Raw genomic sequence first — 144,179 nt, 5'->3', positions numbered from 1 at the left:
AATTCACAGACCTGTACCCCTGGGGATAAAAATATATGTTTATAAAAAATAAAAAATTAAAAAATATATTAAGAATTAAAAAAAAAGAAAACTAGTAAAAGAAGGAATTTTGGAAGATCAGCAAGGGAAAAAGAACATAGTAAACAAAATTATGGATAAACACAGTAGGTTTTTCTTTTTATCTCAGATTTTTAAAATTATGTTTGATGGTCGAAACAAAAATTACAACTCTTAATTATTATAGTTGTGATTCTAAATGTATATAGAAGAAATATTTAAGAAAATTATAAGTAGGAAGATAAAAGGCCATAGGAAGGTACATATTTATACTTTAATTAAACTATTAAAATGATGCCAAGACTTTGATGAGTTATGTAAAATGACCAAGAGAAAAGAGTTTAGAAATTCCTTTAAAAATTTATTATGCAAATACCATACAAGGCAAAAACTATACTGCTAGGTATTTAGCTCAGAGAAATGAAGACCTATTTATATTAGCTTTATTTGCAAGAGTGAAAAAAGAAAACTCAGATGTCCTCAGTGTGTGAGTGTGACCATACATAAACTGCAAACTGTGACCCTTCTGTACAATGACTTTGCTCAGCAATCAAAAGGGATAAACCATGGACACAACTTCCAGAGAATAAATTGTAGTGAGATTAAAAAAAATTGCCAAAGGTTACATACTGTATAATTCCATTTATGCAACAACATTTGGAAAACAACAAATTATAGAAACTGAGAACAGATTGAGGGTAGAAATGTCTATATCTCTGCTGCACCACTATCAATATCCTGCTTGTGATATGGTACTACAGTTTCAAGATGTTTTCATTGGAGAAACTGAGTAAAGGACACGGGGGAATCTCTGTATGGTTCCTTTACAAGTGTATGCGAAACTACCATTACCCCCAAACAAAATGTTTAATTAAAAAATGCAGCACTCTGGGTTCCACTACCAGAGGATATGTTTCAGTAAGTCTAGAGTAGGGCCTCATATTCTACATTTCTAAGAATTTCCCAGGTGATGCCAGCACTGCTAGTTGGGTTCACACTTTGAGAACCACCATATTTGAGAAAGGAATTTTTGTTACGAAGGAGAAACCCACAGGAGTTGGTCTACCCAGAAGCTCTTTCTTCCCATCCTAAACAAAATGGCAATACAAATAACACCTTCTAGGGTGCTAAGTCCAGAATCAAGAGAAAGAAGAGTAGTTAGAGAGAACCTGTCTGAAGATAACATTGTTCTAGCCTTAGGATTAATGTGGAAGACGAGCATGGTGTCATAGTGGTCATTACGCCTGGAACAATGTGACCAGAGAAGCCACTGACTCTGAGTCATAGTGGTGCTTTTTAACATCAGTGGTCCCTAATCCTGTCTCAGAACTAGAAACACTTGTAAAAACACATCTTTCTGGATTCCACCACAAAAACAACGGAATCGGAATCAGAGGCCTGAAACTCTATACTTTCCCCCAGGTGAGATATGCATAGTAAAGTTGGAGAAACACTGGGATGGAGAAACAGTGGGTTGCAGACTTACGATGCAGATGATAATAACCTGGAAAAGACCACAGAACAAGCTGCTGTGTAGACAAATGTGCAGTGTCAGGGCCCTAAGTAAGAGGCAAGACCTTTCCTGCCTTCCAGAAAGAAGGGCTTCTCCTTCAGCAGTTTTGTTAGCTGCTGTTCATGGGACACCTGCTCTGTAGGAGACATGACACTGAGAACATTATAGACATTCTCTAATTGGATCCGCACCATGGTCCAGCAAAACAGCTATTATTATCCTCATGCTATATATGAGGAACCCAAGGTCCAGAGAAGTAAACTGCTCAATGTTATATAGCTGATAAGTAATAAAGCAGGGCTTCTAACTTGGGTCTTTCTTCTGGGCAAGCTCAACTTCAAAACGTTGTTTAAATCATAGTACCACTTGGGTTCTCCAGTATAGTATATAAGAATGAAAATGTTAGGAGTGGAAGGCAGGGGAAAGGTGAATCATAACAGCAGCAAAACAGCAGAGGCAGCAGCTAAAGTGATGTGGGGAAGCAGGTAACAAAGAGTGTCATGGGGACGGGACACAGCCTAGAGGGAGGGCTGGTTGAAAGAGGGAGGGAGGTGGGGTGGCGGAGAGAGGGGTGAGGTGGGCAGAGAGAAGGTGCTGTGGGATGATGTAACCACTCTAATATTATGAAATTGGTTTACTTTAAATTAAAATGGAAATTCCTATTTACAAAACAAAATAATGCTATATAAAAATATATTTAGAAAGTCATATATGCTTTAATAAAAGAAAGAACATATTTTCTAGGGCATATAAATTACCAGAATAATGTAAAACCACAATGCTTCAAAGAAGCAAATGTCTTCAGATTTGCTCATTTCCAGTTTAAACATTTGTTTTCCTAGAACATATGTCCTATAAATAATCTAACACTCAATATAAAATCTGGCAGGAAATGTATTCCATTAAATTTCTCCCATTGTGCTTTCTTTATCTGTCATATGTTTTAATGTGATTTTATTAACTGTGATAATTACTCCTTTACTGCTAATGATAATATGATACTGTTAAAAACCAACTTCCAAGGTAATTGTTTTTATCCTCTCCCCCTCCCTCAATATTTGCATTCAAACTGTATGCATGACTCTTGACTTAAAACAGCTTGTGTTTCTTATGCCTGAGTCAATTTGGTCTCTCCTAACGGCAGATCTAGGACCATGCTAACCTTGTCTCCAGGTTGCCACATTTTACTTAACCCCAGGAAGATAATACCTTTTCTTGCAATTGTTATAACTGTAACTACAGACGAAATATAATAATAGATGTATAATGCCTGCTATTCTCTCTGTTTATAATAAGCGATCACTAGTAACAGTCTGGTAGTAGTAGCGGTGGTCATAATTGGTAGCAAATCATAGTAACAACATCCAATAAAGAGCTCTAAAAAAATGAGCACTTGGTACCTGTTGTTTTGGTTAAAACAAGTTATCTTACTCTTCAGGCTTTCTCCTGAACTGGTCAGTGGAGAAAATGCTAATATCCAGAGATGCCTTGGGCTATCATTATTTACTGACCCCCAACGTCCAGACCTCCCCACTTGTTTTCCTTGCTCCAGATCATGTCTAGTGAGCAAACTCTTGCTTGGCAGTTCTTCTTTGCATGTGAATTTGCTGTCTGGGAAGAGAATGCACTGAGAACCTCAGGCTTTTCATATTTCTCTCATTATAATTCTAGTATACAAAAGAAGAAAGGAAATGAAATATCTCACCTGCTGGAAATTTACTTTAAGACTTTTTTCTATTTCCTTCTTTATTCATTGGATTCTCCATTGAGTAGAGAGAAGTGTCCTACGCCGCAAAAGAAACAAACAACAAAATGAAAAGGCAACCTATGGAATGGAAGAATATATGTGATGGCAGACAAGTACATGAAAAGATGGTGGGCATCACTCATCATCAGGGAAATGCAAATCAAAACAACAATGAGATCTCACCGCACACCTGTTAGGATGACTATTATCCAAAAAACCCAAAAGAGCAGGTGTCGGAGAAGATGCTGAGAAAAGGGAACTCTTGTGCACTCTTGGCAGGAATGTAAAACGGTGCAGCCACTATGGAAAATAATACAAGGGGTCCTCAAGAAATTGAAAATAGAACTATATGATCCAGGAATCCCACTTCTGGGTACTTATTTGAAGGAAAAGAAATTAGTGTCTTGAAGAGATACCTGTACTCCCTTCTTCACTGCAGCATCATTCACGATAGCCAAGATAAGGAACAAACCCAAGTGTCCATCAATGGATGAATGGATAAAGAAAATGTGATGTACATCACACAGTGGAATATTATTCAGCCTCAAAAAAGATGGCATTTCTGCCACTTATAACTGCATGGATGAACTTGGAGGACATCACGCTCAGTGAAATAAACCAGTCACGTAAGTATAAACTCTATGTGCTACTACTTATATGAGATATCCAAAACAGTCAGACACATAGAGGCAGAAAGTAGAATGGTGGTTGTCAGGTACTGAGCAGAGGGGGAAATGGGAAAGTGTTCACCTAGTATGAGGTCTCATCTTTGCAAGAGAGCAAGTTTGAGTTATCTGCTGTACAACAGCGTGCCTGTTAACTATATTGTACCATACAATTTAAAATTCGTCAAGAGGCTAGCTCTCATGTTAGGTGTTTTTACCACAATTTAAAAAATTTTAAAAACTAGTGAACATTGTAGATATCTCTCTAAGAAGAAAATATCAAAATATCAAATATATGGCTTTTTGTTTCTTTTTACAAAAGAAGCTTTTATAAAAATAAAAATGATAATAATAAAGAAGTGTTTCGAATTCCACCTGGCAATGCTATTGATAATGCTCTTGATAATGATTTCTGACAGGTCACTTTCGCTCTCTTCACCTCAGGACCCATCTATAAAAGAGGAGGTTGGTTCAAGACACCAAGACAAACAACATTTGTGTCAATTAGGGTTGTCTAGGACCAGGAATCTATATATATTCTATCTTCAGATCAATGCTGCTCTGTGCCAGATGTAAAAAAAAAAAAAAAAAAAAAAATCCAAATAGCCTCTCATTACCCAAAATGCAAAATAGTTGTAGGGATTTTCAGACAAACTGAAATGTGGTTTAGGTTCATGTTGGCAATACAGATTTTCATAGATGACGAAATTTTCTGAGGCATGGTTAACCAGCTTCCATTGCAATATTGACCCAGTTCCCCAAACATTTTATTCTCAACAAATATAGACAGGGTAATTTAATTTCTAGAGGGAGATTCTTTTTGGTCACAATATATTATTTCTTTTGTTAAAAAAATGTGGTTTTTTTTAGTTCTGATTAAAACTAGCCTTTGCCTTTACTCTTACACATCTGGAAATTTAAAGAAGGAGAAGGAAAATTTACTTTTTCTTTCTTCCGGACTGTCACTCAAGTTTCATCTGTCTGTGAAATCAGTTCATTGCTGTGAAGGTCCTAGACCCAGAGAAAGTCTCTAAGGTTTATTAGGGTATGGTTTTTTTATTTTTTATTTTTATTTTTTATAAACATATATTTTTATATATGGTTTACACACTTCACAGCACTCACCAAAGCACATACCCTCCCAATGTCCATAACCCACCCCCCTTCTCCCAACCCCCCTCCCCCCAGCAACCCTCAGTTTGTATTGTGAGATTAAAAATTAGGGTATGTTTATATTAATCTTGAAGCAGCCCAACATTTGTTCCATGTGGTAGACTGTAAAATGCAACTCAATTGTGACATCTATTCTTGCCAGTTCTTTACAATAAGATAGGATGACGGAGCCATCAAGAATTAGAAGTTTGGGCGCCTAGGTTGCTCAGTGGGTTAAGCCGCTGCCTTCGGCTCAGGTCATGATCTCAGGGTCCGGGGATCAAGTCCCACATCGGGCTCTCTGCTCAGCAGGGAGCCTGCTTCCTCCTCTCTCTCTGCCTGCCTCTCTGCCTACTTGTGATCTCTCTCTGTCAAATAAATAAATAAAATCTTAAAAAAAAAGAAAGAATTAGAAGTTTGACATTTCAAATATAAATATCATGAAGTTTCAGGTAAAATATACAATGACTATTGGATTAGGATATAGCCTTGCTATTTGGTGATCAGTCTCTGAGATACATATCAAAATAAACACATAATGCCTCCAGGGTAAATCCAATAAGAGATTTTATTTCTGCCTCTTTCAAATATACATGTTTGGTAGCATCTTACCCTTAGCCTATGGAAGAGTATCTTAGACTATAAAGGAAAGAATATTAGAGAAGACTGTGTAAAGACAATGGTGGCATTCTTGAAACACTTCATGAGGGCATATCCATTTTGATACTGAGTTACTTATGTAGTAAGATTGCTTCAGGCATTGTGAGTGGAACAAAATACAAATAATAGTGTTATACAATTTTCTATTTACTGAACGTTTATGTCTTACACAGAACTAAGTATCACACATGCACTATCTCACAACAAACCCATGGGCTAGGAATCATCATGACTGTTTATGGATGATGACACTGAGATTCCAAGAGTTATAACGAATTGCTGACAGTCACACATTTGTAAAAGGTAGATCTGAGATTTGAACCCAGGCTGCCTGACTTAGTAGACAGACTGCCCTCTGAAGAAACCAGATGCCATGAATTCCACTAACAAAACAAATCATCCTACAGTGACCTTACCTTAAAAATCATCTAATCAAACTACTCATTCTTCATTAGGGTGACCAGAAACACCAGATAGTTCTTGCTATATTCGCATTTTCAATCTATAGGCTTCATAAACACAGACACAGACACAGACACACACTACAATACTTAGAGAATTTCAAGTCTGAGATTCTGACAATTTTAAGTAAGTTCACACATTCAGGAAAGAAAACTCAATTGACTTAGAAACATAATAAACTTTGATCTAAGCAATTTCACTCAGAAAGGAGAAAAAATTTTTTCTTTGAAGAAAAGTCTGTTAGAAAATAAGGTAGGGGCACCTGGGTGGCTCAGTTGGTTAAGCGTCTGCTTTCGGCTTGGATCATGATCCCTGGATCCTGGGATTGAGCCTGACATCAGGCTCCCTGCCTGGCGCTTGGTGGGGAGCCTCCTTCTCCCTCTCCCTTTCCCTGCTGCTTCCCCTACTTGTGCTCTCTCTGTGTCAAATAAATAAAATCTTAAAAAAAAAAAAGAAAAAGAAAAAGAAAAGAAGATAGAAGTTCTTGTAATAAACTTGCTACTTTAAAACATGGACATTGGGGAGGGTATGTGCTTTGGTGAGTGCTGTGAAGTGTGTAAACCTGGTGATTCACAGACCTGTACCCCTGGGGATAAAAATATATGTTTATAAAAAATAAAAAATTTAAAAAGTGAAAAAAAAAACACTGTGTAGAAAGGGAACTGCTTTTGAAACTACTAATAAAAATAAAAGTAGTTTTCTTAATAGGAAATTTAGAAAATGTTAATTTAAATAAAGATGTTCAAGTTACTATGACTGCTAACTACTCTGCTACTTTGAGAAAGGGCATAAAGACAAAAGGGGGATAAAAGAACAAAGAAAGGGAGGCAAGAAGATGAAGAAGAGGAAAAAGAAAGAGAAGGAAGAGGGGAAAATGAATTAGGGAAGTAAGAGAAGGGGAGGGAATAGGCAGGGGCCAGGGGATGAAGTTAGGAAGAAAAGGGAAAAGAAAGAAAGGAAAATAAAAGAGAAAGATTGAAAAAGCAAGAGTGGCTTATTTACCTTTATCTTTTTCCTTTGTTAATCTTTAGTTTCTGTCGAGTAGATATTCACTAAGGTATTTTATGGAACATAGTATTATTTTGATATGGTCAGAATGTAAACTATGTGAGGCCATATATTTACTTCTTTACTTTTGTTTGGTGTTTTCTCCCTAGCATCTGGACAGCATCAGGCATTAGAGATGGCATTGTTTCTTGAATGAATGAATTTTCAGGTTACACTTTCAAATACACTAAGAAGAGCTAGTCAATTAGATCATCTGTGTTTTATAGTGAATTACTTAACAGTATAGAGAATAACTATGTGTGGACCTAATGAGAACAAATGCATTTCAATTAACATCTCACATGGCAACTCTGAAGAGATTTCAGAAATGAAACCAATTATCAAAATTGTTGTCAGTGGGATGCGTATATTGGTAGGTTCCTATATCCCCTCAAAAACTATTTATTTCCTCTAACAGAAAATTTTCTTGAGGCTGAAATTAGATAGAAGTGGGTATGAGTTTTGATCATTTTTTATAAGTTTTTACTTTAATTCCAGATAGTTAACATACAGTGTGATATTAGTTATAGGTGTATGATGTGTGATTCAACACTTCCATACATCACTCCGTGCTCATCACAGGTGCACTCTTTAATCCCCATCACCTATTTCACCCATCCCCCCACTCCACCCCTAGGTTTGATTGTTTTGAATGTGAAAACGTTCTAGTAATAGGACCAAGGAGAAAAGAAATATGGGGTTTGGTAACTTTTGCTCTTTCCTACCTTATCCTGGAAAATGTCAGAATGTCCTATAGATGCTTAGGTGAATACCACCACCCCAAAGTATATGTATATAAAGCCAACAATAGCAGCAAAAAACTAACAGTGATCATTTTATTGAGCACTTAGATGCTGGGATTGCTCAGATCATTTCCCATGTACGAACTCATTCAATCCCAGAACAGCCCCACAACATAAAGACAAGACTCTTCTTGAGTCTCTCTTCATTTCTTCTTTCCATTTCTCGCCCTTGGAGCTACAAGGATCTACTTCTGAGGCTGGCAAACTCCTGTTTGGTGTCTACTTCTCTGAAGATTTTGGAAAATGGCCATTCATCCTTGCATTGTCTATGGCTACTTTAAGTAGTTGATAGGGACCATAGGGTCCACAAAGCTAAAAGTGTTTACTATCTGGCAATTTACAGGAAAAAAAAAAAATCTGCCAACCCATGATCTCTGCAGTCTGCAGAGGAAGTGGGGACACTCTTGCTTTCTTCCTTTCTAACTCTCTGGAAGTTTTGCCTCCATTTTTGTTTCCCTGATCCCCACTTCTCCTGATGTTTTATTTTGGAAAGTTGGCTTAAGAGTAAGGATGCCGATTTCAGGACCAGACTGCCAAGGTTCAAATTCCTTTTGCCCTATAAATTTGGCAAACCCACTAAACTTCTATGTGCTTCAGTTGTGTCCTCTGTGGCTACCACTGCCATTTCTGCTCTACTACTGCTATTGTTGGCTACTGTCCACCTCCATCTCTATTATATAAAAACAGAAATCTCAGGGACCAGCAGTCCAGTGCTTGCTGCCAGGATGGGACTCCTGCTGTCCTTCCACACAAAACGAGAAACCTCAGCCTCACATGAAGCTTTCCATATCCAGCCATTTATAAAGGAATCATCTCCCAGGAACTAAAGATGCTTGTGGATACTGTAGCCAAGCTGCATGGGGAAAGAAATCAGTCTTTCCTCTCCCCACTCAGTTTCCAGGAGCCCCACTGCGCCCACACTGCTAGCTTCACTCCACCAACACGCTTCAGCTACCTAGGCGTCTGGTACGTGAACTGCCCACATACCACATCCTCAATCAGTTGTCTGGGTGAGGACACTGAGACCTTCTATTTGTGTCTCATGGAAAACACTATATTATGGAACATACTCTAAACTAGGAGATAAGTTGCCTGGCTTTCAGTGCTGGTTCTACCCAAAAGTGCTTCATGACTTGAAGTTATCCCTTTAACTTCTCTGTATTCTCCTCTTCTCACTTCTAAAATCAGGCAAACTAGCTCATCCCTAAGGTCCCTTATAACTGTAGAATTTTTATGATGCTCTACAACCTGAGTCGACTGTAAGGGATGCTTAAAGGTTGCCCACATGGAGTCTCTTCAAACGGAATTTAGCCTGAGTTAAAGTCACCAACTGTCCAGGCTACTGAAGCAATGCCTTTCTTAGGCCTTTGTCCTAAGAAAATGGGTTAATTGGCCACCCCTCCGAGGGTCCTTTACACCAAACTGGTTAAAAAATTATGGAAAGGGGAAAAAATAGCTTGCATAGTCTTTTTAGATCAAGGCCAACTGTTTCTTGCAAAGAAAAAGAAATGACTTACTTTTCTTAGCAATAATTTTTACACCTCAAGCTATATTTTAACATAAGGCTCTAGGCTCTGGCAGAAGAAATATATATGACAGCACACTGGAGGAGTTTAGATATCAGATTTATTCAATGTTTTCAAAGCAAAACCTTCAATAAAAGGGGGAAAAAAGGCATCCAAGGATGTCTGTGGGGGAGCAGGGGGCACAAAGATTAAAGTCTATTCCGTTTGTATAGAAGGAGAAAAAGATGATATGGAGATTTGGGAAATAAAAATAAGGTGAAAGTGCAGATATTTGAATTTTGATAACATAAAATAAAAATTCCAGACTCTTCCTGATACTTATGAGAGGTCTTTATTTTTTATCATATTTCAAGAGAGCACGATAAGAAGTACTGAATTTTGGGTTGGGACACGTTCCTCAGATTCCATTCCTGAAGAATGAATACACTAAACACAGGTATTTGGCGCTAAATACTGTAAAGAAGCCTCTGAGAACATGTTCATCAACCACAGTGACCAGTGACATAGTGAAGTATTTTTCAGGTACAACTTCAAGAGATTTATCACTTCTGCTTAAACTTATTGAAAATGAAAAAGAGAGAAATCAAAAAACTAGGCTTTTGTCTGTAATTTATGAAGTCGGGTAAACAAGTCCTTACAAGTGGATTTATAATGCTTTTTTAAAAAAAATTTTAGTATTGAAGTGTAGTTGACACACCCTAACATTATATTAGTTTCACATAGTGACTCCACATCACTATACAGTACTCAGTACTCACCATGATTACTGTGATCAGCATATGTCACCATGTGTTATTACAATATTATTGACTCTATTCCCTCTCCTATACTCTTCATATTTGTGACATTTATAACTAGAAGTTTGCATCTCTTAATTCTCTTCACCTATTTCATCCATCCCATAATCCCCAAGCTCCTTCTGGAAACCACCAGTTTGTTCCCTATATTCAGTTCTATTTCCATTTGTTGTTATGGTTAGGGCTTTAAAAAAAAAATGTTTGTTTGGGTTTTTTTGATTCTACATATAGGTAAAACTGTGTGGTATTTATTTTTCTCTGCCTGACTTATTTCACTTAGCGTAATACCCTCTAGTTTCATCATATTGTTGCAAAACAATAAGATCTCATTTTTTATGGTTGAGTAGTATTCCATTGTATGTATTACCACATCTTCTTTATCCAGTCCTCTAACTGTAGATACTTGGATACTGCTTCCATATCTTGGCTATTGTAAATACTGTTACAATAAATATAGGCATGCACATATCTTTTTGAATTAGTATTTTCATTTTCTTTGGGTAAACACTCAGTCATGGAGCTATATAATGTTTTATGCTTAAGCTATAATGCTTTTTTTAAAAAAGGGATATAGAGATTCTTTAGTTTGGAATGTGTGTGGAGAGAGTTTTGTGGAGAAAAGTTGACAAATAGCAGAAAATGTTTGTTCATATTTTTATTTGGAGTATAGGTATATTTTGAAGCAGTGTGCCCACCACTTAAGTAGCCTCTAACCATCATGACAGTGCTCAAGATTGAAGGATGACCGGTTCACGAGCCCAGAGGCCATGGTGTGAAAGTCTTACTTCCAGCTTCTACTGACTCCAGCCTATTGGGCTTTGTAATACACTTTGTAGCACACTCACAAAGCTAGAATTTCTTGAGACCCACTCACACAGCCTTCAAAACCTCATCAACAGTGATAAGATAATTATAGATTAATAATGACTCCCATCGTCAATGAAAGTATCCATGATTTATCCCATTGCTCACTTGGTGGGCCGTCTGTCAACACGGCATTAAGGTTCTGTGTGAACAGAACTCTTTCTTGACTTGACATCACTCATCCATACCTGAGAGGCTGAGTTCTCCAATAAACAAGTCCTCTAGATTTGGCCCTGGCTGGCCCACATGCTGAGCCTCCTGCTTGAAATCCCACTGATGTGTACCCTCCTCTACAGCTGGATACATAAGCCTCTTAATCCCACATTCATTCAACAGCATCACCATGGCTATGTGTATACTCACTCACTTGCAGCCAAAACAAATTTTACACCTTGATCAAAATTAATTGGTGTAAAGAATTCACGGTGAGCCAAAGTGCCTGGGAATTCTGATAGGTAACCACTGAGTGATTTCAAACAAACAAACAAACAAACAAGCAAAAAAAAGAAATAAAGCCAAACACAACTGTTAATTCAATAGGTTTGAAGGTTAAACAATTGTAGATTGGAAGGTGCCGGGTTTTTATGTCATGATTTTTAACTGAGGCATACACAAATACACTTTGGTTCTTTCCAGACATAACAAGATTTAAATCATATATTTTTTAAGATTTTATTTATTTATTTGACAGACAGAGATCACAAGTAGGCAGAGAGGAAGGCAGAGAGAGGGGGAGAAGTAGTCTCCCTGCTGAGCAGAGAGCCCGATGTGGGACTCGATCCCAGGACCATGACCTGAGCCGAAAGCAGAGGCTTTAACCCACTGAGCCACCCAGGTGCCCTAAAATCATATTTTTAAATGTGGTGTTAAAATGTTTACTGTACATTGTTTATGGTCCTGGTTTATTTAGTTCAGTTACTCTGTGCTGTGGCAATTTTCATGATTATTTTCCCTTTCAGAGCTTTTGTAGTAATTTCATATTAATCTTTTGAGATGCTGTATTGGGTTTTCCTTCAGAGAAGTGACTTGGATATCACAATCAGCTGGAAACATTTGCCCTTTGTGTAGATCAGGGTTTGGAAGGCAGAGAATGGCAGAAAGGGTTGTTAATGAATGGGATACATTTTACGGCACGGTATTTCAGAGCTCATTTGTATCAGTCTAGTAGAAGCTTATACGTCACCCAAATGTAGCCCCACTTATGCTGTCAATACTGTGGCCCAATATCAGAGTGACTATAAGATATTCTTAGAGGAAACTGTGCCTAGCAAACACATAACAGGGCTTCACAGTTTTGACCATCTTTTGTGGAGTCCCTCTTGCGGCGAGAGCCTGGCACGAAAGGCAGGAATTCCAGCTGGTACTTTGGGTACATGGGGCCACTAGAGGTAATGAGCACATTTGACATTTACAGTTTGGTCTAAACTCACAATGCTAATAAACAACATGAGTATAATTAATGAGTGACCAGTATGCAGACACACAGAGCATCTCAGTAGAGACCTCCCTAGAGGGTCAAGGTTTACAAAAAGAAATAAATGCATTTGGAATCCAAGAATGGTTTATAGAGTGTGTGTGCGAAACATGTGGAATCCTCAGAGGTAATAACACAGCCAGGTGTCTAAGGCAGAATTGGAGTGTGCCCATGCATGTCAGGGGAAGGGATTTTTATCTTTAATAGGGACAGCCAGCTTAATATGAAGCTTACATCTGCAGTTTGCACCAAATTCAAGACTTTCATAGTTATCTATAGAGCCAACTGCTTCTTAATTGACTGGCTGTTGAATAAGCAAGGCAGAATTTTGAAATCTGGTATTTCTGACTATGAAGGGAATTAAGTCTTTCTTTTACCTCTCAAAAAAAAATGAGATGACAAAATGTTCCCTTATTCCTTGTTTATTATTATAAAAGAGATATGCATTTTGTTAAAAAAAAATTTAAAATGCAAAAATTCAGGAAAAAGGGTATAAAAGTCATCCTTGTGATCTTGGATAAACTCTGTCGCTAGTTTGGTTAATATCGTCTTGGTGTCTTCTCAATATGTGTGTATATGATTAATTTAAAATATATAAAATATGAAGTATAAAATATAAAAACATACAATCTGCTTTTATTTTTCCTCAACAAAATATTGCAATCATTTCCCATGACATTGTTCTTCCATTGCTTTATTTTTTAGTGCCCATGATATTCCAACATGACCCTACTATAATTTAGACAACCTTACACCACTGGAAATTATGATATGTCCAGCCCTTCGGCCACCTTGAGTCATGTTGTAATGAACATTGAGAAGGGATATTTCCCTTAAAACTGGTTCTACTTTGGATATTTCCAAGCATTCTTTCTGCTGTTTTCTCCATCATAAATTAACTGTGTTCCCACCTACTCACCAAGCACCGAGTTTTCTTCTGTATCTGGAACTTTAACTGATGTCTTAATACGGAAATGAGAGGAAATATTTGAAGAGATGTCACATGGAAGAAGATTTATAGTGGTTCTAAGTTTTCCCTAAGAACAGAACCACAACCAATGGTGAGAAGGTACAGCAGAGATATATCTACTCCACACATGAACGTTGAAACAATGAAACAGGCTGAGCTGTAAAATGATGAATTCACACCCCCGATTTTCAAGTGCAGCTGGAAAGATGTCTATTGAGGATCTTTTAGAAAGGATTCTTACTTTGGATGGGAAATAGATTAGATCAAATCTTTTTAAGCTTTTTGTTTGTTTTTAAAATAGAAGCATTCTTGCAAATGTATATGAACCATCCATAAACAAGACTGGCACTTTATTAGCATAAATGTGATTTAATACATACAAACTTCTAATACTTATTTTTTAAAAAGGTTTATTTATTTATTTTAGAGAGAGAGAGAGAGAGAGCATGAGAGCAAGGGGAGGGGTAGAGGAAGAGGGAGAGGGGGAGAATCTCAAGCAGATTCTACACAGAGCCTGGAGCCTGGCACGGGGCACAATCTCACAACCCTTAGAACATGACCAGAGCCAATATCAAGATTCAGTCACTTAACCCGACTCAGCCACCGAGGCACCCATTCAAACTTTTGATATTTATTAATCATGAAGTCAGTTGATGAGAAATTTGAAAATTGGTGGTCTCCCATATGTTTAAAACTTAGGTATCTGACATACTTGAGGATTTCTTTATTTTTAAGAATTTACAAGTACATAAAATGAGGTTTGAAGAAGAATCATTTTGAGTCGATTACAGAATCCTTCAACTATCTCTGCAATCTTAGGGTTTTGCAAAATAAAGATTGAAAACCAGCACACTAGATTCTCCTCTAGAATCTTTCTAGTTCTCAGATGCTAAATCTTTGCAAAATTTTGAAAGGATTATATCTGTATAATCCAGTTTCTTGATTTAAATATTACTGTATTTTATGCAGACAGAGAGTGTAATGATTGGAGAGCTTATGTGGGGCATAGTTGGTCACACTGTAGCAAGCTGTGAACTCGGGATCAAGAGAAAGCTTGGTGAATTTTCACTGGTTCTTGAATAAACAGTTCAGGCCAACAGGTATGGCATGGGAAATGGGTCAGGCAGCAGGAATCAAAGGATAAATGATAGGAGCTGAAATTTCATTCATGGGTATTGATGTCAAGGAAGAATACCAGCAAGGAAGAAAGTGGTTTTTTATATGGCAATTTTTGTTCAAAGCAGGAAGTCTTTCTCTCCTTCCTGTCAAAGTCATATCATATTCTCAAAGAGCAAACAGACCTGAGCTCAAGATTCTAGGTTAGTAAAAGGTCCTGATTTTGATGGTATGAAGATGCAGAGACAGAGTAGAACATTTCTGACACTATACTTTGTGGATGGGAAACTTTATAAGCAACTAATTTTATGCTTATAATTAGTTCTGGTTGGCCTGCTAAAGTCTTTACAGAGACTCTCCAGGCTTAGGAGCACAGGATGCCCCCTGGTATGTGAGAGTCTGATGTGATGATATGAAAAGAAACTTGAAGAAGATGAACTTCTCTTTCATTCTCAAGCAGGGAATGAATGAGTCAAGCTCAAGCCACAGTGCTATTTCCAGGGCAACACAGACTCTAACAAAAGCAAGACAATGAGGAAGGCACATACAATTTTTAGGGTGCTGGCGGTCTTTAATCTACTGGCTTAGTCATAGACACTTAAGTAAATAATCCCTTAGAAGTCATTTTAGATGCAATGTTGTAAATATAAATATATATGTACATAGATATATATGTAATATTTATATATGAATATGCAATTATCTTCTGGTTATGGTTATATATGGTTATGCAATTATCTTCTGATTTTGAAGGGTATACATTTATTCATTAAATAATTATTTGTGAATTAGCTATTTGTAGATCTCCACTGTGCTAAGGGCTTGTAGGTACAAAATTGAGAGATTTCTGTGCTTAAGGAAGTCATAATGTGACTGAGAAACACACAATATATAATTTCAAGCAGCTGTCTCATGCTATATATTTTGTAGATTGCTTTCATATGTGTTCTCTCATTGGTTCTACAGCATTTGGGAAATTTTCAGCTGAAAGAGACCCAAAGATGGCCTCCTCCACCAGGCGTACAGGCGAGCAACTGTGATGCCCAGAGACACTGCGACTTCCTTAAACAATTAATATCAGAACCAAAATCTTCTGACTCAAAAGCAACACACAGACCATGTGAAATCATCTCTGCAAATGTAACTTTTTCTTCATCATATACCTTTAATTTTAAGTTTGTCCAATTCATTTCTAAGTTTGTCAAATAGCTTCAACTTCTTTTCAAATATTTGAGGTCTGGCTTGATATAAAAAATCAAGAAAGTTTTAATTTACAAAGCTGCATATATATTTTAAAGGAAAATTAAAACATATGTTTCTGATTCATTTACAATTAAGTCAGTCTTATTTTGCAACAGTTAGTTGATGCTTAGATACCTGACTGTGGCTTCCAAATAGTTTCTCCCAGAAGTAGAAATCATAATTTGTTAAGATTAAATAAATTGACCCCTGAAAATCATCATGCATGCCTCAAAATTAGTTTTTATAGTATTTCATTAGATTTCAAACTTAATAGAAATTGTTCGTTATTCAAATTTACTCTTCATTTTAATTTTTTTCCAACTCCTTATGTGCTATATAAAGTGATTTTATTTTACATTTTCTCATAATCCTTTAGAATATGTATATCCAGTTTTAACATGGCTTTTGTTGTCAAAAAGGAAAGAAGGAAGAAAAAAAATCACTGTTTTTTTTTTTAAAATAATAACAAGACTTTTAAATGAATACCTCTTTTCACCATTCAGACATGAGTGAACTTGGCATTAAACCTGTTCTTAATTCAATCCATCTGTTCAGTGTTCACTTTATTTTTAGTGCCACCATTTAAAACTGCCCAAAATATTTCATAGTGAAAATTATCAAAGAACAGAACGTTCCCGATATAATAAACAAAAATATGCCCACCAATGAACCATCTTTTCTGATGCAGTACTGTTTACCTCATGTCTGCTAACAAATACACCTTTTGAAAAGAATTCTAACAATTTTAGGGCAGGGAATTTTAGCCACTAATCATGTGGTCTACCCTGTGCGGCATGTGAGTATAAATCATTAATTTAATGCGGTGTCAGGTATATATACTGGATTTTCAACAGAATGAAAGATGGAGACATACTTTATCAATGTGTAAACTTGTAAGAGGCAGTGAAAACAAGCAACCTCCGTATGTTTGTTCAAATTCTCTAGCCAGAGCTGCCTGCAGTGGCAACACTTTGCCGAAGCTCAGACTTTGCTACTGTCTTCAGACCCTCCAGCATCCTAATAACCACTGGAGTGAAAAACAGTGCAGCGATTGCTGAGCCACATGGAGGCAAGTGCGGTCGACCGGGGACAGCAACCAGCAAGCCTGCCTGGTTTGTGCCCAAGCTCTCCCTGCTGATCTTCCTCTTTCCAAAACAGCCTGGGAGTAGCTCAGAAAGACCTGATTGTACTGCTTTGGACTACAGTTTCAGTCTCTGTATACTTCAAAACCAGAATTTCCTGTTTCAGCAGGAATTCCTGGTATTTATTTTTAAAGCCAAAAATCAGAAGTGTCCCATACTCTAAACCTTTTTATTTTTCATGAGCTGTACATCAAAGGTACATGACCAGGTAGTTTTTATTTTATGAGATCCTGCACTTTTTAACTTCTGGGATAATATGCTTTGTGTGGAATTTTTTCTGAGTCTTTTCACTTCTAATAAGAATCTGAAAGCACCAGTGGGGGTAGAGAAAGTAAAAACTCAGTGCAGGGAAGTGCATCATCTTTTGCATTTCTAGTTTCCCACACAATTTCTAAATGTGATTGTTACTATTGTAAGAGGCAGTGTAGTCTAGCAGAGAGATGACATAAAGTCTTCAGGGCTGCTAGTGACCCCGCTCAGAAAGCATAGAGTTGAATTCCTTTGTGCACAGAGGCAGCTTTGCAAGGTTGAACAATTTCCTGAGTGCACCAAAGGGCAGACATGGAACTCAGGTTCTGAATCCATGTCTGTTCTCCCCACAACCGGGAGGCAGAAAACGTGGTCTTGGCTTTCCACCCACAATGGGCTCAATTTCTCCACCTGTGAAATGAGGGAAGATAGAGTGGATGATTTTAAGGTCCTTTCTAGTACTAAAATTCTATGTATTCTAGGACAGAAAGTTCCATATTTTTAATTTGTAGAAGACAAATTTATTTTGAAAAATGCAAAACTCTGCATTTTTCTCCTAACCCTTTTTGAAAGATTGGCGTAATTATTAAATGAGATAATGTATGTGAAGACCTAAAAATGCCTGGTAATTAGTAAATGATAGCTCTTAATACTTTCACTTCCTCCGAGGAAGCAGGTGTATTTTCATTGCTTTGTCCAAAAGGTCCTCTACGCTATTTCCTTCAGAACATGGACTCCCTTCACCCCCAGTCGTGCTCCTGACGTTTTCCTCTCTCTAAACTAAGTACGCAAATCCGAGGCAGGAGAGGCCTACAGAAAGGCAGCAGCCAAGCTACGAAGCGGTTGGGGGAGGGAGGAGATTCTGAGAAGGTGCCCCGAATAGAGAGAAATCTCAGAATAAATAGAAGGATGGATGGAAGGAAAAAGAAGGAAGGGGAGGTGGAGGAGGCGAGGGAGAGGGGGAGGGGAGAAAAGGGGGAAAAGGAAGAGAAAGAGAAATCTTAATAGTTCACTACCTCTGAATACCTAAAGAGGTCAAATGAATTTGGGGGGATTTTCTGATATCTTCTAATCACCCAAGGGATAGAAAATGTTAAGTATTCAGTTAGCAGTGCCCAGAGACACCAAGGGAAGGGCCTGCTATAGCTCTGTGGATTCACTATGCTTACTTTGACCATGCTCCGGGCTTATCGCACTTGATATGCCGCTCATATTCCCATCTTGCCTATCACGTATCTGTAATGCATCTTGCTGCAAGTCCCCAGTTGGGACTGCCTTTCTAACTCCTGGTTGTCTTCTAGATGCTGGGAACTATTGCTGTATATGGGACATACGTGAATTTATCCAGCTAGTTTCTCCAAGCTCTCCAGTAGCCTGAGCCCCAAGTGAGCCTTTCTTCCAAAGCCTGCATGAAATAAACCGCTCACGCAGCAGGCCATTCTCCGTCAACAGATGACACGAAAAGGAAGAATGGGCAACATTTAATTTCTAATACCTAGGAATTCCCTCTGGGCTAGAGAAAATCCCTGGGGCAAGATCCTATCAGTGGACAAGCTTCTGAGCCACCAGGGTACCGTTCGGCGCTCAGGAGCAAGAATCCGTACCCTGGCATCCTCCACAAATGAAGGTACCTGCAAACAGAAATTCATTTATACTTGGGGAACAGGTTACTCAAGCACAGGATCCGGCCCCAAGGTTAATAATTGTCTCAAGGATCCATGAAATTGTTTCTGCGCTCGGAGGGAAAAAGAGAAACGAGGGAATAATTTGGGCTACTATATTTGCTTTCACTTATGGTAATGCAGAGCCCTTTCTCTTTCAGGACTCCAGGAATAGTTTTCGTCTTGAGACAATTTGGGCTAATGGACTGTGTACTGGCCTTCTGGGAGTTAATCTTGAGTTTACTGCTGCCTGGCAGACCAATCTGCCGCTTGCTACCCCCTCTGCATTTTCAATTTTCTTACCGGAGAAATGGGGATAACTATATTTGCTTCTCCACCTCACAGTGGCCTTTGTGATTAAGTAATTAATGTGCATAAAGTTCACTGAAACCAGAAAGAACCATATAAATGCTAAGAAGTATTATTATAACAAACCCCAATGGTTTGTCTGGTTAATTTCCTGCGAGGCCAGACAAAAGGAGAATTGAATTGGATTTGCAGGGTGGGTGTGACAGTGTTTGGAGTTGGCTGTGCCCCCTGATTACTCCAGATTGTTTACAGCAACTTTCAAGTGTGATTTTTCCCCCAAGACAAGAAGGGTTTAAATTAAATGATGTTCTTTCATCCTCTGACTATGGGAAAGATCTATTACTATTTTCGAATTCCAAATTTTATTTGACACCAGCCTCCATTTTACAGTCAGTGAGAATTTACTTAGTACCCACACACAGAATATGTGTATGGAGAGGGACAAAAATCCTTCACTTTGTTAAGCAAACTCTTCTGTTCAATTTGTTATTGGTATGCATCATGCTCTAAGATTGATACCACGCTGAAAAAGGCACAGCCCTGTGTTATAGGAGGTCACAGTCAAATGCAGGGAGATGGAGTCCTGCAGAGACAACAAGAATGCAAGGGCTGTGGGACTGTCACCATCTAGGCACAAAGGTTGTCCAAGAGTGAACGTCCTAAAAGAGAAACCCAGGCTATTCCCGCTGAAACCACAGTGTTCAGGATAAAATACAAACTTTAATATGGTTTAAATGAGCTTTACAATCCAGCTTCTGGTTAGTAGCTGGCACCGTCCTCACCCTCTCTACCTCGCACCCAGCGGTGAGTGAGCCTTACCATTCGATCCAGCTCACCTTATCCACCCAGCGTTCCATCACTTCCAGCAGGGAAGTGCACTTCCGGCACTTTGGGCAGGAAAGGCCCTTCTTCCTAGGCTCCCCCTCCTCCATCCTACCCGCCATCCCCATCCCCTCCACCATCCCCCCCCCCCCACTCCTCCCCCATTGCCTAGTTTCTGGCTCTCTCATGATGCTTCAGATTTCAGTTCGGAGTCACATCCTGAACCTTTCTGAGGCCTGCAGTCATTCTTCTGTGACCATCAACTTGAATGTCTCCTATCTTCGCTGCCCAGGAGGAGGATTGCCTGTCCTCTCGTGTCTTGCACTAGACGGTTAGCAGCACTCGCAGAGCAGCAGCTCGGCCAGTGTGCGGAGACGAAGTATTCCCGTGAACGAACCGGTGAGTGTCTAGGTTAGCCGTGAGCCCAGAACGGTGAAGCGCATAGCTTCGCCACAAGGATAGGAAACCCCTTCTGTTTTCATTTCTCCAGAATTATTTTTCACTTTGAAGAAATAACGTCTAAAGCTAGAATTTACAGCTAAGACAGCCTTCTTACGCGGTGTCTCCTCAGCAAAGATACTGTTTACACAAAAACAGGTTTAGAGTTTTTAATGCAATACTCTTACAGCAAAAATACCAACCTCAAGAGAAAAAGTTTTAGCATACTTTTAATTAGAACACTGAATTGAGTTTTGCACAATCCATTTCGTTCCTAAAGGGTAGAAATGGATTTATTGGCATGTTTGATCACACTATCCAAATTGAGTAAGTTAAGTTTTTCAAAAATTGTCATGTTGGTTGTCAATTTTCATTTTCCTCAAAAATCCATTTTGACATTGATCCAAGCCTATTCTGTAAAAATGGTATTTTACTGCCTATGATTATGTACATCATGTTGCTCTGCGGCTGTTCCATAGCAGTTTCATCAATCAATCAACAGCACTTATGGAGTGCCTGCTAGGCAAATGCTCAGCGCTGAGGTGGAAGCCAAGGGGGAAGAGAGAAATCGTATAATTAGCCTGTTTCCTGGCTTCAGGCAGTGTGAAATCTAGTTAAGGAGTTAACTGACAAGTACAAACTGATTTTTATAAATCAGAATAATGATGGAGCAGGAACAAATCTGGATCCACAAACAAGAAAACATTATTATTATTATTATTATCATTATTATTATTATTTTACTTCCTCGCTACTCCAAGTGTGGCTTGAGACCACCAGCACCACCATCAATGGGAAGCTTGTTAAAAATTCAGATTCTCAGACCTAATCCTAGAACTACTGAATCAGAATCTGCATTTTCACAGGGCCCCTGGTTCATCGGTTTGCATGTTAAAATTTTTGAAGCACTGTTCTGGTAAGACATTTTCAAAGTAGTCAGCAGATGACCCAGATTGGATCACCTGAGGACGCTAGCTAGAACTGCAGATTCAGCTGAGACCTACAAAATCGTACTTTCTGAGTAAACCCCAGCGTGTGCAGTTACACGAGGCGTCCTCAGGGTGAGGCATAAGCTATCTAACATTTGAAAATCTTTGCCACACTACCTAGAAATCAGGTTGGATTTCATAATTACGAAATTGCAGTTCACTTTCAATAAATAACATGAAAATATATATGTAAACATTGAATAACACATTTATAAATTCTGATGGAGAAGAAAAGAATGCTCTGATATGTGTTGGATTGATCACAAAAGTACAAAATGCTTGAATTTAAAATGCTTAAATTTAAAAAAAATATAATTATATTCCATTGCCATTCAACTACTTAACAAAAATTTGTTTACTGCCTGCTGTGGGTAAACTATTGTATTATTACTACAATGATTCATTAACTGAATATACATTTACGAATTTTCTGTCATGTGTCAGGGGATGAATTGGAAAAATAGGATTATAATAGGATATCGAGTTATTTCTTAAGAAAAGCTGGTAAAAGAATGGGAGTTTTCTTAGAGTTTTTCTTGTAAGTGTCTTACTTCAAGAGAGGGAAAAGAGCAGAAGGAAGCCGGTTTGTGTGAATCTCCTAACAGAATATAGTTTATGAATATCTTACCTTAGTAGAAGAAGTAAATATCATATTGAATATATTTTTATATTCCAAATGTATTGCTTGGAGTATATTAATTAGATATAATTCTATACTCAACATTGAGACTAGAACACAAATATGTTGGCTTTTATTATTACTAATCTTTGCTGTGTAAGTGTATCAAGCAGCATTAGCTAAGTTATCCTGCAGTGACAAACTGAAAATTTCAGTGATTTAAAAACAATAGTTTAGGGGCACCTGGGTGGCTCAGTGGATTCAGCCCCTTCCTTCAGCTCAGGACATGATCTCAGAGTCCTGGGATGGAGCCCCACATCGGGCTCTCTGTTCGGGAGGGAGCCTACTTCCCCCTCTCTCTCTGCCTGCCTCTCTGTCTACTTGTGATCTCTCTCTCTCTGTGTCAAATAAATAATAAGAATCTTAAAAAAAAAATAAAAACAACAGTTTATTTTTGTTCATGGTTTCTGTGCATTATTTTTGACAAAATAGCACTTCCTGGTAGTCAGTCAGGGACTGGGGCTGATGAAGGTTTCATTTGATACAGGCTTCTGTGATTGGAGAATCAGGGGAAGGAGAACATAACAGACAAACACGGGGGCTCAAGTAGCTTCTGCCTGGAAGTGACACATGTCACTGCTGCTCATATTTCATTGGCCAAAACAAGTCCCATGTCTTCCCAAGCTTAACAGAATGGGAATGTATAATCCTTTTGCATGAAGAGACAATAAATATATATATAGTCTATCATAGTTAGCAGGTAAAACATTTGATCAAATAATAATTAAGCCAATGAGACTTACGCTCCAAGTTCTAGTGTAATAGTGAGGGCAATATTTTAGTAAGAAGCAGAATTAGGAGAAGAAAAAATAGCAGGGCAAATCCCCAGACAAGGGGTAGAGTTGCTGTAATAACATCTTATTTGTTCAGCAAATGCCCTGAGACTCAGTGTAGTTCCTCTGACTTTCTTCTTCATCAAACCAATGAATTAGACCCAACTGTATTCAAATCATTATCCAGAGGAGGGAGTCATTAGCTCTTTTCCATGGCCACCATTTCTTCCCCAAAAGGAAACACCTTAATATTGAAAGCATCTAGTTTGGCAACCAGAGGGGAGAGATACCCACTACCTGGGGGATTCATTTTCTTCCCTTTGCCCATCATATCCATCCTCTTCTCTTTATTGAAGTGCCTGGTATTAGGAATTCTTGATTGCACTAGTTTATGCTGGTTAGGGAGGGATGGGATAATTCATTTCCCACAGCTTGAATTCCTTCACCAAATAAAGAAAATTTTTCTATACATCATAAACAAAACAATGCATTTGCTAAGAACTACCATTTGACATGTAAAGATACTGCTGGGAAAATTGGGTAAAATAGATTTCTTTCTTTCAAGTATCCTACATTATCCTCTTATATAAAGGTGTGTAAGAGTAGAAAATTATCATTTTTTAGACTAAAGTGTCTGAATAGTGAAGAAATGGAAGCCAAGGGAAAAAAATGTTAAACTGAGACCAAATTGCCTGAGGACTCCCATGTGTGGCATATAATGGACAGATGTGGCCCAATAGTTAAAGAAAGCCAATCTGGTGGTGGTGTACATTCAACAGTGTGGAAGGACTTAAATCACAGGGATCAAGAAGGAGGACGCTGCAGTGGGATGGACAGGAGGGAATGACAGAAAAACTGAAAAGAACTGTTGACCAATGGAAGGCAGAAGAGGGGTCAAGAACCACTGACCACCAAACTCCCTCTAGGATGTCTCTACCAGTTTGAGAATTTTCCATTGGTAGGCAGTAACCACCAGGATTCAGAAAGTCCATCTGAACTGAAACCACCATCGAACTAGAACTTCAGAGATTTTCCCTCAGGGTTTTGTTTTATTGAGCAGAAGCATAACCAAAATCAGGTTACAAATGTTAGTCATTGTCCCTGTGGGTGAAGTTGCAGCCAGGTAGTAAGCTCTTAGGATCCCTTACCTGGCCTCTCATGTCTCTGGGGTTCTTCCTTGGATATCTTTGACCTGACAAAATATGTGCCTCTTAGAACCATTCCAGTTGCTACTTATTTGCTTGCCAATGAAAATCCCATTCTTGTTTTTGTGGCATTATTCCTCTTCATTCTGTCACTGTGGAACCAGAGAACAAATGTCCAGGTTTCTGTGACAATATGGAGATTTTCGTTCTAAAATCCTGTACCATTAGAGAAGTGACCGGTAGACTCATTTGGGTTGATGAGATCTTCCAAGACCATGAGGACCCAATAATGGAGCAACATGAGCCCATTTGGTTCCCTCTGGTCAGTGAAAGGCCATGGAAAATGTAAAAAGAACCCTCAGAAGTCAGTAAAGGAATATCCATAGTCTCTTTCTTCAAAAGCCTCTTATTCAAATAATATTCCTAAATCTCCTCCTGTTGATAGGTAATATGTGTCACCAAATAAGGAAGGTAAAGGACAATGATGACAGAGCAAATATTGTGAGGAGATGGGGGAAAAGAGAAGATAAGGGAGGAGAGGAAAAATTGAGAAGATGCCTCCTTAGGCATGTTGCATAAATAGGAAGTGAGTTAATCTCTCGAGAATAAAGAGTGTGGCAGTAGGATTAAGACATTAGCAAAATGGCTCCTCTCATAGCTCACCGTGATGTGGAAGCATTCGGGGGGGCAGACGTGATCCTCACCCAGCGCCAAGGACCAGCTGTCGTGCCCGGGCAGGGACGTGTATAGATCCACGCACATCCTTTCTGAGGTCTTGTTGGGACAGACAGTCCTACATATAGAGTCAGCATGGGACAAATGAGGTGCAAGGTGGATGGTACTTTTCAGACGTGTACATACAGCTATTCTCCACTTTACCTAGATTCCAGTACATACCCTGGTGAGCAACTTTGTGAGGGTCCTGTGATGTCAAATCGTGAGTCAGGCAGGTTTTGACAGGGTTTGTTGCTAAGGCTGTACGTTCCCTCCAACCTAGCCATCCAGAAACATCCAGATTAACATAATTTGTATTTTACTTTTAGCGTTTTTTTTCCCCTCTTAATTGCTCCCAACCAGGGACAGTGTAAAGAGATTAAGGTGGAAGGGGATATAATTTATGGGAATTTTAAGGAAGGTAAAAGCTGATACCATGTTGTTCTCCTTTTAATGCTGATTTAAATAGGGTCTCTGGTCACTTTACAGGCCTGCTAGAGGTCCTTAACATTTCTTAGGTTTACAGATCCCATGAGAAGGGAGAGACTGAGAGAGACACAGACTATCATAAAACTATTTTACAAACCCAAAGGCAGGGACAACAATTGCTCCATTTTTTTCATCTTCAATTCTCGAATCTGTATATCTCTCAAGAGAAAACTAGTTCCACAATTTATGATGCATTTATGACTCCTTTACACTTAATTTTTCAAAGCCACATTTTTCAGATAATACTCAGATATCAGACAGACTGTAGGCCTCTTTGTTAAGCCACTTTAAGAAGTAATTCTTTCAATATGAAGAAACCAGACTTTACCTAAACTTACTAGAATTTTTTCTTGAGTTGGATTCAACTCTTGAGTATCTCAGAGCTTGTAGGATTTCAAACATGAAACAACCTGCTCTGCAATCTAATTATCAAGTTAAGCTTTCACTGACGAGGTATATTTTATTTATCAGACACTTATGTCATCAAAGGTTTTAACCAACTCTATATTGGGCAAGACCTGGCTACCTTCCAATTTATAATGTGCCATCTGATCGCTCCAGAGCCACAGGGCCAACAATTATCCAAGTCATCTGTACTGACACAATAAAAACAGATTAGCCATCTAAAACAAATGGATTTACAATTAGGTCATTAAGAAGATGGCCACCCCTCTCACCCCTTTCCTCCATCTCTGTCAGAAAGAAGGTCAGTGTGTGTGTGTGTGTGTGTGTGTGTGTGTGTGTGTGTGCTCACTTCCCATTGTTTCTCCCCTAACCCCTGCGGTGTTTGAGTGAAAAACCTATAAACTTATCCCAGGTTTTTTATCTTCTGCCATTCTCCTCCATCCTGCCTTAGGTCATTTAAATAAATGTTTGCTGCTTGGATCCATTTGTCCTGGTGGCAGTGATTAATGCACCTGTTTGGTTTAATTTTATATGCATTTTATATCACCCATTGTGCATTTTCAGATTTATTAAATAAGCACTCCATCTTTTCACACATGGTCAGTAGGCATTTTAGGTAGTCAATGTGTAGGTGTGTGTATACCTTATTTCAAAAGCAATTTTCTTTTCTTTTGAAAATATGAGTACCTATAGCTCTAACTGCCTACAGTTATTTTGGTTTTTTAATGCACATGCTACATGCAAAAGGAAGACAAAGCTTTAACAATTGGCTTTATTAACTTAAAACAAAACAGCCTTAAATTTTAACTCTTTATCGACAATGCATTAAAGAGATTTCCTAATAACTCATCCAGAAACAAATATCTACAATTTTCTTAGCAAACACCTTAGGGCTAGGAGATTTTATAATACAAATTTGTAAGCAGGATTTTTAACCGACTTTTGTAAATTAAGTTTCGTTAATGTGGAAAGTCCCGTTTGGATTTTAGGCAAAGATTGTTCTATCCTTTCACTTGCAAAGATTATTTAGTGCCAAGACTTTTAGTTCAAATCCTGGGCCAACCAATCAAAATTCTGAAGAGGATCCTTTTATCTTTGATTCATGTCAAATAAATAAGTCCGCAGTGAAGATGTATCATTTCAATGTCACCTGCGAATTCCAGTTCTGTCACTAGAAATACAATGACTGTCACTAGACCTAGCAGATTAAATGAATAATCTCAAAACTTTTTTTCTTTTTCTGTCTTTAGTATACTAAAGGCAATGTTTGTTCTTCAATAACTACTTTTCCAGTTTGAATATGGTGCCACTAAGGAGTACTGTGACTCAGAGAGTGATGTCCAGGAATAACTCTGACACCCCCCCACACACACACACACAACTGAAAGGCTAAAGTTAAACAGAGGCTCTTGATTGAAAGACTGAGACCATTGAGACCTATAGTTTCAATCACAATCTTTAAAAATCCCCCAAATATTTAAGGATTCTGCAAAGTTCTGCACACATTTGTTTCAAAGTTTAAAATACATTTTAAACTAATTTAAAAACTATAATTAAAAAGCCACAATTCCACAGTAAGGCATTTTGCCTATAACAGACCATCAACATTTTAATTAGAAAAACTAAACCAACTTACTTTCATACCAACCCCAGAATCCATCCTATTGTCATGTCTGGTATGTCTTACCTCTAATATACATAAGGTTGAGACTCTGGCTCTGCAGGGGGTTTTGTTTGTTTTCTTGTTTTTTTGGTTTATTTGATTTTAAAATTCAGACCTGAACATGTCTATATCTATAAAAGATGTTTTTCATGAACACAGATGCTTGCCATGGCATAGTATTCAGTTAGGCAATAATAAATAAGTCGATTATAAAAATTCATGTTTGGGGGCGCCTGGGTGGCTCAGTAGTGGGTTAAGCCTCTGCTTTTGGCTCGGTCATGATCTCAGGATCCTGGGATGGAGCCCCACATCAGGCTCTCTGCTCAGCAGGGAGCCTGCTTCCTCCTCTCTCTCTCTGCCTGCCTCTCTGCCTACTTGTGATCTCTCTGTCAAATAAATAAATAAAATCTTAAAAAGAAAAATTCATGGTTGTTCAGCACTTACGTTTTGTGTTCTTCGCAGGACCTATATGGTTTAGTTCTATAAATTACGTACTCTTATTATTTAAATAGATGAAGAAATTAAGGCATAGAGAGTTAATTTATTTGTCTAGGGCCTTACAAGTGGTAGGTGGAAGGAGTGGGATCTAAACTTACACCATCCAGCTTTCAGGACCACACTGTTAACCAACTGCTTCTCAAACTTTTCAAAAATGAGATTCTTGACATATATCTTTCCATATTACATCTGATCATGGAAAACTCTGATATTTATGGTCTATGGCATAAAGGAAGTTTATTTTATCTGTTATTGTCATGTTAAGCCATTCGTACATGTAATCATTGACCCACCCAACAGATGTTTACTAAGAATATATGATTGTTCCTGGTAATTAAAAAAAAAAAAAAACCAGAAAACACAGTTCTTGCCCTCAAGTTCACAGTCCAGTTTGTGAGATAAGCAATTCCAGATGATAAAAATGCTCTAAGTGATATGATAGAATAAAACAAAGTTTTGTGGGAACATATAAGAAAAATGCTTCTCAGAATGGAAAGGGAAAAAAGACGGAGCTGAATCTCTAAGGATGAATAGGAGTTGATGAATCAGATAGAGATGGGGAAGCCATTCCAGATAGAAAAAGTCATTAGTGGGAAACTTCCAGTAAGTAATACAGTATGGCTAGAGTTCAGGGTTTAATGTGTGGGAGAGGATGGAGATGTTGGAAGATGAACTTGGAGAATTAAGTAGGATGATCAAAAGAGGGTTATATGTGCTTTGCAAATAGTTTGTGTTTTGGTGTGAAAGAAATAAGGAGTCCTTGTAGATTTTAAGCAAAGAAATAACCTGATAAGATTGGAGAAATAAATTAAAAGGGAAGAAGGGAATTGATGAAGTAGACAATAGGTATAATCCAGATGGAAAATGATACAGACTGAAGTAAGGAACATGGGTGTTCCAGCGGCAATGAGGAGTGGCTCCATTAAACTAAAGTATCTTGCTATGGAGTCAAGAAAAGCTTTTATCCTCCAGTGATAGAGGATTAGAATATGAATTTGGGCCTACTGGCAATTTTTTCCCTCATCGAAGAGGCCAGTCTCTGGTAGAAAATAATGACGCCATCATTTAGAAAGAAATAGAAGTGAGAGATATCCGTCCTTGTCCAAATGTTACTATCACTTTGCTAGTAAATTGTTTTTCTCTTTTCACTTGTAACCAATCATCTTTGAATAATATAGGCAGAAGAAACTTACTTTTAAACTAAGGATTATAAGACCGGATCAAGTGGAAACCTCAATTTATTACTTCTTTAGCTCTTTTCTCTGCCACTTATTTCGTTAACTTACAGTTGCCAAAATATTAAGATAGTCAAAGAGATGCCACCAGAGATAATGTCTTCCTTGTCCCTTGTCCCTTGTCCCCTTGTTTGCACAGTTGAGGACTTGTTCATTCATTAATTCGGCAATTGTTTGTTGACTGTCTACTCCTCTAAACACAGAGGATAAAACACTGGAGTGGGAGGAATAGAAGTCTCAGCTCTCACGGAGCTGACATTTTCATGGAGGTGTATAATGTAACCAGAAACTGTAAAGAAACTAGGGATTCTGTCATATGGAAAATAGTTGATGTTCAAGGTGTATGTTCTCCTGGTGCTCCGGTGAGCTTGACTTTACTTGCAACATTGCTTAATCTTTTTTGAGACTCCCTGCTTGGACCCTTGTTTAGCCAACTGTTCCAGATCTGTTAAGTCACTGCCTATTTCCTTACTAGTTCTCTTCTGTCCTATCATGCTTATAAAGCTGTATATTCTGATGTCACCTCTTACTAGCTACATGCACTTGGATAAATTACCTCCTTAACCTCAATTTCCTCATCTGTGAAATAAAGGGTGTTCATGAGTATTAAATAAAACAACTCATGTTGGGCGCTCCATATAGTGATGGATACATAGTAACACCTCTTAGCTATGTTGTTGATGACGGCAATGATAATGTGGAGGAGAAGGTAATGAGAGAGAATTAATGTGTGTTAGATATTAGAAATTATTGAATCTCTTGGGGTCCACAGCTTTTTTTTTAATAGAGAGCCAGATGCTAAATATTTTAGGCTTTGCAGGCTATGTGAACTTTGTGGTAACTATTCAACTCTGCCACTGTAGAATGAAAACAGCCATAGACTATACATAAACAGATGGGCTTGTGTTAGAAGATGAGAGAGGGATAATGAAGCATCCCCAAACTGCGAAGACACTTTGATATCAGAAAATGAACCAGGCAACTCCATAGAGTTTACACAGCATTTTATTCAGGATAAATGACTAATGGGGGCAGGGAGAGGTGGGGGGAATTAGGCAGACAACGATCAAGCTACAAAATTATTCTCTGCAAAGTCTAGACTTTAGTTTACAGATTTTATAGGGCCAAGGGATGTGTAGAAGGGCATGGTAACGAGATCGTAGAGTTCGCAGGCACCTAACTGACAGCCGACCTTTATTAGATCTTGTGGCACTACCTGTGCATCAGGAAGGGGAAACACTTTGTTATCTCTACCATATTCATGGGAGGCCAAAACAAGCCTTTCCCTACCCTGACTTTGGTGGACGTTTCTAAGATATGTATAGTGATCTCCAAGGGACCTGGAACATATAGCTCTAAGAAAGGTTATCAAGCAAACATGAACACGATGGAGGACCAAAGATAGAGTCAGTATTGACAGCACTCCCAAAGTATGATTGAGTTCCAGTAAAACTTTATTTACAAAATCATTTGTTGGGCAGGTTTGGTCTGCAAGTTATAGTTTGTTAATTCCTGAACTAGATCACAGGACTTCTAAATCTAGGGGGGCTTTGTGTAACAGTCATGAAATCTAAAGGATAAATACCTTTCAGACAAAAGCTTTGGCTGGCTTTCAAAAGAAGCCAATTAATTTTAGGGATAGTTAATTCAAATAAAGAGTTATATTTGCATTAAACCAAATAGAAAATGTAGCATAAACCCTCATATGCATTAAACATGGCTTGCAATTATACTGTAAATTCCAAACGTGCTGAAGAAGATCATGGACAAGTGTTATAAAAAACTGTTTTAGTATGAGATGATGCCTAGCTGCTGATGGCCAAAAGTGCTTCAGAAGAAATTTTAGAATGAATGTGAAATTCAACACTCATACTTTAAGAGATTTAAGGGAGAAGTAGTATATAATTGCGTAGACAAATGTAAACTAGTTTCCATTAGTGTTTTTTTTTTAATAGTGTGAACTTAATACCTCACTTCTTTTTTCTCCTAAAAATAGTCTTTAATCCATGGTGCCATTTTACTAGAGATGGCATCTAAAATTCGAAGAAAGACAGTATTCCTTTCATAAGGAAGTTTGTTTCAACAGAAATTTTATAAAAGTAGAGTTAAAGCTTAGGAATGCATTGATGTTTATCCTGCACTGTTTAAGGGAGAGAAGCTGACTCTGGCAGAGCTGAGTGTTTCAGTGCCTAATACAACAAACACAGTAATGGGAGATAATACTTTTCCAAACTTGAATAGCATATTCCATAGAATAGTCCATAAAATAGCAACTCTCTTTTATCAGATGTGCTGTTTATCAAACTACCTACTAATTATTCATATGATTTTCCAGATACTGGGAAGATAGAAACAGATCATGTTCCCATAACCTTCCTTAATTATAACTACTACTTATTAAAGGTTGACTATAACTCTAGCCCCATAAAAAGCACGTTTTATGAAGTAAGTAATAACAATTTGATATAATGAGGGTATTATCTTCATTTTATAAGTAGAGAAAGCAAGGCTTTGAAAACTGTGCAAGGTTAGATAGCTAGTAAGTGGTGGACCTTAATTTAAATCCAAGAATGATTATCCCTAATACCCATACTATTAACCACTGCTTATTCTTGCCATAGGATAGGAATAACCACCCACTGGAAACTATTAAAAAGTCCTTCTGTGTGATAAACCCGGCTCTCTTGAACTTGGCTGATGTGAGTCAGATGCTAAGATTATAATGTTAGGAACATGTCTTTGAACACCAGGTGTTCCAATATGGTTAAGTGCCAAAAAATTGACCCAGCCAAACTTTCTTCTCAGTCAAGTATCAACCAATTTTCATCATTAGGGGGGTTGTTTTTAATGTTTCTAAAGGGCAAATAAATACAAGGTCAAAGCGAGCATAAATTCTAGAGCCAAATTTCCTGTACTCATATCCCAATATCTTCCCTTACGAGCCATGTGACCTTGGGCAGGTTACTTAAACCTGAGCTTATTCATTTATAGAGAGGATAAAATAAGATAACCTATATAAACCATGTGGTATAGCACTCAGAAGTTACTAAGAAACAATCCATATCTTAAAAGAAGAACTCATCACTCGGATAGTTGATTGGCAGTATTCAAAAGCAATCTTTTAAATGTTACTCTCTACTGTACCAAGGCCAACATGACTGACTGCTTTGTTTTGAGTAATAAACCCTTATCAATGGTAGAGTACCTATAATAGCAAAAGTTCCAATTTTTCAACTGACCCTCATTTTCCCCTTGTCATGTCTAGTAAATTTTAGACTTTATAGTAAAATGCAAGATGTCCCTTCTAAATAGCATTTCAAACATAAACCCCAAAATTAGAGATTTGATAAGCCAACCCAGATTCCGCCCACTTAATGACTTCCCAGTGACTTCCATCATAAGGTTCAGTGCAAAATTTTTGGTACTAGAATTATTTAATACATTGGAAACTGTCCCTCAGGACTACTTGCTTCAGGCATGGAAACCAGAAGATGAATTACCCAGCTGAAGCCAGATAAACAGTGTTCTGCAAACTTGGGCATTGCATTTAAAGACTGACTAAGAGGCATGCAATACTCTCAGCCTGCCATTGACACTACCCCAACCTCACTTGATCAGATGAGCTTCTTCAAAACCACGTGGCAGCTCTATCGTATATACATCTGGACATTTGAGAAAATGTGAATCAAATGGCCGTTAGTTAAGTCTGACAACTTGAGGTTTGGGACTCAATCTTTCAGATAAATATAAAATTAACTGGACAATTGCTCTACTCTGAACCAGGTCTTTATGTCTAACTATGTCTGTTTCTGATATTTTTCTAAATATGTGCTTGTAAATATCAATTAGAATATATAGGTATTACTGCAAGTGATGTGTCTTTCTCTCCTCTCCAGAACATTACAGCCTAACTCTGAGTTTTAGAAATGAAGAATTACAAAATTATTTTGCAAATAAAAACACTCAGAGAGACGATGGAAGAGGGTCATGTGGCATTTGAAGGTGTTACATTTTTTAGATCCCAACCATATCCCTGAAAATTAATTTCAGTCTCTGAGCGGGTCACAATGCAAATATTACTACAGACCAAAAATTGCAAATCAAATAATTGCCTTGTCATGAAATTAAGAAAAACTATTTAGGACTTCTTTTTTCCTCCCAGAAGTGTTCATTAGTATATAAATTTATTAATATTCAAAAGATGCCATAGGTAGATTTACCATCTACCACAATTTTTAATTTACTTGTGCTATGCTTTAAGGTTTACTTTTTTGTTTTTTTTTCCATTATAAATATTCTCTGGAGTATCAGTTACAAGTGGTTCAGTACATTCAATATACTACAAGTATTAATGAAGTATTTGCAGTTTATTTCACTTTCTATGCTTCTGAAAGCACTTTCATGAATAATATTATTGATCACTAGAGTAGCAAAATTTCACTCATCCTTTGAGGCCCAATTTAAATCTAACCTCCTCCATAAAACTGTCTCTAATCACCGCAGCTTAAAAGACACTGACTCTCCAAGCGGAGAAAGACAAATATCATATGATCTCCCTGATATGAGGAAGTGGTGATGCAACATGGGGGCTTAAGGGGGTAGGAGAAGAATAAATGAAACAAGATGGGATTGGGAGGGAGACAAACCATAAGTGACTCTTAATCTCACAAAACAAACTGAGGGTTGCTGGGGGGAGGGGGGTTGGGAGAAAGGGGGTGGGGTTATGGACTTTGGGGAGGGTATGTGCTTTGGTGAGTGCTGTGAAGTGTGTAAACCTGGTGATTCACAGACCTGTACCCCTGGGGATAAAAATATATTATATGTTAATAAAAAATTTTTTAAAAAAAGACACCGACTCTCCTTGAGTTACATATTTTCTGCCCATGAATTTGTTTTTCATTTTTTATTCTCCATGACCATCAATAACTTAATTAACTGCTCCTTTGTACATCTACTCACCTGCTCATTCATCCATTCATCCTTTAGTAAACATCTCCTAAATACATTCTACATGTCAGTCATTGTATGACAATCTGGAGACATTAAATTGTATATATAGTAATTGCTTATAATAAGGGTATCATATATAATATGATAAGAGAACCAGAGGTCAAAAAATCTAGCTTTGCCCAGGGGAGTCAAAGTATTGCAGAGGAAAAGACATTGGGACTGGGTCTTTCGGGATGCATAACAGCTTGCTAAGTGAAGAAGAGATCATTCCATACAAGAGAGACTAGAAAGTCAAAATGGCATGGGAGTTTTCAAAAGTGAACACATTTTCACCAGTATTTCATCTCATAGCCCAGATGCATTACTTCCCAAGGCCACTTTCTTAGGAGCACCAATGCTTTCTGTGTTCACGCTTGAATAGAAACATAGTCACATAAGTGCCTGTCTGGAAAGGACCCTGCAACAGAACTACATCTTCCAAATGTCAGAGTAATTAAGTGACCCTCTAAGTGAGACACCCTGTTTAGACAGAATGCCTTTATGTGAAAGGTATAGAAGGGATGAACTGACAAATCTAATGTTAGTTGACACAGAACTATAAAATCTGATCCTCTGGAAAAACATATACAACAAATGACAGGACTAGACACTAAGCTGGGAAAAAGAAAAAAAGAAAAAAAAAAGGAAAAGAACAGAAATAAGGGAAAGATGCATGAGATATAAATGGAGCACTGATAGAGGCTCACAGGAAATGAAAAGAATCTAGAAAAATGTTGGATGTGTAATCTGATACTTATTATAATTTTCCTTACCTGCATTGCTTGTCACTTAGGGAAACTTCATTATTAGCCTTGTTAACCCCAGCATCCAGGGAATCCCATGTACTTAGATGGGCCAGCGATGAGTGCAAATCATGACACTTTGTTCACAGTCTATGCACCATTCTCCCTTTGGATACATCAGTGACACCACAGTAACATAATCTGAAGAAATTCTGTCCAAGTCAATTAGCACAATCCTATAATGTATTTTGGTTGACTCTTGCTTGTCATTTTCTTTTGGATGCTTTCTGAGCTTGAAATTTTGTAACCCACATTGGGTCCCCCTGTCATTAGTGTGAGGTGAGAGAGTATGCTTCTGTATGAAATAGGCAGGTATGTATTAGCTTGATTTCTCATCAAGGGAGAGAACCGTAAGGTAATTTGCATGCGCTGATGCTCCAAGGTAACTTAAAAGTTATCTCTGCTTTCCTTGACATTGATGAAACAAGACTATACCTACAGGCGATGGCTCAAGGTCACACTTTGGATTTCCCTTCATCTTTGATTTCCCTTCATCCAATACCTGAAAATTTATATTGGTAAAATGAGCTCACTTTGTACTGAATGACCCATCTTAATGAATACTGATGTTGTATAACTTCTCATATGCGTAGCTCTGTCAGACATTTACATGACAGTCTCTGGTGGATAAAACAGGTTGGAATATAATAGTTCAATGAATTCTTTTCTGCCTGTGGAGCTAAACATTTCTACCAGCTTTACTGAGATTTAAACATTCTCATAAAGATCTATGCCTCAAACCTTTTCTGTCGTTTATATCTTCAAAGCACATATCTTGGTATCACTATGCGTTAATACATGTGAATACATATAAAGTTCTCAATTTATTTAAAACATTTATCATTAAAAACATCAAAGAAAGGAACCAAATAAAACGAAACCAATTTTGTTTTTGAAAATCTTATATTAAGAAAAATTATGAGTTTTAAATTTTTTTAAGAAAGAAAAGAAAAAATTATATCCCATTTTCATTGTCTGGCAAAAACAACGCTAAAGCTTCCTGTACCTGTAACAAAGCCTTATCACATGTGCATGCAAGAATATGGATATATACGTCTACAGATTTCTATTTCTAAGCAAATATTAGATCATGCTACACATACTTTGCAAATCATATTATCACTGAATAATATATCATCAACACTTTCCATACCAGTCTATAAGATCTACTTTATTCCTTTTAAAATCTTCATAATAATGTATAATATGAAGATACCATATTTACTTTTGTCTATTCCATATTAATGGACATTTACATTATCTCTAAATGTTTGCTCTAACAAAAAATACTCCACTTTCTTTGCACTTTTACATATACAATTAGGATTGTATGGAATTGCTGGGTGAAAGAGTAGTAAGCACATTTTAAATGTTGAGAGATATTGTGAAATTATCTTTTAAAGAATTGCATCAAAGTCTACTTCCCCCAGTGGTATGAGTCACCTTCACCCCATATCACCACAAAATTATATTAATCTTTTAATTTTTTCATTATGATTGGCTTTTGTATTATCTATGTGAATTTCCTGTTCTTTTTGCACATTTTAAAAATTTGCTCATTTGTGTTTTTCATATTGATTTGTAATATGTTTAGAATATTATTTGGGGAAATATAATTTATACATATTATACATATTTTATCCCAGTTTCTTCTTGTCATTTTGCTATTATATCTTTCCTTGCAAAGAAGTTTTAAATTTTCAAACTTTTTTTCTTTTATGGTTTTTGGGTTTGAGATTTTCCTTTTTAATCTATCCTCATCCTTAAATTTTTTAAAAATGTATATTTTACTCAATAAGAATTACAGTTTTAAAATATTTTTGTGTATGGTATGAAATAATAATATACTTTTCTCTTTCTGGTTGGAGAAAACCCGTTTACTAAATTGGTCCAAATTATTCACTTACTGAATAACTCATCTTCTCTCTACCAACTTGAAATATCACTTTTATCCATGAGAATGACCTATTGTAGAAACTATTCTTCTACTATAACACTGTTTTAAGTAGTGTGCCTTGCTGGCATTTTTTGATATTTTTAAGTTATATTCCCCACTCTATTAATCTTTTAAAAAATGTATTTGTCTCTTTTGTTCCTAAACTTACACCTCATATTTCACTTTTGTGTTATTTTTTTTTTACCTTAGCCAATTAGATAAAATTTCCAGAATAAGGTTAAATAGTGATGCCAGGGAATATTTGTGCCTTTTTCTTAACTCTAACAGGAAAACCCCTATTGGTTCACTGCTAAGCATGTTTTGAGTGGCGTATGTCTTTTTCTGCCTAGCAGCCCCTCCTACCCTCCCAGTCTTTCCATAATAAGCCATACTTCCTATGTTTTGGGGAATGTGACTCTCATCCCCTGGACACAATGACTGATTTAAACATGAGCACATGACTCATGCTAAGCCAATAAAAAGTCTTCGGTAGAATTTTTCAACTGGTGCTTGCAAGGAAAAAATCTGTCTAGCTTTTCAAGTAACAACACCAGAGATATATGAATCTGATGTTGCTGCCATCAGGCATCATGCCATATGTCAATTCCTGAAATAAACTGAGAAAGATTGAAGCTCACCACAAAGATGAAAAGATGAGAAGAGAGAGAGAGAAAGATTGAGCACAACCTATAATCACTTGTTCCTTGAGCCAGTCATATCGGAAAGGAGACCATCTTCACTCTTGCTCTTTTCAGGCAACAGGTCTTCTTAGAACTTTATTTCAGAGAATCATTTTTACCTGAATAATGAAAACCTCAGAGATTTCTTTACTTTTTTTCTGGACGTTCCCCTCAACTTTATCTCCCAAATCTTATATCCCTTTCCTGGAATTCTTATTATAGTGAATTCATTTTGTTGGTCTGGAGTATTTGCCTTTCCATACATCTATTCTGGTTGTAATCTGGTTCTCCTTAATCTTAATAAAATCTACTTATTTCTGGTGCCAAAAGTATAAATATCTTTTTAAACTTCATTTTATTTCTAAACTTTAACCTAAAGATCTATTGTATGTTAGAAGTCTCAGTTGGTAACAAAATCACAAATTCCTGTTACTTACTCCAACTTACCACTGCAATTCCAAAGCAGCATTGGAGGCAACAAAATCTCATGCCTGTTCATCTCACCTGGGTTTGAGTCTGGCCAAGAACCTTCACAACCCTGGTAACCAGGTGGCGGCACCAACCCTGTTATATCTACTACCCTCGAAGACCCCGGGTAAATAATTAAATTTGGCTCAGCTTATCCATCAGTAAAATAAGATCATAATCACTACATTAAAAATTGTTATTAAGATGACAAAATGAGGTTGTAACTGAGATTATACATGTAGATCATGTAGTGTAGTCCATGGCACATAGTTAGTACCCATCAATAGTCATTATCATTATTATCCTTCATGTGAGTGGTTCTCAGTCCCAGCTGAACATTAGAATCACCTGGGTAACTTTTAAAAAAATATCACATTCCCTCCCTACATCTCCCTGGAGTTGAGGCCTGAGTGTCTGCAGTGTTAGAATGGCCCATACGTGAGTCTAACAAATATCTGAGATAGTTAATAATAATCACATGAGCCAACCAGTTTCATCTTCCCAAAGCTCCAACTTCTTGAAAGATTCTTCTTTTATAAAGTAAATTTAATTTTCTACTAATATTTTTATTTTGAGTAGAAAGAACAATCAAGTAACATTTCCTCCTTGAAAGTCCAGTAAACACATGAAAGCAGCTATTTTTCTCCCGCTGTGTCATTTCTGCCCCTGGCTAAACATTCCCAGTTTTTCATCCACTCCCATATAACATGATCTTAAGTCACATCATCTCTCTAGCATGCTAAGTTTTGGTGTCTAGAACAGAATGCAGCACTTCAGATTTCTTCTGATCAGCTACAAGCAAAGAGGTACTATTACTGCCCTAAGATAGCGTTAAGTGTGCTCATGTTGTTGAGAGGTTGGGAACAAAGTGCTATTAACCATCTTTGACTCACATTGTGCTTATTGTCACCTAAAACTCCCTATCATTACCTACGAAGAGACCCCCTTCTTTCTCTTAGCCCCATGTCACCACATCAGGTAGCTATGGCCCTTGATCCATGAAGAAGTTCCGATATTTATCCCTCTTGTACATCCTTTTGTTAGATTCAGTTTGTCCTATCTCTTAGATTTTACTTAAATCCCAAATCAATCATCCAATGTGATCACTACATTGCTACAGATTTATGTCATCAACATTTTAACACAATGTTAGTGAAAATATTGAAGAGGACAAGAATAAGAAGATAGCCTGGTGGCTTACTACTAGGAAATATGGATTTTTTCTTTTTTTGTTTTGTATGTCACTAGACTGAGAGGCAGATTCTGAATTAGAATATCTGATTTCAATGGCAGGTTCTCTACTTGCTAGGGGTATGACTTTGGGGAACTTAACAAATTTCCAGGGCCTCAGTGACCTCATCCATAAAATGGTAATGAAATAATGATAGTACCTGACTACTAGTAAGGATGAGGATTTAGTAAGGATTTAGTAAGTGAGGATTTAGTAAGTACTTCAAGTAAGTATTATCAGCAAGATAAGATAGCCGATCACTGATAAAATCAGGAAGCACTGGTTAGCGGTATGCATTTAGATTCAGGTTGCGTTACCATTTTCCATTTAGGCGTCATTTGAACATAAGCAAGTTATCTACCCTCTCCAAATCACAATTTCCCTCTGTGAAATGAAGATTATAATCATACCAACTTCACAGGGTCATTATGAGGATTACATGAGATGACGTGCGTAAAGCACTTAGCCCAGGGACTGGTAAATAGAGATCACTAAATTAAGTGTAGCATTGCCGCTATTATTGTTGTTGTTATTTATAATATCACTCAGTTCTTCAATTCCCTGTGCATTGTTCTCTCCATTATTTTATGTTACCCAGGTCCTTCTTTTCAAAACCGAACTACTTGGCCATTGGTGCCTAAATAAATCTTTGTTCTTTTAAAGGGAATAAAATGAAATGGAATAAAAATTTTCATGTGTAATCCCCACCCCAATTTTTATACCTTTCCCTATAATAGACTTTTAAATATACTGCTTAGAATAGCATTTCAAAGAGTTAATAAATCTTTGAAGCCTTTTATTTTTTTAGTTGTGTTTCAGGTTTCTTTTATTACAGGTGGAAAATCATGCTTTGACTTTAAAAGAGTGCTGCTGTTAATTCTGTAGTCTTGAATTGCCCTTGAAATAAGGCTAAGTCTTCTTGCAGTGTTATTATTGCAGTGTTCTCAAGTTGGGGGAAAAAAAAGTCAGTGGATTCGAGAACACTTACCAAACTCTCTTATTGATTCTCTGAGTACATATGAATTTCACACAAAATCTCCACTCAAGGGCCAAATACAAAAGAAAGTTCTGATACAGGGAAATGATGATTGATGTACTCAATTGCTTTCTGGGAAGATCTTTGCTGGGGCTCTCCTGGCAGGTGTAGACAAGAAGAGTGGTCTTGTTCCCAGCAGTCATGTGTCACACTCCTCTGCTTGCTAGTCCTGATTCCTGCTCATTTTACTAGACCAGCAAATATTTTAGGTTCATATTCTCCTCTCAAGAATTATTTCCTTGGTGCCTGACTCAAGCTTGGCTCCCATTTCTGGGACAAGAGGTCTGCAGGAGGTCTCTGTAGACTCTCCTGGTCTCAGAACTTTCTTTCCTGTGATTTTTTTTTCATTGACCCATATGAGCCTGCAATCTTTCCCTCCATCTGTCCCAAAAGCACTGACCCCAGACGAATCTAATCTTGAATTCTGTGAACTACTTCATCGGCTATTACCTTGAGGACTTGGTGTAAATGCAGATGATGGACTTGCCAATTCATTCCGTCTTGTGTGGGATAGAGAAACCTGTGTGACTGAAAAGCTTCCCAGTTGAACCTAATGTACATTTAAGTTTGGGAGCTACATTTTACACATCACTACCACATCAGTTTCCCCAAACCATGGTTCAGATCACACCAAGCTCCTGCTCAAAACACTTTAATGTTCCTCCAATGCCAATAAAATAATTCAAAATCCCCAATCTGATCTATAAAATCACCATAATTTGGCCCCAAGAATTATCTACTTTTCTTTCTATCACTGTCATGTAGGTACCATTTACTCTAGCCAAACCCTGCCAAGATGTTCCACAGGTCTTAGGGCCCCCATAATTTAACAAATGCCTTGCCCTCCACTTGGAATACTTTCCTGCTATTTCCTTCAGCTATCCACAGACTTCAACATCAGAGTTTTTCCTAGCCTTCCTCTCCTACCTTCACTCCCGGATAGACTTTCTCCAGTCAACAAGTACTTACTGAGAAGCAACCACATGCCAGATGGTAAGGAAGGCACTGGTGATACAAAGCCTTCAAAATAGAGCCTTCATGGAGCTTACATTTTAGCTGAATTATGCCTTTGAACTGTTACTGCAATTGGCTTAAGCTTTCCTTATGACACCGACCTTGGATATATTACTTGTGTGCATGTCCTGTGTCCTCTCTGAAACTGTAAATTCATCTATTGTGCCCTGCAGCATCTGCCATAGGGTTGTACAATTGGCTGGTGCTCATCAAAGTGTTATTGGACTGAACTGAAATCCTCCACAGGGATGAGCACAAAGGTGATGCTCAACACTGATTGACATTAGGCACTTCAACTACCACAGATCGTTCTCTGCAATAGAAAATACGCTTTGTGGATACCAAAACAGAGCAAAACTGGGAAAATATAAATGTGTTTTCCCAAAATATCCTCAATACTAGAAAAAGAAGCTAGAATACTTTGAATTACCCTTCAGAAGAAGGTACTGAAATAATTACAAGCCCATGTATGATTTATCAGCCTCGTTGGTGAACAAAGATAAGAGAATATGCACAAGGTGCCCATGTCAGCTTAATTCTCAGGAATAAAGCTGAAGAGTTTCCTTTCTTGAAACCTCAAGATAGGCAGGCCCAAGAAGAAATCATAGTAATAAAAAAGCCTTGGAGGTATGTGACTAGCCTCTAAATTCTGCAATAAATGTGCTTTGTTGAACATTAGTGTCAGCGTGTCATAACGTCAGCTCATTTGATGGGGCATAACTCCTGTAAGTCTTCTTAAAATGTCAAAATACAGGCTATAGCTCTTTTTTTCCCGTGGAAGAAATAGGAAATAGTAATAAATTTCTTTGCTGCACACAGGCTGCTGGACAGGTCTGTTTCCTGGCTCCCATGCTGGTTGTCAAGTGGTTATACCCCTGAGGAAAATGAAATGTTATTCCATGGATATCCAGTGACTGGTCTCCTGTGTTTACTAAAAGGCTTTAAAAGGCAGAATTCCCAGTGACAAACAAGGAATGAAGCGCAGGGAAAACCTGGGGAAACTCCCCTGTTCAGAAAAAAGGTTCTGCCTACACTGTGCCTACTTCCAGGCACAAAACTATGTGGGCAAATAGTAGACAATAAATGCTTGCTTATAGGTGAACGTTGAATCGAAGTCTGGCTTCTTATCATTAGAATGTACACAGGTTGGGTCTGATGCTGAAAGGATACCTTGTAAACCTATGGAGTTTGGGGCACCTGGGTGGCTCAGCTGGTTAAGCATCTGCCTTCAGTTCAGGTCATGATCCAGGGTCCTGGGATCGAGTCCCAGGTTGGGCTCCATGCCCGTGGGGAGCCTGCTTTTCTCTCTCTCTCTCTCTCTCTCTGCTCTCTCTCTCTATCTCAGATAAATAAATAAATGTTAAAATAATAAATAGATAGATAGATAGATAGATAGATAGATAAATGATGAATCTATGGAGCTTGTCCAGGGGGGGTGTCCAAGTGATAAGGCTTCAAAAGAAGGTCCAGAGAGACATAATTCAACATATACTGTCCACTCTCCTGCTCCAATTTGTTTGGCAGTATCCAATTACACTAACAATTATAAGCTTCTCAAGGGCTGGGTGCACAGCTCATGTGTCTTGTGTATCTTCCATTGCTCTTACACATTTCTGAGCATTCCTGATGTATGTTTATTGGCTAATTAAGAGTGGGGGAAGGGCGGGAAACAAACAGCTGAGAAGAAATGTTGCTGTCAATGCACGTGGCAAATCCACAAGCCCCGAGAGAAAATAAGGCTTGGATTTCCAAATAAAGTTGGGGCTTTGAGACACAGCTGCTTCTGTTCTGTCTCTCCCAGCTTTTTCTTATTGGCTCACTCCTCTGCTGCATTGCTGACAGGGTGCCATCAGTGTGCCTAATGGCAAATAGAAGCTAAACATACATTACAGTTCCTCCGCTTGTCTCTTCACAGTAAGTGGACCTTTTCTTTTGCTTTTTGGCTCCCCTTCCTGCATAATGAGCCATCTTTTTGGCTAGCTCCATGGAAGTTCCTTGAAAACATAGGAGACCACCTCTTGCCACTTTATTAAAAACCTCCTATATCCTTTGGGATAACTAACAAGAAAAGTTTTTCTTTTTATTGTTTTTAGCCAACCAAAGATCTCATGATTCAAAGAGAAGTCTAAATCTGAAGAGATTCAAAAGATTCCTTCAGAGTTGGCACACTCAAAAGCATTCAAAGTCACATAAGCCTTTCTGAGAACAGCTCTCACTGTAAGAATAGTTCCAAGTACAGTCTATTGACATCGTCAGCAAGATTGCAAACTCAGGTGGTCCCAAGCCAAATCCTCAAAATGGCTTTGTCCTCGACTTGCACTCAATACCTCCGACTAGCCAGGGCAGATATTAAATAAGCGTGGTACATCAGGATGGTGAAGTAGCTACCAGATTTGTCAAGACTTGCAAGGGGAGTGTGGCTTTATGAAAAGACTCTCAGTTTAAAGGAAAGAGCAGACCCTGTTTTCAAAGCTGGCAAGTCCATTATTAACTATGTGACCCAGGCTAAGTCACCTCACCTATGTGTAACCCTCTTATTTCAGAGTAAATATCTATTCCACAAATTCTCATAGACTTTCTGAGGGTGGTTTTTTTTTACTTAATGTACATGAAAATGCTTTGAAACACTACTCACAGATAAGGCAATGGATTTATTTTGATATTCACAGAGATGAGGCAACAGTCCTGTAACCACTAAAATCTTTCTTCATTCATTCAATCAGTCAACAAATATGTGTCAAATGTCTGTGTGACAGGCAATGTTCTAGATACAGAAGTAAATGAGGACAGAAGCCCTTGTCCTCATGAAGCTTACATTCTAGTGGAGAGGGACAAAGATAAATGCTATGGAGGACAATGAAACAGTGTGGGGTTAGAACCTGATTTTGGTGGAAGAGTACGCTATTGCATATAGGACGGGCAGAGAACTTCTCCTATACACTGACATTTGGGCAGACCCCTGAAGGAAACATGTGACAAGGCCATGGGGACATCTGCAGAAGCAGCATTCCAGGCAGAAAACACAGTGCAAAGGTTCTGAGAAGGGAGTGTGCTCAGTGCCCTCAAGGGATAGAAAGGTGGTTTAGTGTGGCTGGAGCCCAGGGAGTGAGAATCATAGTGGTCAAAGAAATAATCTGGAGGTAGAGACAGAAAATACCTTAAGTATGAACTCAGTACGTTCTGGGTATGAGGAAGAGGTCTTGGAGAGCTTCAAAGGGAGGCGAAACAAGGCCTACCTTTCTTTTTAAATGGAACTCTCAGACCAGAGGGTCCTTCATTAAGACAGCAGGGATGGAAGCTGAGAGACAAGTTAGAAGCATTTTGCAGTAATGCATCCAGAATTTATGATAATTTGGATTAGAGAGGTCATGGTAGATGTATTTTTAAGATAGATGTGAAGGATTGCTGATTGATACATTGGATGTGAGGTGCTAGAGAATAACATGAGTCAAGAATGATCCCAAGTTAAAAGCAGGTTTTCTTTTTGGAGTGAGACGTGGAGAGGAGAGAAATCAAAGAAATCTAACTTAACATTGTTTTTTCCTAAAAACTTATTTATCAAGGTCCTAACACATCTGACATAATTTTTGACCTCAAGGGAACTCACAGCCATTCAGCTAAGCAAGATCAGATGAGGAGTGGGAAAAGTTAAGCAATAGTATTTTAAACCAAGAGTTAATTACAAATCTCACAGTTTTAAAAATACGTGTTTATTTTTATTTTAAAAAAATAAGCAGCGCGGTGTCTAATGAAATTAACTCTGAATGGTTTGTTGAGGCCAAGATTAAAATCCCAATTCTGCTGTAAGTGTGCAATTTGGAGCCAGATAACCACAGGAGCCACAACAGTATAATACAGAAGTTTACTTTTTTCTAACTTAGTTTGGTTTGATGGACCTGGGTTCAAATGACAGCTCCATCATTTATGAACAGTGCAATACTGGGCGAGTTCCTCACAGCTCCAGACGCAGTTCTCTCTTCCGTGAACTCTGAATGATAATGCTGACTAGCTCATGGGCTGTCCTTGAAGATGATGTACCTGTGACATTGCATCTGACCCATGGCTCTCAATAATTCGATGCCGCCGCCATGGCTGTTACTTCCTCTGCAAAGCCTCCCTCGTGCTCTGCAAGCATGCCTCACTCACTTGAACGCTCAAAGGGATATCTGGTCTATGCCGCAAACTACTCAATGGCAAGAATCCTTTTTAGATTCTTTACATTCCGTGAGTGCCTGGAACTGTGCTGAGTGCTAGAAAGAGTGGAAGGTGCGTTTGCTCCTTGACACACACCGCAATGCCATATGAAGATGTTTGCTAATTGGTATGCAGCAATGCCACATGGGAGCATTTGCTGACTGACCAGCAACAAGGCAGTATTGGGTGGAAGGTCACCTAAATCGTGCAAGAGGTGAAAAACGACACAAAACTCAGAACTTTGCTCTTCCTTGGTTTATTAGTTTGGAAGGGCTGCCATAACAAAGTACCACAGACAGAGCAGCTTGAACAACAGAAATTTATTGTCTCAGCTCTGGAGGCTAAAAGTCTGAGCCCAAAATGTCGGCAGGGTTGATTCCTCCTGAGGGTTGTGGAGAAAGAATCTGTTCCCGGCCTCTCCTCATTGCTGGTGGTTTTCTGGCCATCTTGACCTTCTTTGGCTTGTAAAATCATTGCCCCAGTCTCTGCCTTCATATTCACATGGCATTCTCCCTGTGTGTGTCTTCATCCACATTTCCCATTTTTAGAAGGACACATGTCATCCTGGAATAGGGGCCCAGCCTACTTCAGTGGGATCACATCTTAACTAATTACATCTGCAGGGACCTTATTTCCAAATCAGGCCACCTTCCGAGGCGCTGTGGATTAGGACTTCACCATCTGAGTATCGGGGAACACAGTTAAATCCACATGACATTCTGCATGCTCTCCACATCCAGGACCTTGGCTTCTGCCCACTTTCCTCTCCTTATATATATATAGTTTTCTAACCAGCATTTAATAAACCCATGCCCGTGAGTCACCTATGGTAGCACTCTGTATTCTTATCACTACTGACTTGCCACCTTACCATTCAGGTCATGTGCTCTGGAAGGAAGGAAGTTTTCTATTTTGGGAACATTCCAGATTATTAAAAAAAACCAGAACAACTTGTTTGAAGGACCCTTCGATGACCCACTCATCATTTCTACACTCATGTCTTTGCTTGTGTCTCCTTCCTCACTGACCTTTCCTCTTGGCAAACTGTTTCAGACAGTTTCCCTCTTCCAGAAGCTCAACCCACCTCTCCTACCCACAGCCTTGCCAGGAGGATCTTACACATAGGCCATGCATACAAATGATCAGCACAGACACCACAGAGCAAGGTTAATGAAGAGCAGTTTTAATTCTATGGCTATCTCCACTCCCCTCCTCTCCATTTATATTTTCAACATATGGTTGGTTTTTTAATGTTGCTTTAATGTTTTCTCTTGTATTTAATTATTTAAAGATTTAATAACAAACTGCTGAGAATCAATTGCACACAAGGGACACATTTCTTTGAATTCTTGCTCTTTTTTTCCCCTGCTTTTGCATAAGAGTTAATTTAAGTCACTGGAAACTAAAAGCACCAAGCTAAAAGGGGAAAAGATGAGAACAACTTAAATGCACTCAGGAAAGGATATCTGTAGGTGAAATCAAACTTCCAGCAATATCTGGTGTTGTCTCTTATCAGCAATGGGCAGGAGCGATAACCAGGAACCCCAAAACAAGTAACTTTAATTCTATTTTCTATCTAATCATATAAAGTCAAGGATCTTTTTAAAATAAATTCCTTTTGGGATTGGTTCCAAGTGTTAGGAACGAGGAAATGGAAGAAGAACTGCGATAGGGCTTTAGTCCTATTGATGGACAAAAATTAGATTTTTAAATATCACTTTTAGAATTTTAAGTGATTTGTTGCCTGATATTTTATGATTTCCTTTCCTCATTTCTATTATCTGGGTGAGATAATCCATCGAGGAAGATACTTATTTATTATCATGTTCTCCTTACATGGTTAGAACCACCAACTCAGCTAGTGCGCCATGTCCTGTGGATCCCACCAGAACCAATGCCAACTCCCTCCCTGCCTTCAGAGCCACTCTCAGCTATCCTAGGGAACAGAGGTTGCAAGAGGCCAGTTAAAATGCATGCGCTCTGATGAGGGAAGTAGGATACTGTGGAGGCCCCTAGGATGGGCACCTAACCCAGCTTTGGGTGCCCAGATGAAGAGACAGCTATCGCAAGACCTGGAAAGTCACATGTCTGAATGGTGAAGCACAGTAAGAAGGATATGTACTATATGGTGACTAGCATAACATAATAAAAAAAAATTATAAAACAAGAAGGATATGTGATGGACCTCATGGAGAATCCCCTACTTCTGAGTCATTTTCTGCTTGTGTATTTGAAATACGAATTAGAAATTAAGCAAACATTTTACAAATAACACTAGAAACATCTTCAACATCTTCTAGAAGTAAAATCTCATTGACTTCCTTTGGGAAAATGTCCTCTGGAATTCTCACCAAATGCCTGGATCTGACATTCTGTTTGCTTCCTCTGGCTAGCACTGCTAAGAAGAGAAACCTTAATCTGCATCTGTCCATCTGACCATGGGCTTCATGGGGGCAGAACCTCTAAACCTCTTGGAATCCCAAATTCTGCACTAGCCACAAAGCAGTCCAGAAAAAGCTTGAGTGGAATCACAAGACTTCTCCTGATTTTGAACTGAGGTTTCATATCACTTCAGATTCACTCTGTGCCAGATTCCTTAGGCTATTTTATTCCATTTTTATACCTATTTAAAACTGACACTAATTTGAAAATCTGAATACAGTTAAAATAAATACCAAAGAATATTACATGCCATTATGAATTTTTTTCCAGGCTATATAAAGTTAACTTCAGTTAACTTCTTTGTTTTGGAGGGCATCATTGAAATATATAGTTAAAATTTTTTTAAAGCCAGCATGCAAAAAAACTTTATTTTTTAATATTCAGTGATGTTTCTCCAGGATCTAATTAATGAAAAAGTTAGCCATTGCTTATTAGCCTGAGCCCTGTGACAAATCATGCTGTCCTATCTTATAAGGTATTCGTTTTTTATTTTTTTGCCAAATTGAGACCAAAGAAACAACATTTTCACTTTGTAAAATGTGCCTTTTATAAACATATATTATTTCTAAATCACATTTATTCCAAAAGGATTTTTTTGAACACCTACTATGTGCCAGGAGCTGTCCTGGAGGTATAGAGACATAAACCAAATCTAAACCAACCAACAAAAAAGTTTATATTTTATTTGGGGAGATAAAATAAATGACATAAATTATACAATATATTAGAAAGTGACCGGGAAAAATATTATCAGAAAAAATAAAGCAGGTAAAGGAACAGAGAAGGCTGGGATGTGTCGCTATTTTGAACAGGATGGTTGGCAGAGGATGCTTCAGCAGTCCCTTGAAAGAAGAGGAAGAACAAGCCATGCGGTTATCTGCAGGAGGAGGGTTCCAGGCAAAGGAAATGCCTAACAGAAAAGCACTAGACTGGCCTAATGTGTTCGAGGAACCCCAAGGAGAGTGGTGGCTGGAGTGGAGTGAACAAGAGTAAAAAAGGGTCAGATTATGGGGGACCCTACAGGTCTCAGAAGGCCATTCTGGCTTCTACTCTGGGTAAGAGGGGAAGCCCTCACAGGGTTTTGAGGAGAGCATGACAAGCTCTCATATTGCTCCGGCTCCTGTGATGAGGATACAGCATGGGGTGACAAGAGTGGACACAGACCAGGTAGGAGGCTACTGGAATGGGTCAGGTAAGAGAAGAAGGACAGTGGCCTGCACCAGAATGATGGTAATTAAGGTCATACCCCGAGGCCAGACTTGGGATTAATTTTAGAGGCACAACCAATACACTTTGCCTATTGGTTGAAGGAACGGGGATGGGAAGAGAAGTCAGGGGAACTCCTAGATTTTTGGCCTGAGCATCTGGATGGATTGAGCTGCATTTCACTGAGCTGCGTAGACTTCACATAGGGCAGGTTTGGGCCAATTTTGGGGGGAAGACCCTCCAAAAATGGCAGTTATGCTTTTTCATGTATCTCCTTAAAACTATGGTATAGATTTTCAAGTTATCAAAAATGAATTTTTCCCTAGCACAAGTTGTTGTAAATCCACAGCATACTTAACTGGAAAGAACTTACTGACAAACTTACTTGAGTGGAAAAATGTAAAACTAAACAAAACACCTCCTTTAACAACAAAGATGATTTACTCTTTCTTTATTTGTAGCTTCTGACCTTTTGCCATTTGTCATTTCTGGCTGGAGCTAAAGAAATGCAGACATTTTCCTAAACCTAGAAATTTCTCTCATCACTTCCTTGGACATGGGCATTTTCAAAGCTTTCTGAGGGGCTCAGCTTGACCTACACTTGACTGGTACGTGAAATAGAAAGCAAAGGTATCATGTCACTGGTCCTGACACATTAATTGACTTCAATTTAATTGTTTTCTGTTCCCTCTAATCCAACACTCTCCTTGAAAAATAAATATAAGCAACTCAAACCCATTTACAATCCTTTTCTCCAATTCCTTTCCCTGATAACGCATTTCATGTTTATTCTTCTCTTTGTGTGAAATAGTTGTGCCTGAACTATCCATTTACTTTTATTTCCTGAAATGTTGAAACACCTTCTATTCTTTTATTTTTAGATCTCTATTCCGTTCATTTCATCCAGCTCTCTCATAAACCTGAAAATCAACATCAACATGATCTTCATCATCTTCAACAGCCCAGGTTAACAAGAACCCAGAACATGTGACAAACTATAGCACCGGGTAGCTGAGTAGACTGAAAATTCCTTCAAAGGAATAAGTTGTCTAATGAAGCAATGTGTTCCCCATCCTTTGAGAGACTGAGGCAGTAAGAAGAGGACTGGAGAAAGGATCTTTGGGTTGACTAGGGGGCTAAATAATAAATTATGACTCTTTTAATTTTACAGATCATATACTTGAGTTTCATATTCCCTATAGGGTCATTGTAAGGATCATTTGAGATATACATAAATAGTATAGGTCAGAACCTGGCAAATAAATATATTTAACAAATTGTGGTTGGGTTTGTGTCATAGAAGTAGCAGCAAAATAGTGAGTTGTTAGAAAAAAGAGGGAGGGAGAAAATACAAAAAAAAAAAAAAAAAGAAAGAAAGAAAATTTAAAATATCTTGTAATATCTCTCCCCAGAGAAAAACACTTCATATTTTGATATCTCCTTTGGTCTGGTTGGATGGGAGAGAAAGAGGAAGGGAGGGAGAGACCGACAAAGGGAGGAAGGAAGGAAGGAATCAACGAAGGAATGAAGAGGGGAGGGGGGGAGCAGAGGGAGGAGAAAGGCATGAGTGATAAGTTTGAAAGCTTACTTTTCGTCTAAATACTTGAATGATAATTTAGTGGATATAGGACCCTCAGTGCAAAAAAATATTTTCCTTCCGGGGTGCCTGGGTGGCTCAGTTGTTTAAACATCCGACTCCTGATTTCAGCCCAGGACATGATCTCAGGGTTGTGAGGTCCAACCCCACATCAAGCATCAGGCTCCAGGCTGGGTGTGGAATGTGCTTAAGATTTTTGCTCTCCCTCTCCTTCTGCCCACCCCTGCTTCTCACTCACATACATAATCTCTCTTAAAAAAAAAAAAATTCCTTCAAAAATTTGCAGACATTGCCTCATTATTTTTTAACATCCTGTGTGATAACTGAGCATTCTGCTATTAGTCTGATTCTCAATTTTGTAAGCAAGTTTTTCTTTCCTTTTACTTATAGGATTTTCTCCTTATTTTTGTTCAGAAGTTTAATAATTACATGCCTAGCTGTGTCTCTTTTTCCATTTGTTTTAATTATCTGCGATCTTTGTCAAGTCTTTGTTCAGATCAGAAAATTTTACTTCTACTTATTTTCCTTGCTCATGTCTCTCTTTTCTTTACTCCTTTTACTATAATTAGACAGTTGCTGGATATCTTAGACATATCTTCCATATCTCAGCAGATGAGGCAACCATTTTCTCCCTCAGCAGTGAAGAGGTTGCTAACCATAGAAACTTCGACTACAGCGGATGGAAGAATATAAACAAAGATAGAGCGTGCCTCTGATCCTAGAAGGTCCTTGTCTATTGTTTTGTTCCACTTCTTTCCCTGGAATCAATACTCATGCTGGTTTTTCTCATTAATCAATTGCTTCATTTGTTTAAAGAACTGTTCCTGCATCGTTCAACTGCTGCAAATCCTGATTCAGCCTCTCCCATGGAGACTGGAGCAGTTGGGCCGATTGGCCTCTTAATCATCACCACCCTGACCATCTTTGGCTTATTACTGCTTGCAAGTTTGGATCTCAGATGGGGGATTTTTCCTGAACTCAGCTGGGAAAATTCACTCTTGAATGGTATCCAATTTCGTTTTTATGGGCTACAGACTCTCTATCAATCCAAGCCCATCTGCTATGTGTCTTCCAGAAATTCTTTAACATTCCAGGCCTGCTGATGGTGCCCTTTCCGAGGACTGCCAAAAACAAATTAGTGAGATTTTTTTTATTGCCCAATGGTATGCAGTGACTCTGCCTTTTTTGGGGGGGTTGGTGGTGGTTCTACTTTCACTGTGGGTTTATTTATTTTTTCTATCATTTCAGTAGGATTATGGAAGGAGAAAAAGCAAATGGATTTTCTTAGCCAGGCATCTTGAACCAGAGTTGTTGAATTGTGTTTTAATTGTTCATTTACATGCTTGTCTATTTGCAGTAAAAAAACCCTTGATGTTATATTACTTCATTTTTATATACCTGCCCCTGACATGCAGAAGATACAAAACAGAGGTTACATAAGGAATAACTCAATAAATTAGGTAGAATGACTATAAATGAATATTTTATTATATTACCTATACATAAGTAAGCAATAGAAGAATCATTTCTTGAACTTGCTGTAGAGTGATAGGAGAGGAAATTTTTACCCTATTCATGGCACTTCCATTGTGTTCTACAGAAAAGGAAACTTTATATAAAGAACTCAGCACTTTCTGGAAGCTCAAACAAGGTTGCCTAGAGTGGTTGGGGAGCAGAGAAGATGAGAAGAAGAGGGAGAATTGATTCTCAGCTGCTTCGCTAACCAGTCCTTGTAAGAGATTCCATTCCTGTCTTATGCCTCCTACTCTATGGACCACCTCCCCTCCTCTCTGAGTTCAGGCTTAGCTGCATTTCTCTGGCCACAGTTTGGTTTCCTATCCCACTTCCTTCATGTAAGTCACTGCAGTGGCATCTGCCTCTGGCTAAGCTTTGTCCTCAGTATCCATTCCTTTTGCTGCCCTTCCAGGCTGCATCACAGCCACACCCATCCCAGCCCCCCTAAATAAGAACTGACATGTTTGTACCTATTTTTTCCTAACGTTTTTAAGTTTCATTTTTAATGTTAATAAAATTAGTAAAATAATTCCCTCTCTCCCTCCGTCCAGGGATAATTGGTGAGCTTAATGCTTCATCATTTATTTTTAGAGGCTCCAAGAAGTATAAAAAGTGTCTAATATGCAAAAGCCATGGTGACTATAAGCAAAACAAATAAGAAGTCAAAGAATTGAGGCTTCCCAAGCTACTAACCACTTGGCCCTCTGCCCTCAAATCAAAAGAAATGATACATAAAGAAGTCAAGTCAAAATAATTAAACCAGACTTTTCAAATTACGTATAACAAGGAAAGAGAGCAACGAAGATTATTGTAGCACCATACGGTAAAGAGCTTATCATTGAATAAATTTACACATTTTATTGTTAGTCATTCTAACAGCTAGTGTAGCAACCATTTCCTTCTCTGAAAAAGAGGTGCCTGCTTCAGGTCATTTTGAGGCATTGAGTTTAATGAGCTGGAAAGTATATGTTGTGAATTTCTACTTGTGGCAAGAAGCTTTGCATTGAAGTATTACATTTGTAACTCGGGATTGAATCTTGACTTATTATTTAGATTTGTGAAAGTGGGCCAGTTTGTGGGAATCAGTGGAATGTATGATACTAACAGTGGCAAGATAAAATAAGTGAGAGAAAATAATCATCAGGGATAAAGTCACTGGATAAAGTCAAAGGTTTGTTTTAGCATATAAACTTTCTCTGGCTTTATGATGGTCAATAAATTTGGGTATTTTTCACACCTTAGTAAAAGGAGCTCTGAAGAAACTGACTGTGGCAGAAACTGACCAGCTTTTTACAAAACCCATTTCCTTTTCTTCCAGGACCATGCACTGAGGCTACCTTTCCCAGCCACCTAGAATGAGGCATAGCCTCATTCTAGAATGTACCTATCACCACTTTACAGAACCACAAAATCCTCCCATAGGTGATTCTTCCCTGTCTTTCCCCAACCTCTGGTTGAACGTGGAGAATTCTGAGCTCCTAGAAAAGGATGGAGCCGGAAGATGGAAGGAGACTGAATCTCAAAATGTCAAGTGTTAACAAGGAACTCTTACATAAAGAAGAAATCAGACTCTATCATGTTTAGCCTCTGAGAATTTGGGATTTGGTCATGATAGGAGCTAGCACTAGCCTTACTGATTTATTATACTTATAAGTTACTGGCTAGACATTATTTTTTAATTAGAATTGGTCACTATGGCAAAGGAATTTCAAATAATTTTAATGACCATGGACATAGAACTAGAGTTAAATCCATGATCACAGGTAAACTGTTTACCTAGAATGGCAAGCATTTTTTAACTCATTTCAGTGAAGCTTGACTCTTCTCAGTCTTCCTATCATATAGGACCATGACACATCATCAAGGGGCTTCATTCAAGTAACACTCCGACTACCTGGTTTTCTCTGTAGAAATAATAACTCAACATTTTAAAGGATCTTGGACAACCAACTGTTTATTTATTAATTTTCTATCAGCCTCCTTCTTAAATGTCAGCTGTATGACAGAAGAGAACTTGCTGGTCCTGTCACTTCTTAATACCCAGCAACTTGAATCTATAATTAGACACTCAGTGGTAATTTTTGCTGAATTAATGAATGACTCTTGATGTCCATGACTGAAAAAAATTATATTATTAGATTCTTCCTCCAGCCAACAAATATTAATGTGACTTAAAGCAAGTGTAAGACATTAGTCAGTGCCCTCAAGGAGCCTACAATACAGGTGAAGAAAATAGGATATGATAGAGTGAATCATGACAGATAGTGATTGATAAATGCAGAATTTAATTTAAGTAAGGTGACAGAATCCGAGCGTTTCTAGGACTTCAGAACAAAATAATAAGTGGTTAAGAAAAATTTCATAGAAAAAGCATCTTGAGTCAGATCTCAAAGACTCAGTAAAAAATGACAGCCAAGACCAAGTGAAATGTGCTTACTTCAAGGATAGAGAATGAGGTTCAGAAGACATCTACTAGAGTGGAAGGAGAAATTTTTAGAACCTTCATCCTCATGTGTATTGCTTTTTATATTTAAAAAATGGGCTTTAATAATACCATATGATTTAATAATATTCATGCATACAATTTATAAAATAAACATGCACATATTATGGGGCATGTTTATAATCAGAAAGTTTAAAGATTACTTAAATTAAGAAGGCATTTTACTAAAGAGATGTGAGCAAGGCATGAGTGCAAGAAAGAACAAAGGAGCATAACTGTACCATAAACTGAATAGCACAAGAGGCATGTAGAAATGAAGTATAAAATCAAGTTATAAAAAAGTATTAAGTCAAATTAGAAGGAGCATTCAATGTCAGCAAAAGCATTTATTTTGATTGTTGACTCTTCCACAACAACATACCCTTATGTGTCCACCATTCCCATCTCCATGATTGTCTCTCTAAAAGATGTTCCTTTCAGTTAGTCTCTGGGTGACTGTAATCCCTCCTAATTCATCTTCTGGTTTCTATGCTGGCCCCACCCCACTAATGTCTGCTCCCCACATAGTAGCTATTGTGATATATTAAAAAAATGTAAAGGGGATCTTTCTACTCCCTTACTCAAAAGCTTTAAATGACACACCATTGCACTTAGAATAAAATCCAGGGACAACTGAGTGGCACAGTCCGTTAAGCATCCTACACTTGGTTTCAGTTTGGGTCATGATCTTGGGGTCCTGAGATCGAACCCCACATTGAGCCACATCCGGAACCCCACAGTGAACCCAGCAGCAAGCCCTGTGTCAGGTCTGTGCTCAGCTCACGCAGCTCACGCCTGCTTGTCCCCCATCCCCATCTCTGCTCCTCCCTCTCTGCCCTTTCTCCTGCTCTCTCTCTCTCAAATAAATAAATAAATCTTTAAAAAATAAAATAAAATAAGATCCAAATTTCTACCAGTTCTGTGTGATCTTCCCCTGGCTTATTTTCCCATATCATTATATATCACTCTTGTCTCTGATCCCTATACTTAAGCCATATCAATCATTCTGTTTCTCTTGATACATGCAAACTCTTTCCTTCCATAGTGTCATTGCACTAGCTGTGCCCTCTGCTTGGAATGTGTCTCCCCATAAATGCATGACTCATCCTTCCTCATCATCCAGGCCTCTTCTGTGCTTGGTACTTTCATATGTATACTTTCATATACACATATCATTAACTTTATCCTCCTCACATCACAGAGAGTTAGGCACAGTGAAAAAGGGTCAACTACATTGGAAATGTACATATGCATATTTGTATGATGTATATGTGCATTGATTAATTCACAAGGTACTTTAGCATGATACTTAGCAAGGTACTTGATCCTACCTCCATTCTCTCAGGTGGAAACAGATTTATAGAAGAAAGGAATGAGATCAGAAAGATCATGACTTCACCAGAATCACACAGATTTTAAGTGCTGGATTAAGAATTCAACTAAAGTCATTTGGCTTCTAAACCTGATGGTCTTTTTTACTCCATATCCCAAAGAAGCAAAGACAGTTTCAAGAATGTTGAGGGGAGTCATGAGCATCTGAGAGAGTCAGCAAAGAAAAAAATGTATTGATGAGGAGGTGAAGAATAGCCTCCGGCAATATGATGAATCAACCAACACATTTATTGAATTAAAATATTCATTAAATTCCTATCAAGTGCAAAACACTGACCTGGGTTAAAATCAGCACAAAGAGGGGTTCCTATCCCTAAGATGTAATTTTCAAAGAATATCGGCACCAAAAGTCAAATTAGATGAAGACAATAAATAATTCTCTGAAGAAAAGAGAAAAGCATGCCCAGGTCAATTCTCTGCAATTCTGGCAGTGAAAGGAGACGTCAGTTTGGTATTAGGAAGGAGGAACAGGTCAAGTGAAGGTTGTATTCAAGACTCAAGGCAACAGGCAATTAGGAAGATGTCAGCTTCTTTAGCTTGACATTGTTTTGTGGCCTTTTTAGCCTATATTAAGAAATTTGCATTTTTACCTCGGGCTTCCAGTTATCAGCATTTCAGTGGTGTCATCAAATGACTTTTCCTATGGGTCTATTCTAAGAGCAGATGTCAATATTGAAAGCTCAGTATCCAGGGGGGGCCGACTTTGACTCACAGAAAATACCCTTCTGATGACTGATGCTTTTGCTGCCTCAATTTGGCAGAGTGACACATTGACCCAGAGCCTCCTAGGATTTGGCTGATCCCTGGGAGTAAGATGAGAGCTTGGAAAGCCTCATGAATAACTCTGATGGGGGCAAGGAGCATTTGATAGATGCATACTTGCCTTTGTGTACTCATTGGTACTGTAGAGACCTAAAAGTGGGAAAGCAACTTCCCAAAGTCTATTTACTTACTCCAGGACAGTGGAAAGACTCAACTTTAACCCAAAATACTGCACTATCAGGTCTGAATTCTGTTTACAGTGGGTCCCTCATTAGCACTGGATTTAATTGCTGTCATCTGCAATTGTCTAGGTTCTGCTTTGCTAGGCATTCCTTGAGAAACTTGGTGTATGACCAGGTGGGACATGGTCTCAAGTAATGAGACAAATTAGGTAGCTTTCTATTAATTTCCTAGGAGAAGAGGTGAAAATGAGACAAAGAAAGAAACTGAAGCTAACAGCTAGATACACTGAAAGAATGAGGTCAGGACAAAACAAAAGTCGGACTATGGAGTAAGAGGGCAATGAAGGACACAATGGAACAAAACCAGGAATACAGTAGGCAAAGTTAGCAGATTTAGAAATTGTATTTACTACACTAGTTGAGGAAAACACTAAATATTCTCTATAAACTACATCTAAACATAGAAGCTTTCCTGGGAAAGCTCAATATTTAAATGTCATCTCTCTCAACCTGGGTCTTGTTCTAAAAGCCTTGTAATGGGACTTCTTCCTGATTCTGTCCCAAAGCCTTCCTGCTATCTTGCCTGTCTGACATTCCTGTAAACTTTGATTCCATATCCTTCCTCCATGGTTCTGGGAGGTTGTCTCCTTGGTGTTCCACGGTTATTATGGTCATGTAGGTCTACAAGGTTATCCATCTGGGAGGAGAAAGCTAGGTAAGAACACTTAATACATTGCAACAGAGTTTTTTCTTCTTCTTTTTTTTCTTCTTCTTCTTTTTTTTTTTTTTTTTTTTTTAGTATTACTGTCCCTCCATACAAGCCTCCCACAAACACTCAGTTGTTATCCTCATCTTGTTTATCCTCATCTTGTTCCTTTTTTCTCACAATTTTTCTTATCATATTTTTCCCAGAACTCCCCAAGAGAAAAGAAAAAAAGTAAAATCTAGTAGCTATGAGAGTAACAACCAAGTACTCCCCCAATTGAAAATGAATCTGACATTTCTTCTGGTCTATATAATCAACATGAACCAATCATACTTTGGAAAATACAGTTATAACCTACAGTTTTTAAATTGAGGGCTTGCCTTTTCCTGAAACAATATAGGTTTAAATAAGTTGAATAGAAATGGCTATATCCTGGTAACATACTGAGAAAGGACAGGATATACTTCACTGATTCTCAACACTGTATGCGCATCAGAATTACCTGTGTGGCTTTTTTTAAAAAATATTTTTTAGTTTTTCTATTGTGTTATGTTAGTCACCATACAGTACATCATTAGTTTTTTTATGTAGTCTTCCATGATTCATTGTTTGCGTATAATAGCCAGTGCTCCATGCAATCTGTGGCCTCCTTAATACCCATCATCAGACACATCCATCCCTTCTAAAACCCTCTGTTTGTTTCCCAAAGTCCACAGTCTCTCACAGTTCGTCTCCCACTCCAATTTCCCTCCCTTCATTTTTCCCTTCCTTCAAAATTGATCACAACAACTTCTTTCAAGACATATCTCCAAAGGCAAGGGAAACAAAAGCAAAAATGAACTTTCGAGACTTCATCAAGATAAAAGGCTTCTGCACAGCAAAGGAAACAATCAACAAAACAAAGAGGCAACCCACAGAATGGGAGTAGATATTTGCAAATGATACTACAGAAAAAGGGCTGATATCCAAGGTCTCTAAAGAACTTCACAAACTCAACACCCAAAAGACAGATAATCAATTCCAAAAATGGGCAGAAGATATGAACAGGCATTTCTCCAAAGAAGACATACAAATGGTTAACAGACATATGAAAAGTGTTCATCATCATTAGCCATCAGGGAAATTCAAATCAGCACATTAGGATACCACCTTACCTCAGTTAGAATGGCAAAAATTGGCAAGGCAAAAAACAACAAATGTTGGAGAAGTTGTGGAGAAAAGGGAAACCTCTTACACCATTGATGGGAATGTAAATTGGTGTATCCACTTTGGAAAACAGTGTGGAGGTTCCTCAAAAAATTAAAAATAAAGCTAGCCTATGACCCACCAACTGTGCTACTGGGTATTTACCCCAAAGAGATACAGATGTAGTGAAAAGAAGGGCCATATGCACCCCAAAGTTTATAGCAGCAATGTCCACTATAGTCAAACTGTGGAAAGAGCTGAGACGCCCTTCAACAGAGGAATGGATAAAGAAGATGTGGTCCATATACACAATGGAATATTACTCAGTCATCAGAAAGGATGAATACCCAACTTTTGCATCAACATGGATGGGACTGGAGAAATTATGCTAAGTGAAATAAGTCAACATTTGTAGCTTTTAAACAATACCAATACCCAGGCCTTACTCCAGACATTTAAATCATAATACAGCTTTCCCTACTATCCAGTAGCAGAGTATTGATATGAAGCTTTTGTAAACTGAAATTGCATAAAATAAAGCAATTGCCATTACTTAGTATGGCAAAATTTTTAAACATTCCCAGACACCCCCCCAAAAAAAATCTTTTATAAGCTTTATAGACTTTACTGATACCTTAGCACAAATATTGCTAACAGATGAGCACAATAAATCGAGGGAAAGCACAGATACTCACAGACACAGTTCGAAGCTGTGGTAGCTTGTTTAGTTTCTGGGAAACGAGATTGGTGGCTCCACTCTAGCTGCTCTGGTGTGTGTTGCCTAATGACTCACTACAAAATAAACACAGTGGGTTGAGGACCACTGATATCACGCTCAGAGGAATGTAAAACTAAGAATTGGTTGCTGGGAGGGAGGAGTCAAGATGGCGGAGAAGTAGCAGCCTGAGACTACTTCAGCTAGCAGGAGATCAGCTAGATAGCTTATCTAAAGATTGCAAACACCTGCAAACCATCGGCAGATCGAATAGAAGAACAGCAATTCTGGAAACAGAAAAACAACCACTTTCTGGAAGATAGGACCGGCGGAGAAGTGAATCCAAAGCAACGGGAAGATAGACCCCAGGGGGAGGGGCAAGCGGTGGAGCAATGGCGAAAAAATCGGGACTTTTAAAAGTCTGTTCCGCTGAGGGACATCGCTCCAGAGGCTAAACCGGGGCGAAGGCCACGCGGGGTCAGCGTCGCCTCAGGTCCCGCAGGGTCACAGAAGGATCGGGGGTGTCTGAGTGTCGCAGAGCTTGCGGGGATTGGAACAGGAAAGCCGGCTACAGAGACAGAGCCGAAAGTAAGATCACAGCTCAGGGTTACCTTGAACCGGTTGCAGGCTCGGTGAGCTTGGAGCGCGGCCGGAGTTCAGGCAGACGGGAATAACTGGGCGCTATTCTCTGAGGGCACACTGAGGAGTGGGGCCCCGGGCTCTCGGCTCCTCCGGGCCAGAGACCAGGAGGCCGCCATTTGTATTCCCATCCTCCGGAACTCTACAGAAAGCGCTCAGGGAACAAAAGCTCCTGAAAACAAAGCCGAGCGGATTACTCACCCCGGCCCCCTAGTAAGGGTGGTGCAATCCGCCTGGGGCAAAGACACTTGAGAATCACTACACCAGGCCCTCCCCCAGAAGATCAACAAGAAATCTAGCCAAGACCAAGTTCACCTACCAAGGAGTATGGTTTTAATACCAAGGAGAGCAGCAGATTTCCAGAGGAAGAGAAAGCAAAGCATGGAATTCATGGCTTTCTCCCTTTATTTTCTTTTTTTTTTTTCCCTGTGATTTTTTTAGTCTTGCAGTTAATTTAATTTTTTTCTTTTTCATTTTTTTCTCTTCTTCTGCTAAAATTTTTCTTTAACTTTTACCCTTTTCTTTTTTAACGTTTTTTAACTAGTTTATCTGATGTATATATTTTTTCTTTTTTATATTTTTCTTTATTTATTCTCTTTTTAAAAATTCTTTTCTTTTCATTTCTTTTTTCTATTTTTTCTTTCTTTTTGAACATTTTTTATCCCCTTTCTCCCCCTCACGATTTGGGATCTATTCTGATTTGGTTAAAGCATATTGTCCTGGGGTAGCTGCCACCCTTTTAGTATTTTACTTGCTCCTTCATATGCTCTTATCTGGACAAAATGACAAGAAGGAAAAATTCAACACAAAACAAAGAACAAGAGGCAGTACTGAAGGCTAGGGACCTAATCAATAAAGACATTGGTAATATGTCAGATCTAGAGTTCAGAATGACAATTCTCAAGGTTCTAGCCGGGCTCGAAAAAGGCATGGAAGATATTAGAGAAACCCTCTCGGGAGATATAAAAGCCCCTTCTGGAGAAATAAAAGAACTAAAATCTAACCAAATTGAAATCCAAAAAGCTATTAATGAGGTGCAATAGAAAATGGAGGCTCTCACTGCTAGGATAAATGAGGCAGAAGAAAGAATTAGTGATATAGAAGACCAAATGACAGAGAATAAAGAAGCTGAGCAAAAGAAGGACAAACAGCTACTGGACCACGAGGGGAGAATTTGAGAGATAAGTGACACCATAAGATGAAACAACATTAGAATAATTGGGATTCCAGAAGAAGAAGAAAGAAAGAGGGAGCAGAAGGTATACTGGAGAGAATTATTGGGGAGAATTTCCCCAATATGGCAAAGGGAACGAGCATCAAAATTCAGGAGGTTCAGAGAATGCCCCTCAAAATCAATAAGAATAGGCCCACACCCCGTCACCTAATAGTAAAATTTACAAGTCTCAGTGACAAAGAGAAAATCCTGAAAGCAGCCTGGGAAAGGAAGTCTGTAACATACAATGGTAAAAATATTCGATTGGCAGCTGACTTATCCACAGAGACCTGGCAGGCCAAAAAGAGCTGGCATGATATTTTCAGAGCACTAAACGAGAAAAACATGCAGCCAAGAATACTCTATCCAGCTAGGTTATCATTGAAAATAGAAGGAGAGATTAAAAGCTTCCAGGACAAACAAAAACTGAAAGAATTTGCAAATACCAAACCAGCTCTACAGGAAATATTGAGAGGGGTCCTCTAAGCAAAGAGATAGCCTACAAGTGGTAGATCAGAAAGGAACAGAGACCATATACAGTAACAGTCACCTTACAGGCAATACAATGGCACTAAATTCATATCTCTCAATAGTTACCCTGAATGTTAATGGGCTAAATGCCCCAGTCAAAAGACACAGGGTATCAGAATGGATAAAATAACAAAACCCATCTATGTGTTGCCTCCAAGAAACTCATTTTACGCCCGAAGACACCTCCAGATTTAAAGTGAGGGGGTGGAAAAGAATTTACCATGCTAATGGACATCAGAAGAAAGCAGGAGTGGCAATCCTTATATCAGATCAATTAGATTTTAAGCCAAAGACTATAATAAGAGATGAGGAAGGACACTATATCATACTCAAAGGGTCTGTCCAACAAGAAGATCTAACAATTTTAAATATCTATGCCCCCAATGTGGGAGCAGCCAACTATATAAACCAATTAATAACAAAATCAAAGAAACACATAAACAATAATATAATAATAGTAGGGGACTCTAACACTCCCCTCACTGAAATGGACAGATCATCCAAGCAGAAGATCATCAAGGAAATAAAGGCCTTAAATGACACACTGGAACAGATGGACATCACAGATATATTCAGAACATTTCATCCCAAAGCAACAGAATACACATTCTTCTCTAGTGCACATGGAACATTCTCCAGAATAGATCACATCCTCAGTCCTAAATCAGGACTCAACTGGTATCAAAAGATTGGGATCATCCCCTGCATATTTTCAGACCACAATGTTCTGAAGCTAGAACTCAACCACAAGAGGAAGTTTGGAAAGAACCCAAATACATGGAGACTAAACAGCATCCTTCTAAAGAATGAATGGGTCAACCAGGAAATTAAAGAAGAATTGAAAAAAATCATGGAAACAAATGATAATGAAAATACAACGGTTCAAAATCTGTGGGACACAACAAAAGCAGTCCTGAGAGGAAAATATATAGCGGTACAAGACTTTCTCAAGAAACAAGAAAGGTCTCAGGTACACAAATAACCCTACACCTAAAGGAGCTGGAGAAAGAACAAGAAAGAAACCCTAAGCCCAGCAGGAGAAGAGAAATCATAAAGATCAGAGCAGAAATCAATGAAATAGAAACCAAAAAGACAATAGAGCAAATCAACGAAACTAGGACCTGGTTCCTTGAAAGAATTAATAAAATTGATAAACCTCTGGCCAGACTTATCAAAAAGAAAAGAGAAAGGACCCAAGTAAATTAAATCATGAATGAAAGAGAAGAGATCACAACTAACACCAATGAAATACAAACTATTATAAGAACTTACTATGAGCAACTCTACGCCAACAAATTTGACAATCTGGAAGAAATGGATGCATTCCTAGAAACATATAAACTACCACAACTGAACCAGGAAGAAGTAGAAAGCCTGAACAGACCCATAACCAGTAAGGAGATTGAAACAGTCATTAATAATCTCCAAACAAACAAAAGCCCAGGGCCAGACGGCTTCTCGGGGGAATTCTACCAAACATTTAAAGAACTAATTCCTATTCTCCTGAAACTGTTCCAAAAAATAGCAATGGAAGGAAACTTCCAAACTCATTTTATGAGGCCAGCATCACCTTGATCGCAAAACCAGACAAGGATCCCATCAAAAAAGAGAGCTATAGACCAATATCCTTGATGAACACAGATGCAAAAATTCTCACCAAAATACTAGCCAATAGGATTCAACAGTACATTAAAAGGATTATTGACCACGACCAAGTGGGATTTATTCCAGGGCTACAAGGTTGGTTCAACATCCGCAAATCAGTCAATGTGATACAACACATCAATAAAAGAAAGAACAAGAACCATATGATACTCTCAATAGATGCTGAAAAAGCATTTGACAAAGTACAGCATCCCTTCCTGATCAAAACTCTTCAAAGTGTAGGGATAGAGGGCACATACCTCAATATCATCAAAGCCATCTATGAAAAACCCACCGCAAAGATCGCTCTCAATGGAGAAAAACTGAAAGCTTTTCCACTAAGGTCAGGAACACGGCAGGGATGTCCATTATCACCACTGCTATTCAACATAGTACTAGAGGTCCTAGCCTCAGCAATCAGACAACAAAAGGAAATTAAAGGCATCCAAATCAGCAAAGAAGAAGTCAAATTATCACTCTTCGCAGATGATATGATACTATATGTGGAAAATCCAAAAGACTCCACTCCAAAACTGCTAGAACTTGTACAGGAATTCAGTCAAGTGTCAGGATATAAAATCAATGCACAGAAATCAGTTGCATTTCTCTACACCAACAACAAGACAGAAGAAAGAGAAATTAAGGTGTCAATCCCATTTACAATTGCGCCCCAAACCATAAGATACCTAGGAATAAACCTACCCAAAGAGGCACAGAATCTATACTCAGAAAACTATAAAGTACTCATGAAAGAAATTGAGGAAGACACAAAGAAATGGAAAAATGTTCCATGCTCCAGGATTGGAAGAATAAATACTGTGAAAATTTCTATGCTACCTAAAGCAATCTATGCATTTAATGCAATTCCTATCAAAGTACCATCCATCTTTTTCAAAGAAATGGAACAAATAATTCTAAAATTTATATGGAACCAGAAAGACCTCAAATAGCCAAAGGGATATTGAAAAAGAAAGCCAAAGTTGGTGGCATCACAATTCCGGACTTCAAGCTCTATTACAAAGCTGTCATCATCAAGACAGCATGGTACTGGCACAAAAACAGACACATAGATCAATGGAACAGAATAGAGAGCCCAGAAATAGACCCTCAACTCTATGGTCAACTAATCTTCAACGAAGCAGGAAAGAATGTCCAATGGAAAAAAGACAGCCTCTTCAATAAATGGTGTTGGGAAAATTGGACAGCCACATGCAGAAAAATGAAATTGGACCATTTCCTTACACCATACACAAAAACAGACTCAAAATGGATGAAGGACCTCAATGTGAGAAAGGAATCCATCAAAATCCTTGAGGAGAACACAGGCAGCAACCTCTTCAACCTCAGCTGCAGCAACATCTTCCTAGGAACATCGCCAAAGGCAAGGGAAGCAAGGGCAAAAATGAACTATTGGGATTTCATCAAGATCAAAAGCTTTTGCACAGCAAAGGAAACAGTTAACAAAATCAAAAGACAACTGACAGAATGTGAGAAGATATTTGCAAACGACATATCAGATAAAGGACTAGTGTCCAAAATCTATAAAGAACTTAGCAAACTCAACACCCAAAGAGCAAATAATCCAATCAAGAAATGGGCAGAGGACATGAACAGACATTTCTGCAAAGAAGACATCCAGATGGCCAACAGACACATGAAAAAGTGCTCCATATCACTCAGCGTCAAGGAAATACAAATCAAAACCACAATGAGATATCACCTCACACCAGTCAGAATGGCTAAAATCAACAAGTCAGGAAATGACAGATGCTGGCGAGGATGTGGAGAAAGGGGAACCCTCCTACACTGTTGGTGGGAATGCAAGCTGGTGCAGCCACTCTGGAAAACAGCATGGAGGTTCCTCAAAATATTGAAAATAGAACTGCCCTATGACCCAGCAATTGCACTACTAGGTATTTACCCTAAAGATACAAACGTAGTGATCCAAAGGGGCACGTGCACTCGAATGTTTATAGCAGCAATGTCCACAATAGCCAAACTATGGAAAGAACCTAGATGTCCATCAACAGATGAATGGATCAAGAAGATGTGGTATATATACACAATGGAATACTATGCAGCCATCAAAAGAAATGAAATCTTGCCATTTGCGACAACATGGATGGAACTAGAGTGTATCATGCTTAGTGAAATAAGTCAAGCAGAGAAAGACAGCTATCATATGATCAGTTTTTGTTTGTCCTGGAAGCTTTTAATCTCTCCTTCTATTTTCAAAGATAGCCTAGCTGGATAGAGTAATCTTGGCTGCATGTTTTTCTCGTTTAGTGCTCTGAAAATATCATGCCAGCTCTTTCTGGCCTGCCAGGTCTCTGTGGATAAGTCAGCTGCCAATCTAATATTTTTACCATTGTATGTTACAGACTTCTTTTCCCGGGCTGCTTTCAGGATTTTCTCTTTGTCACTGAGACTTGTAAATTTTACTATTAGGTGACGGGGTGTGGGCCTATTCTTATTGATTTTGAGGGGCGTTCTCTGAACCTCCTGAATTTTGATGCTCGTTCCCTTTGCCATATTGGGGAAATTCTCCCCAATAATTCTCTCCAGTATACCTTCTGCTCCCCTCTCTCTTTCTTCGTCTTCTGGAATCCCAGTTATTCTATGTTGTTTCGTCTTATGGTGTCACTTATCTCTCGAATTCTCCCCTCGTGGTCCAGTAGCTGTTTGTCCCTCTTTTGCTCAGCTTCTTTATTCTCTGTCATTTGGTCTTCTATATCACTAATTCTTTCTTCTGCCTCACTTATCCTAGCAGTGAGAGCCTCCATTTTTTATTGCACCTCATTAATAGCTTTTTTGATTTCCACTTGGTTAGATTTTAGTTCTTTTATTTCTCCAGAAAGGGCTTTTATATCTCTCGAGAGGGTTTCTCTAATATCTTCCATGCCTTTTTCGAGCCCGGCTAGAACCTTGAGAATTGTCATTCTGAACTCTAGATCTGACATATTACCAATGTCTGTATTGATTAGGTCCCTAGCCTTTGGTACTGCCTCTTGTTCTATTTTTGGGGGTGAATTTTTCGCCTTGTCATTTTGTCCAGATAAGAGTATATGAAGGAGCTAGTAAAATACTAAAAGGGTGGCAACAACCCCAGAAAAATATGCTTTAACCAAATTAGAAGAGATCCCAAATAGTGAGGGGGGAGAAAGGGGATAAAAAGAGGTTCAAAAAGGAAGAAAGAAAAAAAAAGAAAAAAAAAAGAATTTAAAAAAAAAAAAGAAAAATATAAAAAAGAAAAAATATATATATTAGATAAACTGGTTAAAAAACGTTAAAAAAGAAAAAGGTAAAAGTTAAAAAAAAAATTTACCAGAAGGCGAGAAAAAAAAACAAAAAATGAAAAAGAAATAAAATTAAATTAACTGCAAGACTAAAAAAAAATCACAGGGAAAAAGCCATGAGTTCCATGCTTTGCTTTCTCCTCCTCTGGAATTCTGCTGCTCTCCTTGGTATTGAAACCGCCCTCCTTGGTAGGTGAACTTGGTCTGGGCTGGATTTCTTGATGATCTTCTGGGGGAGGGGCCTGTTGTAGTGATTCTTAAGTGTCTTTGCCCCAGGCAGAATTGCACCGCCCTTATCAGGGGCCGGGGTGAGTAATCCGCTCGGGTTTGCTTTCAGGAGCTTTTGTTCCCTGAGCGCTTTCCGTAGAGTTCCGGAGGATGGGAATACAAATGGCGGCCTCCTGGCCGGAGAGCCCTGGGCCCCACTCCTCAGTGTGCCCTCAGAGAACAGCGCCCAGTTACTCCCGTCTGCCTGACCTCCGGCCGCGCTCCGAGCTCACCGAGCCTGCGACCGGTTCAAGGTAACACCGAGCTGTGAGCTTACTGTCGGCTCTGTCTCTGTAGCTGGCTTTCCCGTTCCAATACCCGCAAGCTCTGCGACACTCAGACACCCCCGATCCTTCTGTGACCCTGCGGGACCTGAGGCCACGCTGACCCCGGGTGGGCTTCGCCCCGGTTTAGCCTCTGGAGCGATGTCCCTCAGCGGAACAGACTTTTAAAGTCCTGATTTTGTGCGCGGTTTCTCCGCCGCTTGCCGGGAGCCGGCCCCTCCCCCCGGGGTCTATCTTCCCGTTGCTTTGGATTCACTTCTCCGCCGGTCCTACCTTTCAGAAAGTGGTTGTTTTTCTGTTTCCAGAATTGCTGTTCTTCTTCTCTTCGATCTGCGGATGGATTTTCAGGTGTTTGCAATCTTTAGATAAGCTATCTAGCTGATCTCCGGCTAGCTGAAGTAGTCTCAGGCTGCTATTTCTCCGCCATCTTGACTCCTCTAAAAGTTCCTTCTTAATGACAGCTTGCCTTGTAGTGGAGAAGGCAGACTAAAAACAAAATAAGTAAGTATACACTGATAAAGACTAGAGAGACAAATTGAAGAAAAAATATTCCAGAAGTGTTGGGAAGCAGCCTAGTTTTAGATGGAAAAGCGGAGAGGAAGATAATCCCACATATCCTATTTGGTGTTAGATACAATTAACTTTGGTTTCCATCTGTGAAATGAGGATTGTTTGCCTTCTCCAGGTTTGTTGGGAGGGTTAAGTGAAATTGTATATAATCCTTGATAGGTACCTAGCAGGTACTAAAGGACTCAATTAGTAGAGAAAGTGAAAGGAATAACCAATCCAGAGTCAGTAGCAGATCAATAGTATCACTAGATCCTAAACTCAGAGCTTGAGATGTCACATCTCAGCCCTGTAGCACTGTGTTTACAGAGTGGTTCTGATATTTAAATTAATGGTACTCAGTCAGGAGAATGTGAGGTCTGCAAAGGTGGAGGTGGACTGTTTGGTCTCCACTATAATCCAGGAAGTAGTAAGGACTCACGTAATATTTGTAGAATATTAATTCTACTATTACTCTAATTTCTAAAGGTAACCCCTAAAATTCAACAAATACTAGCCATGGAAATGCTGCACCTCTGTAGGTGTATTTGGTTTTACAGTGTGTTGAATGAGACTTTAACATGCTATTTGACTAAATTAATGTTTTGTTTATTGGTTTAGTTTAATTTAGATTATATGAGATTAAGTGGATTTCCAGGGTTGAAATAAGGTTAAAAAAGGTATATTTTATGCGTTTACATTTTTCAAGCTCTTGTGCTTCACCATAGCGTTTTAAGGCCCAGTCTATTTTCTCTGTATGTAAGGAAGTTAACCTTATATTTTAATCACTGCTCATGCTATTTTCACTTCTAAACTCTCTGCCCGCTCGTTAACCTCTTGCCCCCATCATGGACACCATTCTTCTAATGATCACTAATGCTGCTTTAGGCTTTCTGTCCTATCCTCTTTGGCTTTCTTGCAGCCTTTGAGTCCTGATGAACATATCAGTCCTCCTTGAAACTGTCCCCTTTCTTGGCTTTGAGAAGGTTGAACCTTGGGTTCTATGTCCTCTCTAGTCCTCCTTCCCTGTCTTTCTGAATGTACACCTTCCTCTCACTTCCCTTTCTGCATGTACTCTTTCCCCAACTCCCTACATGTTGTCATTCCCCAGACAGTGTTGTCCTCATTCTTCTTTCTATATCTCCTAGTTAATCTGTTGTTATTTTAATCATGACTTCAGTTATCAACTTTATAAGGGATGTCTCTATTTTCTCTCCTGGTTATACTCCATGGTGGCTTCTAGGTCTACATTTATAGAAGTAAGACATGTTAAGGGTATGTTTCTTTGTTTTCTTATATGTACTGCATCCAAAATAGGATTCTTTAACCTCAGGTCTTTTATCCCCCACCATCCTCTTCCTTTTGTTGTGTTCTCTACCTCTGATCATGGTATTGCTGTCTCTCTAATTTACCTAATTTATGGATTTAAAAGTCCATAGCCATGACCACTCATTCCTGACCCTTATTCCCATATGCAACAGGCTGTCAGACCCAAAGAACATGGGTTCCCTGTTGCTTCTCACATACCATTTCTTTCTCTTAACTGCTTTTGTTGTGCTTAACATTAATTCTTTCCTACCCCATTGCAGTTCTCAGCTTCCCCTCACCCTCCAGTTCATCTTTCACACATAGGCAGTTCTAATTGTGTTCCTCTCCTTCTGCTCCTTCTGGAATAAATTTCAAATCTTTGCATCTAAAACATTTAACCATTTGGCCCCAAATACCCCTTCCCACTCAAATTCCTGTCTTTCCTCTTTCATAGTCTGTTTCAGCTGCACCAAATCACTCCTCATTACTCAGACCTCCTGCCCTGGTGTCTTTGTCCTTAATGTGTCTTCCACCTGGAATGTGTTGCCCCCAACTTGGCCCACCAAATAAGTCCTCTCTTCCTTCAAGGTCCTCCTTCAGGAAGTGTCTCTTGGTTCTCCCACATAAAATATGGCATTTTTCATTTCTGTGCTTCATTACCACTTTATCCGTTCCTTTCTCATAGCTCTATTGCACTATCTTTTCGTATGGTAATTGTGCATATTGTAGAGACATTTATCGTGTGACTACTTGACTCTTTCCCTGCTACTTTTCATTGTATTGACCTAATATATCCTCCATGACTGTCTTTTCACTTCAGTCATTGCTCAAATGGCCACCAGTCTCTGCTAGCTACCATCATCCTCTTTTGGTAGTCCTGGCTCCCTTTTGCAAACTAGTACCATCCCTGGGAAAGCATCTCTAAATGCCCAGTGCTGTTCATCTTCATAATGACTCTCCTTTGAGAAAGGGTAAGAAATTTCAGTTCATGTGGCATGTTTACATCTCCCATTTTCACTTCCCTTAAAATTGCTAATCAATGATTTTTAATCACCACATTTCCCATTGACCTCAAAGACCCAACCATCTTTCTGCTCCTTGGGCTAAGATCCTTAGAATAGGATCATGCTGCAAAGCTGGTGGGGGGTGGAGGAGGTGCCTCATTTAGAACCTCTTTCTTTTGCAGTTAGAAATGCAATAAAATGTTTAAAAAGAAAGAAAGAAAAGAAATGCATGTAGCAGCCTTGCCTGACTTCTTAGCTTCAGGGCTGAGAATTCAAACAAATTCTCTTGCCAGAGAACATTATGTGTTTACTTAGCAGCAAGGAGAGCATTTTCTAAATAATTAATTGCAAGCTCAGGATCTTCCTGAACTGTGCTCAGTTCCTGGAATCCACCCTGAAGGATTGTGAATGCTACTTACTCATAACTGTCACTGTAACTATAGATCTGCCTCGGTATGCTTTTGATTTTTCTTTCTGTTTTTCTCTAAAGAAAAAGAATCCTTAGCCACAGTGTAATTTTAAAGATTTATTTTGATTAGTCAAAAATGAAGACTATGAAAAAGCTTTTGCTTGAGATGCTAATCCTCCGAATGCTTACATTTGAATTTGTCCTTGGCACGTTGTTTCTCACATTCCTGCTCTCACTGTTTCAAGTCCTCTGCCTGAGCATGCTTTCTATCTTTACTTTTGTTTGGGGGCTTAGGATATCAGACTACAAGTGGTACAAATTTCGAACAAAGCAGGCCTCCGTTCAGGGGAGATTTGGTGGGTCATATCAAAGCATACCTGTGCAAACGGTAGGAAAAGTATTTTCCCACCACCTTCTAAATTCATGGGGGCCACGTAAAGCGTACAGGTCTAAACCAGATAATAACTCTTCAAATTAACTTTATGATAAATAAATACTCTAAATCTACCCAGAATTATGTGGGGTTTTCTTTTTCAATATTGTATTGCAGCAACAAAATATGTTGTTAGGACCTGCAAGAATTACTGTAGCAAAACAAAGGCTCAGAATTGATATAAAAGACACGGGATATCAGTGACGCTCAGTTACCCAGAAATGAAAGCCATACAATTCCAGAACTGTGAGTGATCATCAAAGCCACCCTCTTAGGAAACTGAGGCTCAGACAGGTAGAGAAAGCTGCCCAATTATTTTATTAGTATTAAAAGTTGATGAAAGTCTCATGACTCATATAAGCCATGCCACCAAACCAAACTACATCTAATATTTTACATACAAGGTAGCCTGTTAAGATTCGTCCAGAGTTTATCAGAGGAGCCAGATTTCAAAAACAAAACAAAATCTCATCAACTGCTGAATAAAATCTCTCATTTGGCATGAGGATGCCATGAGAATGATATAAAACCAAATCAAAGTAATCTCAAGCCTGAAGTCCTACCAATCATGTATTAAAATAAACAAGAAATAATTTTGCTACCAAAAGGTCCCTCTCTGTTCTCCGTCTTGCATTTCTTCTCTCTTCTGCTTCCAGCCCCTTTCTTTCCATCTTCTGCTAAAGAATTCAACCAAAACTAGTTAGTAGCTCTCAAACAATCTGGTAGAGAGACAACTGCCATTTACCTTTAATTAGTCAAAGGGCAAATGTGAGGAGTTGCTCAGAGCTGGCTTCTGGGGATCTCAGCGAGACGTGCGCTATCCCGGTTCAAGAGTTATCAGTGCAGCCAGCAGTTGTCTTCTCTTCCTTAGAGACAGATTTGACCTGATTGCATAAGTATGTTGAATGGTTGCTTAAAGTGACTTAGTTTAAGCAGCACCTCTCCATGGCTGAGCTGTCAGAGCCCAGCATATGAGGACCAAAGAATCAGATCTTGCCAAAACTTCTTGTCTCTATGGAGATCGAGGCTACAGGAAAGCTCATCAAACTAATTCACTCCCTTCACTGTGCATGCACTGCCCAGTGTGGCCTTTTCTCACCACTGAGCTTTGTCCAGTCAACCTACTGTGCACTGTTCTGAGGCCAAAAGGTCCCAATTAAATGAAACCAGAACTGATGTTTTTTGTTTCATTTTTCTATGTACTATACAGCTTTTAAAATTTGTTACACGGTGAGACCTGTACAAAAATAACTCACACTGCTGTTCCCTTGGCAGGACCCAAATTCTGGCTTAGGTTCTTTACACTTTTTTATTTCTTTTTCCCATCCCCAAGTGGGGGTTTTCTCTAATGTTATAATGCAAAAGTTCCAAGGCCTGTGTCTTATTCAACTTCTAACCCTTGCCCTACTATAGTGGCTGGTAAATAGTAAATATTTGACGTGTTTTTTGAATGAAGGAATAAATAAGGACACAGAGTCTGTTGCCCCCTTTGGAGCAGCATCTCTGGGTTTCTATGTGTCTATCTTACTGTGCACACAGGAATTTTCTCTCATCTCTGCACGTTTCCTGCAGACTTTCTCGCATACTTTTATAAGCATCTTTTGGCTGCTGATTTTACCTTTTTCCGTGATGGGGCTGGACATTGAGTTTTCTCCAGCTGGGTCTTTTATTCTAAGGCTACTGGGAACATTTCTAGTAAGTATATCATTGGAGTGATTTTTCAGTGGCTAACCAAGTTGTCGTGGGCATTTAGCACTGCCAAGTAGTAAAGCTCTTTGACACTACTCGTCCTTCTTCCTTTATTTATATAAAATATTTAAATGCTCCATTGTGCACTTAAAACAGCTTCAGAAAAGTGTGACCAGAAGTAAGTCAATAGAGGAACTAATGAGGCTTTGTCTGGAGAAGGCAGAAGTTTATAATAATTCTGGAAACAGATTTCTGGAGCATGAGATGTTTTCAAATTCATTATTGCCTTTAGAACAACATGACTGTCTACATGAGCAGCCTGGACTGTTAGCAATAGAATTAGTGAGAGAGGCGGCTTTGTTGTTTTTTCATTACAAGCGGCAGATCATTTTCCTTTTTATACTTGGGAACTCTTTTGACTTTGTGAAATTTGATCAGTAAATTCAACAGTTTGGGATATTTTGTTTCTGACTTTGAGTGAAAGTAAAGTGCAAAGAATTAAATCTGAAAACTTCCAGCAATTGTTAATCAAGAGATAGAACTGCTTTCAATAATAATTTTAATCCTGCTTGCACCAGATTTATATTATAGGATAACTGATTGCTTGATTTTATGAGGCTGGGGAGCCTAGAAATACTTTGTTGTATTGATTAAGGACTTAACATTTCTGTGCAACATACCTGCTTGCATGTCAGGTGCCTTGCAGGAATAAAGGTGTTGCCAATTCAAGATAACCTGATAAATTTTTGTTCTAATTAAGTTATGTATTGATTCTAATTTTTTATTAAATTTGATATGGAAAGGGATTGGGATGGAGGGTAGGAACCTTCAAAACCTTTCTTCACCAAGAGAAAACAGCTTTTCCACCTATTACAAAAAGTGACACACACACTCTATAGATGGATTTGTGGGCCGTGGGCATGCCAGCTGTTGGTCTCCATGCCAGAGTCTGTGAGATATTACTAAGGTGGAAAGGAAGTTTACTGCTTCCTTTGATGGAAGGCCTAGGGAAAGTGGGCAAGGGGAAAGACGCACTCCCAAATGCCAGCAAAAATGAATGTCCCTGAATGGGCAAGTTAGAAGGGTGTGAGATAGTTTGGGATGGGCATTAACTCCTTAGAAATCACAAATCAAATATTCATTGAGCACCACTGACTGCTAAAAAGAACTGGGAGTCGAGGGGACATCTGGGTGGCTCAGTTGGTTAAGCGTCCAACTTTTGGTTTCAGTTTTGTCTCAGGTCAAGATCTCAGGGTCATGAGATCAAGCCGGACCTCAGGCTCTACATTCATGAGTTTCTCTCTCTCCCTCTGCCTCTCCCCACTCTTACACTCTCTCTTTCAAATAAATAAATAAATCTTAAAAAAAAAAAAAAAAAAGCAACTCTGGGTTTCCTTATCTTGGAAATCTGTAATGTGAGGACATTAGTTCTCAATGGAGCACCAGGGATAGAATCATTATACCAAAACCCCTCACTTGCCCTTAGAGTACATAGAGCCAATAGAGTTCAGTAACTTAGCCATGGTAAATTAGTAAACAGTCAACTAGTAAATTAGTAATTAGTAAATAGTAAACTGTAATCTATGTGCTGTACTTCACATCCAAGCCTGTGGGTATGGCAATAAAATCTCTAATACTTGGTTAGCAATGTTAAAGTTTATCCTGTGAGTACCATAGGCTTATCTTGAGAATCTTAGCACAAGAGTCAAGAAGGAGGCTAGACTACATATTTAAAATAAAAATTTATCATATCCAGGGTGTCTGGCTGGCTCGGTTGGTAGAATATGCAATTCTTCCTCTCAGGGTTGTGAGTTCAAGCCCCATGTTGGGTGTGGAGCCTACCTGAAATCTGAAAAAAAAAAAAAAAAAAAAAAAAGTATCATATCCAATAAAAAAGGGAAAATAGATAAAACCAGTGCTCATACATTGTATTTTAAATTCCAAGGGTCCTCACAGTAAATTTTTCCCTATGTAGTTGCCAGATTTATGCCAGCTGCTTTGAATCTAGTTCTTCCAGCTTAGGGAAGGAAAAAAGGGTTCTAAAAGTCCTACCTAGCATGTATGTACACAAAGGAAAGAAAATATTAGTTTTCCCTCTTTGGGCATTTGTTGCAGTGGGAAAACTATCCTCTCTGGATCTCCCATGAACATCTTGAAGAGACAGTATATCAGTTTTCTATTGCTGTGCAACAAATTACCACAAATTTAGCAGCTTAAAATAATACTCCTTTATTAGCTCACAATTCTGTAGATCAGAAATCTTGTGCAGCATGGGATCTCTGCTCCAGGTGTCATCAGGTGTTGACGGAACTGAGTTCTCCTATGGAAGCTCCAAAAACCCATCTTCTCCCAAGCTAATTCTTGTTGGCACAATTCATCTCCTTGCAGTTATAGAACTGAAATCCCTTTTCCTTGCTGGCCATTACCCAGAAACTATTTTTAGCCCCTAGAGACCACCCACATTCCTTGCCACTCGCCTCCTCCATCACCAAAACAACAATGGTCCCTCAAATCCTTCTCATACTTTGAGAGTTTGACTTCCTCTTCTCTGACCAGCTGCAGAAGACTCTCTTTTAAAGGATTCAGGTGATTAAGTGAGGCCCACCCAGATAATTTCCCTATCTTAAGATAAATTGTTTTGTAACCTTAATTACATCTGCAACATCCCCTCACAGAAGTCCTCAGATTAACATTTGACTGAATCATGAAACACTACATAAGAAAAAAAAAATAATAACCATTTGAGTGAATAATTGTGAGAAAGTGTGTGCATATCAGGTGCCAAGAATCTTGGTAGGCCATCAGAATTCTTCCTACCACAGATGACATGGTGATACCTGTCCAATGTTAAAAACGATGCTTCCTTTCTGCCTTAAGAAACATTGTCACCCAACACTGAAGATTCAAAGATCCAAAGAGATTATTTTTATTTAATGTGAGCCCAACTCCTAACTCATATTTTTGTATTTTAATCTCTATAGCCTAAACCTAGATATGAAATTGGTATGACCATACATACATATTTCTGAGGAAGGGCTCATAAATTTTATCAGGTTGTTAAAGGGTTTGGGACCTTCCACCCTTTATGATCCTCTTACTCCCACCAGAATATAAATAGCTACTGTTTTAATCCCAGAAGTTGCTTGTCACTTTTCCCATAGAGGGAATATGAACAGTCAGTAGAAAAACCCAAAATTTCTTCTCTCTCCCCAGGCATTAGAAACAATTCACTTGTTAGCATTCTGGTAAGCCTACATCATGTCTGCCTCAGGTGGTTGCTGCAAAATGGTGTCCCCATTTCCTTGTGCCCCTGCGACCATAAGACATCCATTCTGGTTTGTACCTACAAACGTTTTGGAATTTACAAGGAGAAAAGCCAGCAATTTTTTGTAGCACCAACTGACTCTACTTTTGCAGCTGCTTTATGAATAGGGTGAGTTATCATTAGTAGCAGGAGGAGATCATGTGAGAATCAGCCTGGCTGGATTCAAATCATGTCTCCAACATGACTCACTGGTGAACTGGGGAAGATTCCATAACTTCCTCGGTCTTTGGTCTCATCATCTTCAAATGGGGTCTATACTAAAAACATTTACAAGGTTGGTGGGAAGACTAAATGAGATAATACATGTAAAGTTTTTGAAAGTCACTCAATAAGTGCTGGAGTAGATGCTTATCATACTGTCATTATTGTTATAAATTCTCAGCTCTTATTACCATCTCTTTTGTCTGAAGCAAGGTATATATCCACTGGCTCTCTGGTGGCTTGGGTTTATTCCCCCATTTCTCTAAGGTGCCCTCAGCAATTGTCTCTAATGAACCATCACCCTATTTCAGAGTGCAGTGAAGAGAAAAGAACTGATAGCAAGCTCATAAAATCTCCCACAAAGACCTTCTTCGGTGGCTCTTTGTGCAAATACAGTCTCCAACACATCCCACAGATGCCTGAGAAATTAGTCCTAACACAGAATCATAGTGCAAAAAAGACATAGGCACAAAACTCTGGAAAAACTTACATAGATAGAAAAGCTCATGGGACAACTGGATGGCTCAGTTGGTTAAGTGTCTGCCTTAGGCTCTGGTCAGGATCCCAGGGTCCTGGGATCCAGCCCCACATCAGGCTCCCTGCTCAGTGGGGAGTCGGCTTCTTCCTCCTACTCTGGTGCTCTCTCTTTCTGTCAAATAAATAAATAATATTAAAAACAAAACAAAAATGAAAAGCTCATTATTTTGTCATTGGGCAAATATGGATTACAGCCAGAAATAAATGATTGTAATGGAAGGGAGAGGAATGTAATATTGAATACCAAGTATCTGCAGTAGCCCCTTAGAGCTATAGGTTATATTTAGGTGGTGTCTTCTGTCATTCAATGAAAAACAAAGAACAGTCTCCCAGCAGTACCACGTGAGGGGGAAAGTGACTGTGACCTGAGGCTATGACCCCAAAGGGAATTAAAGGAATAATGATAATAGAGTCCTCAGTCCTTCTGAAAAGTCATAGAGAAATAGTTTTAAAAATGGGATATGAAATATTACATGGAAACCTAATGAAGCAATATAAAGGACCAATTTATTATAAAAAGGTATTACATTATTGTCTTCACTGTTTAAGATCTTTAAAATGTCAATACTTGACAACATCTCAGTAAAATAATACAAATTTGCTCTTTTCACAAGACAGTAATGAGGAAAATGATGATGAAAATTAATGATGATGTAGGAGCTGTCATGTTCAAGCAGACTCCTTTGGAGAATAAACAATGTTTATTCCACAATAACAATCCCAGAGTATGTTTCTGTCCAGAGTGGCAGAGAAGCCTCCAGCTTTCCCTGCGATATCACCTGCAATATCCAACAATATCAGGAGATACTGACTTGTGTGCAAAAATCTCATTTTTGCGACGTCCGCTTTGCTAATAAAGCCTGAACCAGATGCATCACCTTGAGATCAGAGGACTCCACAACTCTTCACCCAAACCTTACTTGCTCCAAACTTGCTACCACTGCTACTGCCACCACCAAAGACAAAATTTGATTTCCCTGTCTGCTGACTTTGCCTGTCATAAGAGATGGCCATTTGTTCTGCTGCACCAGGATGATCTATTTCCACCCAGAAGCCCATAGTGTCTTGTGCAGGTATAAAGGTTGACTAGCTGCCCAACCTTCTTTTACCATAGATGTGAATATCTTCTGGAGTCTTCGAACTACTCATCTTGGTGTCAGTATTACTATGGATCTTTAGGTATATTTTAGTAATTATAAACCTCAAAGAGAAGAGAGTTATGTGTATCACTCTGCTTGCACAGAGAGAAGAAAAAGAAGTTACCCACCCCAAGAATGTTCAAAGCCATCCAAGCAAACTCCATTTGGCTTCAAACCTGGAAATAATCCTCTGTGGCTGGATACTCCACCTCCTAAGATCAAGGCTGAATCCTAGGAGTCATCCTTCCTTTTCCATGAAAGGTAGCATATGTTGGCAGCTAAGTGAGGTTTTTTTAAAAGATTTTTTTTTTTAAAGGCAGTTTCAGGTTCACAGCAAAATTAACAGGAAGGTACATAGATTTCCCATATACCATCTGCCCCCAAACATGCCTGGCCTCCCTGTTATCAACGTTCACCACCAGAGTGATATATTTGTTACAATTAATGAACCTATGTTGCCACACCATATTTTACCCAAAGTCTGTGGCTTCACATTACAGTTCATTCCTGGTATTGTAATTCTGTGTGTTTCCAGCAAATGTAGAATGACATGTATCGATCATTATGATATCATACAGAGTATTTTCACTGTCCTAAAAATCCTCTGTGCTCTGCCTATTTACTTCTCTGCTCCCCCCAACTCCTGACAACCACTCATTCTTTTCCTGTCTCCATAGTTTTACTTTTTTAAAATGCCATACAATTGGAATCCTAGAGCATGGAACCTTTTCCACTTGGCTTATTTCACGTAATAATATTCACTTAAGGTTGTTCCATGTCTTTTCATGGCTTGACAGATTATTTGTTTTTAGTGCTGGATAATATTCCATTGCCTGGATATACCACATTTCATTATCCATTCATCTACTGGAAGACATCCTTGTTGCTTCCAAGTTTTGTCAATTATAAATAAAGCTGCTATAAGCATCCAAAACATGGAGGTTTTTGTGTGGACATGAAATTCTCAACCTCTTTGGGTAAATACCAAGAAGCACAATTGTTAGATCACATGGTTAGAGTATACTTAATTTCGTAAGAAACCATCAAACTAGAGCACCTGGGTGGCTTTGGCTCAGATAATGATTCAGGGTCCTGGTATTGAGCCTTGCATCAGGGTCCCTGCTCAGTGGGGCATCTTCTTGTCTCTCTTCCTCTCCCCCAGCTTGTGCTCTCTCTCACACCCACTCTCTCAAGTAAATAAATAAAAATCTTAAAAAAGAAAAGAAAAGAAAAAAGAAAGGAAAAGAAAAACCATCAAACCGTCTTTCAAAGCAGCTGTACCATTTTGTCTTTGTACTAGCAATGAATGAGAGTTCCTGTTGATCCACATCTTCAGCTTTATTTTGTGTTGTTAGTTTTCTGGATTTTGGCCATTCTAATAGGTATGTAGTGGTATCTCATTGTTGTTTTAGTTTACATTTCCTTGATAACATATGATGTAGAACATCTTTTCATTCATTTATTTACCATCTGTATATCTTCTTCAGTAAGGTGTCTGTTATGGTCTTTGGCTCATTTTTTAAATTAACTGTTTATTTTCTTATGCTGAATTTTAAGAGTTCTTTGTATATTCTGAATAATGGTCCTTTATCGGGTATGTCTTTTCCTAATATTTTCTCTCAATCTGTGACTTGTCTTCTCATTCTCTTGACATTGTCTTTCCCAGAAGAGTTTTTAAATTTTGATGAAGTCTAGCTTACTAAGTATTTTCTTCATTGATTGTGCCTTTCACATTGTCTCTAAAAATTCATTGCCATGTTCAAGGTTGTCTAGGTTTTCTCCTATGATACCTTGAGGAGTTTTGCAGTATTGCATTTTACATTCAGGTCTATGATCCATTTTGAGGAAATTTCTGTGAAGTGTGTAAGGTCTATGTGGATGTCCAGTTTTCCAACAGCATTTGTTGAAAAGACTATTTCTGCTCCACAGCATTGTCTCTGTTCCTTTGTTAAAGAGTAGTTGACCATATTTATGTAGGTCTATATCTGGGCCCTTTATTCTGTTTCATTGATCTATTTGTCTATATTTTCTCTAGTACCACACTGTCGTGATTACTGTAGCTTTTTAGTTAAGTCTTGAAGTCAAGTATTGTCAGTCCTCCAACTTTGTTCTTCAATATTGAGTTGGCTGTTCTGAGTCGTTTGCCTTTCTGTATTAATTTTAGAATTAGTTTGTTGCTATCTACAAAAAACTTGTTGGAATTTGAATTGAGATTGCAGTAATCTACAGATCAAATGAGAGAACTGACAGCTTGACAATACTGAAATCTATTCATGAACATGCAATTTATCTCTATTTAGTTCTTCCTTGATTTCACTCATCGAAATTTTGTAGTTTTCCTCATGTTGATCTTATACATATTTTGTTAGATTTATACCTAAGTATCTCATTTTGGGGTGCTAATATAAATACTTTCATGCTTTTAATTTCAAATTAAATTTATTTTCATTGCTGGTATATGGCAAAGAAAATGACTTTTGTATATTAACCATATATCCTGCAACCTTGCTATAATCATTTATTAGTTCCAGGAGTTGTTTTCTTCAATTCTGTTGTATTTTATATATAGACAATCATGCCATCTGCAAACAAAGATAGTTCTATTTCTTACTTCCCAATATGTATTTTTTATTTCCTTTTTTTTTTTTTGTCTCATTGTATTAGTTAGAACTTCTAGTATTATTTTAAAAAGGAGTGGAAAGAAGGGACATCTGCATTTTAGCTGCTCTTAGCAGGAAAACTTTAAGTTTCTCACCATTAAGTATGATGTAGTTGTAGGATTTTGGAGTTGTAGGGTTTTGGAGTTGGTAGATATTCTTTATCAGGTTGAGGAAGTTCCCCCATATTTCGAGCTTTTTGAAAGTTTTTATCATTAATTGAAATTGTTTTTTGTCAAATGTTTCTTTGTGCCTCTGTTGAGATAATCCTGTGATTTTTCTATTTTAGCCTCTTGATGTGATGGATTATATTAATTGATTTTCAAACGTTGAACCAAATTTTCTTATCTGTGATAAACCCCACTTGATTATGGTGAATTAATTCTTCCTTTAATATTGTTGGATTTAATTCAACTGAGTAGTTTAATCAGCCTATTTCTTGCTTATAGAATATTGGAAGTCCAAGAGCCTTCGTTTATTTCATACTCTCTGTCCCTTTAACTCAAAACTAGAAGTGATAAAAAATTTCTTAAGAACTCTGTGGTGATACCTTTTATTTCTCTTTGTTGTCTGATTGCTGTTGCTAGGACTTCTAATACTATGTTGAACAAGATTGGTGAGAGTGGGCATCCTTGTCATGTTCCTGATCTCAACGGGAAGGCTGCAAGCTTTTTCCCATTGAGGATGATATTTGCTGTGGGTCTTTCATAGATAGATTTTATGAAGTTCAGGAATGTTCCCTCTATCCCTATACTTTGAAGCATTTTAATCAGGAACGGATGCTGGATTTTGTCAAATGCTTTTTCTGCATCGATTGAGAGGACCATGTGGTTCTTCTTTCTTCTCATATTAATTTGTTCTATCACATTGATTGATTTGTGAATGTTGAACCATCCTTGTAGCCCAGGGATGAATCCCACCTGGTCATAGTGGATAATCTTTTTAATGTGCTATTGGATCCTGTTTGCTAGGATCTTGTTGAGAATCTTAGCATCCATATTCATCAGTGATATTGGTATGAAATTCTCTTTTTTGGTAGGGTCTTTGCCTGGTTTGGGGATCAGGGTGATGCTGGCTTCATAGAAAGAGTCTGGAAGTTTTCCTTCTGCTTCAATTTTTTGAAACAGCTTCAGGAGAAGAGGTGTTATTTCTTCTTTGAATGTTTGGTAGAATTCCTCAGGGAATCCGTCAGGTCCTGGGCTCTTGTTTTTTGGGAGGTTTTTGATCACCGCTTCAATCTCGTTACCAGATATCTGTCTATTCAAGTTGTCAATTTCTTCCTGGTTCAATTTTGGGAGTTTATAGTTTTCCAGGAATGCATCCATTTCATCTAAGTTGCTTAGCTTATTGGCATATAACTGTTGATAATAACTTCTGATGATTGTTTCTACTTCCTTGGTGTTAGTTGTGATCTCCCTTTTCATTCATAATTTTATGAATTTGGGCTTTCTCTCTTTTCTTTTGGATTAGTGTGGCCAATGGTTTATGGATCTTATTGATTCTTTCAAAAAACCAGCTTCTAGTTTCATTGATACGTTCTACTGTATCTCTGGTTTCTACCACATTGATCTCAGCTCTAATCTTGATTATTTCCTTTCTTATGTGTGGAGTTGGTTTGATTTGTTGTTGATTCTCCAGTTCTTTAAGGTGTAGAGACAGCTGCTGTGTTCTGGATTTTTCAATTTTTTGGAGGGAGGCTTGGATGGCTATGTATTTCCCCCTTATGACTGCCTTTGCTGTATCCCATAGGTTTTGGACAGAATTGTCTTCATTCTCATTGGTTTCCATGAATTGTTTCAGTTCTTCTTTGATCTCCTGGTTCATCCAAGCACTCTTAAGCAAGGTGGTCTTCCCTCAACTCTATGGGCAAATAATCTTTGACAAAGCAGGAAAAAATATACAGTGGAAAAAAGACAGTCTCTTCAATAAATGGTGCTGGGAAAACTGGGCAGCTATATGTAGAAGAATGAAGCTCGACCATTCTCTTACACTGTACACAAAGATAAACTCAAAGTGGATAAAAGACCTCAATGTGAGACAGGAATCCATCAGAATCCTAGAGGAGAACATAGGCAGTAATCTCTTCGGTATCAGCCACAGCAACTTCTTTCAAGATATGTCACCAAAGGCAAAGGAAACAAAAGTGAAAATAAACTTTTGGGACTTCATCAAAATCAAAAGCTTCTGCACAGCAAAGGAAACAGTCAACAAAACAAAGAGGCAACCCACGGAATGGGAGAAGATATTTGCAAATGACAGTACAGACAAAAGGTTGATATCCAGGATCTATAATGAACTCCTCAAACTCAACATACACAAAACAGACAAGCATATCAAAAAGTGGGCAGAATATATGAACAGAGACTTCTCCAATGAAGACATACAAATGGCTATCAGACACATGAAAAAATGTTCATCATCACTAGTCATCAGGGAGATTCAAATTAAAACCACATTGAGATATCACCTTACACCAGTTAGAATGGCCAAAATTAGCAAGACAGGAAACAACATGTGTTGGAGGGGATGTGGAGAAAGGGGAACCCTCTTCCACTGTTGGTGGGAATGCAAGTTGGTGCAGCCTCTTTGGAGAACAGTGTGGAGATTCCTCAAGAAACTAAAAATAGAGCTTCCCTATGACCCTGCAATTGCACTCCTGGGTATTTATCCCAAAGATACAGATGTAGTGAAAAGAAGGGCCATCTGTAGCCCAATGTTTATAGCAGCAATGGCCACGGTCGCCAAACTATGGAAAGAACCAAGATGCCCTTCAACGGACGAATGGATAAGGAAGATGTGGTCCATATACACTATGGAGTATTATGCCTCCATCAGAAAGGAATAATACCGTTATGTCGAAAATAAATAAAAAATAAACTAAAAAAAAAAAAAAGAATTCTGTGGTGAGTCTCCCCCATGAATATTCACTCCATTAGACTAGAAGTTCCTCCACAGATTTTTCTTGGATAATACTGCCTCTATCTCTGGCTTCTGCTGAGTGGCTGAGGAATACAAGAATCATATCCATAATGTCTTCATAGAGCCTTTTGTGTGACTGAATATTCTGACTTTCTGATCCTCCTGAGGCATTGGCAAAAAGGTTGTCTGTCCAGCCATACCCCTGGCCTTCTCTCCAAAACCCGCTTTTCTTTTTTTTTTTTTTTTAATAAATTAATTTATTTATTTTCAGAAAAACAGTATTCATTATTTTTTCACCACACCCAGTGCTCCATGCAATCCGTGCCCTCCATAATACCCACCACCCGGTACCCCAACCTCCCACCCCCCCACCACTTCAAACCCTTCAGATTGTTTTTCAGAGTCCATAGCCTCTCATTGTTCACCTCCCCTTCCAATTTCCCCCAACTCCATTCTCCTCTCTAACACCCCTTGTCCTCCATGCTATTTGTTATGCTCCACAAGTAAGTGAGACCATATGATAATTGACTCTCTCTGCTTGACTTATTTCACTCAGCATAATCTCTTCCAGACCCGCTTTTCTAACATTGAAGCCCCCAGTTTAGCATCATTTGCAATAAGGGTAGGCTGAGAATTTCCAAAATCATCAAGCCCTGGTCTCTCTCATTAGCAGAGTTGTCAGCATCCATATTTATATTTGCATTCCATCCAAGGCAATCTAGACTCTTTTTATCATGCTGTTTTTATCAAACTTCTTGCAGCTCTTGCCCATTGCCTGATTCCCAAGCCACATTCACATTTTTGGGAATTTATTACAGTAGTACCACATGTTCAAGTACCAAAACCTATATTGGTTTCCTACAGCTGTTGTGTAGATTAACACAAAATGGCTTAAAACAATGAAAATTTATTATCATATATTTTTAGATGTCAGAAGTCTGAAGTGAGTCTCACTGCAGTAAAATCAAAGTGTCATTAAGGCTGTGTTCCTTTCTAGAAGTTCTAGAAGAGAACCAGTTTTCTCGCCTTTTCCAGCTTCTGGAGGCTGTCTGCATCCTTTGGTTCATGGTCCCCTTCCACCTTCAAAGCTAGAAATGACCAGGCATGTCTTTCTAATATTGTAACATTTGGACTGTGACTCTTCTGTCTCCTCTTCCCCATTTAAGGTCCTTTGAGACTACATTGGGCCCGTCCAGATAATCCAGAATGATCTCCTTATTTCAAAGTTATCTCATTAGCAAGATTAATTCTATCTGAAACATTAATTCCCTTATACACATTCACAGTTTGCAGGAATTAGGATGTGGACATCTTTGGGGGCCTTTATTCTACCCACCAAACTTATACTATCTCACTTAATCCTCACAACAATCCTGTGAGATGACTGTACTTATTACCTTCATATTGCTGATAAGAAAAAGGATCAAGGAGATTGAGTCACATATCCAAAGCTAGTAAGTGTGGAGTTTATCACACCACTATAGTTCTATGACTATGAGTATGTACATATCCCTCTCTTAGATAAAACTAAGACCTATTGCAAGCACTATGTTTCAGACTTTTCTGACATACCTTTAAATATTCTTGTCAGTCATGGATATTATCAATGCTTCTGTTGGTGTTTGGGTTTATGAGGAGACCTAAGAATTTACATAGTTGCTACAGTATTCCAAGTAACTGGTTCTCATAGGAATAAGTGGTGCAATGCATAGATGAAATGGGCCTCAGCTGCTAGAAGATTCTATTATCTGTGGAAAAACAAAATAAATGGACAATTTGAATGCTCAGATGGAAGGAGATAAAAACAGATTAGTCAAAAACAAATTGGCTGAAGCAGCTATTTGGTTAAAAAATGAATCTTTGGAGTCACTGTTCTTCTGGTACTTCTGGTACAATGTGGGGAAAGTTCTGGCAAAATTTTATGTGTTACTTAAACAATTTGTTTCCCTTACTTTTTTTTCTTTTCAAAAATTTCTCACTCTTTTCTGTCTCTTCTGAACACATATTCTTCTTAGTAAATTTATTATAGATTCTTTACTAAATTATATGTTATGTGTCATATATATCATACTTGTATGTTATGTGCTGTATATATCATACTTGAATTATAGGCTATTCTCAATAGAATCATACTGTAAAAACTACTTTGTAAACTGATTTTTAAACCTAACAAAGATCATGAAATTTCATGTCAAGGTATGTATTTCTGAAATATTCTTTTTTAATGGCCACATAGTATTCCACCATATAGACACGCCATTATTTTGTTTACCAGTTTCCTATTGTGAATTTACATTGTCTCTACCTTTTTGAAAATAATGAAGAACAGGAATAATTGCTGGGAAATGCATTAGTGACAAAATATGGAAACAATTTAAAAATCTAAAAATGTATAAAATTGCTTTAAAAAGCACAAAATGCTGCACTTGAAGATGCAATGTTCACATAACCTCAACCATAATAAATCAATGTCTCCAATAGGTAAGGGAAAAATCAATTTACAACTTCAAGTATTTATTCTTTGACCTATTCTTTTTACCAGCTGCTATCTAGATCATTTTCCCAAATTAAATTGCTTTAACTAAATAATTTAACCTGAGCCTGGTTCAGTGAGGAGGCTATTTGGTTATTCAATCCATCACATGGTTTTTTGTCAAAGTCAAAATTACTATTGAGAAATGTGCCTCTAATAAAAAGGGAAAAATTTTTCTGCTCACTCAAGGCAGAAAAATGAAAGAGCTGGGTGTGATGGCCTTGAGAGAGGTAAAGAGAAAGCAAGGGCTTAATTAAATCAAAGAAACAAATACCATTATTGTTTGCCAAGATCATTTAATCTGAAATAAGAAAATGATACTAGCAGTCTTACCTCAGGTTTATTTCACATCTTCAGGTGAGACAGTTCTACACTGAAGTCATCCACATTGGCTGCAAATACTTGCAAAAATAACACTGCCCTAATCCACATTATGAATTGATCTCCCTGCATTATTTGTCCTGAAATTATGAGTAGATGTTTTATGTTTCTCTGTTAAAATCCTCCATATTATGGAGTAACAGAATTAGTGCCTGACGTGTCAACTGTGATAATCAATGGGTTAAAATTATTTCTAAATTATTCACTGACTGCCTGTCTTGTTGCAACACTAGTTTAGTTAAAATGTGTCCAACTAGCTAATGTCCCCTTGAGACCCTATTAAAAACATCAATACTTTATCAAGATGTGACAGACATTACATAGTCAAAACCTTTTTGAAAAGTAATTATTTTCTCTAAATGTCAATGATCAAATTCTTTCAAAATGATAAATTCGGGCTTTCTGTATTATTCTAAATGCAGATTACCTACAGCAATTTAATTTAATTCAGTTTATTGTCCAATAGAAATGAACTTGGCCAGACCAAAAATTCATTGCTTCATTCAAAAGAAATAATTGGCTTTTTTCATTCTTATATATAAACCATATTTTTTCATTCAATAATTATGGTAGTTATCACATACTGGGCACTAGGGCTATGAAATGAAGAGAATAAAGAAAGAAAGAAAGAAATTTTGCATCAAGCCCAATGCCTCCAGGACTGAAAACAGTGCCTAGGAATGGTAGGTTCTGGATAAATACCAGACAAATAGGAGATAAGGAGTAAAGGGGGAGGGAAAGGAGGAGAGAAGGAAGGAAGGATGAGGCCCCACCCCTTTAATAACTTTCAAATCTCTGTGTGGAGTAATAGAAAAGCCCTCGGCTGGGAGGCAGGCACCTGGGTCTCCATAGTCTGCTACCAACTACCCAGAATCCGGGCGTTATTTCTCCTCCCTGGGCCTTCATTTCCAGATATGAATGCTCCATTTCAGTTTGAAGTTCTAGAATGCTACAAACAGCACTTGATCCATAAAAGTGGTCGTATGTTTTACTTAATTGCCCTTTTGGGCCCAAACAGTCACCCTATGGCAGAAGTTCAGCTCACCCTGCTCTCCTTTCTGCTCTTCACTCAGAAACATCTGACCTAAGGATAATCATCTTCTCCTTCCAGTCCCAACCCATATCCAAGGATAAATGCTATTTTCCTTTTGGCTACATCTTGGCCTTTCTCTTTCCTCTTTAGTAACAGGGAAATGAGCTAGTTCAACTTTGCCCAGGAAGAGAGCCAAGTTCATGCACCTCAGAATCAAAGAGACCAGCCAGAAATGCAGCTCTTCCCATAAAGGGGAGTGTGCTCAAGGGGCTCGGCTGGGTTGGACCCACAATAACATCTTTCGGGGCCACCTGAAAAATCTGAGGTGAGTCTCGGGGAAATGAGTTTGGATCTTAGGACACAGAAGGAAATCAAATCTCCTAGTGTGTCCTGCTGTGGTAACAAACTCTGAGGTTGCTAATGCTGCTTTCCTGTCTCTGTTTGCCTTCTTTCTTCTGGGCTCCCATTAAAAACCTCTTGTATGATAATTACTACTTTTTGTTTCTTCAAAATGTCATGGAGGCTATTTAGCCAATAGATCACCTCATACAAGGCAACAACTTCTCTTTTAAATATTGCATTAATCATTTAAATGTCAAAAGATGTGAATTATTACCTTGGCAACAAAATGGTTTTTCCTCTTGGCTCTTTTTATTCCTTCTCTTATTATTACAGAAAAGCCAAACTAATACTTCACAATGGACACTTATGTCATGACTTTGGGGTCTAAATAATATTCCTTTGTTTCCACCTGTCATTGAATGTGCATCCTGTGCTATGAAAGCACTAGAGAGACATTCCTCTCCAGCCAAGCCCATCACAGACATGGCCCACCCTGTATGTACAACAGCTAAGATTCTGAGGATGGTTCACAGCTGAGGAGAGGGAATGAAATGAGTCCAAGATGATGTTTTCAAGCCCTAGATCTGGTCTAGCTCTGTCATAGACCAGAACAAGCTAGGGAAAGTCCTCTGTCTCCTCTAAATTCCTCTCTAATGTGAGGGAGTTATAAAGATCATCTCTAAGCTCTGAAACTCTGTTGCCATCAGACTCTTTACTGTCCAAAGTATTTTAGAACACATATAGAGTAGCCATGGCAAAAGCATACACTGTAAACTCTGGTAAACAAAGAACATGATAACTCGTAATACATGAGAACAGTGCTTGGTATTGGGATATATGGAACTCCCTTTCTGATATGAGGCTGGTGATGCAGTAATTGCTCAGTACTTTGAAGCAAGATGTCTTTATCTCAAATCATGGGTCTGTCATTTATGATCACTTCAGGTGAATTATTTAAATCATCTAACCTCAATTCCCTCACTTATAAGACAACCGTGCATGTGTATATTGTGAAGGGATAGAGTGTCAATTTGAGAAACACTCGCCCTATTATGTGTCTGACTGGTCTTGTCATGGTACTATGATTATATGAGCCTGAGTCTGTGCCTCTATGACTGAGTTTCTGCATCATGGAAATGTCTGTGGCATTCTGTGTCTTTGTTTCCTTGAGTAAGTGAATAGGTTTATCACAGCCGTGTGGTTGAAGACTGGTAAACTTGGACGTGATTTCCATCCTAACTGCCTTACAGAGCTACTGTGAGGATAAAATAAGATGATAAGCATGAACAATTGCCACATTTATATGGCATTTTATAACTTTTATAAATGGCTTACCCACATGACATCTGTTTTTGACATTCTAACAGCTGACTGAGGTGTTTTATTACTTTTGTTGATATCACTGTATAGATAAGGGGATTTAGAATGTAACTATTTAACTTGAAGTAACTCAGTTAATCAAGGGGGGAGGTATTCTGAACATAGATCTTTATCATGGCCAATATTTTACTAATTTTTTTCCTTTTATATACCCACCTCCTTGTGAAAAAGTCATAAGGTTCATTGTGAAGCACATTACCAATGTAAGACATTGTTGTTGATATTAAGGAAATCTCTGGAAGGCAGACTATGTAATTTCCTAGATGATTTCTTGGCTAGGTTTTCCTAAGTAATTTACATTATTTTTACTTCTTTCTCATTGAAAGGCAGTCAAAGTTGAAGGCAAAGTCAGGGAGGAGTCATGGTTTTGGATGAAAACTGGTAAAAGAATTTGTCTGAAAGACCCGCACTGTGTGTTCTTTCGTTGAAATTGTTATAATGTCTGCTTAATGCTTTTAGTGTGAGAAGCCTGCTCCTGATCTATGACCAATGCTTTCTCCAGCAGATATTGCAAAGGCCTCATCTTTCCTGTACTGAGATACCCTGACTGAGTCATCAGTAGAATGGAGCATGAGCCAAAAACTGTTCCTCCAGGACAAAGGGGGAATTTTCTCTGAGCCAATGTCTCTTTCTTATCCTCCTTAGTCATGTGCTCTAAGTTACCTTATCTGTCAAAGAGTATAGCAGCTGCCTTGCAGGAGTAGTATGAGTATTTATAAAATAGCATGTGCAAAGTGGTTTACATGATAAAGGATAGTTATCTTAAAAGAGAGATTGCTCTAAGGAAATCATAGCCAAGATTTTTGTCTTTTAGCAAAGAAATCCTATCGAATGACCAAGCAGCCAATCAAAGTCGCTTCCATCTTATATTCTGACAATCATTTCTCAAAGACATATTGGGGGGGGTGAGTTAATTAATTAAATAGTTTCATTGATAAATATTTTGAAATCAAAGGGACCTATCTTTGAAATTTTATAAGCTTTGTACAGTTGTTAACTCCTCTCTTTCAAACAATGAAGAAATTAATTTGTTATTACTTGGCATTAAAGATGCCTTTGTAGATGCCATTTCCACATGAGAAGCTAGCATTAGGTCTGTGCTAAAGAATAATTCAATTCATAGGTCTTTTCTTGGGATCTTGAGAAAAGAAAGGCCCCGAGGCAAGAAGCTAACATATGGTTATTATTATTGTTATTAAATTCCATTTATTCAACACATAGTATATGCCAGGTTCTGAACTAAATGTTTTACACACATCATTAATTCACTTATTTATTGAGCACCTAGCATGTGCCAGGGGCTATAGTAAATAAATTGTTGAGAAGCCAGGATTCTGACCTCTGCATAATAACAAGCCAGATTTTTTTTTTTAAATCATGAATTTTGTTTTTTCTGGGCCTTATGCTCCTCCTCATCTGTATATTGAGAATAATAAAAACTATTTTTCTTCCCAGGACTGTTATAAAAATCAAAAGACATAATAGACATGAAACCCTGTGAATAATTAAAAAGGTTTCAAAAATATAAACGTTAAAAAGACCACAGAAATGTTTGGTTAACAAATGTTTTTGCTTTGTTCATTTATTTGTTTTACTACATTCTAAAATACCTTTTATATTAGCTAGGATTTTATTAGACTGCCTTCCAGAGAAAAGCCAAGCAAATGTAGTTTAGCTGGCAAACACTTATTATTGCCAGATAACAAACCATAAGGGGAAGGTGGTACAAAGGCCAACAATGCTGTTAAGAACCGAGGATAAGTCTATCTCCTGCCACCCTAAACCTAGAATTGGGGTTTCTTCTTTCTGGTCCTACAATGGCTGCTTGACCTCCATGATAGTGTCTACATTCCGAGCAGACTTCCTCATGAAGTTGTGTCAGGTAATTCAGGAAAAGTTCCTTCTAGCTATATTTGGAATACAAGATGCAAATTATATCTTATCCCACAATTTATTAATACATGAATAAAAAGGAATGAGATCGCTTTTGTGAAAAGAATAGGTCACCCTTTTGGGGTTGTTGTAAAGAAAGAAACAACTCCATACGTTTTTTGCAGACTCAAATTTCGAAAAGGAAATTATCTGGGTATGTGCCTGAAACCTTTCTCTAGAAGTCAAATTTTCTCAGGGAAACAGAGGGAAGCTGGAGGGTTGGAAAAATATGCATCATTCATACTATCAGAACAGGAGCAGAGGAGGAATTAAAAAAACAAGGGCAAGTAGATTAAGCTGACATAAGAACACTATGTCTGTAAGGAATGTATGTTAATTAAGGTTCCCCAGAGAAACAAAAAGAATTTTTTGTGTTAATGTGTTAGCTTGAGTCTAAAGTCCATCACGTAACAGAATTCCCTCTTCATCCAGAGAGGTCAGGGTTTTTTTTGTCTGTCTGTCTGTTTCTTAAGCCCTTCAACTGATTGGATGAGGCCCACACATTATGAAAGATAATCTGCTTTACTCAAGTCTACTGACTTAAATATTAATATCATCTAAAAAACGCTCTCAGCAATATCCAGATGTGTTTAACCAAATATCTGGGTATCCATAGCCTCATCAAGCTGACATAGAAGATTAACTATCACAGGGACTACTGAGATCTTAGAAAACAAGCCAGGTAGATGTGAATTTCAGGTTATAATTTTACCACAGTGTCAGCATTTGGGAAATTATTAGAAGGTATCCTCCAAAAACTCAGAGAATCCATATTAAAAAATAAACAATCCCTTGAATTTTGAGATAGCTATATCTAGTTGTTGTAGAAAATTTGGACAGAGTTGAAAGGGTAAAAACAGCATGATAATAAAATACTCAAAGATTGTTATAAACAAAATAATGACTCCCAATGAATCATGCATTTTTTTTGTTCATTCTCATTTGCTATGTCACTTTGCTCTGCCTTCCATTCAGACAGGAAGTCCATTTCCCCACTCCTCAAATCTGGGATTCTCTAGTGATTTATTGATTGATTGATTTTTTTTTTTTTTTTTACCAATAGAACATGGCAGAATTGATGCCATGCAACTTTCAGAGCTTGTACCTCCTGCTTTTATCCTCTTAACACTACTTTGAGACCATTGTGCTGGAAGAAATGAAGGCAGGTGAAAAAAAAGGTCCTTCTGTCCCGGTATGGCAGCTAAGTCCAGTCTGCACAGGTCTTCCAGCTACACCCTCATGAATGAGTCCAGACAAAATTAGTCAAGAACAGTCTGACCAACCGAAAGAATTATTTAAAAAAAAAAAAAAAAAAAACAACCAAAAGAACCAGGGCATTTTGGCTTTAAGCCATTAAATTTTGAAGTGGCTCATTGTACAATGATAGAAAACTAAAACATAATTGCAATTCATTTTCTTCATGGCTGCCTGGTACTTCATTGAATAACCTCAATTTTGAAAATCCATTCCTTTCTTGATAAACATTTGGATTGTTCCCAGGTCATTCTTTCTTGATTAAAAAATGAAACTTATAAATATTTATATACATTTATATCAACAGTTACACAAATCCAAGAATTTCATTGGAATATACCCATAGGTGTAGAATTACTATTGTGGGTGTGAGCATTTTCAATGTAATTCTCAAAGCACTTATCAACCATGCAGCAGTGGCATAGATAAAACATAAAAGAAAAGGTTTATAAATATGCTAATTAAAATCAAGAAATTTTTCATTAAAGGAAAAGACAAGCAACAAATTGGAAAGAAGTATCTGCCTACATTTAATTAACAAAAACTTAGTATACTTAACACATAATTATGAATTAATGGGAAAGTACAAAAAGCTTATTAGGAAAAAATATGAACAAACATCACAGAAGAGAAAATAAAATAAAAGAAAAATATAATAACAAAATAAGTAGAAGAATAAAATAATATGATAATAATAAATAATAAAATAATAAAAAATTTAAAGAGAAAAAATAAAATGGCCCATAAACATATAAAGTGACTCCTAGTTCATTAGTAAGTAGGGAAATTCATTTCTCAGTGAACCCAAGACATTTCTTTGCCATTTTAAAGGGTGTAGGCCATATTAGTAAAAAAAAATTAGATTATATCTCATAACTATCTACATAATAATTTGAACATTTGAACATCCAAAACAAGCAAATCTGGAATTGAAATGGTGACAGAAAAATACATATGTCCTCCAAACATTTTCTTTTAATGAATACTTCTTGTATGGGACAGGTGAAGTAGAAGGCTTAACGAATTATATTTTCATATGAAGACATTTAAAGGCTAAAAAGAGGAAATAGTTGATTTAATATTAACTGGCGATCAAGAATCTTAATTCCAGTTTTGTTGATATGACAGCATATTATCATATTTATCTGTATACTATAAACTTTTGTAGACATACATATTGATGGTAAAGGTGAAAATAAGCTCACATAGCCAAAAAAAAAAAAAAAAAAAAGGCAGAAGAAAAGAAGAAAAAAAAAAAGAAAAGGAAAATGCATATGTTGAGGAAGGTGCAGGGAGTACCACTAATTCTGCTAGTAAGAATGCAAATTAATGTGCAAATTAATACCACATTTCTAGAGATGGATTTGGCAATATATCTCAAAAGCTTTTAAAATGTATGTACTTTTTGAGTCAAGAATTTCATTTCTGAGAATAACCAGCAAGGATATTTGTATAAAAGTGTTGATTGTTGCATGCCTTGACCATCCATATTTCTAAACGATCTGTCTCACCTGTAGTCCTTCCTGAGTGGCAAGTCCAGTTTTTATACCAGACAAACCAGAGGTCACCCTGCTACAGTTGAATGGAATGAGCCAAGAGCTGAGTCATCCCAAGGGTAAATAATCCATAGACTCTGGACAGAGATCTGACTGATCAGGCATAAAATGATGGACAAGGACAATAAGAAACCAAGAAAGTGTAGCTGTTGGTTACGGAACAGGAGCCAAAAATATTGATGAAGTGTCACTATGATGTATATATAAGGACAGAGAAAGCCACCACATAACAGAGATGAGAATCACCAGGAAATAGAGAAAGGTGCTCATGAAAGAGAGTAAGAGAAAGAGAATAAAAAGATGTACCGAGAGAAGCAGCCATTCTAGGGCTACCTTACACAGCACAGCAGTGGCTTTCTAGGTGCAGCTCCAGTCCACATATATATATATCATGACAAGAAAACACCATTTCGTGGAGGACCAAAAAAAAAAAAAAAAAAAAAAAAAACAGTCAAGCAAGACTGTATTTTTTTTTAATTTATTTTACTTTTATTTTTATTTTTTTATTTTTTATAAACATATATTTTTAGCCCCGGGGGTACAGGTCTGTGAATCGCCAGGTTTACACACATCACAGCACCCACCAAAACACATACCCTCCCCAATGTCCATAACCCCACTCCTCTTCTCCCAACCCCACTCCCCCCAGCAACACTCAGTTTGTTTTGTGAGATTAAGAGTCACTTATGGTTTGTCTCCCTCCCAATCCCATCTTGTTTCATTGATTCTTCTCCTACCCACTTAAGCCCCCATGTTGCATCACCACTTCCTCATATCAGGGAGATCATATGATAGTTGTCTTTCTCTGCTTGACTTATTTCACTAAGCATGATACGCTCTAGTTCCATCCATGTTGTCGCAAATGGCAAGATTTCATTTCTTTTGTTGGCTGCATAGTATTCCATTGTGTATATATACCACATCTTCTTTATCCATTCATCGGTTGATGGACATCTAGGTTCTTTCCATAGTTTGTCTATTTTGGACATTGCTGCTATAAACATTCGGGTGCACGTGCCCCTTTGGATCACTACATTTGAATCTTTAGGGTAAATACCCAGTAGTGCAATTGCTGGGTCATAGGGAAGTTCTATTTTCAACATTTTGAGGAACCTCCATGCTGTTTTCCAGAGTGGTTGCACCAGCTTGCATTCCCACCAACAGTGTAGGAGGGTTCCCCTTTCTCCGCATCCTCGCCAGCATCTGTCATTTCCTGACTTGTTGATTTTAGCCATTCTGACTGGTGTGAGGTGATATCTCATTGTGGTTTTGATTTGTATTTCCCTGATGCCGAGAGATATGGAGCACTTTTTCATGTGTCTGTTGGCCATCTGGATGTCTTCTTTGCAGAAATGTCTGTTCATGTCCTCTGCCCATTTCTTGATTGGATTATTTGTTCTTTGGGTGTTGAGTTTGCTAAGTTCTTTATAGATTCTGGACACTAGTCCTTTATCTGATATGTCGTTTGCAAATATCTTCTCCCATTCTGTCAGTTGTCTTTTGATTTTGTTAACTGTTTCCTTTGCTGTGCAAAAGCTTTTGATCTTGATGAAATCCCAATAGTTCATTTTTGCCCTTGCTTCCCTTGCCTTTGGCGATGTTCCTAGGAAGATGTTGCTGCGGCTGAGGTCGAAGAGGTTGCTGCCTGTGTTCTCCTCAAGGATTTTGATGGATTCCTTTCGCACATTGAGGTCCTTCATCCATTTTGAGTCTATTTTCGTGTGTGTTGTAAGGAAATGGTCCAATTTCATTTTTCTGCATGTGGCTGTCCAATTTTCCCAGCACCATTTATTGAAGAGGCTGTCTTTTTTCCATTGGACATTCCTTCCTGCTTTGTCGAAGATTAGTTGACCATAGAGTTGAGGGTCTATTTCTGTGCTCTCTGTTCTGTTCCATTGATCTCTGTGTCTGTTTTTGTGCCAGTACCATGCTGTCTTGATGATGACAGCTTTGTAATAGAGCGTGAAGTCCGGAATTGTGATGCCACCAATTTTGGCTTCCTTTTCAATATCCCTTTGGCTATTCGAAGTCTTTTCTGGTTCCATATAAATTTTAGAATTATTTGTTCCATTTCTTTGAAAAAGATGGATGGTACTTTGATAGGAATAGCATTAAATGTGTAGATTGCTTTAGGTAGCATAGACATTTTCACAATATTTATTCTTCCAATCCAGGAGCATGGAACATTTTTCCATTTCTTTGTGTCTTCCTCAATTTCTTTCATGAGTACTTTATAGTTTTCTGAGTATAGATTCTGTGCCTCTTTGGTTAGGTTTATTCCTAGGTATCTTATGGTTTGGGGCGCAATTGTAAATGGGATGGACTCCTTAATTTCTCTTTCTTCTGTCTTGTTGTTGGTGTAGAGAAATGCAACTGATTTCTGTGCATTGATTTTATATCCTGACACTTTACTGAATTCCTGTACAAGTTCTAGCACTTTTGGAGTGGAGTCTTTTGGGTTTTCCACATATAGTATCATATCATCTGCGAAGAGTAATAGTTTGACTTCTTCTTTGCCGATTTGGATGACTTTAATTTCCTTTTGTTGTCTGATTGCTGAGGCTAGGACTTCTAGTACTATGTTGAATAGCAGTGGTGATAATGGACATCCCTGCCGTGTTCCTGACCTTAGCGGAAAAGCTTTCAGTTTTTCTCCATTGAGAATGATATTTGCGGTGGGTTTTTCATAGATGGCTTTGATGATATTGAGGTATGTGCCCTCTATCCCCACACTTTGAAGAGTTTTGATCAGGAAGGGATGCTGTACTTTGTCAAATGCTTTTTCAGCATCTATTGAGAGTATCATATGGTTCTTGTTCTTTCTTTTATTGATGTGTTGTATCACACTGACTGATTTGCGGATGTTGAACCAACCTTGCAGCCCTGGAATAAATCTCACTTGGTCGTGGTGAATAATCCTTTTAATGTACTGTTGAATCCTATTGGCTAGTATTTTGGTGAGAATTTTTGCATCTGTGTTCATCAAGGATATTGGTCTATAGCTCTCTTTTTTGAGGGGTTCCTTGTCTGGTTTGGGATCAAGGTGATGTTGGCATCATAAAATGAGTTTGGAAGTTTTCCTTCCATTTCTAGTTTTTGGAACAGTTTCAGGAGAATAGGAATTAGTTCTTCTTTAAATGTTTGGTAGAATTCCCCCGGGAAGTCGTCTGGCCCTGGGCTTTTGTTTGTTTGGATATTTTTAATGACTGTTTCAATCTCAGTACTGGTTATGGTCTGTTCAGGCTTTTTATTTCTTCTTGGTTCAGTTGTGGTAGTTTATATGTTTCTAGGAATGCATCCATTTCTTCCAGATTGTCAAATTTGTTGCGTAGAGTTGTTCATAGTATGTTCTTATAATAGTTTGTATTTCTTTGGTGTTAGTTGTGATCTCTCCTCTTTCATTCATGATTTTATTTATTTGGGTCCTTTCTCTTTTTTTTTGATAAGTCTGGCCAGAGGTTTATCAATTCTATTAATTCTTTCAAATAACCAGCTCCTAGTTGCGTTGATTTGTTCTATTGTTTTTTTGGTTTCTATTTCATTGGTTTCTGCTCTGATCTTTATGATTTCTCTTCTCCTGCTGGGTTTAGGGTTTCTTTCTTGTTCTTTCTCCAGCTCCTTTAGGTGTAGGGTTAGGTTGTGTACCTGAGACCTTTCTTGTTTCTTGAGAAAGTCTTGTACCGCTATATATTTTCCTCTCAGGACTGCCTTTGTTGTGTCCCACAGATTTTGAACCGTTGTATTTTCATTATCATTTGTTGCCATGATTTTTTTCAATTCTTCTTTAATTTCCCGGTTGACCCATTCATTCTTTAGAAGGATGCTATTTAGTCTCCATGTATTTGGGTTCTTTCCAAACTTCCTCTTGTGGTTGAGTTCTAGCTTCAGAGCATTGTGGTCTGAAAATATGCAGGGAATGATCCCAATCTTTTGATACCGTTTTAGTCCTGATTTTGGACCGAGGATGTGATCTATTCTGGAGAATGTTCCATGTGCACTAAGAAAAATGTGTATTCTGTTGCTTTGGGATGAAATGTTCTGAATATATCTGTGACGTCCATCTGGTCCAGTGTGCCATTTAAGGCCTTTATTTCCTTGCTGATCTTTTGCTTGGATGATCTGTCCATTTCAGTGAGGGGAGTGTTAAAGTCCCTTACTATTATTGTATTATTGTTGATGTGTTTCTTTGATTTTGCTATTAATTGGTTTATATAGTTGGCTGCTCCCACGTTGGGGGCATAGATATTTAAAATTGTTAGATCTTCTTGTTGGACAGACCCTTTGAGTATGATATAGTGTCCTTCCTCATCTCTTATTATAGTCTTTGGCTTAAAATCTAATTGATCTGATTTAAGGATTGCCACTCCTGCTTTCTTCTGATGTCCATTAGCATGGTAAATTCTTTTCCACCCCCTCACTTTAAATCTGGAGGTGTCTTCAGGCTTAAAATGAGTTTCTTGGAGGCAACATATAGATGGGTTTTGTTTTTTTATCCATTCTGATACCCTGTGTCTTTTGACTGGGGCATTTAGCCCATTAACATTCAGGGTAACTATTGAGAGATATGAATTTAGTGCCATTGTATTGCCTGTAAGGTGACTGTTACTGTATATTGTCTCTGTTCCTTTCTGATCTACCACTTGTAGGCTCTCTCTTTGCTTAGAGGACCCCTTTCAATATTTCCTGTAGAGCTGGTTTGGTGTTTGCAAATTCTTTCAGTGTTTGTTTGTCCTGGAAGCTTTTAATCTCTCCTTCTATTTTCAATGATAGCTTAGCTGGATATAGTATTCTTGGCTGCATGTTTTTCTCATTTAATGCTCTGAAAATATCATGCCAGCTCTTTCTGGCCTGCCAGGTCTCTGTGGATAAGTCAGCTTTATTATTTTTTACCATTGTATGTTACAGACTTCTTTTCCCAGGCTGCTTTCAGGATTTTCTCTTTGTCACTAAGACTTGTAAATTTTACTATTAGGTGACGGGGTGTGGGCCTATTCTTATTGATTTTGAGGGGCATTCTCTGAACCTCCTGAATTTTGATGCTCGTTCCCTTTGCCATATTGGGGAAATTCTCCCCAGTAATTCTCTCCAGTATACCTTCTGCTCCCCTCTCTCTTTCTTCTTCTTCTGGAATCCCAATTATTCTAATGTTGTTTCGTCTTATGGTGTCACTTATCTCTCGAATTCTCCCCTCGTGGTCCAGTAGCTGTTTGTCCCTCTTTTGCTCAGCTTCTTTATTCTCTGTCATTTGGTCTTCTATATCGCTAATTCTTTCTTCTGCCTCATTTATCCTAGCAGTGAGAGCCTCCATTTTTGATTGCACCTCATTAATAGCTTTTTTGATTTCAATTTGGTTAGATTTTAGTTCTTTTATTTCTCCAGAAAGGGCTTTTATATCTCCCGAGAGGGTTTCTCTAATATCTTCCATGCCTTTTTCGAGCCCGGCTAGAACCTTGAGAATTGTCATTCTGAACTCTAGATCTGACATATTACCAATGTCTCTATTGATTAGTCCCTAGTCTTCAGTAGTGCCTCTTGTTCCTTTTTTTGTGGTGAATTTTTCTGCCTTGTCATTTTGTCCAGCTAAGAGTATATGAAGGAGCAAGTAAAATACTAAAAAGGCAGCAAGAACCCCAGGACAATATGCTTTAACCAAATCAGAAGAGATCCCAAATCGTGAGGGGGGAGAAACGGGATAAAAAAAGGTTCAAAAAGAAAGAAAGGAAAAAAAAAAGAAAAGAATTAAAAAAAAGAAAACGAATAAAGAAAAGTATAAAAAAGAAAAAATATATATATTAGATAAACTAGTTAAAAAGGAAAAGTGTAAAAGTTAAAAAAATTTTAGCAAAAGTAGAGAAAAAAATGAAAAAGAAAAAAATTAACTGCAAGACTAAAAAATCACAGGGAGAAAGACATGAGTTCCGTGCTTTGCTTCCTTCTCCTCTGGAATTCTGCTGCTCTCCTTGGTATTGAAACCGCACTCCTTGGTAGGTGAACTTGGTCTTGGCTGGATTTCTTGTTGATCTTCTGGGGGAGGGGCCTGGTGTAGTGATCTCAAGTGTCTTTGCCCCAGGCGGAATTGCACCGCCCTTATCAGGGGCCGGGGTGAGTAATCTGCTCGGGTTTGTTTTCAGGAGCTTTTGTTCCCTGAGCGCTTTCCATAGAGTTCCGGAGGATGGGAATACAAATGGCAGCCTCCTGGTCTCAGGCCTGGAGGAGCCGAGAGCTCAGTGCCCTGCTCCTCAGTGCGCCTCAGAGAACAGTGCCCAGTTATTCCCGTCTGCCTGACCTCCCGCCGCACTCCGAGACACCGAGCCTGCGACCGGTTCAAGGTACCCCCGAGCTGTGAGGTTACTGTCGGCTCTGTCTCTGTAGCCGGCTTTCCCGATCCAATACCTGCAAGCTCTGCAACACTCAGACACCCCGATCCTTCTCTGACCCTGCGGGACCTGAGGCCACGCTAACCCTGCGTGGGCTCCGCCCCAGTTTAGCCTCTGGAGCGATGTCCCTCAGCGGAACAGACTTTTAAAGTCCTGATTTTCTGCTCCGTTGCTCCGCCACTTGCCAGGAGCCGGCCCCTCCCCCTGGGGTCTATCTTCCCGTTGCTTTGGATTCACTTCTCCGCCAATCCTACCTTTCAGAAAGTGGTTGTTTTTCTGTTTCTAGATCGATCTGCTGATGGATTTGCAGGTGTTTGCAATCTTTAGATACGCTATCTAGCTGATCTCCTGCTAGCTGAAGTAGTCTCAGCCTGCTACTTCTCTGCCATCTTCATAAGACTGTTTTTTGAACTCAAAAAAGGTTCTCACTAAAATAGCCCTAAAATGAAATAATGTGTAAGGACATAAAATTGTAATGCTTAGACATATTAGTTAAACTGTGGTTCATGATGATGATGTCATCTGTCTCCTCTCTGTGATATATGGTCTGCACTCTTCGGACAATTTAATTCTGGAGAAGCAGATGAGTAGGAAGCTCTTTTGCCTACAGGATCAAGTTTTGTTTTCCAGTCTATTCCTATCATCAATATATACCATTTTGAGCCCACCCAGTATAAGTTTATAAAATTGAAAGAAGTACATTACCTAGCAGTATATCTAAATATTTGCATTCCTTCCTTGATATTTACATATACATACATACATATACATTTGCATAGTATGTGATAAGAACAGACATATCATATATGATGTACACTAAAGTATTGACTGTGACCATCTTATTTATTTCCCCCTTCCTTCCTTCCTTCCTTCCTGCCTCCCTCCCTTTCTCCCTCTTTCTCTCTCCTTCCTTTCTTCCTTCCTTTCTTTCTTTCTTTCTCTCTGCCTTCATAATATTTCCACAGTGAAATGGATAATTTTAGAAACAAAGACTTACTTTAATGTGAGATAGTGACTGTTGAGACCACTGGATATCATCATCCCCATTTGTTTCTTCCATGAAGTGGCCAATTCCATGGGAACAGTTTGAAGATGGGGATTCACAGTTAAGTATTTTGCACTTACTCTCATAAATGATTGCTACTGATCAGAAATATGAGGTAAGGGTCAGCCTTGCAGTTGGACATTGGGAAGACATTGATAGTTTTAACTGAGCTGTCTAAGACATTTCAGGACCACCATGGTTGGATCTCCTGAATGTTCTATTCACAAGTGCTCTGCTTTGCTCATGGGATTTAGAAAGAAATGCCCCACACTGCTATGAGCAAAATGAGTTATTGAGGTATTCAACATAAAAAAAATTGTTTTAATGAGAAAAACATTAGCAGTTGCATTTGCTTATTTCTGTAATAATGTTTTGAATTAGAATCTCTAATAAACTTATCATTACAGTTTTTGATTGCTCGATGCAACTGTATTATTACAGACTATTTAGTAATGGCTTCAGAATAGATTCTATTTGTAATCTTCAGCAAATAGGATTTTAATAATCAAGAAATTGTTACTTTTACACCATGTTAATCATTAAATTGAGCCAGGAAATAGGAGAGTTGAATCAGATGAAAATATTAAATCTTTACCAGGAGGCTGGATAAAACCATTTGATTGTTTGTGGTTTACCTATGAGTTAACTCATTATGAAAAGATAATAAATGATTCAATCTGTTAGAGATTCAGTTAAGTGCTTAGTTTTCATAACCACAGACCTCCTGCCATCACTTCATTCTCAATACTATCTCTATTGCATATTGATACCACTGGAGGGTAAACTATGATTATCCGAAAAAGGGAAATAGTGTGAATCCAACCATAGATTCATGACATATCTGTACTATAACTTTCACCCACTCTATATCATTTACTCAACATTTATTCAGTGATATAAAACAGTGAATCCCCTGAATCTCCAGACACACCTAGTCCCCCATCCTCAGCACCCTTCAGACACTCGGGAGCTCTCTCTGCACTTATCTTGCCATGTTGCAATGATACCTTTACATGGATATTTCTTCACAAAATGATGGATTCTTTATGGTTCAGGATAATGTTGAATTCATTATGAAGGAATGGGTCAAAAGATATTATTTAAAGACAAAGCTGACAGTACCAACCTCTACCCATTAAGAAAAATGTTATAGTTATATTAGACAAAAAGGACTTTTGATTTTTGTAGGAGAGAGAAAAGACAAGACTGAAATTGCAACACCTCTTCCAGCTCTTTTGTGTTGCTACACAGTAGGAGCTAGAGCATACATCTCATTGTTTAGCAGAAAGTTGTAAGTATATCTCCACATATTCAAATGTGTACTCAAAGCCGAATAATGGAAAGTAGGTTGCTCAACTTAATGCAGTGAGAAGAATTAAGTTTTGGAGGGGAGGGACACCTCCCTTTTGGAGGGTGGCTTTTGGAGCTACCTACATTTTGGAGGGGTGGCTCAGTTGTTAAATTTCTGCCTTTGGCTCAGAGCATGATTCTAGAGTCCTGGAATTGAGTCCCCGCTCAGCAGGAAGCCTGCTTCTCCCTCTTCCACTACCCCTGCTTGTGCTCTCTCTCTCACTGTCTCTCTCTCTCTCTCTGTCAAATAAATAAATGAAATCTTCTTTAAAAAATTTTTGGAGGAGAGTTTAAGGATGGGGATACTTCCTACTAAACTGAAAACCTTAAAGAGTAGAGAATGGCCCTCAACATATCGATGGTGAAAGAGCAGCTTTTTACTGTTTATTTGTTTGTTTTAAGGGGGTTATAATGTTTGATCATCACTGATCAATTATTTGTAAATGATTGCTCTCGATTTCTCTACTTATCTCATGGTGTACTGATAACAGACCACACTTGAAGTAACATTGTCTAGAGGCTGGTAGGCTAAAGAGCAAGAATGTCTAATCCTGGATTTTAAGTTGTCATTGCTAATAAATATGGCCCCTTTCTGTCACCAACTTTTTAAAGTCATGGTAGACACACTTTGTGAAAATGGATTTTGCTTTGGTTGTAGTTGTGGGTTGGGGGATTTTGGAAAACAAGGAAGAGACACAGTTTTGTGTCTTAGCAAACAGCAGAAACAAGAGAAGAAAATAGATAGTGATACAATTTCAATGTGACCAAGAAATTGAAGCCACAATGACCTTGAGAATGTAAGCTCTGTAGATTGCTGACTCCCCAAAAAGACCACCAAAAATTTATAGATCAAGCAAAGCCACATTTATTGCTTATTGTAATAAAGGAGATCATTACCTTGACCAAGTGTTAGCAGCATCTTGAAAGAGAGAGTACAAAAGGAAGGTATTTATAAGGGTCTGATTTAAGGTGGGTCTTCCAATGTGAGAGTAGAACTAGGTAGAGTTCATGATATAATATTTTAGGACTGGCAGACATAGTGAAGAAAGGGTCTCAAAGGGAGCCATAGGAGTGAAGTCTTTTGATAAACCCAGGTGAATGATCTATTGTCCTCAGAAGGCTATTTACCCCGATGAAGGCTACTTTGGTGGTCTATTATTAAAATAAGGGGTTTCAGAAAGTTCACGAAGCAGACATCCTCCTGGGTAAGAATTTCCTTGAAAAATAAAATCAGGTTAATGCAGAAAGTTGAATAGTAAGGTCATACTGATGCAGACATTAAGCTACAAGTTTCAGTTCTGAGTTATCAGCAAACACAAACCCTGTAGAAGACATTAGATTTTTCAGAGGTTTTAGAATGGGAAATTTGATCTCATGTGACAGTTAGGTTGTATTTCATTGTATATATCATCCCTGGCATCCAGCAATGAAAAGCACATAGTAGATACTCTACAAATATTTATATAAAAAGAATGAATAAGTAAATGAGTGAGTATACCACTCTAATACTGATTAATTCAAAGCCTGAAAGCTTTAGTTTTCTTAATTTTCTCTATAATAATAACTTACTTCGGGACGCCTGGGTGGCTCAGTTGGTTAAGCAACTGCCTTCGGCTCAGGTCATGATCCCTGCGTCCTGGGATCGAGTCCCACATCGGGCTCCTTGCTCCTCAGGGAGCCTGCTTCTCCCTCTGCCTCTGCCTGCCACTCTGTCTGCCTTTGCTCGATCTCTCTCTCTCTCTCTCTCTCTGACAAATAAATAAATAAAATCTTTAAAAATAATAATAATAATGACTTATTTCAACATAATTTTAATTTTTTAAGATTTTATTTATTTATTTATTTTAGACAGAGAGGAGGCAAGCAGGAACAAGGGGATGGGCAGAGGGAGAAGGAGAAATAGACTCCCCACTGAGTAGGGAGCCCAAAGAAGATGCAGGGTTCGCTCCAGAATCCTGGGGTCATGACCAGAGCTGAAGGCAGAAGCTCAGCCAACTGAGCCACCCAGACACCCCATTTCAGCATAATCTTATGCTAAGCTTCAAGCATGAGCACACAAGCATGTCAGACAAGTGACCCTGGACCCACTGGAATCTTACACAACTCCTCAACTGGTTGGAAATCTTCTCTCCCAACAGCCATGTAAAACCTGAAAGTGACTTAGAAAGGAGTGCTGTCTCTGCCATGCGAGCCAATCAGAGCTCTGAGCTCAGAATCTTGCCGGATGTATTTGACGTGATTCCTCCCTTTGTGACCTTTTGGTTTCTACTTGGGAACACTCATTGACCTTGTAGCCGACTAGTGGAGAGATCCCTTATGAGACAAACTAGAAATTTAGTTTTGTTTCAAATCATAACTGGGTGGTCATTTTTTCCCTCAGTGCTTAGCTAAGTTTAGTAGAACCAGAATCCAGAGATATAATGGAAAGTATACTGTTAATAAAATTCAAACCCCATTGTCAATGAGATTTCAAAATTATGTATTTTTTCCAAAACTGCGGTCCCAAACTACAATAAAACTCATGATAGTGTAATTTTCAAGTACAGTCATTAAAGACTATGGCATATATATTGCAGCTAAATGGTTCTGTATTTCAAACAAATTAAAACATTATTAAAACATTCTATGAGCAATAGTATAGAAAATCTAGAACATTTGGTCATGAATCCAAAAGTCTGTCTATCCACACTGTTTCTATTGTATACTTGCTCTCTAATTCTGTCTGAAATTCCATTAGGCATGCATTTGAAACCAGCAGCATTTTAAAAATGTAAGCTTCTCTAGGAGGTTCTGGGCACTGCTCATTTATATAGACTCATTTAAATATTGTGAATTTGGTCAAATAAGGGCATGGGATTTGGGCACTTAATGGATCTCAGGGAAACGTATGCATCTGAGTCAGCACCCTCAAAGGCCTGGTTAGGACAGAAAGAGAGGGCTGCAAGCCAGTAAGTCCTGAGAGAGTAATTTGCAAAGAGAGATGGGAGTAGCTTTGCCTGAACATTAAGGGAATATTCCCTAAAATCGAATTATAGAGGTAGATCTGGATGTCACACTGTTTGTGAGTTGGAACCTGCCTGTAGTACTTTTAGGAAGTCTTAGTCTCTGAGATGTTATGATTTCTGAACAGGAGGGGACAGATGTCTCAGCCATATATTTTTAGAACATTTTAGTTTTGTTTGTCTCTCCAGCTGAGCTTGGGCTTCCAGCCTGATGGTCTGCATGTAAAATGCTCTGTTGGAGTATTCAGTTCATTTATTTTTAATTAAAATGTTATTAAGATTATAAAACTGTATAAAGATTAAAAGCAGAGAGTACAAATTATATATATGATGTGGTGACATTAAATATTCACCCACCCAGCTAATCTGGGTAACTTCAGCCACGAACAGCAAAAAATAACTATGGCTTCTAACTTTGTTCTTTCCAGGTTCCCAGAAGCTCTCTCTGAGCACCCCTTTCCCTCTGTTGTAATTCAAAAATAAAGGCTTCTTCCTGGCCTGATAGACTGTTTAATAATTGAGCCTTGTAAATGAATCATTTCTCATCAGTCCATCAGTGTAGAAAATGGAGGAAGAGGTAGTAGAGAGGCAGCTACCTCTTCTAACCCGACAAGAAAAACCCGTTTCATGAAACACAGAGCCATGGGACACAAGTAACAGGGGCGCCTTGAAATGATGGAAGAACTCAGTGTGCACTAAGATGCCTCCAAACGTTATTGCCCCTCTGCATATAATCACCTTTCCTGTGGAAAGTTCGAGGGCCTACTGGAAAGGTGATTATATGCAGAAGGGCAATAACGCTATAGTTATCTTGCTCTGGTATAACTCCTCCCCTTACGGGTAGAAAAAGAGAATAGGACTACCAAGCACCCAGAATTTGCTAGAGAAAGAAATTATAGCTAAAAATCACTCTTAAGTTCATGATCTATTTCACCTTTCAACGATCTATTGAGGTTAAGAACAGTTAACCAAGCAGAGGTTTAGGAGGTGAAATGACATATTCAAGATCATTGTAGAGGTATAGGTGATAGAGGGAGAATTGGAACCAGCCCCCAAGCCTTAACAGTCCTTCCACCACACCAAGCAGGGAATTCTAGGTGATATGTACATACATGTTTATCTATGTATATATCCATGTATATGTCCATGTGTGTGCACATGTGTGTGTATGTGAGAGAAAGAGAGAGAAACTAGTCAGGACACTTCTGTATAGGATATACAAATGTTATACCTTCCCATGTACAATTGTATTAGTTAGTATCTCAGTTATGCATTTTTATAAATATAGCACTTTATCCATCCTGAAATGCTGGACTGGCAAATCTGACCATTAATCGATTATGTCAGATTACTTTTAGAGGTTTCTTAAACCAAAGTTTATGTTTTATATAAATATTTCTATTGAAGAGAATAAATCCAGAAGAAAAAATATATTCTTGTCCCCACCCCTAAATGCCACTCGAGTAAAAAGAGGGTAATCTGAAAAATAACATAAATTCCATAAATAAAGCTGATGGTAAATGCAGACATCTACAGTGGTTTAGGAGAATGGAAGCAATCCTTTTCGAAGAAGGAGAAGTAACAGTGAACCTCCTCTAGGTTTCTTAGCAGAAAAAATCTCAAACTATATCAGTATGCCTCAGATCTGAATCTGCGTTTTTATTAATTTAAAGCATAGTTAGTTAGTTATGTTTTCATAAGTCCTGGGATCAGCACCCAGGTGGCTGAGAGACCTGTGTCCTCTGAGACACAGGAAGGTCCCTACTGGGATGGCCAGCTGCGCAGTCTCCATGTCTAATTCTTTGGGCCTACCAGAGCATTTGTGAACTCCCTGGGGCTCTTTAGAGCATTCCTTTCCTGTTTAAACTGTCAAGGAGGACCTTATTTTTCAACGCCCTTACACAGAAAGACATATGCAAAGTGCATCCTCCACACAATGGCCAGAGAGAGATTTCTGTGTAAATTGCAATATATGACAATCCCTTGATAAAACCCTCAAATGGACTTCCCATTGCTGCTATGCTATACCCAGACTCCTCCCCAGGACTCTGGGCTCTGGTCTTGACTGCAGAGACCTCTGCCACAGCCCACAGCCCCACATCGCCTGCCCTAACTCATCTCCTTCCCTTCTTCCTGCTAACCACTCCACTCCAGCTACACTGGCCTCTTTCTGTCCCTCAAACATACCAGCTTCTGGCCATCTCAGGGCCTTCCCACTTGCTGTTCCTTCTGCTTCAAACACTCCTCCAGAACTTCACATTGCTGGCTCCCTCTCACCACTGAGATCTCAATAAAATATTGACTCAAAGAGGGCTTCTTTTGACCACCTTAGACCCTTCCTATCATGTTCTCCCACATTATCTTCTACTTCCTTCATGTCCATGAAATTATTATTGATTTATTCACTTAACTATTGTATTATCTATTTCATTGCATATGAATGTAAATAAGTTGAGGGTGAAGGAACTCTGTCTTCTCTCCAGCATTTAGATCTGTACTAGGAACATAATGGATATTTAATAATTATTCACTAAATGACAGACTTAACAAAATACTTTTGAATACATTTTTGAGGTTTTGACTTAATTTTTTTATGTTTTTTTAAAGATTTTATTTATCTATCTGACAGAGAGAGAGAGATCACAAGTAAGCAGAAAGGCAGAGAGAGGGGGAAACAGGCTCCCTGCTGAGCAGAGAACCCGATGTGGGGCTCGATCCCAGGACCCTGGGATCATGACCTGAGCTGAAGGCAGAGGCTTAACCCACTGAGCCACCCAGGCGGCCCGAGGTTTTAACTTTAAAACAGATTATTATTTTCTCAAAGAAAATAATGTATTTTCATTTGGGATAACCTGGAAGATAAAAAAGATTACAAAGGAGAAAACACAAATCACCTTTATTTCCATACCCAAAATAAGTCCTATTAACTATTTGATCTGTTTTCTTCATGCATTTTTTTCTACAGAGAGGAATTTTTCATAATTGAGGTTAGATTCCATATTGATTACTTTCCTTGGGCTGCTATTACAAATTACCACAAACTGCAAGCCTTAAAATGACAAAGATAGGCAACTTACAGAATGCGAGAAAACATTTGCAAACCATACATCTGATAAGAGATTAATATCCAAAATAAATAAGGAATTCCTATAACTCAGGAGGAAAAAATGGACAAAAAACTTGAATATATATTTCTTCAAAGAAGGCATACAGTTGGCTAATGAAAAAAAAAAAAAAACAAAAACAAGTGGGGCACCTGGGTGGTCCAGTCAGGTAAGTATCCAACTCTTGATATCAGCTCAGGTCTTGATCTCAAGCTTACTTTAAAAAAAAAAAAGAGAGAGAGAAGGTATAAATATTGGGGAAGATATAAATATTGGGGAAGATATAGAAAAATTGGAACCATTATACATTATTGGTGGGAATGTAAAATGGTATGATACTAGGGAAAACAATTTCTCAAAAAAATTAGAAGTATAACTACGTTTGTATCTTTAGGGTAAATACCCAATAGTGCAATTGCTGGGTCATAGGGCAGTTCTATTTTCAACATTTTGAGGAACCTCCAGGCTGTTTTCCAGAGTGGCTGCACCAGCTTGCATTCCCACCAACAGTGTAGGAGGGTTCCCCTTTCTCTGCATCCTCGCCAGCATCTGTCATTTCCTGACTTGTTGATTTTAGCCATTCTGACTGGTGTGAGGTGATATCTCATTGTGGTTTTGATTTGTATTTCCCTGATGCTGAGTGATATGGAGCACTTTTTCATGTGTCTGTTGGCCATCTGGATGTCTTCTTTGCAGAAATGTCTGTTCATGTCCTCTGCCCATTTCTTGATTGGATTATTTGTTCTTTGGGTGTTGAGTTTGCTAAGTTCTTTATAGATTCTGGACACTAGTCCTTTATCTGATATGTCGTTTGCAAGTATCTTCTCCCATTCTGTCAGTTGTCTTTTGATTTTGTTAACTGTTTCCTTTGCTGTGCAAAAGCTTTTGATCTTGATGAAATCCCAATAGTTCATTTTTGCCCTTGCTTCCCTTGCCTTTGGGAGAAGGGGGTGGGATTATGGACATTGGGGAGGGTATGTGCTTTGGTGAGTGCTGTGAAGTGTGTAAACCTGGTGATTCACAGACCTGAACCCCTGGGGATAAAAATATATGTTTATAAAAAATAAAAAATTAAAAAAAAAATTTGAAGTATAACTAATATATGATCTGGAAATCCCACTCATGGTCATATATCCAAAAGAATTGAAATCTGATCTTGAAGAGAGCTTTGTGCTTCTATGTTCATTGCATCATTATTCACAAGAGCCAAGAGATGGAAATAACTTAAATGTCTATTGATGAATGAATGAAGAAAGAAAATGTAGTATATACATTCAGTGGACTATTACTCAGCTATTTAAAAAAGAAATAAAGGAAATCCTGTCCTATGCTACAACATGGATAAAACTTGAGGACATTAAGTAAAAGAAGGCGGTCACAGAAAGACAAATACTTCATGATTCCATTAATATGAGTTATCTAAAGCATTCAAACTCCTAGAAAAAGAAAATAGAAAGGTAGCTGCCAGGAGCGGAAGGAGAGGAAAGTGGGATATTGCTATTCAATGCAGCATTTCCACTGTGCAAGATGAAGACGTTCTAGGAATCTGCTGTACAACATTGTGCTTACAGTTCATAATGTTATACTATACACTTAAAAACGTGTTAAGAGTGTAAATCTATGTTATCTGTGGTTTTTGACCACAATTAAAAAAACAACAGAGACTTATTCCTTCACAATTAAAAAGGCCGTAAGTATAAAATCAAGGTGTCAGCAAGGCCATACACTCTTGAAAACTCCAGGGCAAAATCCTTCCTTGCCTCCTCCTAGCTTCTGATGATTTCTGGCAATCATTAGATTGTTTGGCTTGTTGATGCATCACTCCTGTTGTTACATGACCTTCTTCCCTTTATGTCTATTATGTCTCTGTGTGTTCAACATGGCTTTTTACAAGGATACCTGTCATTGAGTTTACTCTGATCTAGCATGATCTCATCTAAATTAATTACATCTGCAAAAACTCTACCTCCAAAAATGGTCACATATCTGGAGATCTGTCTCTGGTAGGCTTCACCTCAACTTCCTTCAGACTTTACCCTAAGACCCTATATCAAGCTATCTACTTCAGCTCTGAAATGATCTTAGTCCGCTCAGTCCTTCTTATCCCTGGTCCTCTGGATGAGACACTTATACTCTGGCTCCAGGGACAGGCAGGTTCTTTGTCATCAGATTACCCCACCCTAAATATACAGATTTCTCCTTTATCACTACTAGGGGTTTCTTTGTTCTTAGCTCAGAGAAGCTGACCTTTGGCCCTTAAATCCTTTCTTTTTATTAGCTTTATTTTCTTATTTGAGGCATGTTCACTGCAGAGATTCTAAAACTGGCTCCATTTTTTCAAAAAAGTTCCACTTCTTTATGTGTTATTCTGCTCAAGGACAGCACTTGGATCTAGTTTCTCATGGGTTCTCCTATTGTGGATTTTTCCCAACTACTTTATCAAAGATTGGCATAAATTTTCTTTAGAAAGCTTAAAAACTGTGGAACATACCCTTGAATATCTGGGATTTGACCTCAATAGAAAAACAGAAGAAACTAGAATACGCTGAGCTAAGAAATGCTCAGGCAACATCCTCTGCTTATTTCTGGTGTCCCAGTTAGCCTCCTCCCAGGAAATACCATGCAAACAATACCAAAATACATTTAAAAATACAACAGTATTAAAATATTTCTCTCAGCAGCTTAAGGATATCTGGCTAAAACTATGCTGGCAAAGCTAGTTCTTACAACAGCCCGTACAGGGACTCAGGGACGGGAGAGGAGACTGGCCAGTTGGTCATCACGAGATCTGAAGAGACTTTGTGAACTAGAGGAGCAACAGAAGGAAGAGGAGCCATGAGAACTCTATTCAACTTAACTGATGCACTGTTATGACTTCCCGAAATTTCCCAATGTCAAGGAAATGTGTCATTGAGCTGGTTTAGACATGTATAGACTATTAGAAGAACATCTGTCTAAAGGGACCAAGTGGAGTGACCATGAAGGGGCAGAGCGTGACAACATAGAGTTCTGATAGTGAGCTTAAGATAAGTAACATGCAAAATATGAAATATCTGGGTTGCTTGTGACAGTATAATACCATTAGATCCAACAAACATTTAAAGTCCTACATGAAATTAAATCCTCCCATAAAATGAAGACAGACTGGAAAAAACGGGTTATTTTGCTTAGTAAGTATCACATATTTGAGAAAATAGAATACATGTTCTAAGTAAAACTTAAGACACAATGTGCTTGTTATAAAAATATTAAAATTATCTTCAAGCAGTAACAGTAGTCAAGAATTCGTTTAATGACTAGAGTGTTAAAAAGAGCTGTATTTGGAACTTGCCATTTCCAGTATTGAAAATTGTACACTTCAGTGTAGTTTTAAAAAAAAAAAAAGGTTTTGGCCATTTCACTTTAAAATTCTAAAGAGAAGGAAGTGTGGAACAAATACCTTTGTACTTCCTCAGGCACAACAAATATGACATGATCCTTTATATCATTCTCGTATGCCTGTGGGAAAGTTTAAAACCAAAAATGTGATTCATTTTAAGAACCTTTAACCTTATTTCATGCGATGCTGTGCTGTTTGTCATTAAGACAGTTCTGATTAAAGGTTTATTGACTCAATAGATACTCTATATTATATATTACTGTTTTAAAAAGAGCAAAACCAACTCATTAGTTAGAAACCAGCAAAGCATGCAAGCGCTTTGTTCGACTGACAATAAGCAAGAGAACCAGTGGAAATTTACTGCTGGAAAGCATTATCACCAAAAGATATTCACTGAGCTGACAATTTTTGACATTTCCCATGTTCCTTCTGAAAATATTTGTGTTAGAATCAGACCTTTCAACATCATCAAATACCATCTGATTGATTTCTGTGAGATTTTTCAAACTCTGAAAACTGAAGTACAAGTAAAATAGTTAAAATTTCTTTGAATCCATACCCCAGATCCAAACCACACCAAAGATCCTGCTCTTTCATTACCCTAACCCCATCACCATCATCATGAGGCTGTACTTGAAGGAGACTATGACCTTGTGTAACCTATACTGTACAAAAAAGAAGGAAAAATCAAGTGATATGACTAATAAAAACAGTAACAACAATAACAAAAACAACCTTGTTTCTGACTGGAGAGGAAGGATGGGGTCCCCCCTTTCCCTGACAGGGAAACTCAAATGACTACTCCAAACCCCGGGTTCTCTGTGGAGCCCTTCACCTTCACTTGCTATAACAGTCTTCCTTTCTGACATCGAGTGGCCCAAGTGAGGTAGTACACGGGCTGCCCCTGTTTCTGTTACTTTTACCTCAGATTTCCCCTCAGAACCTACTGTTGCTGCTAGAATCCAGCTTTGCTATCACCCCCATTACCTTTCCTCTTATCAACGACTTCTACTGCCCTCACTGTCTATGATGCTCTATAAAGATGGTGAGCATCCTCTAGGATGCAGTATATACTCTAAAACATAGGTCCAAGAAGCAGGGGATGGGAGTGGTAGAGGCCTCTCTTAGCATCATTTCCAGTGACCTACCTGGGAATGTGTGCTTCCTACCCCTCCATTATTAGGCTCTGGGGATCTAGAAGTTCTGGGTTCCTAAAGCAGAATGCAGAATGCTTCTAACTAAAGAACATGGTTAGAGTCTCATTTAACTTTAAGCTATGGCTGCCATCCAGTTTCATTGAGTCCTTTGTGCCAGGAGACCAGGAGGCATGGAAAAATGCTACTAAATCGGCAAGATTAATAACCCTGATCATAACAAGATTTGCGACTGCTTTTATACAATGGAGTAGGAAAGAATGTGGTTGGCACCCAGGTAATCCCTTGGATGTCTCTTGGTACTCCCCTATCCAATTTAGATGGAAAATGGAGAGATAAATCAGCTACCACATAATAAATTTATGGTGACCAGCAACTCAGAGCCCTCAGGGATGAGTCTGGTTTCCTCTGCCAGATTAGCCACATAAAATATCAGAGGTGTTAACCAAGGATGAGGGAGACCTAAAATAGGTGGTAGAGGAGGAAGAACATGAGTTTTGGTTGCAACCCCTGGACAGCCAGAGTGGCAAAGAGCTGAGCTAGACCTCTTAACCTTTTCCTTTTTGGTTTCATAGGGAAATAAGACCAATCAGAATTTTGGAGTTCTTCCCCAAGGAGAGGATCTTACTATATGAAACAAGTGGGTCTTAGGGATGGATGATGGTAAGTGGAAGTTTATGCCATCAGATCTCCCCTTCAACACTGAAACACTCTTTCCTTTACCTTCTAAGCCTGCGTGCTAATGACAGATCCAGAATTGCTGTCAGCCAAAGGGAGCTGACTCTCCTTGCAGTACCTGCTATCCAGTGACTGGGCCATAGGGTATTTCAAAGGACCAGCCCCTCACCTTGAAATGACACAGCTTTGGAAATCCATCCCAGTGCCAGAGCTCCCTGGGGGATTTGCTGAGACTTCAGTCACATCTTGCCAACTTGATGTTTTCCTCTGCCCAGCTGTGTTCTACTCACTCGATTACAGATTCTGTTCAGCACTCCTCTAGACATCTTTTGTACACAGACCACAGAATCTCTTTCTAGGGGAACCCAACCTATAACAATCTCATGAGCCATGATTTCAGTATTTGTAAAACTCATAGCAACACCTACATTACAGAGTTACTATGAGGATTCAATGAAAAACCATCTGCAAAGCATTTAGCGTAATGCCTAATTTATGCAATAGTCACTTAAGTGTTTGTTCTTCTGGGGCCCTATTCCAGATTAACTCTTGGCTTGCATGTCAATAGTGATGTCACTATCACTAGAATCTAGAAAGTCTGGCATTTCCTAAAACTGGTGCTATAAGAGGACCTTCCTATTTGTCCCGCCCCTTCTCTTAATGTAGTTCATCTGTAAGCCTGAGTTTCCTGGTTTCAACTCTAAGCCTTTGAAAGATTTTGTGGTATCTGTGGACCCTCACTTTGGGGATGCTAGAAAGCCCTAAAGCCAAGAACAATTGAAGGGAAATTACCAGACCTAGACCTGAAGGAGAAGTGATCGTCAAATTATTTCTAACTTGAGTGTAGAACATGTTTGAAGACTGTAAAATGAGATTTGGAGGATCTGTTATTGACCTCAAGAAAATAAAAGCCTGGTTCTGGGTATTCAGTTCCTGTACTGGAAGCCATGGAGTTGTCTTTGGAAGAATAACAAATAAGAATATTCTCTATTTTCTCTTTAGTGTGCCTCAGAGCTGTAGCTGCACAATGTATTCTGCTGAAAATGGATGGGCGCCAAACACTCTTCTCTAGGCTCAGCCTTCTATCTGGGAGGGGAGAGTTAGATAGGATCAGGTAAGCTGGCTGTCTAACAGGACATTCTTAGAGCTTAGCATTAAAATTACTCTCATCACCCTGTCCAACCTTCTGCATCAACCATCCATCAATTTATTATTAATCTCTCCTCACTTTCTCCACAGGTCTCTGCATTTTCTTCAGCCTGTGATCACACCATGCCCTTCATTCTTAAAGTTGTTACTCTTTGGCCCCTGCAAACTCTGCAATAACTCTCTCTCCTTGAATCCCATGGCAACTAGAGACTGTACATTGAATGTACATATATGTAAATATATATTTACATATATTTTTGTAAATATATTCTTTTATAATTCTTTCTTGTTTTAGATACATTTGTTTTCTCTTTCTCTAGTAAAACTAAACTCCTTCAAGGGAAAAATTCCTATTCTGAATGAACTTGGAGAGGATACTGTGAGAGAATGGTGAACATCCTCGAGTGAGTATCCATCAATGGGTATTGATGTCCCTCTTATCATGAAATTAAATATGGCATCTGTTCCTATGGGCAGAGTAAAGGCCTAGATCTATACCATGACCCACTAGAAGGAACCAGAGATCTTTAGAGAAAAACCTGATTTTAGAGCTTGGAGAAGGAAGGGACAATTAAGGGTGGAACATCTTTCTGTCTTAGAATAGATGTGCTCAGGAGCACCTGGGTGGCTCAGTGGGTTAAAGCCTCTGCCTTCAGCTCAGGTCATGATCCCAGGATCCTGGGATCTAGCCCTACATCTGGTTCTCTGCTCAGCAGGGAGCCTGTTTCCTCCTCTCTCTCTGCCTGCCTCTCTGCCTACTTGTGATCTCTGTCTGTTAAATAAATAAAAAGATCTTAGAATAGACGTGCTCAAATAATGGGGAAATATCAAAATAGACATAGGATCCAGTTCGAGGAGCTCCCTCTGGCCAAATCCAATAATTGAGCATCAAACTGAATGTTGGTTTAAAAATCATTGAGTAAGATAAATATCCACTAGTCTATCCTGACAAATAATCTATCTTTGCCTATTCCTAGGTCACAGAGGTGTTTGTATGTTTTCATATAAAAGTTTTATAGTTTTAGAATTTATGTTTGTTTGTTTTTTTGTTTAATTTATTTGTCAGAGAGAGAGGACACAAGCCAGGGGAGCAGTAGGCAGAGGGAGAAGCAGTCTCCCCACTGAACAGGGTGCCTATTGTGGAACTTGATCCCAGCACCCTGGAATCATGACCTGAGCTGAAGGCAGATGTTACACCAAATAAGCCACACAGGCATCCCAGAATTTATGTTTAGATCTAAAATTCATCTCAGATTTGCTTTTGTGTATAATATGATGTAGAGATCAAGGTTCATTTTTTCCATAAGTTTATCTATTTCTTCCAGCACACTTATTGGGAAAAAAAAAAAAAAAAAACCTTCTCCCCATTACATTAATTTGCTCCTAGGTTAAAAAAAATCCATTAACCATATATCTTTGGATCTATTTCTGGACTCTGTTCAGTTCCATTTCTTTCTCTCTGTCTGCTGATTCTACTGTCTTAAATGTTGTTTTATAGAAAGTTCTGAAATCTAATAGAGTAATTATTGAAGATTTCTTGGCTCCTTCTCTTCAGGGATATTTTATCTCAGTTTCTAGTCACCTCAGCATCCCAGGCTTTGCCTTCTAATTCCTTAGGTCAAGAAGACTGTGACTTTCCTATAAGCCTTATGAGGACAGGAAGTGCCTTCAGGAGAAGAGCCTTATGTATGTGGATTTCACGCAGTATAGTTTTCTTTATTCAGGGGTTGAACTCTTGCTGTTCTCGCCCACTTTGGGAAGTTATCTATCTATCTTCTATCTATCTATCTATCTATCTATCTATCAACTGTCTATCAGAATATATTATACAGTCTCTATATAGAGAGAGTCTATAATAGTTGTCAACAGAGGAGTTAATTTAATGCAAGCTATTTGGCCATTATCAACTCTTCCATTGGTTTTCAACACTGACTGTCAGGTCTGTGCTAATAGCCCCCATCAGCCCTAACAGGGAATTCCTAGCAGATGAGTGAGCCAGGAACCATGCTTTGTCATTCTGGCAGCTTTTCATTTTCACCATTCCTCTAACCAGGTCTCCCCAGCTGCATCCCAAAGCACCCAGTCACACCATGGAACTGTTGTGCACCTTTGGCCATCTAGTTCCTGTCTGTGAAGCTTCATTCAGGACAAATGGGGACAAAAGCAGATTCAGGGAAGCACGTATAAACATCCTGAGGAAAGACAGAAAGAACAGGAAACTTAGCCATTTCTGAAGGTGAAAGCATGGGTGTAAAGGAGGTCCTAGGGCCAAAGGTGCTAATATTTAGATCAAAATCTTGTCCTTTGGGGGAGCTGTTTATCAAGGACTATGGGTACTGAAGAGTTTTATTACTCTATTGACAGTGTCTCTTTGTCCTCCTTGAGACCACTAATCCCTTAATTGTTCCCAGAGGAACCAAAACTATAATTATACTTCTAGCTACCATTGACTCCCTTGGCAGCCTGGACATCACAGTCATGTCAAACCTCCCTTTCCTACCATGAATTCTTTTGTCTTTTTCCCCCTTCAAAGGAATCATTACTTCTGAACTACCTCCATTTCTAAACTTTTTCAATTTCTGTAAAGAGAAAATCTACTTATTTTCTAATGAAAAAGGGAAACTCATCTTCCTTTGGAAATTGTGCTTGTCTTTGAAAACTTGATAGTCATATCAGTGGGAAGGATATGAAGAAAAAAATCGTTATAATAATCTTTAACTCTATGCGGTTTAGTAAGACGTGAAGAGCCTCAGGTTATGCGACTTAGGACAACAATTTTATTTATTTAAAAAAAAAAAAAAAGATAAGGTAAGCCCTAAACAAATCCAGCTTCATGCTTGTTTTCTGACCTTTCATTGAACAGTTATCAGTTGTCACTTTGGCTTGCAGACTGACATTAAAAAGGATAAAAATATTGCTTTCTTGGTACAGATTCTTATTGACACAGCTTTTGTGGAGACTGTGGTGCCCTGACAAATTAGACCAGGAAAATGGAGCAGTGGGGAAAAAAAGCAGAACAGTTTTGATCCACATGTTCCCACCTCTTCACTTCTCACTAAGGGATAGGATCTGCATGGATTATTACATGCAACTAGATTGTAAACTCTGTGGGTGGGGAACTTGTTTTAATCCCCCACAGCACTGAGCATACTCCTAGGCACATGGAAAGTACTCAGTAATTCCTTGTTCTTTTTCATTGAATTGGGATTAACATACAGTACAGTATTAGCTTCAAGTGTACACTATAATGATTCAAAAATTCTGTACATTACTTGGGCTTATCGTAATAAGGGCTTAATCCCCTTTATCTATTTCACCCCTCTCTGCACCCACCTCCCTTTTGGTAACCATCAGTTTTTCTCTGTATTTAAGAGTCTAATTTTTTGTTTGTTTGTCTCTTTTTCTTTGTTCATCAGCCATAAAAAAGAATGAGATCTTGCCATTTGCAACAACATGGGTGGAGCTAGCTTAGGTATAATTCTAAGTGAAATAAGTCAGCCAGAGAAAGACAAATACCATATGATTTTGCTGATATGTGAAATTTAAGAAACAATACTCAGTGATTCTTGTTTGATTGTATAGCACAACATTTGTGCTATACAATCAAACACACAATATTAATATTCCATATTAGCACAATATTAATATTCTATATTCAACCTCTGTTTCCCTGAGTGTCAAGAGTCTACACTAATTTTGCATTGGCTCAATGTCAATGACCTAACAACAAACCAAAATAAAATGAAATAAAATAAAATAAGCAAAACAAAACAAATAGCAATCTTTTCTCCATGGGTTTTGTAAATACAGTGAGAAAAGCTTTAATAACTCCAACTAATGGGTTTTATATCAAGCTTTTCTTTTTTTTTTTTTTTTTTTAAAGATTTATTTATTTATTTGACAGACAGAGATCACAAGTATGCAGAGAGGCAGGCAGAGAGAGAGAGGAGGAAGCAGGCTCCCCGCTGAGCAGAGAGCCCGATACGGGACTCGATCCCAGGACCCTGAGATCATGACCTGAGCCGAAGGCAGCGGCTTAACCCACTGAGCCACCCAGGCGCCCTATATCAAGCTTTTCTTATACTTTGTAATCAAATTGGAGATAAGGCCCTTTAGCACACTCAAATCTATGTAATACTTCACATTATAATGGCAAGTTCTATTTCAGCACATTTCATACAAAGAAACTGTTGATAAGTATGATGTTGGTTGTTGTGGTGATTAATATCTTAAATATGTTTGATCAGCCAGAATTCACTAAATAATTTCAAACTCTCTTTTGCTCTCCATACTCGACAGACTAATATAGGGCAAATGATTTGGGGTGTAGGGGGTATGGAATCTCTCCTAGCCTTAATCTCTTTGGGAATAATAACACCTGTCTGGTCTGCCTGTCAGGTTTGTTGTGAGGGTCAAACAGGATAATGCATGAGAAAATGATTTGTAAACTGCAAAGCTTTGCACAAATGCAAGTTGTTATTATAATTTGCATTTTACACAGGTCAAAGCCTTCCTGGGCAAAGATCCATTCTAAGCGTCTAGAATAAACATTTTCAGCCATTTCTAAATCTGCAGCATGTAATGTGAACATTTCTTTCTGTGCCACAGATCAATGATGATCCTGCCTTGTTACTTATTTCATTGGAACAACCCCTAAATAAAAATAATTAAAAGCTGATCTGCATACCACATATTCTTCATTGCCATATAGAGCCTCACAAACTAGTAACAGATCAATTAATCAATGTTTTTCTCAATTATGGTTTGTCAGCAGATAAACCTATGAAACCTATCAAGAGTATCATGGGCAGATAGTTGCACAGGAATGATTTTTGCAGCCGCTGAGCCATTTCTCTTGAAAAGAAAGGGTGAGAAATCATTGTTTTACCTCTTCTTCTCTGCAAACATCAGAAATTTCCAACTGATGGAAAGGTTATGTTGACAAAGTCACAATAAGACCCTGGGAATCATACGTAAGTTCTGATGGACGTTTTCTGGCACAGAGGCTGAGAAACATTCTGAGGAGGAGCTCACATTTACCTTTTCGCAGCACATCAGGGAAATGAACCCCACCAGTGTTCACTACAAGGTCCTGTTTCTGAACCTACATAAAACATCGATAATAATGTCACTACTCTTGGGGAAGGCATGATGTCCCAAGGTGAATATCTTTGTATGCTTGTGTTTATTTTATTTTGATGTGTAGGACAGTAAGACAGTTTTCATTAAGCATGGAAACCATTGTCTTAAGTAAGGAAGAATTTTAATATTTTGTTTCCCTAACAAAATATTAGGGAATTAAATATTTCATTTATTACTGAATCCCACCTCATTTGGCTTTCCTTCTCATAGAATATGGTAAGGGATCAAATGCAGGAATCTGACTGCATAGGCAGACCTGGCCTTCACTGTATCTAACACCCTGGAATCTGAAGAGCTTACTGCACAATGAACCTCTTCTTAGGAAGGTTATTCCAAGTAAGTTCTAATTTCCAAGGCAGCAGGTGACAGACTGTGGGTAACTAGCATGGATTTATGAAACCCTAGGAAAGGTGAAATCATGAGTCTTCCATCTGCTTCTCCCTTTCCTCAATTATTCTATCCTATTTCTCTAGAAAATTTAATCTGTATCATAATATACAGCTGGAAGCAGATTTAGATTGTGTTTCCACCAGTGATTTTTCAGTCTTTTCAAAAACTATCAATACCTGGGTCCCCCCTCAGATATTTACTTGGTGTGGAATGAGACCTGGGTAGCAAAACTTAAAGAAATATCCTGGATAATTTTAATGTGTAGCTAACAAGGTTGAGAACCACAGTTTAGAATGCAATATGTAATGAATCTTGGAAAAATAGATTTTACATGGGAAATGCTATGGTATATAGGAATTAATGTTTATATTATAAATTCTTGCATTGTTCCATGTTTTAAGGAAATGTACTTGAGTTTCCCAAATGTTGCAGGTATGGACCTTGCATTGATGCATTCCTATGTATCCCGTTGCCCTTGTGGGATTTCAGGAAAGTTAAGCATAGGAAAGAATGAGGTAAAATCAATCCACTTTTGGAAATTCAGGAGGAATTACAGAAATTCCCAAGGATACACTAAGCAGAAGCTGCCAAAAATGAGTTAGATTCTAACCAGTCTGCTGAAAGAAGTCCCACTGGCTGATATTGAAAAGAATAAGAAAAAGGGAAACAAAGGCAAAAAAGAGCTATTGCGACTTCATTAAGATAAAAAGTTTTTGCACAGCAAAGGAAACAATTGACGAAACAAAAAGACAGCCTACAGAATAGGAGAAGGTATTTGCAAAGATTTTATCAGATAAAGGGCTAGTATCCAAGATCTATAAAGAACTTACCAAACTCAATATCCAAAAAAACAAATAATCCAGTCAAGAAATGGGCAGCAGGGGGCGCCTGGGTGGCTCAGTGTGTTGGGCTGCTGCCTTCGGCTGGGGTCATGGTCTCGGGGTCCTGGAATCGAGTCCCACATCGGGCTCTCTGCTCAGCAGGGTGCCTGCTTCCCTTCCTCTCTCTCTGCCTGCCTCTCTGCCTACTTGTGATCTCTCTCTGTCAAATAAATAAATAAAATCTTTAAAAAAGAAGAAGAAGAAATGGGCAGAAGACGTGAACAGACATTTCTGCAAAGAAGACATCCAGATGGCCAGCAGACACATGTAAAAATGCTTAACGTCACTTGGCATCAGGGAAATACAAATCAAAACCACAATGAGATACCACCTCATACAGTCAGAATGGCTAGAAGTCACAAGTCAGGAAATGACAGATGTTGGTGAGGATGCAAAGAAAGGAGAACCTGCTTACACTGCTGGTGGGAAGGCAAGCCGGTTCAGCCACTCTGCAAAACAGTATGGAGTACTACCGTATGACCCAGCAATTGTCCTGTTAGTTATTTACCCACAAAACACAAATGTAGTGATCTGAAGGGGCACCTGCATCCCAGTGTTTATAGCTACAATGTCCAAAATAGCCAAACTATGGAAAGAGCCCAGATATAATGCACGCATAAAGAAGATACAGTATATATGTACGATGGAATGTTACTCAGCCATCAAAAAATGAAACCTTGCCATTTGCAATGATGTGGATGGAACTAGAGGTATTATGCTAAGTGAAATAAGTTAATCAGAGAAAGAATTGTCCTATGATTTCATTCATATGTAGAATTTAAGAAACAAAACAGAGAAGCATAGGGGAAGAGAGAGAAAAATAAAACAATATGCAGTCAGAGAGGAAGACAAACCATAAGAGACACTTAACCATAAGTGAGAACAAATTGAGGGTTGCTGGTGGGAAGGGGGCATGGGGAGATGGAATAACAGGGTGATGGGCATTAAGGAGGGCATGTGATGTAATGAGCACTGGGTGTTATCTACAACTGATGAATCACTGAACTTTACCTCTGAAACTAATAACACACTAAATGTTAATAAATTGAATATGAGTAAATTTTTTTTTAATTACCACAAAAAAAAAGAGCAAGAAAAAGAACGGAAGAGAAAATCATTCTGTATATACCTTGAGTGACCAATTTCTTTAGGGTAACAGGAAGAAGAGATTCATTTGGTGAGGCGTGGGGCTTTAATTTTTTTCGTGAGAACAAAGGATTAATTTAATAGTCAAATATGGGAAGCTGGGGGCATTGACTATTTGTATAATAAAGGTGACATTTTGTCCCAGGGTAATTTTTTTTTTTTTTTTTTTTTTTTAGCAAAGCAATTTAATTTTACATAAGGAGAAACACATGACTTGAGAAACACATATTTAAGCTAAACACGTGCTCCATGCAATCTGTGCCCTCTATAATACCCACCACCTGGTACCCCAACCTCCCACCCCCCCGTCCCTTCAAAACCCTCAGATTGTTTTTCAGAGTCCATAGTCTCTCATGGTTCACCTCCCCTTCCAGTTTCCCCCAACTCCCTTCTCCACTCTAAGTCCCCATGTCCTCCATGCTATTTGTTATGCTCCACAAATAAGTGAAACCATATGATAATTGACTCTCTCTGCTTGACTTATTTCACTCAGCATAATCTCTTCCAGTCCTGTCCATGTTGCTACAAAAGTTGGGTATTCCTCCTTTCTGATGGAGGCATAATACTCTATCCCCAGGGGTACAGTTCTGTGAATCACCAGGTTTACACACTTCACAGCACTCACCAGAGCACATACCCTCCCCAATGTCCATAATCCCACCCCCTTCTCCCAAACCCCCTCCCCCAGCAACCCTCAGTTTGTTTTGTGAGATTAAAAGTCACTTATGGTTTGTCTCCCTCCCAATCCCATCTTGTTTCATTGATTCTTCTCCTACCCACTTAAGCCCCCATGTTGCATCACCACTTCCTCATATCAAGGAGATCATATGATAGTTGTCTTTCTCTGCTTGACTTATTTCGCTAAGCATGATACGCTCTAGTTCCATCCATGTTGTCGCAAATGGCAAGATTTCATTTCTTTTGATGGCTGCATAGTATTCCATTGTGTATATATACCACATCTTCTTGATCCATTCATCTGTTGATGGACATCTAGGTTCTTTCCATAGTTTGGCTATTGTGGACATTGCTGCTATAAACATTCGGGTGCATGTGCCCCTTTGGATCACTACGTTTGTATCCTTAGGGTAAATACCCAATAGTGCAATTGCTGGGTCATAGGGCAGTTCTATTTTCAACATTTTGAGGAACCTCCATGCTGTTTTCCAGAGTGGCTGCACCAGCTTGCATTCCCACCAACAGTGTAGGAGGGTTCCCCTTTCTCCGCATCCTCGCCAGCATCTGTCATTTCCTGACTTGTTGATTTTAGCCATTCTGACTGGTGTGAGGTGATATCTCATTGTGGTTTTGATTTGTATTTCCCTGATGCCGAGTGATATGGACCACTTTTTCATGTGTCTGTTGGCCATCTGGATGTCTTCTTTGCAGAAATGTCTGTTCATGTCCTCTGCCCATTTCTTGATTGGATTATTTGTTCTTTGGGTGTTGAGTTTGCTAAGTTCTTTATAGATTCTGGACACTAGTCCTTTATCTGATATGTCATTTGCAAATATCTTCTCCCATTCTGTCAGTTGTCTTTTGATTTTGTTAACTGTTTCCTTTGCTGTGCAAAAGCTTTTGATCTTGATGAAATCCCAATAGTTCATTTTTGCCCTTGCTTCCCTTGCCTTTTGCGTTGTTCCTAGGAAGATGTTGCTGCGGTTGAGGTCAAAGAGGTTGCTGCCTGTGTTCTCCTCAAGGATTTTGATGGATTCCTTTCGCACATTGAGGTCCTTCATCCATTTTGAGTCTATTTTTGTGTGTGGTGTAAGGAAATGGTCCAATTTCATTTTTCTACATGTGGCTGTCCAATTTTCCCAGCACCATTTATTGAAGAGGCTGTCTTTTTGCCATTGGACATTCTTTCCTGCTTTGTCGAAGATTAGTTGACCATAGAGTTGAGGGTCTATTTCTGGGCTCTCTATTCTGTTCCATTGATCTATGTGTCTGTTTTTGTGCCAGTACCATGCTGTCTTGATGACGACAGCTTTGTAATAGAGCTTGAAGTCCGGAATTGTGATGCCACCAACGTTGGCTTTCTTTTTCAATATCCCTTTGGCTATTCGAGGTCTTTTCTGGTTCCATATAAATTTTAGCATTATTTGTTCCATTTCTTTGAAAAAGATGGATGGTACTTTGATAGGAATTGCATTAAATGTGTAGATTGCTTTAGGTAGCATAGACATTTTCACAAGATTTATTCTTCCAATCCAGGAGCATGGAACATTTTTCCATTTCTTTGTGTCTTCCTCAATTTCTTTCATGAGTACTTTATAGTTTTCTGAGTATAGATTCTGTGTCTCTTTGGTTAGGTTTATTCCTAGGTATCTTATGGTTTTCGGTGCAATTGTAAATGGGATTGACTCCTTAATTTCTCTTTCTTCTGTCTTGCTGTTGGTGTAGAGAAATGCAACTGATTTCTGTGCATTGATTTTATATCCTGACACTTTACTGAATTCCTGTATAAGTTCTAGCAGTTTTGGAGTGGAGTCTTTTGGGTTTTCCACATACAGTATCATATCATCTGAGAAGAGTGATAATTTGACTTCTTCTTTGCCGATTTGGATGCCTTTAATTTCCTTTTGTTGTCTGATTGCTGAGGCTAGGACCTCTAGTACTATGTTGAATAGCAGTGGTGATAATGGACATCCCTGCCGTGTTCCTGACCTTAGCGGAAAAGCTTTCAGTTTTTCTCCATTGAGAATGATCTTTGCGGTGGGTTTTTCATAGATGGCTTTGATGATATTGAGGTATGTGCCCTCTATCCCTACACTTTGAAGAGTTTTGATCAGGAAGGGATGCTGTACTTTATCAAATGCTTTTTCAGCATCTATTGAGAGTATCATATGGTTCTTGTTCTTTCTTTTATTGATGTGTTGTATCACATTGACTGATTTGCGGATGTTGAACCAACCTTGCAGCCCTGGAATAAATCCCACTTGGTCGTGGTGAATAATCTTTTTAATGTACTGTTGAATCCTATTGGCTAGTATTTTGTTGAGTATTTTCGCATCTGTGTTCATCAAGGATATCGGTCTATAGCTCTCTTTTTTGGTGGGATCCTTGTTTGGTTTTAGGATCAAGGTGATGCTGGCCTCATAAAATGAGTTTGGACGTTTTCCTTCCATTTCTATTTTTTGGAACAGTTTCAGGAGAATAGGAATTAGTTCTTCTTTAAATGTTTGGTAGAATTCCCCCGGGAAGCCGTCTGGCCCTGGGCTTTTGTTTGTTTGGAGATTTTTAATGACTGTTTCAATCTCCTTACTGGTTATGGGTCTGTTCAGGCTTTCTATTTCTTCCTGGTTCAGTTGTGGTAGTTTATATGTTTCTAGGAATGCATCCATTTCTTCCAGATTGTCAAATTTATTGGCGTAGAGTTGCTCATAGTATGTTCTTATAATAGTTTGTATTTCTTTGGTGTTAGTTGTGATCTCTCCTCTTTCATTCATGATTTTATTTATTTGGGTCCTTTCTCTTTTCTTTTTGATAAGTCTGGCCAGGGGTTTATCAATTTTATTAATTCTTTCAAAGAACCAGCTCCTAGTTTCGTTGATTTGTTCTATTGTTTTTTTGGTTTCTATTTCATTGATTTCTGCTCTGATCTTTATGATTTCTCTTCTCCTGCGGGGCTTAGGGTTTCTTTCTTGTTCTTTCTCCAGCTCCTTTAGGTGTAGGGTTAGGTTGTGTACCTGAGACCTTTCTTGTTTCTTGAGAAAGGCTTGTACCGCTATATATTTTCCTCTCAGGACTGCCTTTGTTGTGTCCCACAGATTTTGAACCGTTGTATTTTCATTATCATTTGTTTCCATGATTTTTTTCAATTCTTCTTTAATTTCCCAGTTGACCCATTCATTCTTTAGAAGGATGCTGTTTAGTCTCCATGTATTTGGGTTCTTTCCAAACTTCCTTTTGTGGTTGAGTTCTAGCTTTAGAGCATTGTGGTCTGAAAATATGCAGGGAATGATCCCAATCTTTTGATACCGGTTGAGTCCTGATTTAGGACTGAGGATGTGATCTATTCTGGAGAATGTTCCATGTGCACTAGAGAAGAATGTGTATTCTGTTGCTTTGGGATGAAATATTCTGAATATATCTGTGATGTCCATCTGGTCCAGTGTGTCGTTTAAGGCCTTTATTTCCTTGCTGATCTTTTGCTTGGATGATCTGTCCATTTCAGTGAGGGGAGTGTTAAAGTCCCCTACTATTATTGTATTATTGTTGATGTGTTTCTTTGATTTTGTTATTAATTGGTTTATATAGTTGGCTGCTCCCACATTGGGGGCATAGATATTTAAAATTGTTAAATCTTCTTGTTGGACAGACCCTTTGAGTATGATATAGTGTCCTTCCTCATCTCTTATTATAGTCTTTGGCTTAAAATCTAATTGATCTGATATAAGGATTGCCACTCCTGCTTTCTTCTGATGTCCATTAGCATGGTAAATTCTTTTCCACCCCCTCACTTTAAATCTGGAGGTGTCTTCGGGCTTAAAATGAGTTTCTTGGAGGCAACATATAGATGGGTTTTGTTTTTTTATCCATTCTGATACCCTGTGTCTTTTGACAGGGGCATTTAGCCCATTAACATTCAGGGTAACTATTGAGAGATATGAATTTAGTGCCATTGTATTGCCTGTAAGTTGACTGTTACTGTATATGGTCTCTGTTCCTTTCTGATCTACCACTTGTAGGCTCTCTCTTTGCTTAGAGGACCCCTTTCAATATTTCCTGTAGAGCTGGTTTGGTATTTGCAAATTCTTTCAGTTTTTGTTTGTCCTGGAAGCTTTTAATCTCTCCTTCTATTTTCAATGATAGCCTAGCTGGATATAGTATTCTTGGCTGCATGTTTTTCTCGTTTAGTGCTCTGAAAATATCATGCCAGCTCTTTCTGGCCTGCCAGGTCTCTGTGGATAAGTCAGCTGCCAATCGAATATTTTTACCATTGTATGTTACAGACTTCTTTTCCCGGGCTGCTTTCAGGATTTTCTCTTTGTCACTGAGACTTGTAAATTTTACTATTAGGTGACGGGGTGTGGGCCTATTCCTATTGATTTTGAGGGATGTTCTCTGAACCTCCTGAATTTTGATGCTCGTTCCCTTTGCCATATTGGGGAAATTCTCCCCAATAATTCTCTCCAGTATACCTTCTGCTCCCCTCTCTCTTTCTTCGTCTTCTGGAATCCCAGTTATTCTAATGTTGTTTGGTCTTATGGTGTCACTTATCTCTCGAATTCTCCCCTCGTGGTCCAGTAGCTCTTTGTCGCTCTTCTGCTCAGCTTCTTTATTCTCTGTCATTTGGTCTTCTATATCACTAATTCTTTCTTCTGCCTCATTTATCCTAGCAGTGAGAGCCTCCATTTTTGATTGCACTTCATTAATAGCTTTTTTTATTTCAACTTGGTTAGATTTTAGTTCTTTTATTTCTCCAGAAAGGGCTTTTATATCTCTCGAGAGGGTTTCTCTAATATCTTCCATGCCTTTTTCGAGCCCGGCTAGAACCTTGAGAATTGTCATTCTGAACTCTAGATCTGACATATTACCAATGTCTGTATTGATTAGGTCCCTAGCCTTCGGTACTGCCTCTTGTTCTTTGTTTTGTGTTGAATTTTTCCATCTTGTCATTTTGTCCAGATAAGAGTATACGAAGGGGCAAGTAAAATACTAAAAGGGTGGCAACAACCCCAGGAAAAAATGCTTTAACCAAATTAGAAGAGATCCAAAATCGTGAGGGGGGAGAAAGGGGATAAAAAGAGGTTCAAAAAAAAAAAAGAAAGAAAAAAGAAAAAAGAAAAGAAAAGAATTAAAAAAAAAAAAAAGGAAAACACCTTTCAGAAAGTGGTTGTTTTTCTGTTTCCAGAATTGCTGTTCTTCTTCTCTTCGATCTGCGGATGGGTTTTCAGGTGTTTGCAATCTTTAGATAAGCTATCTAGCTGATCTCCGGCTAGCTGAAGCAGTCTCAGCCTGCTACTTCTCCGCCATCTTGACTCCTCCCCCTGTCCCAGGGTAATTTAATTAAAATAACATACTGAGAACTTTGGGAGACTTCTGGAGAAAATAAGCAAAAGATATTTACGAAGTTCTTTGAGAATATGAACTGCTCATTTCCTTGACCTAAATGAATATATAAAAACAATGTTGGATTGGAGCAGTAGTTTCACAAAGTATGTGCAAGACAACTTCGACTGTCATTGCCTTCTTATTTAAGTGGGATTTCTCAGGACAAGTTAGATTAAGTTATTGGATTAAGTAATTTAAGAGGAGCCCAAGACTCAGATATGGTACAAAAAAAAGTCAGTTGTCTGGTGTAAGTCAAAAACATTAACTGGATTATGGTGCCAAGTGCTGGTGAAGTTTTTAGTGAAATGACCAGATATACCTTTTTTGAGTCTCTCTCTTTGGCTCTACCTTACTCTACCTTTACTCTAACTTACATTCTTACTCTTGCCTTTTGGTTTGCTTTGTGTTGCCTTTCTCCACTTTATCTCTTCTCTTAAGGTTGGTGAGATAAGAGCCAATAATACAGACTTTCTGGAAGGAAAGCACCCTCCTTTTCAATTCTCCAAGTTTTAGAGTTCAAGGAAGAACGGAGGAAAAGAATGAGTGATTTAAGTCTTCTCTGCCATGGACTGAAATGAGAATTTTCTTTTTCTTGAATTCATCTTTTGGGCCTCCAAAAGGTCATAAAACTGCAGTCAAGATGAAAGTAGCCCTGGGGGAAGACGTCAAGAGAGTTCTTTAGCTTCCTCCTGGCTCTTGGGATAGAAGCACAAATGGAATCACTGTTCTCACTTTGTCTACTCCAGTTCACTGCATTTGGAAACAAGTCATCATGATAGGAAACTAGAGAACTGATGTGGCCAAATCCTCAGCTAAACGGATTGTGGAGCTTCTGAAGAAAAAACACAGTATCAGCAATGCTGGTTGAAAATGCCAAGATTGAGATCTTGGTCATTTCCGTTTCTATCCATGGGATATGCAACAATTAGCAATCAATGTTGCTATCCCTGCTTTCACCAATACTTCCTTTTCCTCAGTCTTTGCTCATCTGGAGTTGTTGAGTTTACTAAGACATGTGCATTATATTGCTTTGATTGCTCTATCAAATAAATGTTGTGACTCGTCTTATCTGCCTATCTTCATCAGAATACTATTTCTAAACATGGATTTGAACCACATTTTTTACCTTAAAAAAGCTAGAGACTCTAATTTGTACTAAAATGCAAAATTCCATATCTCTGCCCCTGTTTTACCTGAGGATTCTGAAACTCTACACATCCTCTGATGTTGGCAAAAAAAAAAAAAAAAAAAAAAAATGAAAGGAGCAATATTCTTTGTAAGTTGTAAATTGAGAACTAAAGCTCAGAGGTCACTGAGCACTGATTTCTAGAATCAGACACCAGACTATTACTGTTGCTTTTTTTTTTTTTTCCTTACTAGAATGCTGACTTATTATTAAAGGATAGAACTCAGGAACAGCCAGATGGAAGAAATGCGAGGTCTGGGTACGTGAGGGAGGGGCTCAGAGCTTGCGCTCCCTCTGTGGTACTTGCATGTGTTCATCAACCCAGAAACTCTATTCTTTCTTTTAAAAAGTCAATTTTATTTTCCTGAATTATGCAGGAATAATAGGGTAAAAGCAGTACTTTGTTGTTTTGTTTGCTAGTTTGTTTTAACAAGCTCTCATTTTATTTAATTTGTCATTATCCACCTGAGGTGGAATTAAGGCAGATATTTTTCATGGTACTGTAGACTAAATTACAAATGAATGGGAACATTAGCAAATGAGAACATTGCAGTTATTTCATTATAATGAGATTCAATTTCCCTCTCCAAATGTTTGTTTTATAGTCCAACTCTCCAGGAAAAGGGCACAGAGGCCATTAGGTAAATTCAGTGGCCCAAACTTACCCTTAATACTGGCAAAGATGAAAATACAATCACTTCAGACCAAAAACGAAGTAAAAATGAAATGGAAGATATAGTTCTTAGCAGGTTCTCTTGAAAAATTACTATATTCAAATGCATCCAAATTCAGCGGTTAGAGTTCAAAAATGGTGAAAGGTCAGATTTTTCCCTGCTTGCAAGGCAGCAGCTTAGCAAGCCAGTTTCATAGATGCTGGCAGAAGCTATGAGATGCCTGGATCAGAGACAAGAGACTTGATAACTCAGAGCACCACGAGCAACATGAGCTTTCTATCTTTGTCAGTGCTCGTCTTTCTCCCACCCACACATTGTGCGGAAGCAATACAGGACAGTGGAGGTGGGTGCTGCACAAGTCGTGGCTTTGCATTACAGCTAAGGAACCCCAAATCTTTTATTATCATACTGGCAAGTAAGCACATCTGCTCTCTGCTCTAGAGAAAACTATTCTTCCCAACTTCGAAGGCTGTTCTGTATACAAACATCCTTGAAAAGATAATCCAATCTAAAAGCCTACCAGTGCCTCTGCTAACAAGACATGCAGAGAGATCCATGAGGATCGTTCCCTCACATGAAGGTTATTATGAAGCACTCCATCAGAGTCTGTTCTAGTTCACATATAAATGGATGATGGCACGTATTTGTTTTGTTCCCTAGTAATCCATCTCTTCCTTATTAGACTATGAACTCCTCCTGGGAAGAGATGGTCTGGTTTGTCCTCATACCTCCATGGCATAGCCCAGAGCCCTTCACCTCATAAGTAACTGATGAATGAGTAATAAGTAAGCAAATGATTGGGATCACACAGCAAAATTTACTTTATGATGTAACTAAAGATGTAATAGATGTCACATTCGGGAGAAATTGATTTTAATTTTCATTTCTTTTTATATTCAGGGATAAACTGATCCTTAATAGATATGGGTACCCATGTGTACCAAAGCCTCTAGACAAAAGTTTTCGTTAAATTTTTCTTTAAAGCTATTTTATGAGCATGCCTTAGAATAGGGAGCTTTTCCCAGGCAAAATGGTTAATTAGTGTTCTGTGAACATGGCTAAAATAGTTCCTTGACCTAGGTCTCATCTCAATATTTATGGAATCCTCTTAATGGCAGGCAGTTAAATTGAATAAGTCTTACATGGTTTTGTGTAGCCACTGAAAGTGATTACTAAGGATACTGAATTAACCACTAGGAGAGGAAAGTCGGAGCATTTTAACATTTAGTCCTCCAATTTTGACCCTCTCTTCCCAATACAGTGCTGTTCTGTTAGATTTATTTGGTTTCCATTCTTGTGGGTCATATTTAGGATGTATGGGTGCTGTTCATCATATATATAAAATAACAGAAATAGTGATATAGCAGGTCTTAAAATAGTCTTCAAGTTTTAGGGCAACTAGTAAAGTGATGGTGGAGCTTAGAGGCAGGAACTCAGAGTAGCTGCAGGTCCCTGGCGCAGGGAGCAGGCAGGATGGGTGCAAACCTAGGACAAGAGTAAAGAGGACACCCACCTGGACCCCCAGTAACACACAGTAACATTCATCCTGGAGCTGACAAAAATCAAGCTGGTGAGAGGCAGAAAATCATCTGAAAATACCACCCTGACTTAGAGTAGATCTGTGGTCAGTGTCCAGCACCTCTGTTTTCCTAGGTAAGTTTGGGTTAGTTAAATAATCTGTAAAAATGTTTATAATAATCCCCATCTCACAGGGCTGCTTTAGGTATTAAGTGAACTAATACATGTGAAAAGCCTTCCTATGCCATGATATGAATGGTGGTTATTATCATTGCTATAAAGACATGCAATAAAGGCAATTTGGTTGAAGCAGTACCTTTATAGAGGGTACCCCACTCCAGGCCTTTACTGAAAAATAAAGCAGACAACAGATTTTGGTAAAAATGATAAAAAGACTACCAAATGAAAAAGTGAGAACCAATCAGATATTCCTCTGCAAACACTGTAATAGCCACAAAATGTCTGAGGCTTAGCTGTAATGTTTGAGCTATGTGATTTTTCAGATTATGAAGCAGATAGGTGTCTAGAACTGCAGTGGGATTAACTTTTTTTTTAATTAATTTTTTAGCAAGTCTGTACTCCTGAAAGCCTGCCATCCTATATTAATGCACCAGCTTAAAGCACAAGACGTCTCAAAGATGACTTATCTCTCTTATGACTTTCTTATTCTTTCAGCCTTTCTCACCTCTGCTGAAACCTTGGGAACACAGAAATGTGAGAGCATAAGAAAATAACTTAAGTCCCCGGGTATAATTATAACTCTAAATATAAATAGCATTTTTCCACTAATACAAGAGGAAAAACTTTATAGGGATACTAAGTGATTATCACCTTTTAAATAGCTTTTCTTAATGTGTGAAATAAACAGGGTATAGTGGGTTGGAAAATAATTCTTTAGCTCATCTAAAAATTCTGCACATTTTGTTATTTCTCCAATGATATAAATTCTTCTCAAGTGCTTAGCCAAGTGTCTAGCTCATGGTGTGTAATTAATAATTGTTGAATGGAGGGAAGAAAGAAAGAAAGGAAAAAGGGGAGGGAGTGAGGAAGAAAAGAAGGAAGGAAAAAATAAAGATAAAAGAAGGAGAGAGACAGCAAAGGAACAAGAAGAGAAGGAAGAATGGAAAATTTTAGGAGAAAAAGGAGGAAAGAAGGAAGGAAGGAAAGAAAGAAGGGGAGGGGAAGAAGGAAGGGAGGGAGAGAGAAAAAGGAGGAAGGAAGAAGAAAGGAAAGAAGCAGAAAGGAGGGAGAGAAGCAGGACAAAAACTTCGTATCACATAGAATGTTAAAGAAATGCAAACTTAAGTTACTGATCAAGCAAGTTTGAAGTTAGGTATAAAATGAGCTGGTACAACATAACTTCTCTCATTGTGGTCAGCATCTAACATCTGCCAGAGTCAAAGTGGGGCATTCAACCATGGTCTCTTTGAGTCAGCCATTTTGATATCCCTTGATCCAAGAATGCAATGAACATTTCTTACACCTATCCCACCCCTGAATCTCGACCAGTTCCTTTCTCCCACTCCACCCTTCACTTTCCCCTTGCCCTACCTCTCACTCCATAGTGGGTCTCACCCAATGCCTGAGCCTTACTCCATTCTGAAGCCTCACCTTGTCTCTGAGCCTGAGGGAACTGTTGTGTGAGAAGATCATTTGGGGTGGGAATGTCAATTGACCCCATTGCTTAGTAATTTTCAAGTTTAAATGTTAAAGAGAATCTAAAAAAAAAAAAAAAAAAAAAACTATATTAAACTGCCCTGACATCAAATGTTTCCCTTTTAAAGGGCAGTATTAAATGAGCTACATCCAGCTATCTTGTACTACTGTTGAAGGGCTCTTGTTTTCTACTGGGGTCATGTTTGGGTCATGTTTTCACCACCAACAACTGTTCAATGCAGACAACTAATTCAATCTTGCATCATTGTTTGGGAGAGACCTTGACAATTTCTACTTAACTTCTTCTTGATCCATAATACTAGACTGGTGCCAATTTAATCAGGCCTTTGGCTCACAGAACGTATCATTTCCCTTAGCTGACCAAAGCAAATGAGGACTGATTGTTTCTTCTTTTCTTTTTTCTTTATTGTGGAGTGAAGAATGTGCTATTCCCTCTTAGAGACTTTAACTCCACACAAATACAACTTCATCTGAAGTCTTGAAAAGGAAGCATTTACCAAAACAGATCTGCTACGATACCTAATTGATGAGTTACAGACTATTCCCATGCTTACATCCCTTAACCGTCTCTCCTCTAGGCCTCATTTGTCAGCTGTGTAATTACATCCTTTGATGGTCTTCCACAAGCTCCAGATTCCCTCATCTTTCTTTTACCACTCAATGTGGCACCATCAGGCCTTAGTTAATCTCCTTTAATGCATATTGACATGCCCTTCCATCAGCCTTCCAGGTTCTTGAGTCTCCTCTTTAGCCCTATTCCTGGACCGAAGAGCATAAGTGCAGCACGGCTGGTTACCTCCTTTCTACTTCCTGTGGCCTCCTGATCTCTGAATTCCCATTTCTCTTAAATCTTTCTGATGTTTTCCTGGGCTTTTCAATAGCTAGTCAATGTCTCTTCTTCCTTTGGTTTATTCCTCCTTTTCACTTCCGTTGAGGCTTTCATTTACTTGACAAAGTGTATTGATTGCCTATCACATAGAATCCTGCCTACAAAACTTCCACACCAAGTATCACAACAACAAATTCCTATGCATCATTCATATTGAAATTTGCCATTTTCTTTTTGTTTGTTTGCTTCCCCCCCCCCCAAAATAAGCCCAGATCATTAAACAAATGAAACTCCAACAAGTAGGTCTTCTCCCACAGCAAAACAAACACCAAAACAGCAACAAAGCAAAAACAAACAAACAAACTGTATGGTGACTCAAAACTAATTCTGCCAGTGGGATAAACTAGAGGATAAAATCATGATGGAGATGCCGCGGGCTGGGAAGGGGCTGGAGCAGGAGAAGGTGGGGGTCCTGACCATTCAAGTGGGATCTCTATGTCCTGCACAGTCTGCTGTCAGGTGGGGGGAGGGAGGCAGTTCTTGCCTCCTGTTGTGTGTGTTGGTTTTGCAGGGGGTGGGAGGTCACTCTCCATGTCCCAGTGCCAGGAAGAGGCAGCTCACCCTAATGGTTTGACTGGGAGGAGGTGAGGATCGATTTCAAATGAGGTGACCTCTATTCCTCTCACTTCCCAGGACTAAAAGGAAGGGGGCTAGAGAAGCTCTGGGAGCTTGAGGGGAATGAATAAAGGCATAGAAATATGGAAGTGTTGGAGCGGGGGACTTGCATGGGTGGTTCAGTGTTAACCTTGTTATTCCTTGATATACATACATTTTATGGATTTATGGTCAGTTACAGGAAGAAAATCCCAGCCACAGTTACAACAGATACTCCAATTTTACTGGAACGTAACTGTTGGCATAACAAATGTATCACAAATATGTGAAATTAACACTACAAATGCAGTGACTTGCTGGAAGAATGAAGACTGTTTGGTGTAGTAGATGAGGAAAAGTCAGCTTGAAAAGACTAGCCCAATGCCACACATTCTTTCAAAACTCTCTTCACTCCACAGCGGAATATAACCCTGAGCCAGCTTTAAAGGTCAAAACAATTAAAACTATAATCGACATCATACCTTCATTTCACTATAAATTCCCTAAATCTGTGACTGCCAGATTGCTTTTCGAATTCTAGTCATTCAGGTCCTCAGGATGCAGTGGAGGACAATTTTTAATAAAAGGTTTAAGAAAAAAGGAAGGAAGGAAAACAATCAGAACATGAGAAAAAGAATTATGGAAATGTGGTCATAAGGTTTATGCAGAAAGAACTTTACTTTGGATTGTGCTATGCTGACTTGTGTGATAAATTCAGTTTATGATGATCTCCATTTAGGAGATTTTCATTCTCTCTTGAAGAGTATTCAGCAGCTAAACTAATTGCTTTTACAGTTGAAGAAGAGGAATGTTGAAGTCGGAGCTCCCCCTCAAATAACTCCGAAATTCCAAAAAAAAAAAAAAAAAAAAAAGGAAAGCATAAAAAATAAAAACCCACTTCACCAAAAGGACAATTTGGGGTGTATAAAGGAACAGTTTGTACTTCTGCTGAGTTCAGAAAAGATTCATTTAGAGGGCGGCTATGAAACGGAGTAGCGAACCAGCAACTTAGTTAAATTGCCGGCTGGAGGGCCCGCCCGCTCTCCCCGCAGCCTTTATTCTCCGCGTGCCTCACCCGCAGCGCCGCGGCAGCCCGCCGAGCGCCTGCGGCGGGGCGACACTGCCATCTACAGGAACTGCCCGACCCGCGCGCGACACCCCGTCAGGCCGCACCGCCCGCGAGTCTCCATTCCCGAGCCTCCTCACCAGCACACCCTACTTCATTTTTCATGAAGAGTAGTCACTCTGACTGTGAAAAGCCCAGCCTGTTGTTAAATTAACATTCAACAATAAACAGACTAAATAATCTTTTTTTTTTTTTTTAAAGATTGTATTTATTTATCTGACAGAGATCCCAAGTAGGCAGAGAGGCAGGCAGAGAGAGAGAGAGAGCGAGCAGGAAGCAGGCTCCCTGCTGAGCAGAGAGCCTGATATGGGACTCGATCCCAGGACTCTGAGATCATAACCTGAGCCGAAGGCAGAGGATTAACCCACTGAGCCACCCAGGTGCCCCAGAGTAAATAACCTTAAGGGGTACATTTCCTTGTAGAGAAAGCTTTTCTGAAACCTAGGAGAGTTCCTTTAAAAAAAAAAAAATGAAAAAGGAATCAGGAATGTGTTTACTGTATTGTTCTTGACTGTCGGGGTACAATCATAAAAGCAACAAGCACTTAGCCAGGAACAGAACATTCTCGTTGACCTTCGTTTCTCAGATATTCCTCAGACTGAGTTCATTTCTTCCAAGAACCTATAGAGTCATGGGCTTAGGATTCCCTAGGGGTGGGGAAAACACACACACACATACACACACACACACACACACACACACACACACACACACACTTGTATATTTGGTATTTGAAATATGATTAGAGGTTTCTGTCTTCACAGTGCAGCTTAACCCAAGGTGATTTACATATTGTTAATCCCCAAATGATGGTTTGGGGTCTCTTCAGCAGGTGATGCCTCATGCAGAGCGATACCAAATTATTCTAGAGTTAAGCCTCCTATGGGGTATGTCCGGTATTTATTCATAATGTTATTTCCTTAGACAGAGCAAGATAAACTTTTCATATACGACAAGAGATGACCAATACACCCAGAAAAGACCCCATATCAGATGAAACAATAACCCCCAGACTACATTAGCCTGGCATTGCCTCTTCTCTGATAGTCAGTCTCCACGCCTCGGTTGAGAATGCACAGAGGGCTGGGTGCTAGAATATTCTGGATCCTCGCCGTTCCCCCATGCAAACAAATGCTCCAAAGACAATGGTTTTAAAACATTTTAGAAGCATGTTTAAAAGGATGCAGAGGACACAGAAAAGATGAAATTTCTTTCGCTGCTTTCAGGTTGATCAACTGCAGTAGCAACACTGACTTATTGAAAATGATATGAAAATCAGAAGGATAATTAGAACTCATTTCTATGTGAAGCAACAGCCTGAAATTTTCATTGAATTTACACAAATTAGACAAAAATCAAATTTGGCATTATCTCATCCTGAAATTTCGTGTTCATATCGAGAAGGTCGGTCTTCTCAGCACAATGTCATCTAAGTTTATTGCTGCTGCTTCCTACTATTGTTTTCCTTCCCTCTGTTTCATCCTTCTATTTTTTAATGTACTTTGTCTTGCTCTATTGTTTGCATCTTTGAAAGGAATTCTAAATCTTTTGGGGATAAAGTGAAAATAAAAATAAATAGGTGCATAAATTTTGCCTGCTGCAGTTCACGACCATCCCTACACTTTTCACCTTTAATCTGTCCGGAATCCTATGGATCTGTCCAGATGGACAAACCAAGTACAGCGATTATGAGTACAGTCCTTTCTCATGATCTCACGTGGTCTGATGTGTAGCTCCCCTTGCCCAGGCAAGAGGCCAGGTGGGTAACCCACTCACCATGGCCTCTGTACCAGGACTTTTAGTAGGATATTCGGAACCAGAGTTTCTTCATCTTTGTATTACTTTCTTGGGGCTGCCACGATAGATTACCACAGACTAGGTGGCTTATAAGAACAAAAGGGTATTTGCTTACAGTTCTGGAGACCAGAAGTCAGAAATCAAGATGTCTGCAACTTCCTGCTTCCTCTGAAGGCTCTAACTTCTGATGTTGCCAGCATCTTTGGCTTTCCTTGGCTTAGAGACACATCACTCCAACCTCTGCCTCTTGTCTTCACATAACATTCTCTTTGTATCTGTGTCCAAATATGCCTCTTCTAAGGTCACCATTCATTGGATTAAAGTCCACTCTAATTTACTATGACCTCATTTTAACTTGATTATATCTACAAACACTGATTTCCAAATAATCACATTCTCACGTGCCAGGTGGGTATGAATGAAGGGGCGGAGGGCACTGTTCCACCCAGGACAGTATGTACAACTTATAATGTACCTTCTTGAGAAAGCTAGTGTAACAAGAACACAGGACTCCGCTTTTATTAAAATCCGGCCATATCTTCACTTTTCGTAACATTGTGTACAGTGGTAAATATCAAGAACACAAGCTCAAATTGTCTTTTTGCTTTTATTGTTGATGTTTCTCTTTAAAGAAAAACTCTTTTGGTTTGCTTTCAATATTTTTCATTGTTGTCCAAAAAATTATGGAGGTATTATATTTACATATATTAAGCAATCTACTGCTCTACAGAAGATAAGGGACTACACTAAGTATTTGACACTTATAGAAGAGCAGAGAGGCATGGAACAGAGAGATTATGTCACCAGACGCCTGCTAGAAGCTAGAAGCATCTGCTTTGGGACCCAATTGCTCTTTTCAGTTTTATTGCCCTGGACTCTCCTCAGAATTCCATTCATCCCCACCTCCTTCCTATAGATAGAGACTGAGTAGTACACTAGTTTTCCCTCTCCCTTCAATAATACAGAGAAGCTAGGGAAAGCATAAAGAAGATAGGGCAGAGCTGACATGAAAAGACACGTTCAGTTACAATTCAGAGCAACACCGAGTAATTATTCAACTAAAGCAGACTCAAAACAGAACCCCCATGGAGAGAGAGAAGTAAGGGTTTATTCAGTCCATTTGATGCTCTTGCTGACCTAACAGTCTTTCTCACCATCGCTCATGCTCCAGAGAAGTTTGGCATGGAATAAGTTCTGGGTGCTCACTTGAAGTGTATCAGCTCCAGGCTTATCATGGTTCAACAAAAATACTACTTTTAAAATATTTTAACGTTTGTCATTTCCTCCATTAGGTGTTTACAGACTTCACCTGGCCAGCATGAATGCCCCCTGCATTCAAAATACAGCAAAGCCTTCCATTCTTGAAGCCCGGAAGCCATTCCTGGGATTCTTGATCCAGACCATGTTGGTGGCAACACAAGGATGTGTGCACTGATGCATGTTACCAGTGTGTCCATAAGGTGCATAGACCAGGCAGAGGACCTTTGTAAACATGGTCTTTACCACCACATGCTTGTTCTATGAGTCAGGGGCACCAATATGGCAAGAAAAACTGGAACATTTTTCTTCCATGAGGGAAATTGGAAGTCAATAGTTGATGTTTCCCATCTGTGAAGCATTGGAAGAGTCACTTATAGCTAACACAAGCTCTTATAATTTAAGCCAGGGCCAGAGAAGAACACAATAATACTGGGACTTACAATTAAGAAGTAGTAAGATAAGAGTTACTTTAAGAAGAAGAACAGTCTTTCTTCAAATGAGAGACCATTATCTTGTCTCTAACAGAAGCTAATATTCAAACCGATGAGAACATCGCCTTGCAAATAAGCCAAAGTGAATTTTCCTCTTGCCTGACCAATGAAAAGACCAGGATGGAATTGGAATGCCTCCCCCTGAAGCCAAGGAAACTTCAGCCTCAGGTCCTCATAACCACTGAGAGTTGCTGAGACATGCAGTGTTCCAGGTGGTTAGGAAAAGCCAGGTGAAATAGTGCCCTCCGCCCCTTCACTCATAACCACCTGGTACCTAAGAATGTGATTATTTGGAAATCAGGAAGCATTTCCCTTTAAGCATTTGTGGAAAATTGCCCGTAAAGATCTAAAGATATGCTGGGTCTCCAAGGCTTCAATAATTAGTTGTGAACTGTTTTCTTTTTCGACCATTTGCCTACTTTTCTATTCACAATTTTGTCTTCATTTTCTAAAAATAAGTGCCTAAAATTTGGATTAGTAGAGGCAAACAGCCATGGCTGGAGGGCAAGGTAGGGAAACAGATTTTTCTCTTACTGTCAGGTATAGCACAGACCATGTAAAAATATAACTAAGAGTAGAGAAGGTGGCGATTGAGACAAGTGAACATTCGCCTGCACATTCTTCTTTCAAAAGCCTTAAACATATGGACATTGGGGAGGGTATGTGCTATGGTGATTGCTGTGAAATGTGGAAGCCTGATGATTCACAGACCTGTACCCCTGGGGCAAATAATACATTATATGTTAATAAAAATAATTTTTTTTAAAAGACTTAAACAGTAGGTCCTCTCCTTTGATGGACCAAGCGTGAAGTAAAACTGTCCCTTTGATACTCTTTGGAGCTCTAACCAATTCTTCATATAAAATAAATAAATAAATAAAAAAGCCGAACTTCCACCATAGAACCTTGGGTGAAGCAGGAGATCCTCAGGAAGGGATGGTAACTGCTCCTGAACTCACTGCTGTATGGGGCTTCAGTGAACATGGGGTTGGGAAGACATAAACTGATTTGCCATTGGTTTTGGCATCCATGAAAGCCTTTCATGGCCCTGAAGCCAAGAAAATCCCAAAGCAAGTGAAACATTAAGACTGAATTCCCAGGCCCTGGGTGGCTCAGTTGGTTGAACCACTCACTCTTGGTTTCAGCTCATGTCATGATCTCAGGGTCGTGAGATCGAGCCCTGTGTCAAGCCCCGCATTGGTCTCTGCACTCAGTGTGGAATCTGCTTGAGATTGCCCCATCCCAATTCTCTCTCAAATCAATAAATAAATCTTAAAAAAAAAAAAAAGAATGAATCCCTTATTCCTCATCCTCCCAAATATATTGACCACAAGCAACTATTTCTGAGATTAAAAACAGGGGCTCTGCCACACCAACCAATATATTTATATGATTGGAGGACATGCTCTGCTGGTTTCAGATCAAGGAAAACAGGACTGTACAAGACATCTAAAATTTAAACTACAGTCCAGGTCATGATATCAGTGAGGTCCCATGGGAGGGGAATGCATGGGCTTTGTTCTAAAGCATAGCTATAATCATTGTGACTGCTTACTGTAAAAATGAATAAATTTCTTCCAACAATGAGTTTTATAAGTATATATGCCAGTTCTTCAAGGAGTATAGTACTGCTAAAAACCAGGGACACTGATTATATTGGAAGCCCAAATATTTTCATGAGGAAAAAAACGTACACTGTTTAAAGACTTTAGATCCTCTAGGGGGGCAGATGTTGTGTAATGATACTAAAGACCCAGTATGGGAAGAGAGAAGAAGGAGACCAGGGACATCCCCAGAGAACCGAGAAGTTGGACCAGATGGTCAAATCAATTGGAAAATTACTTATATTATTAGTTTTTTTAGGATAATGGCTTTGTTTTCTTCATTTTTCCATCTCCTATAAAATTTATTACAATGTTCTGTGCATAGGAGAACTTTATAGATATTTATTGATTTAATAAACAAAATAAAACAGGTTAAACTTCACTGTATAATACCAGGTACGAATGAATTAAGTCAGATATTCTTAGAATCATCTAGAAAGCTCTTTAAAAAATAGAATGCTCCCCATCTCAAACCAAATAAATATGAAATCTCTGGGGTTGGGATCCAGATATACATACTTCTCAAAAGTTCTTCAGGTGATCCTGATATAGAGAAAACTGTGAAATCTACTAAATTGAGTGGTCTCCCAAGACCTTTTCCAAAACCAAGATTCTGTGGCTTCTAAAACATTATTAGACCCTTTGAATGATATGTTGGTACCAGGTGTTTAAAACTCCGTTAGCTACAGCCAGAATCAGCCACATAATTTAGAAGACTCAATGGAAATGAATATATATGGCTCCTTATGAAAAACTATTAATAATTAATAATTTCAAGATGGCAACAACCATAGAGCTTTAAGCCAAGTGTAGTTTTTCTTATGGGGACAAGACCCTGTGTGACTGCACTGGTCACACATACATGAGGCCACCCCTACCTGTGGCACCTAGCCCAGCCACAGGAAATATCCACCTCCTAATTATTATTTACATCACTACTTCAACTCTTTGTTCTAGCACTGTCAGGGAGATGAGGTGACTCTCATTACGCTCTTTCCTGCCTCATGAAATTTTAAGAGATGAAAATGATATTGGAAGTAATCTTGTCTAACATTACATCTAAAGAAGGAATTCCCTTCAAATTGCCTCTGGTAGAGTAGAAATCAGACAAATCATCTAGTGACCTAGAAAAAGTGACTTATATTCCCATTGCCTTATTTTCCTCATTTTCCTCAAATGAGGTCAGTTAGAGGCCTGTGCATCCTGTTGCTGTGAGGGTTAATTGAGATGTGTAACACAGATGTGGTATATAGTCCCATGGTCCAACATGGTTGCTCTGAACCAATTTTAGGTCCACATTCAGCATTTATTCGTTTCCAAAAAACATAGACAAAGCCACAGCTCATTAATAAAGAAATGTGTATTTTAACAATTATGTAAGAACATGGAGAAAAAAGATCTTGTACTGGACACCCTACAGTATAAATGTCATCAAATTCCCCAATAAGCATATTTGCTTTTTCTCTGAACGTTTCTTTCCCCTGGCAGCCACCTCACCTCACATTTTTTTTCTTCCCTCCAAAAAATCACCCTAAAAATTTCTCCCATGCTTCTCCATTATCTCTCCTCATTTTTAAAATGGAATTCAGGGTGGGGGCAAGGGGAGAAAGTTTGTTAACTAGCTGAACTATGACTATCTACTTTTCCTCCATCATGGCGGCGTCACAACATCACCAAAGGCTTCTCAAAAAATTCTCTCACCCATAAAGATAGTAGGGGTTTGGAAGAGTCTCCTACCAAGAAGATAGGGTTTCCTCTATATAATTATATAGTAAAGTGACTAGTTCACTGTAAATATTAATTCCCTCCTTCCTTCTATCCTTCTCAGTATTTCGGCCCAAGCACTTCCACTAATGAGAGGAACTCACTCCCTCACATTTATTAGATTAATAACAATAAATCCATTCTATGTTTTAATGGCTCCATTTGTTGGGAGATTCTTTCTATTTTTGACTCCAAATATGCTTCCCTGTAACTTTTGTCTGAAGTTTGTCATTCCCCCTGGGACAAATTAGAGCAAGTTTCTTTCTTTTGTAGAATTGTAACTTCTCCATCCGTAGGTTTCTCCCAGTTCATTTACTGCACTTCCTGCTATCAACTTCCCAAATTCTGGACTTTCTAGCTGCCCTCTACCAAACAACCCCAAATTTCCCCTTTTAAAAGCATGGTACTCCAAGCTAAATGCAATCTCTAAATGTGGTCTGTGATGTACTGTA

At 38.5% G+C, this 144,179-nt stretch overlaps 2 long non-coding RNA genes across 2 annotated transcripts; both read right to left on the bottom strand.

Annotated features, from left to right (window-relative positions):
* Positions 1-48,885: 48,885 nt before the first annotated feature.
* Positions 48,886-72,443, bottom strand: LOC116592499. Its single transcript, XR_004286491.1, has 3 exons — positions 72,018-72,443; positions 59,822-59,918; positions 48,886-48,941 (listed from the first exon to the last, which is right to left on the bottom strand). It is a non-coding gene; the product is annotated as an uncharacterized LOC116592499 (long non-coding RNA).
* A 2,470-nt stretch (positions 72,444-74,913) lies between these two features.
* LOC116592498 lies at positions 74,914-138,941 on the bottom strand. Its single transcript, XR_004286490.1, has 3 exons — positions 138,724-138,941; positions 85,455-85,630; positions 74,914-74,953 (listed from the first exon to the last, which is right to left on the bottom strand). It is a non-coding gene; the product is annotated as an uncharacterized LOC116592498 (long non-coding RNA).
* Between the last annotated feature and the right edge of the window lie 5,238 nt (positions 138,942-144,179).

The sequence above is a fragment of the Mustela erminea genome, chromosome 6, assembly GCF_009829155.1.
Source record: "Mustela erminea isolate mMusErm1 chromosome 6, mMusErm1.Pri, whole genome shotgun sequence".
In the NCBI taxonomy this organism is placed as follows: Eukaryota; Metazoa; Chordata; class Mammalia; order Carnivora; family Mustelidae; genus Mustela; species Mustela erminea.
The sequence above is the reverse complement of the archived record's forward strand: the minus strand, read 5'-3'. Positions and strand labels throughout refer to the sequence as shown.